Source organism: Cherax quadricarinatus, chromosome 21 (genome assembly GCF_038502225.1).
Source record: "Cherax quadricarinatus isolate ZL_2023a chromosome 21, ASM3850222v1, whole genome shotgun sequence".
NCBI classification, from domain to species: Eukaryota; Metazoa; Arthropoda; class Malacostraca; order Decapoda; family Parastacidae; genus Cherax; species Cherax quadricarinatus.
Genome location: NC_091312.1, coordinates 33067694 through 33211872, shown reverse-complemented (window position 1 = coordinate 33211872; position 144179 = coordinate 33067694). Strand labels below are relative to the sequence as shown.

Here is a 144179-nt window from a genome sequence, read left to right as displayed (position 1 = left end):
AGTTAATAAGTTTTAAACCTGATAACTCAAACATTCAATGAGGTTTTCTTTTCGTGGTTTTTATTATAAATATAAGATGAATGAACATGTTAAAGATAAAACTAGTAATGATGAACTAGACGCAGGTTTTACTTAGTATATTTTAGGAAGTCCTCGGTATGCTTTTCTTCCATATTAAACTGTGAAATTACTTAACAAAGAATAATTTCTCCCAGTAATTTTACATTAATGGTTTACAAAACCAACAAGTTGATGAATGAGACACTTGTAGCACATTTGGTTATCATCACTGTGGAGACGTCTCGCTAACCTGTGGCTTTATGAATTCAATACAGAAAATAATTATTGGATTCTTGATTTATCAAGATTAAACACAAGCTGTCAGAACTGAGAGACTGATCATCTTCAATTACTTCGTCACAACTTGCACCATCTTCAGTAATTATTCTCTGTATTGGAAGGGCGAGCCACCTAATGATAAAGATTCTTTCTCACCATATTTAACGATGTCTCTTTCTCCGTGCACAGTGCTGGCCGACATCAACTTCCCGACCCACAGCATTTGCAGCAGCGAGGGAGGACCCAAGGAATACCGAGCAGATGGCCTCAGCATCCCTGAACTTCTGGATGCCATGCTCACTTTCATGCCCCTGGATGCTTACGACGACCACCCGGTGAGTGAGTGTTGTCATGCGTAGTTCAAGTTATCATGCAGTGAGAGTGATCGTTCATGGTCCTAGTGATCAACCAGTAACAAGGGTCGTTTATCGTTCTGATGATTATCCAATGAGCGAGAGAGGTCACTCATGGCCCTGGTGACCACCAGTGAGTGAAACAGTCATTCATGCCCTTGGGTACTCACCCAGCGGCATAAATATATACACCTCTCAGTGCATATAATAGGTGCTGTTGATAGCATACATCGGACTGTTGTTTAATCAGGCGGATATTACATGTAAATATTTATTTATATATTTTAGTAAAAAATATTTAGTCATTAATCTGTATCTAAAGTTCTCAGAAATTATAACATTTCAACAGAATGTAACTATATTTTTGCAATAAAATTAACGATATTATTGTGATTATATAAAATAAAGTGTAGTCATGTGTATATATTTGACCTTATCTCCTTTAGAAATATTTATTAGTGTCTAAATTTTTTAAATTATATTATTTAAAATTAACACTTTTTTAAATTAAAACTGGAAGACGTGATTTTTGTTGCTACAGTATTGTTCCAACTAGAGTATTTTTGTTCCAACCAATGTATTGTTCCAGATACGTTATTATTTCAGCCATAATATTGTATTCTTCTGAGACAGTTAACATGCTACGACCACTCAGGTTCAGCTGATGGACATGACTGATGCAGACAAGGCCAAGGGGATGAAGTTGAGCATCTGGGAGGAGTACTCCAGGATCTGCAACAAACACCAGCCTCCAGCCGTCACCCTCAAGATGGTGGAACGCTTCGAGTTCTACGAGAAGGCCAAGAAGGCCTACGCTATCATACAGACTGGGTAGGCATACACTTGATTCCTATGTAAATTAGATATATTATGGTCACTGCACAATCCGAGAAACTTACACCGTGTTGCATACGTCCTTCAGGGTAGGTTCATTGATGCTGGCGAGAGGATCTTGATAAAAGAAATTAGACCTGATCTTGTCTTCCTTGCATCGACCTTGATTACCTCCCATTTTCCAAGGCGCTGTACGACCTCTACGGGTTTAGCGCTCCCGCCTACAACGTAATAATAATGATGTAGACTAAAATTTGTAATTTGTACTTTCAGCGAGACTGCTCCCTACGCTAACATCTTGCTCAAGCGAGGCGTGTGTTAGCTTCCAGGGGGTGCAGACACGACAGACAAGGAGCAAAACAGTAGACAAGGAGCAAAGTAACAAACAAAGAGCCAGACAATAAACAAAGACCAACATAATAGCCAAGAAGCAAGACAACATACAAGGCGTAAGACACCATACAGAGGAGTAAAGAAAAGAAATCTGAGTGGACTCACTCACTATGATAATGTAGCATCAGAAACCTGTGGCACTATGAATTATCTGATTTTTTTTAATTGTATAAATTGGTCAGCATTCACCAAGTCGCTTTGAAGTTCTTGACACAAGACAATCACATCCCTGAGAATGTTTAATTATAAAAATTTTATTGCTATGTGTTGATTTTAATGAGTAATTAAAAGCAAGTAATGCAGTATATGAGAGGCTGTGACGATGGTTCTTCTCTGTTGTGTTTGCTAGAAAGTCGGAATAAAATTCTTTTGAAAAAAGTTGGTATTTTTCTCACATTTTTAAACCAGATTTTCTATACATATATTAATGAGCCTCAATTAGTTTTTATATATAAATTTTTATTCCTTAGCAAATGAAGGCTATGTGAACGACATATTAATGAATAGTAAATAGCATTAGGTAATGATCCACAAATTATAGGAACAGGCAAAAATATTACAAGGGATCGCTAAATAAATACGGAGAGAAAACAGTGGTGGTCTTGGAGGGTATTTCAGGATGGGCAAACATGACGAGTGAGGTCCAACATGGGTCAGTGCTTACATCAATACTACTCTTCATACAGGATGCAGATAATATGACACAACAGATAATTCCTTTCCTTTCTTTATAAGCAGATTATGCAAAATTAATGAAGGGAATCGACACTGGAGAAGACAATTGAAGGTTAAAAGAATATTTCTACAGAACACAGAGATTAGCAGATGCAAAGTTAAGAAAATCGGCAAAAAAAAGAAAGAAAGTAGACATGAGAGGTAGTGCAGACCGGGGAATGGAAGCTACAACTTTGATTGATCAAATAGAAGGACTCTGGTCCTCGGAGAAAATGTAACAATTAAACACATATGTAACACCTCAGCATCTTTACTTATGACGTTTTCAAAACTGGTGACTTTCTCGATTCACTACGGAGAAGTACAGAGTAAACTTGAGGTGATCAGTCCCTGTGGGGCTGATCACCTTTACCAGTAGGTGATCAGTCCCTCGGCCTTCATAGGAGCTGCCCAGTCCTTGAGGCTTCATAGGAGGTGATCAGTTCCTCAGCCTTGATAGTAAGTGATCAGTCCCTCAGCCTTGATAGTAAGTGATCAGTCCCTCAGCCTTGATAGTAAGTGATCAGTCCCTCAGCCTTGATACTAAGTGATCAGTCCCTCAGCATTGATAGTAAGTGATCAGTCCCTCAGCCTTGATAGTAAGTGATCAGCTCCTCAGCCTTGATAGTAAGTGATCAGCTCCTCAGCCTTGATAGTATGTGATCAGTCACTCAGCTTTAGCAGTAGGTGATCAGTCCCACGGCCTTCATAGGAGGTGATCAGTCCCTGAGCCTTGATAGTAAATGATCAGTCCCTCAGCCTTGATAGTAAGTGATCAGTTCATCAGCCTTGATAGTAAGTGGTCAGTTCATCAGCCTTGATAGTAAGTGATCAGTCCCTCAGCCTTGATAGTAAGTGATCAGCTCCTCAGCCTTGATAGAAAGTGATCAGTCCCTCAGCCTTGATAGTAAGTGATCAGTCCCTCAGCCTTGATAGTAAGCGATCAGTCCCTCAGCCTTGATAGTAAATGATCAGTTCTTCAGCCTTGATAGTAAGTGATCAGTCCCTCAACCTTGACAGTAAGTGATCAGCCCCTCAGCCTTGATAGTAAGCGATCAGTCCATCAGCCTTGATAGTAAGTGATCAGTTCCTCAGCCTTGATAGTAAGTGATCAGTCCCTCAGTCTTGATAGTAAGTGATCAGTCCCTCAGCCTTGATAGTAAGCGATCAGTCCCTCAGTCTTGATAGTAAGTGATCAGTCCCTCAGTCTTGATAGTAAGCGATCAGTCCCTCAGCCTTGATAGTAAGTGATCAGTCCCTCAGCCTTGATAGTAAGTGATCAGTCCCTCGGCCTTGATAGTAAGTGATCAGTCCCTCAGTCTTGATAGTAAGTGATCAGTCCCTCAGTGTTGATAGTAAGTGATCAGTCCCTCAGCCTTGATAGTAAATGATCAGTCCCTCAGTCTTGATAGTAAGTGATCAGTCCCTCAGCCTTGATAGTAAATGATCAGTTCTTCAGCCTTGATAGTAAGTGATCAGTCCCTCAGCCTTGATAGTAAATGATCAGTTCTTCAGCCTTGATAGTAAGTGATCAGTCCCTCAACCTTGACAGTAAGTGATCAGCCCCTCAGCCTTGATAGTAAGCGATCAGTCCCTCAGTCTTGATAGTAAGAGATCAGTTCCTTAGCCTTGATAGTAAGTGATCAGTCTCTCAGCCTTGACAGTAAGTGATCAGCCCCTCAGCCTTGATAGTAAGTGATCAGTCTCTCAGTTTTGATAGTAAGTGATCAGTCCCTCGGTCTTGATAGTAAGTGATCAGTCCCTCAGCCTTGATAGTAAGTGATCAGTCCCTCAGTCTTGATAGTAAGTGATCAGTCCCTCAGTCTTGATAGTAAGTGATCAGCTCCTCAGCCTTGATAGTAAGCGATCAGTCCCTCAGCCTTCATAGTAAATGATCAGTTCTTCAGCCTTGATAGTAAGTGATCAGTCCCTCAACCTTGACAGTAAGTGATCAGCCCCTCAGTCTTGATAATACGTGATCAGCCCCTGAGCCTTAATAGTAAGTGATCAGTCCCTCATCCTTGATAGTAAGTGATCAGTCCCTCAGTCTTGATAGTAAGTGATCAGTCCCTCAGCCTTGATAGTAAGTGATCAGTCCCTCAGTCTTGATAGTAAGTGATCAGTCCCTCAGTCTTGATAGTAAGTGATCAGTCCCTCAGCCTTGATAGTAAATGATCAGTCCCTCAGTCTTGATAGTAAGTGATCAGTCCCTCAGCCTTGATAGTAAGTGATCAGTCCCTCAGCCTTGATAGTAAGTGATCAGTCCCTCAGCCTTGATAGTAAGTGATCAGTCCCTCAGTCTTGATAGTAAGTGATCAGTCCCTCAGCCTTGATAGTAAATGATCAGTCCCTCAGTCTAGATAGTAAGTGATCAGTCCCTCAGTCTTGATAGTAAATGATCAGTCCCTCAGTCTTGATAGTAAGTGATCAGTCCCTCAGCCTTGATAGTAAGTGGTCAGTCACTCAGTCTTGATAGTAAGTGATCAGTCCCTCAGTCTTGATAGTAAGTGATCAGTCCCTCAGTATTGATAGTAAGTGATCAGTCCCTCAGTCTTGATAATACGTGATCAGCCCCTGAGCCTTAATAGTAAGTGATCAGTCCCTCAATCTTGATAATAAGTGATCAGTCCCTCAGCCTTGATAATAAGTGGTCAGTTCATCAGCCTTGATAGTAAGTGGTCAGTTCATCAGCCTTGATAGTAAGTGATTAGTCCCTCAGCGTTGATAGTAAGTGGTCAGTTCATCTGCCTTGATAGTAAGTGATTAGTCCCTCAGCCTTGATAGTAAGTGATCAGTTCATCAGCCTTGATAGTAAGTGGTCAGTTCATCAGCCTTGATAGTAAGTGATCAGTCCCTCAGCCTTGATAGTAAGTGATCAGCTCCTCAGCCATGATAGAAAGTGATCAGTCCCTCAGCCTTGATAGCAAGTGATCAGTCCCTCAGCCTTGATAGTAAGTGATCAGCTCCTCAGCCTTGATAGTAAGCGATCAGTCCCTCAGCCTTGATAGTAAATGATCAGTTCTTCAGCCTTGATAGTAAGTGATCAGTCCCTCAACCTTGACAGTAAGTGATCAGCCCCTCAGCCTTGATAGTAAGCGATCAGTCCCTCAGCCTTGATAGTAAGTGATCAGTTCCTCAGCCTTGATAGTAAGTGATCAGTCCCTCAGCCTTGACAGTAAGTGATCAGCCCCTCAGCCTTGATAGTAAGCGATCAATCCCTCAGCCTTGATAGTAAGTGATCAGTCCCTCAGCCTTGATAGTAAGTGATCAGTCCCTCAGCCTTGATAGTAAGTGATCAGTCCCTCAGTCTTGATAGTAAGTGATCAGTCCCTCGGTCTTGATAGTAAGTGATCAGTCCCTCAGCCTTGATAGTAAGTGATTAGTCCCTCAGCCTTGATAGTAAGTGATCAGTCCCTCAGTCTTGATAGTAAGTGATCAGTCCCTCAGCCTTGATAGTAAATGATCAGTTCTTCAGCCTTGATAGTAAGTGATCAGTCCCTCAACCTTGACAGTAAGTGATCAGCCCCTCAGCCTTGATAGTAAGCGATCAGTCCCTCATCCTTGATAGTAAGTGATCAGTTCCTTAGCCTTGATAGTAAGTGATCAGTCCCTCAGCATTGACAGTAAGTGATCAGCCCCTCAGCCTTGATAGTAAGCGATCAATCCCTCAGCCTTGACAGTAAGTGATCAGTCCCTCAGCCTTGATAGTAAGTGATCAGTCCCTCAGCCTTGATAGTAAGTGATCAGTCCCTCGGTCTTGATAGTAAGTGATCAGTCCCTCAGTCTTGATAGTAAGTGATCAGCCCCTGAGCCTTAATAGTAAGTGATCAGTCCCTCAGTCTTGATAGTAAGTGATCAGTCCCTCAGTCTTGATAGTAAGTGATCAGTCCCTCAATCATGACAGTAAGTGATCAGTCCCTCAGTCTTGATAGTAAGTGATCAGTCCCTCAGCCTTGATAGTAAGTGATCAGTCCCTCAGTCTTGACAGTAAGTGATCAGTCCCTCAGTCTTGACAGTAAGTGATCAGTCCCTCAGTCTTGATAGTAAGTGATCAGTCCCTCAGCCTTGATAGTAAATGATCAGTCGCTCAGTCTTGATAGTAAGTGATCAGCCCCTGAGCCTTAATAGTAAGTGATCAGTCCCTCAGCCTTGATAGTAAGTGATCAGTCCCTCAGTCTTGATAATAAGTGATCAGCCCCTGAGCCTTGATAGTAAGTGATCAGTCCCTCAGTCTTGACAGTAAGTGATCAGTCCCTCAGTCTTGACAGTAAGTGATCAGTCCCTCAGTCTTGATAGTAAGTGATCAGTCCATCAGCCTTGATAGTAAGTGATCAGTCCCTCAGTCTTGATAGAAAGTGATCAGTCCCTCAGTCTTGATATAAAGTGATCAGTCCCTCAGTCATGACAGTAAGTGATCAGTCCCTCAGTCTTGATAGTAAGTGATCAGTCCCTCAGTCATGACAGTAAGTGATCAGTCCCTCAGTCTTGATAGTAAGTGATCAGTCCCTCAGTCTTGATAATAAGTGATCAGCCCCTGAGCCTTGATAGTAAGTGATCAGTCCCTCAGTCTTGACAGTAAGTGATCAGTCCCTCAGTCTTGACAGTAATTCATCAGTCCCTCAGTCTTGATAGTAAGTGATCAGTCCCTCAGCCTTGATAGTAAGTGATCAGTCCCTCAGTCTTGATAGTAAGTGATCAGTCCCTCAGTCTTGATAGTAAGTGATCAGTCCCTCAGTCTGGACAGTAAGTGATCAATCCCTCAGTCTTGACAGTAAGTGATCAGTCCCTCAGTCTTGATAGTAAGTGATCAGTCCCTCAGCCTTGATAGTAAATGATCAGTCCCTCAGTCTTGATAGTAAGTGATCAGTCCCTCAGTCTTGATAGTAAGTGATCAGTCCCTCAGTCATGACAGTAAGTGATCAGTCCCTCAGTCTTGATAGTAAGTGATCAGTCCCTCAGTCTTGATAGTAAGTGATCAGTCCCTCAGTCTTGATAGTAAGTGATCAGTCCCTCAGTCATGACAGTAAGTGATCAGTCCTTCAGTCTTGAGAGTAAGTGATCAGTCCCTCAGTCATGACAGTAAATGATCAGCCCCTGAGCCTTGATAGTAAGTGATCAGTCCCTCAGTCATGACAGTAAGTGATAAGTCCCTCAGTCTTGATAGTAAGTGATCAGTCCCTCAGTCTTGATAGTAAGTGATCAGTCCCTCAGTCTTGATAGTAAGTGATCAGTCCCTCAGTCTTGATAGTAAGTGATCAGTCCCTCGGTCTTGATAGTAAGTGATCAGTCCCTCAGTCTTGATAATAAGTGATCAGCCCCTGAGCCTTGATAGTAAGTGATCAGTCCCTCAGTCTTGACAGTAAGTGATCAGTCCCTCAGTCTTAACAGTAAGTGATCAGTTCCTCAGTCTTGATAGTAAGTGATCAGTCCCTCAACCTTGACAGTAAGCGATCAGTCCCTCAGCCTTGATAGTAAGTGATCAGTTCCATAGCCTTGATAGTAAGTGATCAGTCCCTCAGCCTTGACAGTAAGTGATCAGCCCCTCAGCCTTGATAGTAAGCGATCAATCCCTCAGCCTTGATAGTAAGTGATCAGTCCCTCAGCCTTGATAGTAAGTGATCAGTCCCTCAGCCTTGATAGTAAGTGATCAGTCCCTCAGTCTTGATAGTAAGTGATCAGTCCCTCGGTCTTGATAGTAAGTGATCAGTCCTTCAGTCTTGATAATAAGTGATCAGCCCCTGAGCCTTAATAGTAAGTGATCAGTCCCTCAGTCTTGATAATAAGTGATCAGTCCCTCAGCCTTGATAGTAAGTGATCAGTCCCTCAGTCTTGATAATAAGTGATCAGCCCCTGAGCCTTGATAGTAAGTGAACAGTCCCTCAGTCTTGACAGTAAGTGATCAGTCCCTCAGTCTTGACAGTAAGTGATCAGTCCCTCAGTCTTGATAGTAAGTGAACAGTCCCTCAGCCTTGATAGTAAGTGATCAGTCCCTCAGTCTTGATAGTAAGTGATCAGTCCCTCAGTCTTGATAGCAAGTGATCAGTCCCTCAGTCATGACAGTAAGTGATCAGTCCCTCAGTCTTGATAGTAAGTGATCAGTCCCTCAGTCATGACAGTAAGTGATCAGTCCCTCAGTCTTGATAGTAAGTGATCAGTCCCTCAGTCTTGATAATAAGTGATCAGCCCCTGAGCCTTGATAGTAAGTGATCAGTCCCTCAGTCTTGACAGTAAGTGATCAGTCCCTCAGTCTTGACAGTAATTCATCCGTCCCTCAGTCTTGATAGTAAGTGATCAGTCCCTCAGCCTTGATAGTAAGTGATCAGTCCCTCAGTCTTGATAGTAAGTGATCAGTCCCTCAGTCTTGATAGTAAGTGATCAGTCCCTCAATCATGACAGTAAGTGATCAGTCCCTCAGTCTTGATAGTAAGTGATCAGTCCCTCAGCCTTGATAGTAAGTGATCAGTCCCTCAGTCTTGACAGTAAGTGATCAGTCCCTCAGTCTTGACAGTAAGTGATCAGTCCCTCAGTCTTGATAGTAAGTGATCAGTCCCTCAGCCTTGATAGTAAATGATCAGTCGCTCAGTCTTGATAGTAAGTGATCAGTCCCTCAGTCTTGATAGTAAGTGATCAGTCCCTCAGTCATGACAGTAAGTGATCAGTCCCTCAGTCTTGATAGTAAGTGATCAGTCCCTCAGTCTTGATAGTAAGTGATCAGTCCCTCAGTCTTTATAGTAAGTGATCAGTCCCTCAGTCATGACAGTAATTGATCAGTCCCTCTGTCTTGATAGTAAGTGATCAGTCCCTCAGTCATGACTGTAAGTGATAAGCCCCTGAGCCTTGATAGTAAGTGATCGGTCCCTCAGTCTTGATAATAAATGATCAGCCCCTGAGCCTTGATAGTAAGTGATCAGTCCCTCAGTCTTGATAGTAAGTGATCAGTCCCTCAGTCTTGATAGTAAGTGATAAGTCCCTCAGTCATGACAGTAAGTGATCAGTCCCTCAGTCTTGATAGTAAGTGATCAGTCCCTCAGTCATGACAGTAAGTGATCAGTCCCTCAGTCTTGATAGTAAGTGATCGGTCCCTCAGTCTTGATAATAAGTGATCAGCCCCTGAGCCTTGATAGTAAGTGATCAGTCCCTCAGTCTTGACAGTAAGTGATCAGTCCCTCAGTCTTGACAGTAATTCATCAGTCCCTCAGTCTTGATAGTAAGTGATCAGTCCCTCAGCCTTGATAATAAGTGATCAGTCCCTCAGTCTTGATAGTAAGTGATCAGTCCCTCAGTCTTGATAGTAAGTGATCAGTCCCTCAATCATGACAGTAAGTGATCAGTCCCTCAGTCTTGATAGTAAGTGATCAGTCCCTCAGCCTTGATAGTAAGTGATCAGTCCCTCAGACTTGATAGTAAGTGATCAGTCCCTCAGTCTTGATAGTAAGTGATCAGTCCATCAATCATGACAGTAAGTGATCAGTCCCTCAGTCTTGATAGTAAGTGATCAGTCCCTCAGCCTTGATAGTAAGTGATCAGTCCCTCAGTCTTGACAGTAAGTGATCAGTCCCTCAGTCTTGACAGTAAGTGATCAGTCCCTCAGTCTTGATAGTAAGTGATCAGTCCCTCAGCCTTGATAGTAAATGATCAGTCGCTCAGTCTTGATAGTAAGTGATCAGTCCCTCAGTCTTGATAGTAAGTGATCAGTCCCTCAGTCATGACAGTAAGTGATCAGTCCCTCAGTCTTGATAGTAAGTGATCAGTCCCTCAGTCTTGATAGTAAGTGATCAGTCCCTCAGTCTTGATAGCAAGTGATCAGTCCCTCAGTCATGACAGTAATTGATCAGTCCCTCTGTCTTGATAGTAAGTGATCAGTCCCTCAGTCATGACAGTAAGTGATAAGCCCCTGAGCCTTGATAGTAAGTGATCGGTCCCTCAGTCTTGATAATAAGTGATCAGCCCCTGAGCCTTGATAGTAAGTGATCAGTCCCTCAGTCTTGACAGTAAGTGATCAGTCCCTCAGTCTTGACAGTAATTCATCAGTCCCTCAGTCTTGATAGTAAGTGATCAGTCCCTCAGCCTTGATAATAAGTGATCAGTCCCTCAGTCTTGATAGTAAGTGATCAGTCCCTCAGTCTTGATAGTAAGTGATCAGTCCCTCAATCATGACAGTAAGTGATCAGTCCCTCAGTCTTGATAGTAAGTGATCAGTCCCTCAGCCTTGATAGTAAGTGATCAGTCCCTCAGTGTTGACAGTAAGTGATCAATCCCTCAGTCTTGACAGTAAGTGATCAGTCCCTCAGTCTTGATAGTAAGTGATCAGTCCCTCAGCCTTGATAGTAAGTGATCAGTCCCTCAGTCTTGATAGTAAGTGATCAGTCCCTCAGTCTTGATAGTAAGTGATCAGTCCCTCAGTCATGACAGTAAGTGATCAGTCCCTCAGTCTTGATAGTAAGTGATCAGTCCCTCAGTCTTGATAGTAAGTGATCAGTCCCTCAGTCATGACAGTAAGTGATCAGTCCCTCAGTCATGACAGTAAGTGATCAGCCCCTGAGCCTTGATAGTAAGTGATCAGTCCCTCAGTCTTGACAGTAAGTGATCAGTCCCTCAGTCATGACAGTAAGTGATCAGTCCCTCAGTCTTGATAATAAGTGATCAGTCCCTCAGTCTTCATAGTAAGTGATCAGCCCCTGAGCCTTGATAGTAAATGATCAGTCCCTCAGTCTTGACAGTAAGTGATCAGTCCCTCAGTCATGACAGTAAGTGATCAGTCCCTCAGTCTTGATAATAAGTGATCAGTCCCTCAGTCTTCATAGTAAGTGATCAGCCCCTGAGCCTTGATAGTAAGTGATCAGTCCCTCAGTCTTGACAGTAAGTGATCAGTCCCTCAGTCTTGATAGTAAGTGATCAGTCCCTCAGCCTTGATAGTAAGTGATCAGTCCCTCAGTGTTGACAGTAAGTGATCAATCCCTCAGTCTTGACAGTAAGTGATCAGTCCCTCAGTCTTGATAGTAAGTGATCAGTCCCTCAGCCTTGATAGTAAGTGATCAGTCCCTCAGTCTTGATAGTAAGTGATCAGTCCCTCAGTCATGACAGTAAGTGATCAGTCCCTCAGTCTTGATAGTAAGTGATCAGTCCCTCAGTCTTGATAGTAAGTGATCAGTCCCTCAGTCATGACAGTAAGTGATCAGTCCCTCAGTCATGACAGTAAGTGATCAGCCCCTGAGCCTTGATAGTAAGTGATCAGTCCCTCAGTCTTGACAGTAAGTGATCAGTCCCTCAGTCATGACAGTAAGTGATCAGTCCCTCAGTCTTGATAATAAGTGATCAGTCCCTCAGTCTTCATAGTAAGTGATCAGCCCCTGAGCCTTGATAGTAAATGATCAGTCCCTCAGTCTTGACAGTAAGTGATCAGTCCCTCAGTCATGACAGTAAGTGATCAGTCCCTCAGTCTTGATAATAAGTGATCAGTCCCTCAGTCTTCATAGTAAGTGATCAGCCCCTGAGCCTTGATAGTAAGTGATCAGTCCCTCAGTCTTGACAGTAAGTGATCAGTCCCTCAGTCATGACAGTAAGTGATCAGTCCCTCAGTCTTGATAATAAGTGATCAGTCCCTCAGTCTTCATAGTAAGTGATCAGCCCCTGAGCCTTGACAGTAAGTGATCAGTCCCTCAGTCATGACAGTAAGTGATCAGTCCCTCAGTCATGACAGTAAGTGATCAGTACCTCAGTCTTGATAATAAGTGATCAGCCCCTGAGCCTTGATAGTAAGTGATCAGTCCCTCAGTCTTGACAGTAAGTGATCAGTCCCTCAGTCATGACAGTAAGTGATCAGTCCTTCAGTCTTGATAATAAGTGATCAGTCCCTCAGTCTTCATAGTAAGTGATCAGCCCCTGAGCCTTGATAGTAAGTGATCAGTCCCTCAGTCTTGACAGTAAGTGATCAGTCCCTCAGTCTTGACAGTAAGTGATCAGTCCCTCAGTCATGACAGTAAGTGATCAGTCCCTCAGTCTTGATAATAAGTGATCAGTCCCTCAGTCTTCATAGTAAGTGATCAGCCCCTGAGCCTTGACAGTAAGTAATCAGTCCCTCAGTCATGACAGTAAGTGATCAGTCCCTCAGTCATGACAGTAAGTGATCAGTACCTCAGTCTTGATAATAAGTGATCAGCCCCTGAGCCTTGATAGTAAGTGATCAGTCCCTCAGTCTTGACAGTAAGTGATCAGTCCCTCAGTCTTGACAGTAAGTGATCAGTCCGTCAGTCTTGATAATAAGTGATCAGCCCCTGAGCCTTGATAGTAAGTGATCAGTCCCTCAGTCTTGACAGTAAGTGATCAGTCCGTCAGTCTTGATAGTAAGTGATCAGTCCCTCAGTCTTGACAGTAAGTGATCAGTCCCTCAGTCTTGATAGTAAGTGATCAGTCCCTCAGTCTTGATAGTAAGTGATCAGTCCCTCAGTCTTGACAGTAAGTGATCAGTCCCTCAGTCTTGACAGTAAGTGATCAGTCCCTCAGTCTTGACAGTAAGTGATCAGTCCGTCAGTCTTGATAGTAAGTGATCAGTCCCTCAGTCTTGATAGTAAGTGATCAGTCCCTCAGTCTTGACAGTAAGTGATCAGTCCGTCAGTCTTGATAGTAAGTGATCAGTCCCTCAGTCTTGACAGTAAGTGATCAGTCCCTCAGTCTTGATAGTAAGTGATCAGTCCGTCAGTCTTGATAGTAAGTGATCAGTCCCTCATTCTTGACAGTAAGTGATCAGTCCCTCAGTCTTGACAGTAAGTGATCAGTCCGTCAGTCTTGACAGTAAGTGATCAGTCCGTCAGTCTTGATAGTAAGTGATCAGTCCCTCAGTCTTGATAGTAAGTGATCAGTCCCTCAGTCTTGACAGTAAGTGATCAGTCCGTCAGTCTTGATAGTAAGTGATCAGTCCGTCAGTCTTGATAGTAAGTGATCAGTCCCTCAGTCTTGACAGTAAGTGATCAGTCCCTCAGTCTTGACAGTAAGTGATCAGTCCGTCAGTCTTGATAGTAAGTGATCAGTCCGTCAGTCTTAATAGTAAGTGATCAGTCCGTCAGTCTTGATAGTAAGTGATCAGTCCCTCAGTCTTGACAGTAAGTGATCAGTCCCTCAGTCTTGACAGTAATTCATCCGTCCCTCAGTCTTGATAGTAAGTGATCAGTCCCTCAGCCTTGATAGTAAGTGATCAGTCCCTCAGTCTTGATAGTAAGTGATCAGTCCCTCAGTCTTGATAGTAAGTGATCAGTCCCTCAGTCTTGACAGTAAGTGATCAGTCCCTCAGTCTTGACAGTAATTCATCCGTCCCTCAGTCTTGATAGTAAGTGATCAGTCCCTCAGCCTTGATAGTAAGTGATCAGTCCCTCAGTCTTGATAGTAAGTGATCAGTCCCTCAGTCTTGATAGTAAGTGATCAGTCCCTCAATCATGACAGTAAGTGATCAGTCCCTCAGTCTTGATAGTAAGTGATCAGTCCCTCAGCCTTGATAGTAAGTGATCAGTCCCTCAGTCTTGACAGTAAGTGATCAGTCCCTCAGTCTTGACAGTAAGTGATCAGTCCCTCAGTCTTGATAGTAAGTGATCAGTCCCTCAGCCTTGATAGTAAATGATCAGTCGCTCAGTCTTGATAGTAAGTGATCAGTCCCTCAGTCTTGATAGTAAGTGATCAGTCCCTCAGTCATGACAGTAAGTGATCAGTCCCTCAGTCTTGATAGTAAGTGATCAGTCCCTCAGTCTTGATAGTAAGTGATCAGTCCCTCAGTCTTTATAGTAAGTGATCAGTCCCTCAGTCATGACAGTAATTGATCAGTCCCTCTGTCTTGATAGTAAGTGATCAGTCCCTCAGTCATGACTGTAAGTGATAAGCCCCTGAGCCTTGATAGTAAGTGATCGGTCCCTCAGTCTTGATAATAAGTGATCAGCCCCTGAGCCTTGATAGTAAGTGATCAGTCCCTCAGTCTTGATAGTAAGTGATCAGTCCCTCAGTCTTGATAGTAAGTGATAAGTCCCTCAGTCATGACAGTAAGTGATCAGTCCCTCAGTCTTGATAGTAAGTGATCAGTCCCTCAGTCATGACAGTAAGTGATCAGTCCCTCAGTCTTGATAGTAAGTGATCGGTCCCTCAGTCTTGATAATAAGTGATCAGCCCCTGAGCCTTGATAGTAAGTGATCAGTCCCTCAGTCTTGACAGTAAGTGATCAGTCCCTCAGTCTTGACAGTAATTCATCAGTCCCTCAGTCTTGATAGTAAGTGATCAGTCCCTCAGCCTTGATAATAAGTGATCAGTCCCTCAGTCTTGATAGTAAGTGATCAGTCCCTCAGTCTTGATAGTAAGTGATCAGTCCCTCAATCATGACAGTAAGTGATCAGTCCCTCAGTCTTGATAGTAAGTGATCAGTCCCTCAGCCTTGATAGTAAGTGATCAGTCCCTCAGACTTGATAGTAAGTGATCAGTCCCTCAGTCTTGATAGTAAGTGATCAGTCCATCAATCATGACAGTAAGTGATCAGTCCCTCAGTCTTGATAGTAAGTGATCAGTCCCTCAGCCTTGATAGTAAGTGATCAGTCCCTCAGTCTTGACAGTAAGTGATCAGTCCCTCAGTCTTGACAGTAAGTGATCAGTCCCTCAGTCTTGATAGTAAGTGATCAGTCCCTCAGCCTTGATAGTAAATGATCAGTCGCTCAGTCTTGATAGTAAGTGATCAGTCCCTCAGTCTTGATAGTAAGTGATCAGTCCCTCAGTCATGACAGTAAGTGATCAGTCCCTCAGTCTTGATAGTAAGTGATCAGTCCCTCAGTCTTGATAGTAAGTGATCAGTCCCTCAGTCTTGATAGCAAGTGATCAGTCCCTCAGTCATGACAGTAATTGATCAGTCCCTCTGTCTTGATAGTAAGTGATCAGTCCCTCAGTCATGACAGTAAGTGATAAGCCCCTGAGCCTTGATAGTAAGTGATCGGTCCCTCAGTCTTGATAATAAGTGATCAGCCCCTGAGCCTTGATAGTAAGTGATCAGTCCCTCAGTCTTGACAGTAAGTGATCAGTCCCTCAGTCTTGACAGTAATTCATCAGTCCCTCAGTCTTGATAGTAAGTGATCAGTCCCTCAGCCTTGATAATAAGTGATCAGTCCCTCAGTCTTGATAGTAAGTGATCAGTCCCTCAGTCTTGATAGTAAGTGATCAGTCCCTCAATCATGACAGTAAGTGATCAGTCCCTCAGTCTTGATAGTAAGTGATCAGTCCCTCAGCCTTGATAGTAAGTGATCAGTCCCTCAGTGTTGACAGTAAGTGATCAATCCCTCAGTCTTGACAGTAAGTGATCAGTCCCTCAGTCTTGATAGTAAGTGATCAGTCCCTCAGCCTTGATAGTAAGTGATCAGTCCCTCAGTCTTGATAGTAAGTGATCAGTCCCTCAGTCTTGATAGTAAGTGATCAGTCCCTCAGTCATGACAGTAAGTGATCAGTCCCTCAGTCTTGATAGTAAGTGATCAGTCCCTCAGTCTTGATAGTAAGTGATCAGTCCCTCAGTCATGACAGTAAGTGATCAGTCCCTCAGTCATGACAGTAAGTGATCAGCCCCTGAGCCTTGATAGTAAGTGATCAGTCCCTCAGTCTTGACAGTAAGTGATCAGTCCCTCAGTCATGACAGTAAGTGATCAGTCCCTCAGTCTTGATAATAAGTGATCAGTCCCTCAGTCTTCATAGTAAGTGATCAGCCCCTTAGCCTTGATAGTAAATGATCAGTCCCTCAGTCTTGACAGTAAGTGATCAGTCCCTCAGTCATGACAGTAAGTGATCAGTCCCTCAGTCTTGATAATAAGTGATCAGTCCCTCAGTCTTCATAGTAAGTGATCAGCCCCTGAGCCTTGATAGTAAGTGATCAGTCCCTCAGTCTTGACAGTAAGTGATCAGTCCCTCAGTCTTGATAGTAAGTGATCAGTCCCTCAGCCTTGATAGTAAGTGATCAGTCCCTCAGTGTTGACAGTAAGTGATCAATCCCTCAGTCTTGACAGTAAGTGATCAGTCCCTCAGTCTTGATAGTAAGTGATCAGTCCCTCAGCCTTGATAGTAAGTGATCAGTCCCTCAGTCTTGATAGTAAGTGATCAGTCCCTCAGTCATGACAGTAAGTGATCAGTCCCTCAGTCTTGATAGTAAGTGATCAGTCCCTCAGTCTTGATAGTAAGTGATCAGTCCCTCAGTCATGACAGTAAGTGATCAGTCCCTCAGTCATGACAGTAAGTGATCAGCCCCTGAGCCTTGATAGTAAGTGATCAGTCCCTCAGTCTTGACAGTAAGTGATCAGTCCCTCAGTCATGACAGTAAGTGATCAGTCCCTCAGTCTTGATAATAAGTGATCAGTCCCTCAGTCTTCATAGTAAGTGATCAGCCCCTGAGCCTTGATAGTAAATGATCAGTCCCTCAGTCTTGACAGTAAGTGATCAGTCCCTCAGTCATGACAGTAAGTGATCAGTCCCTCAGTCTTGATAATAAGTGATCAGTCCCTCAGTCTTCATAGTAAGTGATCAGCCCCTGAGCCTTGATAGTAAGTGATCAGTCCCTCAGTCTTGACAGTAAGTGATCAGTCCCTCAGTCATGACAGTAAGTGATCAGTCCCTCAGTCTTGATAATAAGTGATCAGTCCCTCAGTCTTCATAGTAAGTGATCAGCCCCTGAGCCTTGACAGTAAGTGATCAGTCCCTCAGTCATGACAGTAAGTGATCAGTCCCTCAGTCATGACAGTAAGTGATCAGTACCTCAGTCTTGATAATAAGTGATCAGCCCCTGAGCCTTGATAGTAAGTGATCAGTCCCTCAGTCTTGACAGTAAGTGATCAGTCCCTCAGTCATGACAGTAAGTGATCAGTCCTTCAGTCTTGATAATAAGTGATCAGTCCCTCAGTCTTCATAGTAAGTGATCAGCCCCTGAGCCTTGATAGTAAGTGATCAGTCCCTCAGTCTTGACAGTAAGTGATCAGTCCCTCAGTCTTGACAGTAAGTGATCAGTCCCTCAGTCATGACAGTAAGTGATCAGTCCCTCAGTCTTGATAATAAGTGATCAGTCCCTCAGTCTTCATAGTAAGTGATCAGCCCCTGAGCCTTGACAGTAAGTAATCAGTCCCTCAGTCATGACAGTAAGTGATCAGTCCCTCAGTCATGACAGTAAGTGATCAGTACCTCAGTCTTGATAATAAGTGATCAGCCCCTGAGCCTTGATAGTAAGTGATCAGTCCCTCAGTCTTGACAGTAAGTGATCAGTCCCTCAGTCTTGACAGTAAGTGATCAGTCCGTCAGTCTTGATAATAAGTGATCAGCCCCTGAGCCTTGATAGTAAGTGATCAGTCCCTCAGTCTTGACAGTAAGTGATCAGTCCGTCAGTCTTGATAGTAAGTGATCAGTCCCTCAGTCTTGACAGTAAGTGATCAGTCCCTCAGTCTTGATAGTAAGTGATCAGTCCCTCAGTCTTGATAGTAAGTGATCAGTCCCTCAGTCTTGACAGTAAGTGATCAGTCCCTCAGTCTTGACAGTAAGTGATCAGTCCGTCAGTCTTGACAGTAAGTGATCAGTCCGTCAGTCTTGACAGTAAGTGATCAGTCCCTCAGTCTTGATAATAAGTGATCAGTCCCTCAGTCTTGACAGTAAGTGATCAGTCCGTCAGTCTTGATAGTAAGTGATCAGTCCCTCAGTCTTGACAGTAAGTGATCAGTCCCTCAGTCTTGATAGTAAGTGATCAGTCCGTCAGTCTTGATAGTAAGTGATCAGTCCCTCAGTCTTGACAGTAAGTGATCAGTCCCTCAGTCTTGACAGTAAGTGATCAGTCCGTCAGTCTTGACAGTAAGTGATCAGTCCGTCAGTCTTGATAGTAAGTGATCAGTCCCTCAGTCTTGATAGTAAGTGATCAGTCCCTCAGTCTTGACAGTAAGTGATCAGTCCGTCAGTCTTGATAGTAAGTGATCAGTCCGTCAGTCTTGATAGTAAGTGATCAGTCCCTCAGTCTTGACAGTAAGTGATCAGTCCCTCAGTCTTGACAGTAAGTGATCAGTCCGTCAGTCTTGATAGTAAGTGATCAGTCCGTCAGTCTTAATAGTAAGTGATCAGTCCGTCAGTCTTGATAGTAAGTGATCAGTCCGTCAGTCTTGATAGTAAGTGATCAGTCCCTCGGTCTTGATAGTAAGTGATCAGTCCGTCAGTCTTGACAGTAAGTGATCAGTCCCTCAGTCTTGACAGTAAGTGATCAGTCCGTCAGTCTTGACAGTAAGTGATCAGTCCCTCAGCCTTGATAGTAAGTGATCAGTCCCTCAGTCTTGACAGTAAGTGATCAGTCCCTCAGTCTTGACAGTAAGTGATCAGTCCGTCAGCCTTGATAGTAAGTGATCAGTCCCTCAGTCTTGACAGTAAGTGATCAGTCCGTCAGTCTTGACAGTAAGTGATCAGTCCCTCAGCCTTGATAGTAAGTGATCAGTCCCTCAGTCTTGACAGTAAGTGATCAGTCCCTCGGTCTTAACAGAAGGTGTTCAGTTCTTCAGTCTGTCTTATTCAATTTTCTATCATTACAAACCATAATGGAAGTCTTGCCATGTTTGTGCGCGACACAAATTGGTTCTGTTGCTTATTCATGTATTTTATCTAACGGAAGAAAAAAGTACACGAAATTTTGATGGTAAAAATGTTAACTCTGTTAATTCGCGAAGATGGTCACCACATCATATAAATAAGACCTCACGAGTTTGTAAGTTAAAAATGAAAGAAAGTGGCGTAACTTGCAACCTGTACGAAAAAGTATAATGGCAATTTTAAGGTGCTAATTATAAGACTGGTTAATGAGGTTTAATATATATCGACTACACTAGTGTGACTAAGGCTGCATGTAACCCTCTCACGACCGGATGAAAATAATATAAACTATAAAACACGGATAAAGTACAGTCTCAGCACATATAAATTTCTCAGTGTATATATCCTACGTAATTACCAATTGTTTCAAGGAAAAGTATTATGCACATAATTTCCCTTAGTTCTTTAACTCATTGTTTTCGTTATAAGTTTTAATTTTCCAAGTTAATCCAGAGTTTTGTCATTTTTATTTTATCAAATTTCTATAGAAGTTTAGGTAAACAACTGAACGATGTTCGTAAGTCCTTAACCTGGGTTTTGTTGACTCTTGTGACGGGATCCTGTAGGAGGTAGTAGGTTGGTATCCTGTAGGAGGTACTAGGTTGGTATCCTGTAGGAGGTAGTAGGTTGGTATCCTGTAGAAGGTACTAGGTTGGTATCATGTGGGAGTTAGTAGGTTGGTATCCTGTGGGAGGTAGTAGGTTGGTATCCTGTAGGAGGTAGTAGGTTGGTATCCTGTAGGAAGTAGTAGGTTGGTATCCTGTAGGAGGTACTAGGTTGGTATCCTGTAGGAGGTAGTAGGTTGGTATCCTGTAGGAGGTAGTAGGTTGGTATCCTGTAGGAGGTAGTAGGTTGGTATCCTGTAGGAGGTAGTAGGTTGGTATCTTGTGGGAGGTAGTAGGTTGGTATCATGTAGGAGGTAGTAGGTTGGTATCAGGAGGGAGGTAGTAGGTTGGTATCTTGTGGGAGGTAGTAGGTTGGTATCATGTGGGAGGTAGTAGGTTGGTATCCTGTAGGAGGTAGTAGGTTAGTATCATGTGGGAGGTAGTAGGTTGGTATCATGTGGGAGGTAGTAGGTTGGTATCATGTGGGACGTAGTAGGTTGGTATCATGAGGGAGGTAGTAGGTTGGTATCCTGTAGGAGGTAGTAAGTTGGTATCATATGGGAGGTAGTAGGTTGGTATCATGTGGGAGGTAGTAGGTTGGTATCTTGTGGGAGGTAGTAGGTTGGTATCTTGTGGGAGGTAGTAGGTTGGTATCCTGTAGGAGGTAGTAGGTTGGTATCTTGTGGGAGGTAGTAGGTTGGTATCCTGTAGGCGGTAGTAGGTTTGTATAATGTAGGAGGTAGTAGGTTGGTATCATGTGGGAGGTAGTAGGTTGGTATCTTGTGGGAGGTAGTAGGTTGGTATCTTGTGGGAGGTAGTAGGTTGGCATCATGTGGGAGGTAGTTGGTTGGTATCCTGTAGGAGGTAGTAGGTTGGTACCATGTGGGAGGTAGTAGGTTGGTATCATGTGAGAGGTAGTAGGTTGGTATCATGTGGGAGGTAGTAGGTTGGTATCTTGTGGGAGGTACTAGGTTGGTATCATGTGGGAGGTAGTAGGTTGGTATCTTGTGGGAGGTAGTAGGTTGGTATCATGTGGGAGGTAGTAGGTTGGTATCATGTGGAAGGTAGTAGGTTGGTATCATGTGGGAGGTAGTAGGTTGGTATCATGTGGGAGGTAGTAGGTTGGTATCATGTGGGAGGTAATAGGTTAGTATCATGTGGGAGGTAGTAGGTTGGTATCATATGGGAGGTAGTAGGTTGGTATCATGTGGGAGGTAGTAGGTTGGTATCTTGTGGGAGGTAGTAGGTTGGTATCTTGTGGGAGGTAGTAGGTTGGTATCTTGTGGGAGGTAGTAGGTTGGTATCCTGTAGGAGGTAGTAGGTTGGTATCTTGTGCGAGGTAGTAGGTTGGTATCCTGTAGGAGGTAGTAGGTTGGTATAATGTAGGAGGTAGTAGGTTGGTATCTTGTGGGAGGTAGTAGGTTGGTATCATGTGGGAGGTAGTAGGATGGTATCCTGTAGGAGGTAGTAGGTTGGTACCATGTGGGAGGTAGTAGGTTGGTATCATGTGAGAGGTAGTAGGTTGGTATCATGTGGGAGGTAGTAGGCTGGTATCTTGTGGGAGGTAGTAGGTTGGTATCATGTGGGAGGTAGTAGGTTGGTATCTTGTGGGAGGTAGTAGGTTGGAATCATGTGTGATGTAGTAGGTTGGTATCCTGTAGGAGGTAGCAGGTTGGTATCATGTGGGAGGTAGTGGGTTGGTATCATGTGGGAGGTAGTAGGTTGGTATCATGTGGGAGGTAGTAGGTTGGTATCATGTGGGAGGTAGTAGGTTGGTATCATGTGAGAGGTAGTAGGTTGGTATCATGTGGGAGGTAGTAGGTTGGAATCTTGTGGGAGGTAGTAGGTTGGTATCTTGTGGGAGGTAGTAGGTTTGTACCATGTGGGAGGTAGTAGGTTGGTATCATGTGAGAGGTAGTAGGTTGGTATCATGTGGGAGGTAGTAGGTTGGTATCTTGTGGGAGGTAGTAGGTTGGTATCTTGTGGGAGGTAGTAGGTTGGTATCATGTGGGACGTAGTAGGTTGGTATCATGAGGGAGGTAGTAGGTTGGTATCCTGTAGGAGGTAGTAAGTTGGTATCATATGGGAGGTAGTAGGTTGGTATCATGTGGGAGGTAGTAGGTTGGTATCTTGTGGGAGGTAGTAGGTTGGTATCTTGTGGGAGGTAGTAGGTTGGTATCTTGTGGGAGGTAGTAGGTTGGTATCCTGTAGGAGGTAGTAGGTTGGTATCTTGTGGGAGGTAGTAGGTTGGTATCCTGTAGGCGGTAGTAGGTTTGTATAATGTAGGAGGTAGTAGGTTGGTATCATGTGGGAGGTAGTAGGTTGGTTCCTTGTGGGAGGTAGTAGGTTGGTATCTTGTGGGAGGTAGTAGGTTGGTATCATGTGGGAGGTAGTTGGTTGGTATCCTGTAGGAGGTAGTAGGTTGGTACCATGTGGGAGGTAGTAGGTTGGTATCATGTGAGAGGTAGTAGGTTGGTATCATGTGGGAGGTAGTAGGTTGGTATCTTGTGGGAGGTAGTAGGTTGGTATCATGTGGGAGGTAGTAGGTTGATATCTTGTGGGAGGTAGTAGGTTGGTATCATGTGGGAGGTAGTAGGTTGGTATCATGTGGAAGGTAGTAGGCTGGTATCATGTGGGAGGTAGAAGGTTGGTATCATGTGGGAGGTAGTAGGTTGGTATCATGTGGGAGGTAGTAGGTTAGTATCATGTGGGAGGTAGAAGCTTGGTATCTTGTGGGAGGTAGAAGGTTGGTATCATGTGGGAGGTAGTAGGTTGGCATCTTATGGGAGGTAGTAGGTTGGTATCCTGTAGGAGGTAGAAGGTTGGTATCCTGTGGGAGGTAGTAGGTTGGTATCATATGGGAGGTAGTAGGTTGGAATCATGTGTGAGGTAGTAGGTTGGTATCCTGTAGGAGGTAGCAGGTTGGTATCATGTTGGAGGTAGTAGGTTGGTATCATGTGGGAGGTAGTAGGTTGGTATCATGTGGGAGGTAGTAGGTTGGTATCATGTGGGAGGTAATAGGTTAGTATCATGTGGGAGGTAGTAGGTTGGTATCATATGGGAGGTAGTAGGTTGGTATCATGTGGGAGGTAGTAGGTTGGTATCTTGTGGGAGGTAGTAGGTTGGTATCTTGTGGGAGGTAGTAGGTTGGTATCTTGTGGGAGGTAGTAGGTTGGTATCCTGTAGGAGGTAGTAGGTTGGTATCTTGTGCGAGGTAGTAGGTTGGTATCCTGTAGGAGGTAGTAGGTTGGTATAATGTAGGAGGTAGTAGGTTGGTATCTTGTGGGAGGTAGTAGGTTGGTATCATGTGGGAGGTAGTAGGTTGGTATCCTGTAGGAGGTAGTAGGTTGGTACCATGTGGGAGGTAGTAGGTTGGTATCATGTGAGAGGTAGTAGGTATCATGTGGGAGGTAGTACGTTGGTATCTTGTGGGAGTAGTAGGTTGGTATCAGGACGTAGTAGGTTGGTATCTTGTGGGAGGTAGTAGGTTGGTATCATGTGGGAGGTAGTAGGTTGGTATCATGTGGGAGGTAGTAGGTTGGAATCATGTGTGAGGTAGTAGGTTGGTATCCTGTAGGAGGTAGCAGGTTGGTATCATGTGGGAGGTAGTAGGTTGGTATCATGTGGGAGGTAGTAGGTTGGTATCATGTGGGAGGTAGTAGGTTGGTATCATGTGGGAGGTAGTAGGTTGGTATGATGTGAGAGGTAGTAGGTTGGTATGATGTGGGAGGTAGTAGGTTGGTATCTTGTGGGAGGTAGTAGGTTGGTATCTTGTGGGAGGTAGTAGGTTGGTACCATGTGGGAGGTAGTAGGTTGGTATCATGTGAGAGGTAGTAGGTTGGTATCATGTGGGAGGTAGTAGGTTGGTATCTTGTGGGAGGTAGTAGGTTGGTATCATGTGGGAGGTAGTAGGTTGGTATCTTGTGGGAGGTAGTACGTTGGTATCATGTGGGAGGTAGTAGGTTGGTATCATGTGGAAGGTAGTAGGTTGGTATCATGTAGGAGGTAGAAGGTTGGTATCATGTGGGAGGTAGTAGGTTGGTATCATGTGGGAGGTAGTAGGTTGGCATCTTATGGGAGGTAGTAGGTTGGTATCCTGTAGGTGGTAGTAGGTTGGTATCATGTGTAAGGTAGTAGGTTGGTATCCTGTAGGAGGTAGCAGGTTGGTATCATGTGGGAGGTAGTAGGTTGGTATCATGTGGGAGGTAGTAGGTTGGTATCATGTGGGAGGTAGTAGGTTGGTATCATGTGGGAGGTAGTAGGTTAGTATCATGTGGGAGGTAGAAGATTGGTATTTTGTGGGAAGTAGTAGGTTGGTATCATGTGGGAGGTAGTAGGTTGGCATCTTATGGGAGGTAGTAGGTTGGCATCCTGTAGGAGGTAGTAGGTTGGTATCCTGTAGGAGGTAGTAGGTTGGTATCATGTGGGAGATAGTAGGTTGGAATCATGTGGGAGGTAGTAGGTTGGTATTCTGTAGGAGGTAGTAGGTTGCTATCATGTGGGAGGTAGTAGGATGGTATCATGTGGGAGGTAGTAGGTTAGTATCATGTGGGAGGTAGAAGGTTGGTATTTTGTGGGAGGTAGTAGGTTGGTATCATGTGGGAGGTAGTAGGTTGGCATCTTATGGGAGGTAGTAGGTTGGTGTCCTGTAGGAGGTAGTAGGCTGGTATCCTGTGGGAGGTAGTAGGTTGTTATCATGTGGGAGGTAGTAGGTTGGAATCATGTGGGAGGTAGTAGGTTGGTATCCTGTAGGAGGTAGTAGGTTGGTATCATGTGGGAGGTAGTAGGTTGGTATCATGAGGGAGGTAGTAGGTTGGTATCATGTGGGAGGTAGTAGGCTGGTATCTTGTGGGGGGTAGTAGGTTGGTATCATGTGGGAGGTAGTAGGTTGGTATCATGTAGGAGGTAGTAGGATGGTATCTTGTGGGAGGTAGTAGATTGGTATCATGTGGGAGGTTGTAGGTTGGTATCATGTGGGAGGTAGTAGGTTGGTATCTTGTGGGAGGTAGTAGGTTGGTATCATGTGGGAGGTAGCAGGTTGGTATCATGTGGGAGGTAGTAGGTTGATATCTTGTGGGAGGTAGAAGGTTGGTATCATGTGGGAGGTAGTAGGTTGATATCACATGGGAGGTAGTAGGTTGGTATCTTGTGGGAGGTAGTAGGTTGGTATCATGTAGGAGGTAGTAGGTTGGTATCTTGTGGGAGGTAGTAGGTTGGTATCTTGTGGGAGGTAGTAGGTTGGTATCCTGTAGGAGGTAGTAGGTTGGTATCTTGTGGGAGGTAGTAGGTTGGTATTCTGTAGGAGGTAGTAGGTTGGTATAATGTAGGAGGTAGTAGGTTGGTATCTTGTGGGAGGTAGTAGGTTGGTATCATGTAGGAGGTAGTAGGTTGGTATCTTGTGGGAGGTAGTAGGTTGGTATCCTGTAGGAGGTAGTAGGTTGGTATCCTGTAGGAGGTAGTAGGTTGGTATCTTGTGGGAGGTAGTAGGTTGGTATCATGTAGGAGGTAGTAGGTTGGTATCCTGTAGGAGGTAGTAGGTTAGTATCATGTGGGAGGTAGTAGGTTGGTATCATGTGGGAGGTAGTAGGTTGGTATCATGTGGGAGGTAGTAGGTTGGTATCATGAGGGAGGTAGTAGGTTGGTATCCTGTAGGAGGTAGTAGGTTGGTATCATATGGGAGGTAATAGGTTGGTATCATGTGGGAGGTAGTAGGTTGGTATCTTGTGGGAGGTAGTAGGTTGGTATCTTGTGGGAGGTAGTAGGTTGGTATCTTGTGGGAGGTAGTAGGTTGGTATCCCGTAGGAGGTAGTAGGTTGGTATCTTGTGGGAGGTAGTAGGTTGGTATCCTGTAGGAGGTAGTAGGTTGGTATAATGTAGGAGGTAGTAGGTTGGTATCATGTGGGAGGTAGTAGGTTGGTATCTTGTGGGAGGTAGTAGGTTGGTATCTTGTGGGAGGTAGCAGGTTGGTATCATGTGGGAGGTAGTAGGTTGGTATCCTGTAGGAGGTAGTAGGTTGGTACCATGTGGGAGGTAGTAGGTTGGTATCATGTGAGAGGTAGTAGGTTGGTATCATGTGGGAGGTAGTAGGTTGGTATCTTGTGGGAGGTAGTAGGTTGGTATCATGTGGGAGGTAGTAGGTTGGTATCTTGTGGGAGGTAGTAGGGTGGTATCATGTGGAAGGTAATAGGTTGGTATCATGTGGGAGGTAGAAGGTTGGTATCATGTGGGAGGTAGTAGGTTGGTATCATGTGGGAGGTAGTAGGTTAGTATCATGTGGGAGGTAGAAGGTTGGTATCTCGTGGGAGGTAGAAGGTTGGTATCATGTGGGAGGTAGTAGGTTGCCATCTTATGGGAGGTAGTACGTTGGTATCCTGTAGGAGGTAGTAGGTTGGTACCCTGTGGGAGGTAGTAGGTTGGTATCATGTGGGAGGTAGTAGGTTGGAATCATGTGTGAGGTAGTAGGTTGGTATCCTGTAGGAGGTAGCAGGTTGGTATCATGTTGGAGGTAGTAGGTTGGTATCATGTGGGAGGTAGAAGGTTGGTATCATGTGGGAGGTAGTAGGTTGGTATCATGTGGGAGGTAGTAGGTTAGTATCATGTGGGAGGTAGTAGGTTGGTATCATATGGGAGGTAGGAGGTTGGTATCATATGGGAGGTAGGAGGTTGGTATCATGTGGGAGGTAGTAGGTTGGTATCTTGTGGGAGGTAGTAGGTTGGTATCCTGTAGGAGGTAGTAGGTTGGTATCATATGGGAGGTAGGAGGTTGGTATCATGTGGGAGGTAGTAGGTTGGTATCTTGTGGGAGGTAGTAGGTTGGTATCTTGTGGGAGGTAGTTGGTTGGTATCTTGTGGTAGGAAGTAGGTTGGTATCCTGTAGGAGGTAGTAGGTTGGTATCTTGTGGGAGGTAGTAGGTTGGTATCCTGTAGGAGGTAGTAGGTTGGTATAATGTAGGAGGTAGTAGGTTGGTATCATGTGGGAGGAAGTAGGTTGGTATCTTGTGGGAGGTAGTAGGTTGGTACCATGTGGGAGGTAGTAGGTTAGTATCATGTGAGAGGTAGTAGGTTGGTATCATGTGGGAGGCAGTAGGTTGGTATCTTGTGGGAGGTAGTAGGTTGGTATCATGTGGGAGGTAGTAGGTTGGTATCTTGTGGGAGGTAGTACGTTGGTATCATGTGGGAGGTAGTAGGTTGGTATCATGTGGAAGGTAGTAGGTTGGTATCATGTAGGAGGTAGAAGGTTGGTATCACTTGGGAGGTAGTAGGTTGGTATCATGTGGGAGGTAGTAGGTTGGCATCTTATGGGAGGTAGTAGGTTGGTATCCTGTAGGAGGTAGTAGGTTGGTATCATGTGTGAGGTAGTAGGTTGGTATCCTGTAGGAGGTAGCAGGTTGGTATCATGTGGGAGGTAGTAGGTTGGTATCATGTGGGAGGTAGTAGGTTGGTATCATGTGGGAGGTAGTAGGTTGGTATCATGTGGGAGGGAGTAGGTTAGTATCATGTGGGAGGTAGAAGATTGGTATCTTGTGGGAGGTAGTAGGTTGGTATCATGTGGGAGGTAGTAGGTTGGCATCTTATGGGAGGTAGTAGGTTGGCATCCTGTAGGAGGTAGTAGGTTGGTATCCTGTAGGAGGTAGTAGGTTGGTATCATGTGGGAGATAGTAGGTTGGAATCATGAGGGAGGTAGTAGGTTGGTATTCTGTAGGAGGTAGTAGGTTGCTATCATGTGGGAGGTAGTAGGATGGTATCATGTGGGAGGTAGTAGGTTAGTATCATGTGGGAGGTAGAAGGTTGGTATCTTGTGGGAGGTAGTAGGTTGGTATCATGTGGGAGGTAGTAGGTTGGCATCTTATGGGAGGTAGTAGGTTGGTATCCTGTAGGAGGTAGTAGGCTGGTATCCTGTGGGAGGTAGTAGGTTATCATGTGGGAGGTAGTAGGTTGGAATCATGTGGGAGGTAGTAGGTTGGTATCCTGTAGGAGGTAGTAGGTTGGTATCATGTGGGAGGTAGTAGGTTGGTATCATGTGGGAGGTAGTAGGTTGGTATCATGTGGGAGGTAGTAGGCTGGTATCTTGTGGGAGGTAGTAGGTTGGTATCATGTGGGAGGTAGTAGGTTGGTATCATGTAGGAGGTAGTAGGATGGTATCTTGTGGGAGGTAGTAGATTGGTATCATGTGGGAGGTAGTAGGTTGGTATCATGTGGGAGGTAGTAGGTTGGTATCTTGTGGGAGGTAGTAGCTTGGTATCATGTGGGAGGTAGCAGGTTGGTATCATGTGGGAGGTAGTAGGTTGATATCTTGTGGGAGGTAGAAGGTTGGTATCATGTGGTAGGTAGTAGGTTGATATCACATGGGAGGTAGTAGGTTGGTATCTTGTGGGAGGTAGTAGGTTGGTATCATGTAGGAGGTAGTAGGTTGGTATCTTGTGGGAGGTAGTAGGTTGGTATCTTGTGGGAGGTAGTAGGTTGGTATCCTGTAGGAGGTAGTAGGTTGGTATCTTGTGGGAGGTAGTAGGTTGGTATTCTGTAGGAGGTAGTAGGTTGGTATAATGAATGAGGTAGTAGGTTGGTATCTTGTGGGAGGTAGTAGGTTGGTATCATGTAGGAGGTAGTAGGTTGGTATCTTGTGGGAGGTAGTAGGTTGGTATCCTGTAGGAGGTAGTAGGTTGGTATCCTGTAGGAGGTAGTAGGTTGGTATCTTTTGGGAGGTAGTAGGTTGGTTTCATGTAGGAGGTAGTAGGTTGGTATCCTGTAGGAGGTAGTAGGTTAGTATCATGTGGGAGGTAGTAGGTTGGTATCATGTGGGAGGTAGTAGGTTGGTATCATGTGGGAGGTAGTAGGTTGGTATCATGAGGGAGGTAGTAGGTTGGTATCCTGTAGGAGGTAGTAGGTTGGTATCATATGGGAGGTAGTAGGTTGGTATCATGTGGGAGGTAGTAGGTTGGTATCTTGTGGGAGGTAGTAGGTTGGTATCTTGTGGGAGGTAGTAGGTTGGTATCTTGTGGGAGGTAGTAGGTTGGTATCCCGTAGGAGGTAGTAGGTTGGTATCTTGTGGGAGGTAGTAGGTTGGTATCCTGTAGGAGGTAGTAGGTTGGTATAATGTAGGAGGTAGTAGGTTGGTATCATGTGGGAGGTAGTAGGTTGGTATCTTGTGGGAGGTAGTAGGTTGGTATCTTGTGGGAGGTAGCAGGTTGGTATCATGTGGGAGGTAGTAGGTTGGTATCCTGTAGGAGGTAGTAGGTTGGTACCATGTGGGAGGTAGTAGGTTGGTATCATGTGAGAGGTAGTAGGTTGGTATCATGTGGGATTTAGTAGGTTGGTATCTTGTGGGAGGTAGTAGGTTTGTATCATGTGGGAGGTAGTAGGTTGGTATCTTGTGGGAGGTAGTAGGTTGGTATCATGTGGAAGGTAGTAGGTTGGTATCATGTGGGAGGTAGAAGGTTGGTATCATGTGGGAGGTAGTAGGTTGGTATCATGTGGGAGGTAGTAGGTTAGTATCATGTGGGAGGTAGAAGGTTGGTATCTCGTGGGAGGTAGAATGTTGGTATCATGTGGGAGGTAGTAGGTTGGCATCTTATGGGAGGTAGTAGGTTGGTATCCTGTAGGAGGTAGTAGGTTGGTACCCTGTGGGAGGTAGTAGGTTGGTATCATGTGGGAGGTAGTAGGTTGGAATCATGTGTGAGGTAGTAGGTTGGTATCCTGTAGGAGGTAGCAGGTTGGTATCATGTTGGAGGTAGTAGGTTGGTATCATGTGGAAGGTAGTAGGTTGGTATCATGTGGGAGGTAGTAGGTTGGTATCATGTGGGAGGTAGTAGGTTGGTATCATGTGGGAGGTAGTAGGTTGGTATCATATGGGAGGTAGGAGGTTGGTATCATGTGGGAGGTAGTAGGTTGGTATCTTGTGGGAGGTAGTAGGTTGGTATCTTGTGGGAGGTAGTAGGTTGGTATCTTGTGGGAGGTAGTAGGTTGGTATTACAACCTAGGATTTCAAATGGCCTGTTACCCCGGGTGTAATGGGAGCAAATAAACACAGTAGAAAAAGTTTAGACTTATATTATCCTTCACCAATTTAGAACAGCAATATGTACACTATGTACAGTGATAAATATAGTGCACTCCACGGTAAGCAAGGCAGAAATAGAAGCCACAAGATAGCAGACCGTGCTTCAACCAGCTCTAGAATGGGAATGACAAGAGCAGACAGGAGAGCGGTATCCACATAACCTCTGCGATTGCCAATCCCACCTTCTTATTGGCTAGAACCTGGTCACTAGTTGAACGATGGGGCCCCATCATCAACTCTTAGCAACCTGGTTCGCTGGTTGGGGGAGATAACCTGTAAATGAGGGTGTGTCCATGCGCCGAATAAAGGTTACGTACTCTTTGCATGCCACACCCCCACCCCCGAGAAGGCTCAGGATTAGGCTGCCACCTCCCAGTGGTAACCGTGCCGCCATGGCACAAAATAATGGGACCGCCTATCCTCTCCACCATCCAACTCTTAGATAGAGCTCAGCTTTCCTAGTGACCAAAAGCCAAACCCTAAACTCAGAGTGAGACAGCAGTCAGATAGGCCAACATAGGTCCAAGATACAAGCGGACGGTAGCCCGTATCCCCTCACTAAAAAAAACCCCCACATCAGGGGATAAAAAAAAGAGCTTGAAAGGGGGTTACCACAAATACATCCTAACCTAAATAAAATATTAAACTAGACTCTTGACAAAGAGTCTGCCAACACATTTTCTTTGCAGGCAATATAATTAATTTTTATATTGTAGGGCTGCAGCCTGAGCGTCCACGCATAAGCCTTGTGTTGTGATTCTTCATGGCTTGGAGATAGACTAACGGGTTGTGATCACTGTAGACTGTGACCACCTGCGATGTCTGGCCCACATAAACATCGAAATGCTCCAAAGCCATTACCAGCGCGAGGGCTTCTTTTTCAATGGTAGAGTAAGCTCTCTGATGTGGCTGGAACTTGGCTGAAAAATATGCGATTGGCTGCAGCTCCTTGTTCCCGATTTGTAATAGTACCGCCCCAACCCCAGACTCACAAGCATCAACCTGTAATGAAAAAGGTTTGGAGAAGTCTGGAGACAGGAGAATGGGTGCAGAGCACAATAATCTTTTTGCTTTATTAAAAGCAGTGTTACAATCTGACGTCCAATTAAAGGGAACTTTATGACTGGTAAGAGAGGTAAGAGGGGCTACAATATCTGAGAAATTCTTACAGAATCTTCTGTAAAATCCGATCATGCCTAGGAAACGTTGAAGAGATTTCCTATCATGAGGAACTGGATATTCTTTAATCGAAAGAACTTTAGCAAGTTTAGGTGCAACATTACCACTACCTACTTCATGGCCTAGAAAAGTGACAGTGGCCTGGCCAAAGGAAGATTTAGATAAATTAACTGTTAATTGGGAATTCTTAAAGGTCTCAAACAGAGCTTTAAGTCTAAGTAGGTGTTGATCCCAAGTATCAGACACCACAACAATATCATCTAGGTATGCTGCCGTGCCTTCAAGTCCTTTAATAGCCTGATGGACGAGTTTCTGGAATGAAGAGGGGGAATTTTTCATTCCGAAGGGGGTAACTGTATACTGATAATGACCTCCTGGAATTACGAAGGCAGAGATTTCCTTCGCCTTATCTGTCAAAGGTACCTGATAGTAACCTTTAAGGAGATCTAATTTGGACACAAAAGTAGCCTTACCCACAAAGTCAATTACGTCATCCAGACGAGGAAGAGGGTAAGCATCTGTGATTGTGACCTCGTTCACTTTACGGTAGTCTGTGCACATACGAAACCCTCCATCAGCCTTTTTTACTAGGATGCACGGTGAAGCCCATGGACTAGATGACTCCTCCACTAAACCATGTTCTAACAAGAAGTCTACTTCCTGCTGAAGTAGCCTTTGCTTTTCAGGATTAGCTCTGTAGGGGGAGAGTTTAATTGGTTTAGATTTTCCCACATCTACATCATGGTAACCTAACGTACATTTTTTCGGCACATCCGAAAAAATATTAGGATATGACTGTAGAAGCTCAGTTAAATTGGTTGCTTGTATTTCAGATAATCCATCCATTAACGGGCTAGGATCCTTGAGGAGGACAGAATTTGAAAGTTTAGTATTAATTTCAGAGATAGAGTGCAAAGAGTCAGAGTCGTCCTCAGAGATAGAGGACAGAGTCATTACTGGGACTTTATCTGGTGTATGAAAGGCCTTGATTTGATTAATGTGGTAAGTTTTTGTTTTTGAGGTTTTATCAATGGGAGCTACCACATAATTTAAATCAGATAATCTACTTACAATCTGCATAGGTCCCGTAAATCTAGCTTTCAAGGTGTGGCCAGGTATAGGTTCCTGCACCAACACCTTGTCTCCTGGATGGAAGGAGCGGAATTGTGCACTTCTGTCATACCTCTGTTTCATCTTACTTTGAGCTATCTTTAGGTTAGCCGTGGCTAACTCACGTGCCACCTGCAACCTTGAAGACGGGTTGTAGAGTGCTGAGCTTACGTCTTCTCCCATCCATCCTTCTTTGAGCACCCGAAGAGGACCTCGTACATTGTGCCCAAAGATCAGCTCAAACGGACTATACCCTGTAGACTCTTGCACCGTCTCTCGTACTGAGAACAGCAACAACGGTAGAGATTCATCCCAATCTGTCGGAAAGTGCATGCAAAAACTTCTCATCATTGTTTTTAATGTTTGGTGGAATCTTTCCAAGGCGCCTTGGGACTGAGGGTGATAGGCAGTGGATAAGTTGTGAATTATCCCTAACCTAGTTAATACTTCCCTAAATGCTTTGGCAGTGAAGTTAGTACCTTGATCACTTTGTATAGTTTTAGGAATGCCAAAACAAGAAATGAATTTTGTTAAAGCTTTGAGAATAGCTTTAGTATTGATACTACGCATTGGGATCGCTTCAGGATATCTGGTTACTTTATCCATAATTGTAAATAAATACTGATTTCCAGACTTTGACTTAGGTAGTGGACCTACACAATCTATAATTAAATCTGCAAAAGGTTCTCCATCAGCAGGTATGGGTTGGAGAGGTGCAGGTTTAATGGAATGTCCAGGTTTTCCAACTTGCTGACATTCTCGGCAACACCTAATATGATTCTTCACATCTTTCTTTAATTTTGGCCAATAAAATTCTTTTGTGATTCTATACAAGGTTTTTGTAATTCCTAAGTGACCTCCTAATGACGTATTATGAGCTATATTTAATATCTGAGGTCTATACTTGGTTGGAACCACTAACCTGTCGTATAATTGCCGGCCCTCTATCTCCTTACCAGTCTCAGTGCAAACCAAATAATCATTTTTAACTTCATACTTGACTGGATGACCCAAAGAGGATTTACCCATGGCTGCCTGAAAAGCGAATTTTAAAGAAGGGTCCTTTCGTTGTTCCTCCCGGAAGGACAGTCCCTCGGGCATGGAAACAGAGACATCTGGCAATCCTGCAACCTGGGAATAGGAAGGCTTGATCGGGGTCTGTTCACTTGATTTACGAGACTCCGGCCGGTGTGTCTCATAAAACAACGTGGCTATTCCGAGATCGGAGTCGTCCAAGGATAGGTCAACATTCTCCCCAGACAACCCTTGGGATGTTGCCCGAGTTATGGCCAACACTGGAGAAGCATTAATCATTATAGGTTCAGGACACGAAGTAACAGTAGTAATGTTATTACCCAGTAATAACATGGCATTTTTCATGGGAAATCCTTTTGAGATACCTACAGTCAAGTACCCAGTGTAATATTTGCACTGTACATAAATTTTATGCAAAGGAACAGAATATATAGCTCCTCCATAGGCTTCCAACAAAACTGAGGAATTCAAGGAAGTATTCTCTGAAAGGGGTAATATTCCTTCTCTGACAAGTGAGCAATATGCTCCAGTATCTCTAAAGGTATTTACTTTAGTTGGTTCTGAGTTTTCCTGAAGGGAAATAAGACTTTCGCAATAATAAGGGGCCATACCTTTTTCTACTTCTCTAGGGGACATGTTACTAGGGATATTAGAGATTTTCCCGATGGGTTGAGGTTTTTGGGGGCAGTTTGAACTGATGTGACCTACTTTATTACACCTGAAGCAGACGACAGGCTTGCCCTTTACTCCCTGATGACGTTGCAAGTGGTGTCGTTCTGGCTGGTGCCTCTCTGGATATTGTTGTCGAGATGCTCCATAAGTAGTTTGCCTCTCCGCAGGGGGACCATATGTTGAGAAGCGTGGCTCACCAGGTGACTTAGTTGGATGACGTAGACGCTCTCCCTCCGGCTGGCACTTCATTCTCCAATGTTGTCGATCTCTGCTCACGCCAGACTGTTGAAAAGAGAGACGGGACCGCTCGGACAAGGAGCGGTTCGTTTCGAAGGTATCAGCCAACCTGGCCGCCTCCAATGCAGTGGTTAAGTCACGATCCTGCAGAAAGACACGAACCTCTGGTCCCACAGACTCCAGCAGGTTATCAATCAGAATAAGCTGCACCAGCTCCTCAAAGTTAGAGACACCACTCGCTTTATACCAGCTGGTAAAAGCTTTGGTTTGCTGTCTCACAAAGTCCACCAGGGATTGACCAAGCTGCCGCCTGTTCAATTTGAAGGTCTTACGATATTTAGCTGGGATACATGTATATGCTCCCAACACTGTGGTCTTCACTACTTGATAATCAGAGAATTCAGCGTCAGTTAATACCGACGTAAATTCCTGTGCCTTACCCAATAATGCTGTATGAACCAACGCTGCCCAGTGCTGTTCCGGCCACCTCAAGGCTCGAGCCTGATTTTCGAAGCTTTCGAAAAATTGCTCTGGTTCGGCCTCATTGAAGCGGGGAACAAGCTGTACTGCTTTTTGTAAACTGAAATCGTTTACAGAATGCGAAAACTGCCTCCTTTCTCTTTCCCTATCAAATTCTTCCCTTGCGAATGCTCTCTGTTCCCTAGTTTGCTCCAGCGTGATTTTTGCCAGCTCAAGTGCCAACGACGCTGATTCACCTCGAGACAACCCAGCTGCACCATACTGACCATTTTGCTCCGTAGGTGTATCATCTTCCTCATGCGAGAACATAAGAGTTTTTGCCCCAGCTCCCGTAGAGGGAGGAGTTTGATGTGCCATCTCTTCTTCAATAAGTTTGTCAGCAATAAGTGAACGCAGTTGCGCAGCTGTGAGAGTGCGTTTATAGGGAATGCCAATGGAACGAGCAATTTGCCAACAACGCTGTAGGGACAATTTAGGTAGGTTATGCAAAGTATATGCCGACACCAGGCGTCTGACTCGTCTAGGTGGCATAAGTTATTCGCTATGCACAGTACGAATACCCCAACGTAACACGTTAATTTGCAGAACACGCTTAGCTATGCACAGTACGATTGCAGAATACGCATACAAGCAAAGCCGACTGCACACAAGATTGACCGTAGCGAAGCGAGCACACTGAACAAGCTAGTAGCGAGCTGTTGAACGATCACACAATAGCAAGGCTGATCATAAGCAACTGACACGCAAAATTTGTAAAGCGAAGCGAAACAGCAAGCTACACAATGTTCCTGCTACAAGCTTCACCCTAAGCTCAACCGTTTCTCTAAGTCCAGCTCTCGGACAGGCTACCCATATTACAACCTAGGATTTCAAATGGCCTGTTATCCCAGGTGTAATGGGAGCAAATAAACACAGTAGAAAAAGTTTAGACTTATATTATCCTTCACCAATTTAGAACAGCAATATGTACACTATGTACAGTGATAAATATAGTGCACTCCACGGTAAGCAAGGCAGAAATAGAAGCCACAAGATAGCAGACCGTGCTTCAACCAGCTCTAGAATGGGAATGACAAGGGCAGACAGGAGAGCGGTATCCACATAACCTCTGCGATTGCCAATCCCACCTTCTTATTGGCTAGAACCTGGTCACTAGTTGAACGATGGGGCCCCATCATCAACTCTTAGCAACCTGGTTCGCTGGTTGGGGGAGATAACCTGTAAATGAGGGTGTGTCCATGCGCCGAATAAAGGTTACGTACTCTTTGCATGCCACAGTTGGTATCTTGTGGTAGGTAGTAGGTTGGTATCCTGTAGGAGGTAGTAGGTTGGTATCTTGTGGGAGGTAGTAGGTTGGTATCCTGTAGGAGGTAGTAGGTTGGTATAATGTAGGAGGTAGTAGGTTGGTATCATGTGGGAGGAAGTAGGTTGGTATCTTGTGGGAGGTAGTAGGTTGGTATCTTGTGGGAGGTAGTAGGTTGGTATCATGTGGGAGGTAGTAGGTTGGTATCCTGTAGGAGGTAGTAGGTTGGTACCATGTGGGAGGTAGTAGGTTGGTATCATGTGAGAGGTAGGAGGCTGGTATCATGTGGGAGGCAGTAGGTTGGTATCTTGTGGGAGGTAGTAGGTTGGTATCATGTGGGAGGTAGTAGGTTGGTATCTTGTGGGAGGTAGTAGGTTGGTATCATGTGGGAGGTAGTAGGTTGGTATCATGTGGGAGGTAGTAGGTTGGAATCATGTGTGAGGTAGTAGGTTGGTATCCTGTAGGAGGTAGCAGGTTGGTATCATGTGGGAGGTAGTAGGTTGGTATCATCTGGGAGGTAGTAGGTTGGTATCATGTGGGAGGTAGTAGGTTGGTATCATGTGGGAGGTAGTAGGTTGGTATCATGTGAGAGGTAGTAGGTTGGTATCATGTGGGAGGTAGTAGGTTGGTATCTTGTGGGAGGTAGTAGGTTGGTATCTTGTGGGATTTAGTAGGTTGGTACCATGTGGGAGGTAGTAGGTTAGTATCATGTGAGACGTAGTAGTTTGGTATCATGTGGGAGGTAGTAGGTTGGTATCTTGTGGGAGGTAGTAGGTTGGTATCATGTGGGAGGTAGTAGGTTGGTATCTTGTGGGAGGTAGTACGTTGGCATCATGTGGAAGGTAGTAGGTTGGCATCATGTGGAAGGTAGTAGGTTGGTATCATGTAGGAGGTAGAAGGTTGGTATCATGTGGGAGGTAGTAGGTTGGTATCATGTGGGAGGTAGTAGGTTGGCATCTTATGGGAGGTAGTAGGTTGGTATCCTGTAGGAGGTAGTAGGTTGGTATCATGTGTGAGGTAGTAGGTTGGTATCCTGTAGGAGGTAGCAGGTTGGTATCATGTGGGAGGTAGTAGGTTGGTATCATGTGGGAGGTAGTAGGTTGGTATCATGTGGGAGGTAGTAGGTTGGTATCATGTGGGAGGTAGTAGGTTAGTATCATGTGGGAGGTAGAAGATTGGTATCTTGTGGGAGGTAGTAGGTTGGTATCATGTGGGAGGTAGTAGGTTGGCATCTTATGGGAGGTAGTAGGTTGGCATCCTGTAGGAGGTAGTAGGTTGGTATCCTGTAGGAGGTAGTAGGTTGGTATCATGTGGGAGGTAGTAGGTTGGAATCATGTGGGAGGTAGTAGGTTGATATTCTGTAGGAGGTAGTAGGTTGCTATCATGTGGGAGGTAGTAGGATGGTATCATGTGGGAGGTAGTAGGGTGGTATATTGTGGGAGGTAGTAGGTTGGTATCTTGTGGGGGTAGTAGGATGGTACCCTGTGGGAGGAAGTAGGTTGGTATCTTGTGGGAGGAAGTAGGTTGGTATCTTGTGGGAGTTATTAGGAGGGTATCTTGTGGGAAGTAGTAGGTTGGTATCTTGTGGGAAGTAGTAGGATGGTACCCTGTGGGAGGAAGTAGGTTGGTATCTTGTGGAAGGTAGTAGGTTGGTATCCTGTGGGAGGCAGTAGATTGGTATCCTGTGAGAGGTAATAGGTTGGTATCTTGTGAGAGTTATTAGGAGGGTATCTTGTGGGAGGTAGTAGGTTGGTATCTTGTGCGAATTAGTAGGATGGTACCCTGTGGGAGGAAGTAGGTTAGTATCTTTTGGGAGGTAGTAGGATGGTATCCTGTGGGAGGTAGTAGATTGGTATCTTGTGGGAGTTATTAGGAGGGTGTCTTGTGGGAGGTAGTAGGTTGGTATCCTGTGAGAGGTAGCAGGTTGATATCTTGTTGGAGGTAGTAGGTTGGTATCTTGTGGGTGGAAGTAGGTTGGTATCTTGTGGGAGGAAGTAGGATGGTATGCTGTGGGAGAAAGTAGGTTGGTATCTTGTGGGAGGTAATAGGTTGGCATCCTGTGGGAGGTAGTAGGTTGGTATCCTGTGGGAGGTAGTAGGTTGGTATCTTGTGGGAGGTAGTAGGTTGGTATCCTGTGGGAGGTAGAATGTTGGTATCCTGTGGGAGGTAGTAGGTTGGTATCCTGTGGGAGGTAGTAGGTTGGTATCCTGTGGGAGGTAATAGGTTGGTATCCTGTGGGAGGTAGTAGGTTGGTGTCCTGTGAGAGGTAGTAGGTTGTTATCCTGTGGGAGGTAGTAGGTTGATATCCTGTGGGAGGTAGTAGGTTGGTATCCTGTGGGAGGTAGTAAGTTGGTATCCTGTGGGAGATAGTAGGTTGGTATCATGTGGGAGGTAATAGGTTGGTATCACGTGGGAGGTAGTAGGTTTGTATCTTGTGGGAGGAAGTAGGTTGGTATCATATGATAGCTAGTAGGTTTGTATCATGTGGGAGGTAGTAGGTTGATATCTTGTGGTAGGTAGTAGGCTGGCATCCTGTAGGAGGTAGTAGGTTGATATTATGTGGGAGGTAGTAGGTTGGTATCATGTGGGAGGTAGTAGGTTGGTATCATGTGGGAGGTATTAGGTTGTTATCCTGTAGGAGGTAGTAGGTTGGTATCATGTGGGAGGTAGTAGGTTGGTATGATGTGGGAGGTAATAGGTTGGTATCATGTGGGAGGTAGTAGGTTGGTATGATATGGGAGGTAGTAGGTTGGTACCATGTGGGAGGTTGTAGGTTGGTATCTTGTGGGAGGTAGTGGGCTGGTATCATGTGGGAGGTAGTAGGTTGGTATATTGTGGGAGGTAGTAGGTTGGTATCTTGTGGGAGGTAGTAGGTTGGTATCTTGTAGGAGGTAGTAGGTTGGTAGTCTGTGGGATGTAGTGTGATGATATCTTGTGGGAGGTAGTAGGTTGGTATCATGTGGAAGGTAGGAAGTTGGTATCATGTGGAAGGTAGGAAGTTGGTATCATGTGGGAGGTAGTAGGATGGTATCTTGTGGGAGGTAGTAGGTTGGTATCTTGTGGGAGGTAGTAGGATGGTACCCTGCGGTAGGAAGTAGGTTGGTATCTTGTGGGAGGCAGTAGGTGGGTATCTTGTGGGAGGTAGGAGGTTGGTAGCTTGTGGGAGTTATTAGGTGGGTATCTTGTGGGAGGTAGTAGTTTGGTATCCTGTGGGAGGCAGTAGGTTGGTATCCTGTGAGAGGAAGTAGGTTGGTATCTTCTGGGAGTTATTAGGAGGGTATCTTGTGGGAGGTAGTTGGTTGGTATCTTGTGGGAGGTAGTGGGATGGTACCCTGTGGGAGGAAGTAGGTTGGTATCTTGTGGGAGGTAGTAGGATGGTATCCTGTGGGAGGTAGTAGGTTGGTATCTTGTGGGAGTTATTAGGAGGGTATCTTGTGGGAGGTAGTAGGTTGGTATCCTGTGGAAGGCAGTAGGTTGGTATCCTGTGAAAGGTAGTAGGTTGGTATCTTGTGGAAGGTAGTAGGTCGGTATCTTTTGGGAGGTAGTAGGTTGGTATTTTGTGGGAGGTAGTAGGATGGTACCCTGTGGGAGGAAGGAGGTTGGTATCCTGTGGGAGTTAGTAGTTTGGTATCCTTTGGGAGGTAGTAGGTTGGTATCCTGTGGGAGGTAGTAGGTTGGTATCCTGTTGGAGGTAGTAGGTTGGTATCCCGTGGGAGGTAGTAGGTTGGTATCCTGTGGGAGGTAGTAGGTTGGTATCCTGTGGGAGGTAGTAGGTTGGTATCCTGTGGGAGGTAGTAGGTTGTTATCCTGTGGGAGGTAGTAGGTTGGTATGTTGTGGGAGGTAGTAGGTTGGTATCCTGTGGTAGATAGTAGGTTGGTATCCTGTGGGAGGTAGTAGGTTGGTATCCTGTGGGAGGTAGTAGGTTGGTATCCTGTGGGAGGTTTTAGGTTGGTTTAATGTGGGAGGTAGTAGGTTGGTACCCTGTGGGAGGTAGTAGGTTGGTATATTGTGGGAGGTAGTAGGTTGGTATCATGAGGGAGGTAGTAGGTTGGTATCCTGTAGGAGGTAGTAGGTTGGTATCATATGGGAGGTAGTAGGTTGGTATCATGTGGGAGGTAGTAGGTTGGTATCTTGTGGGAGGTAGTAGGTTGGTATCTTGTGGGAGGTAGTAGGTTGGTATCTTGTGGGAGGTAGTAGGTTGGTATTCCGTAGGAGGTAGTAGGTTGGTATCTTGTGGGAGGTAGTAGGTTGGTATCCTGTAGGATGTAGTAGGTTGGTATAATGTAGGAGGTAGTAGGTTGGTATCATGTGGGAGGTAGTAGGTTGGTATCTTGTGGGAGGTAGTAGGTTGGTATCTTGTGGGAGGTAGCAGGTTGGTATCATGTGGGAGGAAGTAGGTTGGTATCCTGTAGGAGGTAGTAGGTTGGTACCATGTGGGTGGTAGTAGGTTGGTATCATGTGAGAGGTAGTAGGTTGGTATCATGTGGGAGGTAGTAGGTTGGTATCTTGTGGGAGGTAGTAGGTTGGTATCATGTGGGAGGTAGTAGGTTGGTATCTTGTGGGAGGTAGTAGGTTGGTATCATGTGGAAGGTAATAGGTTGGTATCATGTGGGAGGTAGAAGGTTGGTATCATGTGGGAGGTAGTAGGTTGGTATCATGTGGGAGGTAGTAGGTTAGTATCATATGGGAGGTAGAAGGTTGGTATCTCGTGGGAGGTAGAAGGTTGGTATCATGTGGGAGGTAGTAGGTTGGCATCTTATGGGAGGTAGTAGGTTGGTATCCTGTAGGAGGTAGTAGGTTGGTACCCTGTGGGAGGTAGTAGGTTGGTATCATGTGGGAGGTAGTAGGTTGGAATCATGTGTGAGGTAGTAGGTTGGTATCCTGTAGGAGGTAGCAGGTTGGTATCATGTTGGAGGTAGTAGGTTGGTATCCTGTGGGAGGTAGAATGTTGGTATCCTGTGGGAGGTAGTAGGTTGGTATCCTGTGGGAGGTAGTAGGTTGGTATCCTGTGGGAGGTAGTAGGTTGGTATCCTGTGGGAGGTAGTAGGTTGGTGTCCTGTGAGAGGTAGTAGGTTGTTATCCTGTGGGAGGTAGTAGGTTGATATCCTGTGGGAGGTAGTAGGTTGGTATCCTGTGGGAGGTAGTAGGTTGGTATCCTGTGGGAGATAGTAGGTTGGTATAATGTGGGAGGTAATAGGTTGGTATCATGTGGGAGGTAGTAGGTTGGTATATTGTGGGAGGAAGTAGGTTGGTATCATATGATAGCTAGTAGGTTGGTATCATGTGGGAGGTAGTAGGTTGATATCTTGTGGGAGGTAGTAGGCTGGCATCCTGTAGGAGGTAGTAGGTTGATATTATGTGGGAGGTAGTAGGTTGGTATCATGTGGGAGGTATTAGGTTGGTATCATGTGGGAGGTATTAGGTTGTTATCCTGTAGGAGGTAGTAGGTTGGTATCATGTGGGAGGTAGTAGGTTGGTATGATGTGGGAGGTAATAGGTTGGTATCATGTGGGAGGTAGTAGGTTGGTATGATATGGGAGGTAGTAGGTTGGTACCATGTGGGAGGTAGTAGGTTGGTATCTTGTGGGAGGTAGTGGGCTGGTATCATGTGGGAGGTAGTAGGTTGGTATATTGTGGGAGGTAGTAGGTTGGTATCTTGTGGGAGGTAGTAGGTTGGTATCTTGTAGGAGGTAGTAGGTTGGTAGTCTGTGGGATGTAGTATGATGGTATCTTGTGGGAGGTAGTAGGTTGGTATCATGTGGAAGGTAGGAAGTTGGTATCATGTGGAAGGTAGGAAGTTGGTATCATGTGGGAGGTAGTAGGATGGTATCTTGTGGGAGGTAGTAGGTTGGTATCTTGTAGGAGGTAGTAGGTTGGTATCCTGTGGGAGGTAGTAGGTTGGTATCTTGTGGGAGGCAGTAGGTGGGTATCTTGTGGGAGGTAGTAGGTTGGTAGCTTGTGGGAGTTATTAGGTGGGTATCTTGTGGGAGGTAGTAGTTTGGTATCCTGTGGGAGGCAGTAGGTTGGTATCCTGTGAGAGGAAGTAGGTTGGTATCTTCTGGGAGTTATTAGGAGGGTATCTTGTGGGAGGTAGTTGGTTGGTATCTTGTGGGAGGTAGTGGGATGGTACCCTGTGGGAGGAAGTAGGTTGGTATCTTGTGGGAGGTTATAGGATGGTATCCTGTGGGAGGTAGTAGGTTGGTATCTTGTGGGAGTTATTAGGAGGGTATCTTGTGGGAGGTAGTAGGTTGGTATCCTGTGGAAGGCAGTAGGTTGGTATCCTGTGAGAGGTAGTAGGTTGGTATCTTGTGGGAGGTAGTAGGTTGGTATCATTTGGGAGGTAGTAGGTTGGTATTTTGTGGGAGGTAGTAGGATGGTACCCTGTGAGAGGAAGGAGGTTGGTATCCTGTGGGAGTTAGTAGTTTGGTATCCTTGTGGGAGGTAGTAGGTTGGTATCCTGTGGGAGGTAGTAGGTTGGTATCCTGTTGGAGGTAGTAGGTTGGTATCCCGTGGGAGGTAGTAGGTTGGTATCCTGTGGGAGGTAGTAGGTTGGTATCCTGTGGGAGGTAGTAGGTTGGTATCCTGTGGGAGGTAGTAGGTTGGTATCCTGTGGGAGGTAGTAGGTTGTTATCCTGTGGGAGGTAGTAGGTTGGTATGTTGTGGGAGGTAGTAGGTTGGTATCCTGTGGTAGATAGTAGGTTGGTATCCTGTGGGAGGTAGTAGGTTGGTATCCTGTGGGAGGTAGTAGGTTGGTATCCTGTGGGAGGTTTTAGGTTGGTTTAATGTGGGAGGTAGTAGGTTGGTACCCTGTGGGAGGTAGTAGGTTGGTATATTGTGGGAGGTAGTAGGTTGGTATCATGTGGGAGGTAGTAGGTTGGTATCCTGTAGGAGGTAGTAGGTTGGTATCATATGGGAGGTAGTAGGTTGGTATCATGTGGGAGGTAGTAGGTTGGTATCTTGTGGGAGGTAGTAGGTTGGTATCTTGTGGGAGGTAGTAGGTTGGTATCTTGTGGGAGGTAGTAGGTTGGTATATTGTTGGAGGTAGTAGGTTGGTATCTTGTGGGAGGTAGTAGGTTGGTATCCTGTAGGATGTAGTAGGTTGGTATAATGTAGGAGGTAGTAGGTTGGTATCATGTGGGAGGTAGTAGGTTGGTATCTTGTGGGAGGTAGTAGGTTGGTATCTTGTGGGAGGTAGCAGGTTGGTATCATGTGGGAGGAAGTAGGTTGGTATCCTGTAGGAGATAGTAGGTTGGTACCATGTGGGAGGTAGTAGGTTGGTATCATGTGAGAGGTAGTAGGTTGGTATCATGTGGGAGGTAGTAGGTTGGTATCTTGTGGGAGGTAGTAGGTTGGTATCATGTGGGAGGTAGTAGGTTGGTATCTTGTGGGAGGTAGTAGGTTGGTATCATGTGGAAGGTAATAGGTTGGTATCATGTGGGAGGTAGAAGGTTGGTATCATGTGGGAGGTAGTAGGTTGGTATCATGTGGGAGGTAGTAGGTTAGTATCATATGGGAGGTAGAAGGTTCGTATCTCGTGGGAGGTAGAAGGTTGGTATCATGTGGGAGGTAGTAGGTTGGCATCTTATGGGAGGTAGTAGGTTGGTATCCTGTAGGAGGAAGTAGGTTGGTACCCTGTGGGAGGTAGTAGGTTTGTATCATGTGGGAGGTAGTAGGTTGGAATCATGTGTGAGGTAGTAGGTTGGTATCCTGTAGGAGGTAGCAGGTTGGTATCATGTTCGAGGTAGTAGGTTGGTATCATGTGGGAGGTAGTAGGTTGGTATCATGTGGGAGGTAGTAGGTTGGTATCATGTGGGAGGTAGTAGGTTAGTATCATGTGGGAGGTAGTAGGTTGGTATCATATGGGAGGTAGGAGGTTGGTATCATGTGGGAGGTAGTAGGTTGGTATCTTGTGGGAGGTAGTAGGTTGGTATCTTGTGGGAGGTAGTAGGTTGGTATCTTGTGGTAGGTAGTAGGTTGGTATCCTGTAGGAGGTAGTAGGTTGGTATCTTGTGGGAGGTAGTAGGTTGGTATCCTGTAGGAGGTAGTAGGTTGGTATAATGTAGGAGGTAGTAGGTTGGTATCATGTGGGAGGAAGTAGGTTGGTATCTTGTGGGAGGTAGTAGGTTCGTATCTTGTGGGAGGTAGTAGGTTGGTATCATGTGGGAGGTAGTAGGTTGGTATCCTGTAGGAGGTAGTAGGTTGGTACCATGTGGGAGGTAGTAGGTTGGTATCATGTGAGAGGTAGTAGGTTGGTATCATGTGGGAGGCAGTAGGTTGGTATCTTGTGGGAGGTAGTAGGTTGGTATCATGTGGGAGGTAGTAGGTTGGTATCTTGTGGGAGGTAGTAGGTTGGTATCATGTGGGAGGTAGTAGGTTGGTATCATGTGGGAGGTAGTAGGTTGGAATCATGTGTGAGGTAGTAGGTTGGTATCCTGTAGGAGGTAGCAGGTTGGTATCATGTGGGAGGTAGTAGGTTGGTATCATCTGGGAGGTAGTAGGTTGGTATCATGTGGGAGGTAGTAGGTTGGTATCATGTGGGAGGTAGTAGGTTGGTATCATGTGAGAGGTAGTAGGTTGGTATCATGTGGGAGGTAGTAGGTTGGTATCTTGTGGGAGGTAGTAGGTTGGTATCTTGTGGGAGGTAGTAGGTTGGTACCATGTGGGAGGTAGTAGGTTAGTATCATGTGAGAGGTAGTAGGTTGGTATCATGTGGGAGGTAGTAGGTTGGTATCTTGTGGGAGGTAGTAGGTTGGTATCATGTTGGAGGTAGTAGGTTGGTATCTTGTGGGAGGTAGTACGTTGGTATCATGTGGGAGGTAGTAGGTTGGTATCATGTGGAAGGTAGTAGGTTGGTATCATGTAGGAGGTAGAAGGTTGGTATCATGTGGGAGGTAGTAGGTTGGTATCATGTGGGAAGTAGTAGGTTGGCATCTTATGGGAGGTAGTAGGTTGGTATCCTGTAGGAGGTAGTAGGTTGGTATCATGTGTGAGGTAGTAGGTTGGTATCCTGTAGGAGGTAGCAGGTTGGTATCATGTGGGAGGTAGTAGGTTGGTATCATGTGGGAGGTAGTAGGTTGGTATCATGTGGGAGGTAGTAGGTTGGTATCATGTGGGAGGTAGTAGGTTAGTATCATGTGGGAGGTAGAAGATTGGTATCTTGTGGGAGGTAGTAGGTTGGTATCATGTGGGAGGTAGTAGGTTGGCATCTTATGGGAGGTAGTAGGTTGGTATCCTGTAGGAGGTAGTAGGTTGGTATCCTGTAGGAGGTAGTAGGTTGGTATCATGTGGGAGGTAGTAGGTTGGAATCATGTGGGAGGTAGTAGGTTGGTATTCTGTAGGAGGTAGTAGGTTGCTATCATGTGGGAGGTAGTAGTATGGTATCATGTGGGAGGTAGTAGGTTAGTATCATGTGGGAGGTAGAAGGTTGGTATCTTGTGGGAGGTAGTAGGATGGTATCATGTGGGAGGTAGTAGGTTGGCATCTTATGGGAGGTAGTAGGTTGGTATCCTGTAGGAGGTAGTAGGCTGGTATCCTGTGGGAGGTAGTAGGTTGTTATCATGTGGGAGGTAGTAGGTTGGAATCATGTGGGAGGTAGTAGGTTGGTATCCTGTAGGGGGTAGTAGGTTGGTATCATGTGGGAGGTAGTACGTTGGTATCATGAGGGAGGCAGTAGGTTGGTATCATGTGGGAGGTAGTAGGCTGGTATCTTGTGGGAGGTAGTAGGTTGGTATCATGTGGGAGGTAGTAGGTTGGTATCATGTAGGAGGTAGTAGGATGGTATCTTGTGGGAGGTAGTAGATTGGTATCATGTGGGAGGTAGTAGGTTGGTATCATGTGGGAGGTAGTAGGTTGGTATCTTGTGGGAGGTAGTAGGTTGGTATCATGTGGGAGGTAGGAGGTTGGTATCATGTGGGAGGTAGTAGGTTGATATCTTGTGGGAGGTAGAATGTTGGTATCATGTGGGAGGTAGTAGGTTGATATCATATGGGAGGTAGTAGGTTGGTATCTTGTGGGAGGTAGTAGGTTGGTATCATGTGGGAGGTAGTAGGTTGGTATTATGTGGGAGGTAGTAGGTTGGTATCCTGTGGGAGGTAGTAGGTTGGTATCATGTGGGAGGTAGTATGTTGGTATATTGCGGGAGGTAGTAGGTTGGGATCTTGTGGGAGGTAGTAGGTTGGTATCTTGAAGGAAGTTGTAGGTTGGTAGCCTGTGGGAGGTAGTATGATGGTATCCTGTGGGAGGTAGTAGGTTGGCATCATGTGGGAGGTAGTAGGTTGGTATCATGTGGGAGGTAGTAGGGTGGTATATTGTGGGAGGTAGTAGGTTGGTATCTTGTCGGGGTAGTAGGATGGTACCCTGTGGGAGGAAGTATGTTGGTATCTTGTGGGAGGAAGTAGGTTGGTATCTTGTGGGATTTATTAGGAGGGTATCTTGTGGGAAGTAGTAGGTTGGTACCCTGTGGGAGGAAGTAGGTTGGTATCTTGTGGAAGGTAGTAGGTTGGTATCCTGTGGGAGGCAGTAGATTGGTATCCTGTGAGAGGTAATAGGTTGGTATCTTGTGAGAGTTATTAGGAGGGTATCTTGTGGGAGGTAGTAGGTTGGTATCTTGTGCGAATTAGTAGGATGGTACCCTGTGGGAAGAAGTAGGTTAGTATCTTTTGGGAGGTAGTAGATTGGTATCTTGTGGGAGTTATTAGGAGGGTGTCTTGTGGGAGGTAGTAGGTTGGTATCCTGTGAGAGGTAGCAGGTTGATATCTTGTGGGAGGTAGTAGGTTGGTATCTTTTGGGTGGAAGTAGGTTGGTATCTTGTGGGAGGAAGTAGGATGGTATGCTGTGGGAGAAAGTAGGTTGGTATCTTGTGGGAGGTAATAGGTTGGCATCCTGTGGGAGGTAGTAGGTTGGTATCCTGTGGGAGGTAGTAGGTTGGTATCCTGTGGGAGGTAGAATGTTGGTATCCTGTGGGAGGTAGTAGGTTGGTATCCTGTGGGAGGTAGTAGGTTGGTATCCTGTGGGAGGTAGTAGGTTGGTATCCTGTGGGAGGTAGTAGGTTGGTGTCCTGTGAGAGGTAGTAGGTTGTTATCCTGTGGGAGGTAGTAGGTTGGTATCCTGTGGGAGGTAGTAGGTTGGTATCCTGTGGGAGGTAGTAAGTTGGTATCCTGTGGGAGATAGTACGTTGGTATCATGTGGGAGGTAATAGGTTGGTATCATGTGGGAGGTAGTAGGTTGGTATCTTGTGGGAGGAAGTAGGTTGGTATCATATGGTAGCTAATAGGTTGGAATCATGTGGGAGGTAGTAGGTTGATATCTTGTGGGAGGTAGTAGGCTGGCATCCTGTAGGAGGTAGTAGGTTGATATTATGTGGGAGGTAGTAGGTTGGTATCATGTGGGAGGTAGTAGGTTGGTATCATGTGGGAGGTATTAGGTTGGTATCCTGTAGGAGGTAGTAGGTTGGTATCATGTGGGAGGTAGTAGGTTGGTATGATGTGGGAGGTAATAGGTTGGTATCATGTGGGAGGTAGTAGGTTGGTATGATATGGGAGGTAGTAGGTTGGTACCATGTGGGAGGTAGTAGGTTGGTATCTTGTGGGAGGTAGTGGGCTGGTATCATGTGGGAGGTAGTAGGTTGGTATATTGTGGGAGGTAGTAGGTTGGTATCTTGTGGGAGGTAGTAGGTTGGTATCTTGTAGGAGGTAGTAGGTTGGTAGTCTGTGGGATGTAGTATGATGGTATCTTGTGGGAGGTAGTAGGTTGGTATCATGTGGAAGGTAGGAAGTTGGTATCATGTGGAAGGTAGGAAGTTGGTATCATGTGGGAGGTAGTAGGATGGTATCTTGTGGGAGGTAGTAGGTTGGTATCTTGTGGGAGGTAGTAGGTTGGTAGCTTGTGGGAGTTATTAGGTGGGTATCTTGTGGGAGGTAGTAGTTTGGTATCCTGTGGGAGGCAGTAGGTTGGTATCCTGTGAGAGGAAGTAGGTTGGTATCTTGTGGGAGTTATTAGGAGGGTATCTTGTGGGAGGTAGTTGGTTGGTATCTTGTGGGAGGTAGTAGGATGGTACCCTGTGGGAGGAAGTAGGTTGGTATCTTGTGGGAGGTAGTAGGATGGTATCCTGTGGGAGGTAGTAGGTTGGTATCTTGTGGGAGTTATTAGGAGGGTATCTTGTGGGAGGTAGTAGGTTGGTATCCTGTGGAAGGCAGTAGGTTGGTATCCTGTGAGAGGTAGTAGGTTGGTATCTTGTGGGAGGTAGTAGGTTGGTATCTTTTGGGAGGTAGTAGGTTGGTATTTTGTGGGAGGTAGTAGGATGGTACCCTGTGAGAGGAAGGAGGTTGGTATCCTGTGGGAGTTAGTAGTTTGGTATCCTGTGGGAGGTAGTAGGTTGGTATCCTGTGGGAGGTAGTAGGTTGGTATCCTGTTGGAGGTAGTAGGTTGGTATCCCGTGGGAGGTAGTAGGTTGGTATCCTGTGGGAGGTAGTAGGTTGGTATCCTGTGGGAGGTAGTAGGTTGGTATCCTGTGGGAGGTAGTAGGTTGTCATCCTGTGGGAAGTAGTAGGTTGGTATCTTGTGGGAGGTAGTAGGTTGGTATCCTGTGTTAGATAGTAGGTTGGTATCCTGTGGGTGGTAGTAGGTTGGTATCCTGTGGGGGGTAGTAGGTTGGTATCCTGTGGGAGGTTTTATGTTGGTATCCTGTGGGAGGTAGTAGGTTGGTACCCTGTAGGAGGTAGTAGGTTGGTATATTGTGGGAGGTAGTAGGTTGGTATCCTGTGGGAGGTAGTAGGTTGGTATCTTGTGGGAGGTAGTAGGTTGGTATCCTGTGGGAGGTAGTAGGTTGGTATCATGTGGGAGGTAGTAGGATGGTATCCTGTGTGAGGTAGTAGGTTGGTATCCTGTGGGAGGTACTAGGTTGGTATCCTGTGGGAGGTAGTAGGTTGGTATCATGTGGGAGGTAGTAGGTTTGTGTCCTGTGGGAGGTAGTAGGATGGTATCCTGTGGGAAGTAGAAGGATGGTATCTTGTGGAAGGTAGTACGATGGTATCCTGTGGGAGGTAGTAGGTTGTTATCATGTGGGAGGTAGTAGGTTGATATCCTCTGGGAGGTAGTAGGTTGGTATCATGTGGGAGGTAGTAGGATGGTATCCTGTGGAAGGCAGTTGGTTGATATCCTGTGGGAGGTAGTAGGTTGGTATCCTGTGGGAGGTAGTAGGTTGGTATCCTGTGGGAGGTAGTAGGTTGGTATCCTGTGGGAGGTAGTAGGTTGGTATCCTGTGGAAGGTAGTAATCTGGTATCCTGTGGGAAGTAGTAACTTGATATCCTGTGGGAGGTAGTAGGTTGGTATCCTGTGGGAGGTAGTAGGTTGGTATCCTGTGGGAGGTAGTAGGTTGGTATATTGTGGGAGGTAGTAGGTTGGTATCCTGTTGGAGGTAGTAGGTTGAAATCTTGTGGGAGGTAGTCGGTTGGTATCCTGTGGGAGGTAGTAGGTTGGTATCCTCTGGGAGGTAGTAGGTTGGTATCCTGTGGGAGAGAGTAGGTTGATATCCTGTGGGAGGTAGTAAGTTGGTATCATGTGGGAGGTAGTAGGTTGGTATCCTGTGGGAGGTAGTAGGTTGGTATCCTGTGGGAGGTAGCAGGTTGGTATCATGTCGGAGGTAGTAGGTTGGTATCCTGTGGGAGATAGTAGGATGGTATCTTGTGGGAGGTAGTAGGTTGATATCCTGTGGGAGGTAGTAGGTTGGTATCCTGTGGGAGGTAGTAGGTTGGTATCCTGTGGGAGGTAGTAGGTTGGTATCCTTTGGGAGGTAGTAGGTTGGTATCCTGTGGGAGGTAGTAGGTTGGTATCCTGTGGGAGGTAGTAGGTTGATATCCTGTGGGAAGGTAGTAGGCTGGTATCCTGTGGGAGGTAGTAGGTTGGTATCCTGTGGGAGGTAGTAGGTTGGTTTCCTGTGGGAGGTAGTAGGTTGATATCCTGTGGGAGGTAGTAGGTTGGTATCCTGTGGGAGGTAGTGTTTATATCCCGTGGGAGGTAGTAGGTTGGTATCCTGTGGGAGGTAGTAGGTTGGTATCCTGTGGGAGGTAGTAGGTTGGTATCCTGTGGGAGGTAGTAGGTTGGTATCCTGTGGGAGGTAGTAGGTTGGTATCCTGTGGGAGGTAGTAGGTTGGTATCCTGTGGGAGGTAGTAGGTTGGTATCCTGTGGGAGGTAGTAGGTTGGTATCCTGTGGGAGGTAGTAGGTTGGTATCCTGTGGGAGGTAGTAGGTTGATATCCTGTGGGAGGTAGTAGGTTGGTATCCTGTGGGAGGTAGTAGGTTGGTATCCTGTGGGAGGTAGTAGGTTGGTATCATGTGGGAGGTAGTATGTTGGTATCCTGTTGGAGGTAGTAGGTTGGTATCATGTGTAGGGGTGGGAGGTAGTAGGTTGTTATCCTGTAGGAGGTAGTAGGTTGGTATCATGTGGGAGGTAGTAGGTTGGTATCCTGTGGAAGGCAGTAGGTTGGTATCCTGTGAAAGGTAGTAGGTTGGTATCTTGTGGGAGATAGTAGGAGTATGCGGGAGGTAGTGGTATCTTGTGGGAGGTAGTAGGTTGGTATCCTGTGGGAGGTAGTAGGTTGTTATCCTGTGGGAGGTAGTAGGTTGGTATCATGTGGGAGGTAGTAGGGTGGTATATTGTGGGAGGTAGTAGGTTGGTATCTTGTGTAGTAGGATGGTACCCTGTGGGAGGAAGTAGGTTAGGTTGGTATCCTTTGGGAGGTAGTAGGTTGGTATCCTGTGGGAGGTAGTAGTAGATTGGTATCCTGTGAGGGTAATAGGTAGTAGAGTTGATATCCTGTGGGAAGGTAGTAGGCTGGTATCCTGTGGGAGGTAGTAGGTTGGTATCCTGTGGGAGGTAGTAGGTTGGTTTCCTGTTGGAGGTAGTAGGTTGATATCCTGTGGGAGGTAGTAGGTTGGTATCCTGTGGGAGGTAGTAGGTTGATATCCTGTGGGAGGTAGTAGGTTGGTATCCTGTGGGAGGTAGTAGGTTGGTATCCTGTGGGAGGTAGTAGGTTGGTATCCTGTGGGAGGTAGTAGGTTGGTATCCTGTGGGAGGTAGTAGGTTGGTATCCTGTGGGAGGTAGTAGGTTGGTATCCTGTGGGAGGTAGTAGGTTGATATCCTGTGGGAGGTAGTAGGTTGATATCCTGTGGGAGGTAGTAGGTTGGTATCCTGTGGGAGGAAGTAGGTTGATATCCTGTGGGAGGTAGTAGGTTGGTATCCTGTGGGAGGTAGTAGGTTGGTATCCTGTGGGAGGTAGTAGGTTGATATCCTGTGGGAGGTAGTAGGTTGGTATCCTGTGGGAGGTAGTAGGTTGCTATCCTGTGGGAGGTAGTAGGTTGATATCCTGTGGGAGGTAGTAGGTTGGTATCATGTGGGAGGTAGTAGGTTGCTATCCTGTGGGAGGTAGTTGGTTGTATACATCAGATACAACTGACCTTTGTCCAGCAGCTGTGATACAACCACTTTGCTCCTGGCCAGGTGAGCCTCGCGATGTACCTGTTTTAGATGTAGGTTATAATTAAAAAAATAACAACAAAACTACTACTACTAAAAATAATAATAATAATAATAATAATAATAATAATAATAATAATAATAATAATAATAATAATAATAATAATAATAATAATAATAATAATAATAATAATAATAATAATACTACTAATAATAATAATAATAATAATAATAATAATAATAATAATAATAATAATAATAATAATAACAGTAATAATAAGAAACTTCATTTAAAATATACAACTTGTACAAACCTAGGTACATCACTGCCATTCTATATAGAAAGCCCCTTGTTATGCAGAACATTTCGAGCAAATTTGGTTAATTTTGTCCCCAGGATACGACCCACACCAGTCGGATAACATCTAGGTACCTATTTGCAGATAGGTGAACAGTGACAGCAGATGTCTTGAAGAAACGTACGCCAATGATTTCTTCCGTACTGGGGCTCGAACCACTGACCTTAATGTGTGAGCTGAGTGGGCTAGCGTCTTCGGCTCTCATCTTAAGGACCAAGTTTCGATCCCAGCACATTCGGAAATACTGCGCATGTTTCATTGCACCTGTATCTTCTGATCACCTAAGAGCTTATAAGTAGGTACCTGTGTTTTAGACAAATTTTGTGGGTTGCAGCCTGGGGAAGAGGATCAAAAGATCCCTGAGGAAATTAGCCAACTATAATAATTCTACTGGGTCACTAACCCTTCGGATTATTCACCCAGAGGGTTAAATCTTTTTCTTCTTTTATCCATCCATTCGCGACAATAAAATATTTAATGAAGTTTAACTTAAACTTTTAGTTTTCTTCTAACATGTTTTTACTCATAGAAAACGTGTAAAAGGCGAATATAGACTGCAGAATATAACTATTACCAAAATATAAACATAAAATCACTATTTTGTTTTTCATAGATACAATTACATTAATATATTAGTTACCCAGTTACGTTTTCTCATCTTTTATTAATATGAAAAACAAACATAAAACTTATTAAGCTTTGCACTCGAATATATACACCAAGAGGTGTATGCCTCTCAGTGTATATATACTGTGAATATTCTTAATGAATAAGAAACATTTACAACACTTAGGTACATTTCTTATGAAAATGTTGTCGCCAGCCAGCAGCTTCCTCAACTCAGTACAAATATTATGAACAGAAATCAGTGGGAGATGAGGTAACCAGTCTTTTCAACCTTGATATAAGATGTTAGTTTCTTGGCCTGGATCAAGGGGCAGGTGAATGTACAATTATGTACTGGATCCAGGAGATTGGTGCAGCAGTTGAAGGCACTGTCACAATCTGGTGGGTGCACTAATGGAAGTAGGCTATGCCTAAGAGCTGGGCCAGAGGTTAGCAACAGGCTTGTAAAAGATATCCTATGTATCAAGATTTCACCAATACGTCAGTTGGGGGAGAAGTCGTAAGTCAGCTCGACAAACTGATAAACGTGTTGCTTGGAGATCACGTTTATTAAGCACCATCACCACCACGAACTTCACCATCACAAAAACTAACACCATCACTACCACTACAACAACTACTTCAGTGTCACAAACATTAATATCATCACTATCATCACAACAAACTCCACTATCGCAAACAATAACATCATCACTATTACCAAAGTAAAGTCCACTATGACAAATATTAACATCATCACTATAACCGGTACAAGCTTCACTGTAACAAACATTAACACCATCACTTTTACCACAACGAACTTCATTATCACAAACTTTAACACCATCAGTACCATCACAACAAACATCAACATCATCACTACCACAACAACAAACAACTTCAAACCATCACTAGCATCAAAACAAACATCAATACCATCACTAACATCACAAGAAACATCAACACAATCTCTATCACAACAATAAACCTCATTGTCACAAATATTAACATTATCACTACCACCACAACAAAAATCACTATCTGAAACATCAACACCACCATTACCACAACAAGAAACTTCATTAATCAAACTTACTCTAAACATTGACAAAACCAACTAGAATTCAGTTTGGTAACAGCTGCAGATGTGTCTCTTAACATAATGATAAATGGATCACCTATCACAAAACTCACAGAGGGAAAATTCCTAGGAATCCACCTTGATAATAGACTCAAATTTCAAACACATATACAACAAATTTCCAAAAAAAATTCTAAGACCGTAGGCATACTATCGAAGATACGGTACTATGTTCCACAGTCAGCCCTCCTGGCCCTATATCACTCACTTATCTACCCCTATCTCACCTATGGAATTCGTGCATGGGGCTCAACAACTAATCACCCAACAAAAGGCTGCAGTCAGAATGATAACAAATTCCCACTATAGGCAGCACACTCCACCAATATTCAAAACTCTAAACCTACTCACCATACAAAATATCCATACTTATTACTGCACCTACTACATACATAGAACACTTAACTCTGACATAAACCCTCCCCTCAAACATCTCCTTACCAACCTCAACAGAACACATGATCATAACACAAGGCACAGATCACTCTTTGATGTTCCTCGTGTCCATCTCACGCTATGCAAAAACTCAATGCACATAAAAGGCCCTAAAATCTGGAATTCATTACCTGTGAATATAAAAGAAACACTGTCTGTTTATAAATTCAAGTCTCTTCTCAAAAATCACTTACTCACCCACAACTAAATAAATACTGAATAATTGTATCTCATAAATTGTATCTCATATATGTCTCATTATTGTATCTCATAAATGTCAACCTGTGACCCAATCAAACTTTGTTACTATTTAACTTCATTACCTAACATAATACTCCATTCTAGTGATTACACAGCAACACAGTAAATGATCATATAACCTGTCTTTGTAATATTTATTTGTACTAAATTGTTATCTGTTTTACAATAATTTTTGTACCACTGAATATATCATTTCTTAGTTAATCTTAAGTTAATTTTAAGCCTGCCCATAATGCTCTGCATACAAGTGGCTTCGGCATGCTGCATTTAACTGTATTCTTTTGTACTTCTCTGTATCATGTTCAAATTAATAAATAAAATAGATAAATAAATAAATAAATAATACAATTAGCATCATCACTATCACAACAACAGAGATTTTTTTAGATTTTGCCACCGAAGTGGCTAGTTTATTGTGCACCACATATCCATCCTGTGGACGGTAAGATAAGATAAGATAACATAACATAACATAAGATTTCGTTCGGATTTTTAACCCCGGAGGGTTAGTCACCCAGGATAACCCAAGAAAGTCAGTCCGTCATCATTGGGGTCCTCAATCTTGTCCCCCAGGATGCGACCCACACCAGTCGACTAACACCCAGGTACTCTATTTGCTGCTAGGTGAACAGGACAACAAGTGTAAGCATTCCGACATCTTAATAAGGAATCGTTCAGGACCCTGTACACCGTGTACGTTAGGCCCATATTGGAGTATGCGGCACCAGTTTGGAACCCACACCTAGCCAAGCACGTAAAGAAACTAGAGAAAGTGCAAAGGTTTGCAACAAGACTAGTCCCAGAGCTAAGAGGTATGTCCTACGAGGAGAGGTTAAGGGAAATCAACCTGACGACACTGGAGGACAGGAGAGATAGGGGGGACATAATAACGACTTACAAAATACGGAGAGTAATTGACAAGGTGAAGAGAGAATGTTCCAGAGATTGGACACACCAACAAGGGGATATAATTGGAAGCTGAAGACACAGATTAATCACAAGGATGTTAGGAAGTATTTCTTCAGCCACAGAGTAGTCAGGAAGTGGAATAGTTTCGGAAGCCATATAGTGGAGGCAGGATCCATACATAGCTTTAAGCAGAGGTACAATAAAGCTCATGGTTCAGGGAGAGTGACCTAGTGGCGACCAGTGAAGAGGCGGGGCCAGGAGCTTAGACTCGACCCCTGCAACCTCAACTAGGTGAGTACACACACACACACACACACACACACACACACACACACACACACACACACACACATATATATATATAAGTTTTCTAAGAACAGCGCAGTGTGAAGAAGGTCAAGAGAGACCTGAGCTTGCTACCATCTGCAGCTCATAAGACTGCCATCCCCACGAGCCCCTTTGAGGCGGGGTAGATGGCAGACCAGAGGCCTAGCTTATCCCTACGAGCCCCGTGAGGGCGGGGAATGTGGCTAGGCCTGGGGACACTTGGTCCCAAAGATGAGGAGGTACTTGTACCTCCTCCCATGGGAGACTTAAGTCTCGAGACACTCCCCAGATAGGGAGCCAAGGCCGGGTCACCACTACTTGGAAAAGACCCGGGCCGGGAGAATACCGGCGAATAAAAAAAAAAAAAAAAAAGCGCCGTGTGGGTCTGTCACCTGCTGCCTACTCTCTCACCATCTCCGTCTCCCCCTATAAGGGGTAAAAGGGTTTTGAGAAGCCAAATATTATGAAATTAGAAGATATAATAGTCTGCCCCAAGCATTTTCTAATCGTTAAGAACAGGTCATGTGACTTGAGAAAACACGTTTTTCAGTGAATGTTATATACCTTGATTCCAATTATTCTGTGTAACCATTTTAATTAATAAAAGAAAGGAAATGAATGTGCTCTTTGTCCGTTTAAATGTCCTGTTCTGGGGAACTCGAATGTTCTCAGGGGTACTTAGAAGTATCTCTTAATATTTTCATAAATATTATCTACCATTCTTCTCAGTATCGACTAATATGCTTTACTTGGGATTCTTCTATACTATTCCCATAATATTTCTATGATCCAGATTTCTACTTCTAATATCCTTTAACCCACTACCTATGTTATCAGGTAATCCTGTGCACCTGTCAATGTATGGTACAATCACAGTTAAACGTGTTATAAACCGTACAACAACTGGCATAGCATGGTGTTTTGGTGTGTAGACAACTGGTCGAGCGTCACCAATTCACCACGAGACCACCTGGCATAATGAGCAATCCTGTGATATTGTATAGCATTGTTATTTAAGATTGTGTACAATAGATTCTACTAAATCGCTATTAAGCTTGTATAATCCATAATTTGAGTTATATATGGTATTCCTGTCATGTTTCAAGAGAGAAGATTCAGTTATGTTTCTTTCTATGACAACTGCTTGGTACAATAATTTGGGCAGCATCCCATCCCGGTGGGTGATTACAGGACCTAACGTGGTTAAAGATAGCGATCGACTCCTGCCCTGACTGTTTATGTTCGGCTATTTTGGATTCTATAATTTAACCTGTTTGACCTACATATGAGATATAAGACTGAGTACATGGGACCTTGTGTTTTTAATCTTCCTTTGGTTCACTGTCCCAGTGTTATTGAAATCAAGGTTTATATTGTTCTTTTTAATGCCTCACGCAGGCAAACCAGGTTCTCATTGTATGGTAAAACTAGTACATTTTTCCTGGCCATCACTTCCTTAGGTTCAGTCCTGTAGAAAGTCGTTCTTGCTGACATTAGTGCCTTCTCGACAAAATCCCTAGGATATCTCAGTTTTGTGGCTATGTTGAATATTTTGCTGAATTTGACCTCTAAGTAGTCTGGGCTGCAGATCCTCAAGGCTCTCAAGATAATTGTGAGGAACACTTTCCTTTTTACAATTGTATTGAATATATGACAACACACCGGTGGACTTCCTATAAACTGTAAATTTGAATTTCCTGTCGACACGATGAATTAAAACATCTAGGAACGGAAAAGTGTTGTTTATTTCATGTTCTGTAGTGAACTTAATGGAAGGTACTGGCCCACTGAGTCTAGGTAGGAACTCATCACTATTGTGATCTCTAGGCCATGGGCAAAGAACATCATCTATGTATCTGAACCAATTAACTAGCTTTATCTGGGAGAATGTCTTTAAGAAGTCTAGTCTCATAGAATTCCATATATAAGTTGCTGAGTAAGGGTCTCAGGGGATTTCCCATTGCCATGCTTTGTTTTTGAGCATAGTATTTCCTTCCAAACAGGAACTTACAATCAGAAACACAAAGTTTTATCAATTCAATTATTATTTTCCTGAGGTAGGGCATGGGGAATTTTTCTACTTCCTCTTCAAGGTACAAAAGCAAGTCAAGGACAGGGACTTTGGCAAACAAAGCTGTGATATCTAAGCTCAATAGGGTAAAGTCATGAATGACATTTAATTTTTGGAGTCTTTCGGTAAGGTCAACGTTTTTTTTTAATATGTGCATCCGAGATCTTACGCACCATGGGAGTTAGAAGTTTAACCAACATCGCATAGCTCCTGATGACCCACTGAGAAGTGTGAAAGTACTTTAGATAAAGATTTCCACCCCCTTGTGGCTTCTTTTGCATATATATATATATATATATATATATATATATATATATATATATATATATATATATATATATATATATATAACAACACTGAACTAGCCAAGGATTCGAACCCATAGCTGTTGATCCCCTGTATATGTATATGTTATCTGATTATCATAGTACCATCCATATGTTTTACATAGTTGACCCCTTGCTAGTCCCAGTGACTAGCTTGTGTGACGTCATGTGATGCCACATGAGAGCGCTGAGCTTCCGGCCTCGTCCTCACTCCGTGCTTAGGTGTATGACAGGCTCCCCTCTCACACTCTGCTAATATATGTGTTATCATCCAACAACTATGTTTAACTCCAACTATCACATCTCCACAAACCCTCCAGACAAATAGTGACAGCGATGCGGGTGTAAATTTTATATTTACGCAGATGTATGGAGATAACTTCTGTCAGCCGACGACGGACATTGTGTCGACCGCGTGCTAGCCTACCAGAGCAAGCGTCCACCAGCCTGTTTGCTTCCTGCTTACTGGTCAGTCTTTGTACCTTAGTGTTTATCTGCTTATTTGCATTACTTCCGAGGGGTTGACCCGGGGACCCTCATCCTCAGAGAAGACAATAAACGTACCTCAGGGAAAACTCAAGGTTCTCCCCAGAGCAGTTTGAATATTTTCTTCTCCTACCACCCCCTGTATTTTATATTCTATGGGAAAATCTATTAATGGGCAGAATACATTTACAGAAAATGCAAACATGAATACAATGGTACAATATATTAAAGATTATTAATTTCCTCTAGCTCCTCCGAAGCTGGATGTGAGCCAAGTATGCAGTAAGCATTTCCCCTCTGGATGGCCATGCTGAGGCGCTGGAACATGAAAGTGGCTGCACTTGGGTTCCTGGTGCTGTCGATGAGTCTGGAACCCAATTCTTTAAGGAAACGTGTGGTATTTTTCCCCATGATCTCAAGGTCTCTGATCCCACTGGGACAAATTGATACTGTTGGCTTATGTCCCTGCACTTGCTGATCTTGTACTCCTCCCTGTGGTCAGCAGCTCCTGCCTGTCACCCGACACCGTGATGGATATAGGTGTCAACCAGTGTGGACACACATGTATAGTCCCATGCTAAGGGCTTGCCATTCTTACAAGGATAGATGGTGATCCCGTCGGGGCGGTTTGCTGGGTTGTGGGTATTGTTGGCTGCTAGTGATCGAGGCTCCCTCTCGGCTGGGCATCCAGCTGCAACAAGGGTTCTCTTTATGATGTCGTTGACCTCATTGGGTCTTGCATGCCAACCCTTCGTTTTGGAACAGTCAAGACCATGTAGACCATATTGGTCGGCTTGCGCTTCGCAGCAAATACACGTATATTCCGTGTGAACTGGGGCAGCAAGGCTCAGGGCCACTGCAGTATGGAGGGTCTTAGGATCGAGGTGCGTTCCCATTGCCGATATGGGAACTGTTTGGAGGAAGTTCCCGGAGTGATGTGTGCTCACAGCCTGGAGACAGCCAATCTCCATGTCTGATGTTACAGCTCTGAGCATGTTGGCGAGCACCTTTTCAGCGATCAGGCAATCCCAGCTTGACTGTGAGCCAGTGCTGCACTAGGGTTTGGTGCTGGAACAGCAAGAGTTTCCCATTCATTGATAGCACTGGCATAGTTAAGGTTCTGTATTCCTGCTGAGTCACTGAGGTTATCAGGAAGAATTTGGAAAGCTGGTAGAGCAATCTGGGAGGATCTGCATACTCCCAGGTGCCCAAGCCTGACCGGAAGAGAGGCTTGCAACCACTGCCCATCTTCAAGGGAAAGATTCAGTACACTCTCTAGCATGGTCTTAAGGAGAGAGTCATATTCTTTGAGTTTTGGACTGCTGAAGGCTGGGGAGCATCTCAGAAAGTAGGTAAGTTTTGGGATTGACAGGCACCTGGTGAGTAGGTAGAAGGCATCATGTGTATCAATGTCTTTCATCCTGCCTTCCATCGTCCGGAGGTCTGAGACTTTTTCAAGGATCAGATCGATGGCATTGCACCCAAGAGGAGCGCCAAGGAGAGTGCTATTGGCTGGATCAATGGCTCGTGCTTCTGGTAAAACAGCACTAATATTCTGGATCATTTGTCGATTGGTAGAAACTATTTCGCATTTGGTGGGGTTTAAAGATAGGCCCAGGCTTTCTCCTGTGTCTTTAATTTTTTTGAGGTACTTTAGGAGAGATTCTGTTGTGCCAGCCAGGATACCATCATCCAAGAACCAGATATTGAGGTCACTGGAGAGTGCTTCTGTGACTTCCTTGATGACCAAACAGAATAGAAAGGGGGAGAGAGGGTCCCCCTATTGCACACCCTCACACGAGTCAATTTCATGGTCCCCAAACAATAGTTTGGAAGTCACACTATAACACGATTCTATGAAGGGATAGAGGGAAGGGAAGTTTCTATAAACTGCTTGGAGAGCAGCATCCATTCTGACTGAGTTGAAGGCGTTTACAAAGTCCAGTTTGATCAAGGCTTTTTCATCGGACATGTTGTTGATATATACTCGTGCTGCGTGGGCAGCTGCTTCACAGCCTTGTTGAACATCAAAACCTAGCTGAGTTGGTTTCAACATTGCAGCAGCCTCTTGAGTCACTCTTCTTACTACAGCCTTGAAGACTAGGAGCCGAATGGTGTTGCCCATTGCAATGGGCCTGACTCCTCAATCCTTTTTCCCGAGGGCACACAATGAGGCACTAAAGAAAAGGGGTCTAATGGCCTCTGGGACACTGCCAGCCAGGCACAGGTTGGAAAATTTGATGAGTTTAGACACCAGCCTCTCTGAAACATCACAAAGTGCTGGATTGAGTATTTGTTTTAAGTGTTGAGGCCTTAAACCGGTGCAACCTCCTGCTGAGCCCTATGGAAATGACATAGCAGCTTTATACACATCAGCATCCTGTAAGATTAGATGTTCTTCGCCAGCTGCAATGTCATGGAGGTCAATGTTGGTACTGGGAGCCCTGGGTGGATGTTTGTCCTTCAGAGCTTGCGCCGTGCTGACGTCCTTGGGAGCGATGGTATCCTCACTGGTTATAAGCCTCAGAGCTCCAATAGTATTACCCTCTTCTATTTTTTTGCTAATTTGTGCTCTGATTTTTGAGGCGTCGGGTGTCCTGTTGTTGGCATTTGCCCGGCGAGTGTTTGTCGCTCTAGGGATGAGACGGACGAGGTTGTCATCCCTCGGGAATGCATTTATTGCCCTAATAACTTGTGTTACTAGTGACTTGTCCCCCCTTGGTGGGACAGCTAAACAGGCATTGCCAACAAAGCAGCAGGTTGTGCCAGGATCTGTTGTTTGAAGGAGCATCGTTGACTTTCTTCAGAAGGTCAGTGAATTTGCTAGCGACTAGAGGGCGAGCTGCTTTGGGGATGTGTGTCAGAGTCCTGGTGGATGTTAATTTGATTGCAGATTTGAAGTCCTCTGTAGAGCTGAAGTCACGGTAGCTGTCAGCGCTGTCTGTTGGGAGGGGCTGTTGGTTGTTCTTATTTGGAGCTCTCCTGGAGCCTAGACATCCATTGTGTGCACGGATGTTGCCAGTTGAGGGATTGAGTGCACATTCCCTGTAGCACACCCGGCAGATATATGTATTTATATGTTGTGGCATGCAAAGAGTACGTAACCTTTATTCGGCGCATGGGGCCCCGTCGCTCGATCAGTACCCAGGTTCAAGCCAATGAAAAGATGGTTTTTGGCAATCGCAGAGGTGTTGTGGGTACCACCCGCCTGTCTGTCCCTGTCATTCCCATTCTAGAGCTGGTTGAAGCACGGTCTGCTCTCTAGTGGCTTCTATCTTGCCTTGCTTACCATGGAGTGCACTGATATCTATTGGTGTACATACTATATATAGTGTACATACTTCTGTACTTACTTGGTGAAAGGATAATATAAGTCAAAAGTTTTCTGCTGTGTTTATTTTGTTCCCTTTACACCCAGGATAACAGGTCTTCGGATTCTTGGGTTGTAAAATATATATATATATATATATATATATATATATATATATATATATATATATATATATAATATATATATATGTATATATATATGTCGTGCCGAATATGTAAAACTGGTCAATTAGCAAGAACTCATTTAAAATTAAGTCCTTTCTGAAATTTTCTTTTATACGTTTAAAGATATATTTTTTTCATTAATGTTAATGTAAAAAAATTTAATTTTGCACCAAAAGAATCTTAGAAAACTTACCTAACCTTATTATAACAAGAACAATTTATTTTAGCCTAACCCAACTAAATATATTTTAGATTTGTTTACAGTAATTTAATACTAAACAAACACAGTGAAATATATTTTTTTCGTTAGGTTCAGAATGATTTTGACGAAATTATTGCATACACAAATTTTCACTTGTCCTATATGGCAAGATGAGCGTTGCTATTTAAGCCAAGATCGCAAGTTCTGCCTATTCGGCACGACATATATATATATATATATATATATATATATATATATATATATATATATATATATATATATATATATATATATATATATATGTTGTGCAAGAATGGTATATAATACCGACAAGATGAAATTAAGACACAAGTGCAACATCTGGGTATCTTTATTGTAGACGTTTCGCCATCCAGTGGCTTTATCAATACAAATTCTAGGACATAACTTGAAGGCAGTAGGACTATATACAGAAGATGAGGTAATCAGTCCCTCAACCTAGGAGTAGGTGCGAAGAGCACCGTAGTCTTGGAGATTCTGAAGCAGAAGGAAGGAGCCTGGCGCTTATATAGTAACCTCAGGTGTAGCAGACGAGGGCATAGTCACTGGTAGGCGGGATTCCCCAGTGGAAGTAGGTCCTTCCCAAAGAGATGGGTTAGTTGTAGTAGTAGTTGTCGTAGCCGTAGAATCTTGATTCTGAGGACATGAACATAACCTTCACTGCTACGACAACTAGTACTACAACTAACCCATCTCTTTGGGAAGGACCTACTTCCACTGGGGAATCCCGCCTACCAGTGACTATGCCCTCGTCTGCTACACCTGACGTTACTATATAAGCGCCAGGCTCCTTCCTTCTGCTTCAGAATCTCCAAGACTACGGTGCTCTTCGCACCTACTCCTAGGTTGAGGGACTGATTACCTCATCTTCTGTATATAGTCCTACTGTCTTCAAGTTATGTCCTAGAATTTGTATTGATAAAGCCACTGGATGGCGAAACGTCTACAATAAAGATACCCAAATGTTGCACATGTGTCTTAATTTCACACACACATATATATATATATATATATATATATATATATATATATATATATATATATATATATATATATATATATATATATATATATATATATATATATATATATATATATATATAGTGAGGGTCTGAGGTTAGATATAAAGCTGGGCAGGTAATGTTCCCTGCTGTAATATCACTTGTCTTAGTGGAGCCATCGAATGCTTTAACATTAAGTTAGGTCAGTTGGCCGACGGCATCGTTCGTCTATAAAATTTTTATGAAATAGCAGAGTATCATGTGTGGTGAGAGTAAGTTTAACCAGGGTTTCTGAAATTAAGAAAGAACCTGAATTCCTTGTGTTCGTGATAATTACAGTAGATTCCAAGCAGAGTCTGATTCTTTGATAACTAGTTGTTTAGCATCTGAAAAGTTCCTGACACGATTTCCGAATAGTACAAGTGCTGCTCATGTTATTCCTTTAACAGGCGTTTCTGTGTTCGTTGATCATCGTGTTCAGGTCCCGGTAGTTTCAGCCACGTAAAATGTTTTCACAATATCCTGTATTTTCTTTCAGCTAGATCCGTTATAGTATATGGAGGGCAGGTTGGCATCCCTGATAGTGTTGGCTTTGGCTACAAATTTAGAAAGGTTATTGTTTGTATTTTAGACAAGTAGAATAATGTATCAACTAGGATAGGAATCTAGTCTGGTGTTGAGTAGTATTTTCTCAGCTTTTTACTTTTGAACCTGCCTTGTCTCGTTCAACAATTTTATTCATTTACATTAAACAAGTTTTAATTTTTAAGTAATGAATGTGTGTAAATTGCCTAACTCCCAAAAGATAATTTCACGTACGTGTTAGCCGACTAGTTGTAGACTCCGGTATATGTTGCGCGTATTTCCATTGCTGTGCGATCCGAGAAAGGTATCCCCTTATTCCATAAGCCTAGCCTCCTCTACTTCAGTGCGTGCTAAAGGACTGTCGGAGGATGGTCATAAAACTAAAATGCATTCTCCTATCTGTGGGTTATTTGTGTAGTATTTATACATGTATTTTTTCTGTATATAGTCGTGTGTGTATTTATGTATGGGTCTTTATGCATGTGCATATATTTACATGTACGTACACTTGAATATTTCGGTGTGTGTATGTGTGTGGGAATTGTATTGTATGTATATATATATACGTATGCATGTATGTACCTCAGTTACACCACCATCATCTCCATCAGTACCGCACTTTTATTCTTCCTAGCAGCTACCCCTCCATTACCCCCTTCCCCCCCCCCACCTCATTTTTTTAGCCTTTTTTTCTTTTTAACTTTTTTCTCTATTTCGGAAGAACAAGAGACAAGTGACCTAATTTCTCCTCCTGGCCCCTTTCTGCTGCAGCGCCCTCTTCTGACTTTGCATTGTTATCGGACCATTCTTCGGACCTTTCTAACATTCCGGTACCTTCTACAGGTAACATATCGTTGTTTGTCCCTGGTACAGGGGTTCCACCTAACTCCTTTGATAAATTCGACTTTCGCACGTCTTTGACCATGCTTCCGGCTTCCCCCTTTACGGTGCGACGATTTTCAGATCGCCTGCACATCTCCGGACGGACCACCTCCGGTCCCCACACCTAAACGACCACAACCATTAACAGATGACACTGCTTTGCTTTTCCCAGAAAAAACTGGCAAGACCCTCACTTCCTTTACACATTATGTTTCAAATTACTCAGGAGCCTAAGTTTTTCACTCTGCAACCGACACCTCCCACTGACTATCTTTCTGATCATAGTATCAGCAAGGCACACCTGCGCCATGTTGGTCAAAATATTTCATTTCATACTCTTAAGAATGGTGCACACATCGTCACGGTGCAAAATGCTGGTCAGGCTCACAATCTTTCCCTTCTTATCTCCATAGACGATATTCCTATCATGATTCGAAAACACATTTCTCTCAATTCTTACTTTGGCACCGTAGTTCTGCTTCATACCAATGTTCAACGTGATTTCTGGGCATGTGATGCTGACATTCTGGAGCAACTTGAGATCCAAAATCTCCCAATTCTCAAAGTGGACACTTATGTACTACCTGCTCTCGAGTGGGGACGCTTTCCCTGCAATGTAGCTCGCTTAGCGTTTGACTACCAAGAATTTCCGTCATCAATTTATGGAAATATAAACACAAATGCAGTATAATGTGATCCTTTATTGACAACGTTTCACCCACACAGTGGGCTTTTTCAAGTCACACACGGATCTACCTGTGGTTGGAAGGTACGAGAGTATTTATAGTCATGTTGAGGTCAGGTGGAGAATGCTGCAGCTGATGATCTACCGGGTGGGGTTATAGAGTCTTGGGTAGCTTGGCAGGGGTATTGGACAAGTTTTGAGTAGACCTTCTGCAGTGTTCTATGTTCTTATGTGGGATAGCGATGAAGAAGTTTCTTGGCGAGTGGTTCAGCTATGTTATAGAAGCCATTGTTCTGGTTGAAATTGTTGGTTGTAGAGATGAGCGATGATTCCAGGATTCTTCTGTATTGAGTGTTGTCTTCTGTGGCTATAAGTCTTGAGTTTTTGTAGTTAACTAAATGGTTGTGTGAATTGCGATGTTGTACACAGGCATTCCTTGTATCGTCAGTCCTGCTTGCATATTGGTGTTCTGAAATACGTGTTTGGAGGTCTCTTGATGTTTCGCCCACATATAATTTGTTGCAGTCATTACAAGGGATTATGTATACCCCTGCAGAGGATGGAGGCTTGTCCTGTCTACTACTGGTGATGTCCTTGATGGTCGTGGTTGTGGAGGTAGATACTTGGAATGATGTTTTGGCAAAGATGTTGGAAACATGTTTGGCAATGGAGTTGGTTGGGAGGACTATGTATCTCTTCTCGGCAGTGTCTATATTGCCATGTTTATATTGCCATTCTCTGGGTGTGTTGAAGATGTTTAATGCCCGCCGTCTGCAGTCTCTGATGAAGTGACGAGGATAGTGGAGTTTAGAAAATACTTGTTCAATTATAGTGCATTCTTCCTCAAGAAACTCATTGCTGCAGATTCTGAGTGCACGTAGGAAGAAGCCTATAATTACACCACGTTTGGTTTTGGTGTCGTGGTGAGAGTAGAAGTGGAGAAGATCGTTTTGGTTGGTGGGTTTTCGATAGACTTTTCTTCAAAGGACTCGCCGCATTCTGAGGGGCTCAGAACAAGGGAAGAAACTTCTGCACACCATGCCCAGCAACCCCAGACCTGCCAGAATGTACGGCCTGCCAAAGACTCACAAGCCTGGTATCCCACTGAGGCCCATATCCTCTGGAATAGGCAGTGCTCCCCACCAGCTCTCAGGAATTCTCGCAAAACACCTCTCTAAACTCTTGGGCACTATCAGTCCAGCACATCTCAAACACTCGGGTGATCTTCTCAATCGCATTCGCAACATCAACATCAGGAACAAGAAACTTTCCAGCCTTGACGTGACTTCCCTATTCACCAAAGTACCTACTACACAAGCCATCGATCTTTTGCGCAGGAAAATTGATGATTCACTTGATCTTCCCATTCCAGCCAGCGATTTCATCGACCTTGTTGAACTATGTGTTGGCTTTACGTGTTTCTCTTTCGAAAATCACCTCTTTCAGCAGACTTTTGGACTACCCATGGGTTCGCCACTCAGTGCAGTCCTGGCGAACCTATACATGGAACATCTAGAAGCCGAACGTTTCTCCACCATTATTCCTTCGTCTGTCACCTGGCTCCGTTATGTTGACGACATTCTCCTCATAACTCCTAAACGCTTCAACGTTCAAGCTCTCCAAGACAAGCTCAACCAGGTCGAGCCTTCAATCCAGTTCACACTTGAAGAAGAAGTCGACAACACTCTTCCTTTCCTTGATGTTCTGCTCTGCAAAGCTGACAACGAACTTCGTTTTAAAGTCTATCGAAAACCCACCAACCAAAACGATCTTCTCCACTTCTACTCTCACCACGACACCAAAACCAAACGTGGTGTAATTATAGGCTTCTTCCTACGTGCACTCAGAATCTGCAGCAATGAGTTCCTTGAGGAAGAATGCACTATAATTGAACAAGTATTTTCTAAACTCCACTATCCTCGTCACTTCATCAGAGACTGCAGACGGCGGGCATTAAACATCTTCAACACACCCAGAGAATGGCAATATAAACATGGCAATATAGACACTGCCGAGAAGAGATACATAGTCCTCCCAACCAACTCCATTGCCAAACATGTTTCCAACATCTTTGCCAAAACATCATTCCAAGTATCTACCTCCACAACCACGACCATCAAGGACATCACCAGTAGTAGACAGGACAAACCTCCATCCTCTGCAGGGGTATACATAATCCCTTGTAATGACTGCAACAAATTATATGTGGGCGAAACATCAAGAGACCTCCAAACACGTATTTCAGAACACCAATATGCAAGCAGGACTGACGATACAAGGAATGCCTGTGTACAACATCGCAATTCACACAACCATTTAGTTAACTACAAAAACTCAAGACTTATAGCCACAGAAGACAACACTCAATACAGAAGAATCCTGGAATCATCGCTCATCTCTACAACCAACAATTTCAACCAGAACAATGGCTTCTATAACATAGCTGAACCACTCGCCAAGAAACTTCTTCATCGCTATCCCACATAAGAACATAGAACACTGCAGAAGGTCTACTCAAAACTTGTCCAATACCCCTGCCAAGCTACCCAAGACTCTATAACCCCACCCGGTAGATCATCAGCTGCAGCATTCTCCACCTGACCTCAACATGACTATAAATACTCTCGTACCTTCCAACCACAGGTAGATCCGTGTGTGACTTGAAAAAGCCCACTGTGTGGGTGAAACGTTGTCAATAAAGGATCACATTATACTGCATTTGTGTTTATATTTCCATTGTGTCGGTATTTTATACCATTTATTTCCGTCATCAATTTATATTGAGGGACACAGTTTACAAGTCCGACAGTGTAGAAATTGCTGGCGCTGCGGCCACCAAGCGAAATATCGCAGGTCCATGGCAGAATGTCTAGTCTGTGGTGCTGCCGACCATACCAATACATCCTGCAGCCTACTTCCCTCTTGTCTTAATTATAATGAGACCCACCCGGCTTATTCATGCTGTTGCAAGTTTATTTTAAAGATCGAGAAGTCCGAAGTCTCAAAGACATTGTTTCAATTTCGCCACGGCAGTCTTTCATCTCCTCCTCCAAGGAAAACTTCCACGATTTTCTTATTCTAGGGTTACTAAGCGGCGTCCAACCTCGGTGGTACCTACTTCCACAGTCTACTCTGTGGCCACAACCGCTACAGTCACCTCTTTTTCTAACTCTTTTTCACCTAAAACTGTCCTTGAGGCTTCATCTTCTTGCTTGCATGTATCTATGGCTCAAGACCTCCCACAACTACACCTTCCCTTCGCCACTCTACTTCTCCAAAGTCTAAAACATCCCCAAAGTTCAAATCTCATTTGACGCTTTCTTCATTTATCCTTCCCAAGAAAAGCTACTGTCTCTGTTATGGGTGTGGAGGCTCATCCTCCCCCTCATACAGTTTCTTCCTCTCCTGTCCCCTCCCAAGTTAACTCTAATCTTTCATACCCCCTTCTTTAGTAACTTTCATCGTCTCTCCATTCTTTACACACCCTCGCCCCTCCATTTTGATGCCGTACTACCTGCAACTTCCTTGTCTTCTGAAACGCTTGAAGCTATCTCCGAATATATTGAGGAGACAAAACCAATGATGGACACCGATCCACCTCTCGTCACTCCTCCTCACTTTTATAAGCCATCAACACAACTGCTTTCTTCTCAGTGTTCCAATCATTCGCTACTTACTCGTTTTCCGCTACCTTCACGTTGTAGACTTTATTAACCTTCCTAGTCCGTAGACACCTACTGCTTCATGTTACCAGTATACTTTTCTTCGCAAATCATTTACATCAACCCTTTTAGTACTCTTACGTCTCTTTAATCTTATTTGGTCGCAAGGGGTTCTTCTTCAACTGTGGAAAACTGTTGTTGTTTTGCCTTTTTGTAAACCAGGTACTTCGGGCCATGATGCTTCACACTATCGTCCCATTGCTCTTACCAGTGCAGTTTGCAAGGTGATGGAACGTCTAGTAAACAGACGCTTGGTGTGGTATTTAGAGACACAATAGTCTCCTTTACTCTGCTTAGATACCTATATTCGTAATGCCTTTGCTAGTAACCACTCAGCTACCGAAATCTTTTTTGATCTTGAAAAGGCACATGACATTACTTGGAGATATAACATCTTGGCCCAAATTCATTCCTTAGGCCTCCGAGGCAATCTGCCACTTTCCCCTAAAAACTTCTTATCCGAAAGACACTTCAGTGTTCGGGTTAACAATTTGCTTGTCCCGGACTTTGTCCAAGGTGTCCCTCAGGGATATGTACTTAGTACCACTCTTTTTCTACTAGCTATAAATGATCTGTCCTCTCTTCTCCCATCTAATATTTGGTTGTTAGTTTATGACAATGACTTTGCTATAGCTTGTGCAGGCGCTGACTGTCGCCTAGTAGCAGCTTCACTCCGGAATGTTATCAACTGTGTTTCCCATTGGACCACTACGCATGAGTTTAAAATTTCTGGTGCTAAAAAGCACCAAATTACTTTCACCAGACGTTCTGTTGTCTCTGATAATCCATTGTACATGTATGGCTCCCGTATTCCTGAAAGTGATAGGGTCAGATTTCTCGGCCTCCTGTTTTGTCCTCTCCCGTAACTCTCTCTAAACTTGACCCCATCCATCATCAGGGATTACGTTTATGTCTTGGTGTCATTCCTGCCCTGTCGAGAGCCTATATGCAGAGGCGAATGTTCCATCCTTGAACGACGGACGTCATGCCCATTGCCTCCGTTATTTTGTCCACTCTCATGACCTTCACGATCCTTCTACTTACAGGATAGTAACGGATGTTAGTAGAAGTCCATTATTTGTTCACCATCCCTATTTACTCCATCCCTTTTCTCTTCCTCTTCAGTCGCTCTTGACTTCTCTTCAGTTACCCCCTTTATATTTTCATACAGCATCTAACTTTTCTCTTCACTCTTGGGAGGTTCTGACAGTTCTGTTTGTTCTTTCCCACTCCCTTTTCTCAACCACTTCTGGTCTCATTCTCATGTCATTGCAGTGTACACTGATGGTTCTAAATCCTTTGATGGTGTCGGGTTTACAGCAGTGTTCCCGGACAACGTTGTGCGAGGACATTTATTGGACTCGTCTAACATTTTTACAGCAGAATTGTCTGCCATTCTCATTGCAGTTATTCGTATTGCATCTGTACCTACCTCAACGTTTGTACTATCTCAGACTCCTGTGGTGCTTTGCAAGCTATTAACAGTTTTGATTCGCCTCATCCCCTAGTTCTTCGATACGACTTTGGTGTTTGATGTTCAGGGAAACAAGCAGGAAGACTTGCTGCGTGATCAGCGGAACATGACCTCCCAGTTTCATATAGAGGTACTTCATTCTTAGACTACGCTGTAATCTCTAACTGCCTTCGCGACCGTTGGCAGTACAGTTGGTCCGTGTTCAGGTTAATAATTATGACTCATAACAAATTATATTGTATCAAGCCAAGTTTATTTTTCTGGCCTTCTTCTTATCACCGATGCCGAGGTTGGGAGACTACGCTCTCTCGTCTTCGCATCTGGCACGCCCATCTCACTCATAGGTATCTCATGGAGAGGCGCCCTGTTCCACTCTGTGAGAATTGTCAGGTTCCAGTTTTAGTTTGCCATATTCTAATGGATTGTCCTGTCTTTCAACTAGAACGCAAAATTTACCTCCGACATCGTCACCACTCTAACATCCTTACTTTATCTTCCCTCCTCGCTGACAGTCCCACCTTTGACTCAGACTTCCTCTTTGACTTTTTGACAGCAAGCGATTTATTACACAAACTTTGATAATACTTTATCTACCTCTGTTATCCTCTCAACCCTTACTACTCTCTGCTCCTGCAACACCCCCAGTCCTGCAGCTCTGTATGACCCTCATGGGTTTAACTCTTGGTTTTGATTATAATAATAAAAATAATAATGTACAGCGATCTAGTGGAAATCAGTTTCGGTACTGGTCTGTATAAAACTGAGCAGAGAGCGCCTGCGCATGTCAGATGTTCTATAAACCTTCACCAAGTAATAGCTGACCAAGGTTTAAATGTTAAACCGACTGAATAAGGGAGTTGTGAAGCTATAAACGAAAACCTTAGATTATTATGAGGAAACAGTGGCTGACAGAGGGACGGTTCTGGCGTCACGCCGTGCAGTAGCTGACAGAGGGACGGCTCTGGTGTCACGCCGTGCACTAGCTGACAGAGGAACGGCTCTGGCGTCACTCCGTGCAGTAGCTGACAGAGGGACGGCTCTGGCGTCAAGCCGTGCAGTAACTGACAGAGGGACGGTTCTGTCGTCAAGCCGTGCAGTAGCTGACAGAGGGACGGCTCTGGCGTCAAGCCGTGCAGTAGCTGACAGAGGGACGGCTCTGGCGTCAAGCCGTGCAGTAGCTGACAGAGGGACGGCTCTGGCGCCAAGCCGTGCAGTAGCTGACAGAGGGACGGCTCTGGCGTCACGCCGTGCAGTAGCTAACAGAGGGACGGCTCTGGCGTCAAGCCGTGCAGTAGCTGACAGAGGGACGGCTCTGGCGTCAAGCCGTGCAGTAGCTGACAGAGGGACGGCTCTGGCGTCAAGCCGTGCAGTAGCTGACAGAGGGACGGCTCTGGCGTCAAGCCGTGCAGTAGCTAACAGAGGGACGGCTCTGGCGTCAAGCCGTGCAGTAGCTGACAGAGGGACGGCTCTGGCATCAAGCCGTGCAGTAGCTGACAGAGGGACGGCTCTGGCGTCAAGCCGTGCAGTAGCTGACAGAGGGACGGCTCTGGCATCAAGCCGTGCAGTAGCTAACAGAGGGACGGCTCTGGCGTCAAGCCGTGCAGTAGCTGACAGAGGGACGGCTCTGGCATCAAGCCGTGCAGTAGCTGACAGAGGGACGGCTCTGGCATCAAGCCGTGCAGTAGCTGACAGAGGGACGGCTCTGGCGTCAAGCCGTGCAGTAGCTGACAGAGGGACGGCTCTGGCGTCAAGCCGTGCAGTAGCTGACAGAGGGACGGCTCTGGCGTCAAGCCGTGCAGTAGCTGACAGAGGGACGGCTCTGGCATCAAGCCGTGCAGTAGCTGACAGAGGGACGGCTCTGGCATCAAGCCGTGCAGTAGCTGACAGAGGGACGGCTCTGGCGTCAAGCCGTGCAGTAGCTGACAGAGGGACGGCTCTGGCGTCAAGCCGTGCAGTAGCTAACAGAGGGACGGCTCTGGCGTCAAGCCGTGCAGTAGCTGACAAAGGGACGGCTCTGGCATCAAGCCGTGCAGTAGCTGACAGAGGGACGGCTCTGGCGTCAAGCCGTGCAGTAGCTGACAGAGGGACGGCTCTGGCATCAAGCCGTGCAGTAGCTAACAGAGGGACGGCTCTGGCGTCAAGCCGTGCAGTAGCTGACAGAGGGACGGCTCTGGCATCAAGCCGTGCAGTAGCTGACAGAGGGACGGCTCTGGCATCAAGCCGTGCAGTAGCTGACAGAGGGACGGCTCTGGCGTCAAGCCGTGCAGTAGCTGACAGAGGGACGGCTCTGGCGTCAAGCCGTGCAGTAGCTGACAGAGGGACGGCTCTGGCGTCAAGCCGTGCAGTAGCTGACAGAGGGACGGCTCTGGCATCAAGCCGTGCAGTAGCTGACAGAGGGACGGCTCTGGCATCAAGCCGTGCAGTAGCTGACAGAGGGACGGCTCTGGCGTCAAGCCGTGCAGTAGCTGACAGAGGGACGGCTCTGGCGTCAAGCCGTGCAGTAGCTGACAGAGGGACGGCTCTGGCGTCAAGCCGTGCAGTAGCTGACAGAGGGACGGCTCTGGCATCAAGCCGTGCAGTAGCTGACAGAGGGACGGCTCTGGCATCAAGCCGTGCAGTAGCTGACAGAGGGACGGTTCTGGCGTCAAGCCGTGCAGTAGCTGACAGAGGGACGGCTCTGGCGTCAAGCCGTGCAGTAGCTGACAGAGGGACGGTTCTGGCATCAAGCCGTGCAGTAGCTGACAGAGGGACGGTTCTGGCGTCAAGCCGTGCAGTAGCTGACAGAGGGACGGTTCTGGCGTCAAGCCGTGCAGTAGCTGACAGAGGGACGGTTCTGGCGTCAAGCCGTGCAGTAGCTGACAGAGGGACGGTTCTGGCGTCAAGCCGTGCAGTAGCTGACAGAGGGACGGTTCTGGCGTCAAGCCGTGCAGTAGCTGACAGAGGGACGGTTCTGGCGTCAAGCCGTGCAGTAGCTGACAGAGGGACGGCTCTGGCGTCAAGCCGTGCAGCATTTAAGAGTTCAATCAACTCAGAAAATTTAAACGATATGAAAAAGCGGGTTTTCAATATTTTTTAATTTTCTGTTTGCATTTGCATTAGTTTGATCAATGTGGCAAATTTGCACCGACATAGCTTAAAATTAATACAAAATTATTATTATTATTAAAGATTAGCCGGTATTCTCCCGGCCCGGGCCTTTTCCAAGTGGTGGCCCGGCCTTGGCTCCCTCTTTAGGGAGTGTCTGAGACCTAAGTCTCCCATGGGAGGAGGCACAAGTACCTCCTCATCTTTGGGACCAACTGTCCCCAGGCCTAGCCACAAGCTAGGCCTCTCTGGTCTGCCATCCCCGCCCCAAGGGGGCAAATGGGAATGACAGTCTTATGAGCTAAAGGCTCGGGCTCAGGCACCTACCCTACCCTAGAAGGGTTAGGCATGGTGTCGATGAATTAATACGAAAATTTAGGGTTTAAAGCTGGTCAGAAGAATCTCTCATTTATAATTACATGGGAAACAATATTCTCAGTAAAATTGGTAAACTGAAATTTACCCAGGACATAGTGAGTGACAAACTGAGTTTTAATGAAGGCCATTAATGGTAAACATTTGAAGCCAATCAGAAAATTCACTTTTCACTAATTGATCTGATTCCAACGATACCGAGATTTTTTTTAACTGTTACAACAAAATTTCAAAGTTACCCCAGTTGGGACTAAACTTATGAGTTATCGTCTGTATCATCCAGAGTCATTCATCAGTTATGGCACTGATACTAACAATCTCGTTGTTTTTTTAATATTTTTTCTACATAAAAAGTTGCCTGCACACGAACGAAACTTAATAAGTATTATCCTGGACCTAAGATGCACCAGCAAATATTTTTTGAAGTTATATAGAAGAGGTAAACTGAAATTTATTTAAAAATTGACACTATTTTAGACATAAAACTGACCAGTCTTAACCAACATTGTTGAATTTCACTTTCTGCTGTTAACATATTTTCTGACACCTTTTTGAACCTTTGGAAGTCCTCCACCGAGGATTTTGAAAGCTATCTGAATCACCTCAGGATGTTGTGAATGTGCTCAACAACTTTGGTCATAGGGCAAGTGAACATGCCAGTTGCCTCAAGAATTTATTCCTAGTTACCATTCACAAGTGTTAAAATTTAAAGCCTACTGGATGAGGCATTCTCGAGTTATGAGCAAAATAAAAATCGAGAAGTTGAAGGAAATTAAAAAAAAAAAATGTCAGGAACGTCACAAGAACACAGTTGTGGTGATACTTGATAAACCCAGAAAATGTCTTTTCTGGTTTAACCTGAGTTACTGTCCTGGTTGATAACCTGAATAAAACATGTTTCTTGTTCAGTATCTCAATGTACTTTGTAAACTCTTTCATTATGCTTGTTCTTAAACAAAATATTTTTCTTGGAAAAATATTTTCATACTGAGACAAAAAAAATATATTGAATGTATATAGTATTATAAAATAAGCTTATTGCTTGTTCAGATGCTGTCGACTACATGAGGGAAAAGAATACGTTAATCCTTAAAATAAGAATTAAAGTAAGCAAACACTTCTCAGTGTATACTTGTTGAGAGGCGCTTTTCTGTGTCTACACTTAGAGAAACGTACACCTCTCAGTGTACATGTCCTGGATACTGATTATATCCTCTCTCAAATGACATATATTTTTAGTGTAAATCCCTTTAATATGCATTTATCCTATTTAGAGTCTACATGATTACACCATACAGTAACAATATCGGTAAATAATGATAGCGAATAACGTTAATTCAGACAAGTATACTCACAGAATATATACACCGGAAGGTGTATTTCTCTCAGCGTATATATGCTGAGAGTTTTATGTAATCACTATTTTGGGGGTTAAAGTATTCATGTCTGGTGGTGAAAATATTACCATGCAGCTGACTGACACGAGTGTAGTCGATAGGCATTAATCAGCATTAGCCAGTCAACCAACCAAAGCCACTATAATGAAAGTCACAATTGATTTATTACCTGGTTTGGTTTATTACAAAAGTTTATCTTTAAAAAGTTATACAGTATTGCACTTTACACCCAAAGGCTAAAACCCTAACGATTAAATCACTCAAGAGTCAAATCACCAGGAGACTAATTCACCAAGGGAACTGAATCCAGAGAACATAAAGATAGCTATTAACAAGCGACACAAACAAACTTGAACACAGCACGTCGTCATGGTATCAAGAAGTTCCTCTGATTATTATTTATTTGATTGTAAACACTCTGTAGATGGCATGAGGTTTCTGACAAACTTTGACTCTAGGCTCAGGATAGAATTAACGTGAATTTAAATGAATATTTAATATTACAGTGGATACAAGACAACTATGGCACAAGAGAAGAACGTCGACCGTCAACGCTTTCCTCCATACGTCTGTAGTCTGGGACATTCATTTCTTGGACATCTAAATGTTGTTCATTGTTGGTGATCTGTAAGTAAAGAACGGTTTAACAGGTATAGGTCAGTGATATACATAATCAGAAAGAGGAGAAGAATCCCTGTAACAAGTGACATTTTCTAGAAGAAAGCAGTTGAAAATGAATGGTTGTCCAGGGGATATTGCTTCCTGGACAAACACTGTAAGGATATTGCAATACTGTTTATTAATAACAGGGATTACTTCTACAGTAGAGATGACATTTATGTGGGGAGGAGCAGGAACATTAGCTAGTTCAGTGGAGGACGCTCTTGCTACTTAAAGCTAGAAATAATTGGATATATGGGTGTTTGCTAGAAAATAATGGTAAATGGTACTATAAAACTGTGCAATGTAATTTGTCAGGGTTGTAATTTTGAGGATTTTTCTTTTGGCAATTGTCGGCACAATGAATTGGGATTATTGGTTAATATCGGTCGTGGCGATGTAATGTTAAGTGGTAATGGAAGTAGCAGAGATAGCAGGAGGAGGGGGAGAAGGGAGTGGGCTTCTTAGCATTTATTGCAGAAAAAAGTCAAAGCTCTGGAAACAAGACAAACTAGTTGAGATGTGTTGCATGTGGAAAACGCTGATATTTTGGCAATAACTGAAGAATCGGGACGTGCCTGTCGAGTGCCAAATTCAGGGGTTTAAAGTGTTCCACGTTGATAGAAATAACCTGGAAAAGAGGTGGGACGGCATTATATGTCCGATAAAATTTAACTGCTGCATAAACATGGGAATAAAAATTAAAGGAACACAGAGTCTGTCTGGACATGAAAACAGAGACTTCTTCGGGATGACACTGTTAAGGCTTTTAAGCACAATAACAAAGTATATCTAGGGGATTTTACTTTTAGCCAAACTGACTCGAGTTCCTTCACTGGGAATAGAGAATTAAACGACTTCGTAGAAGTAATTCAGGAGTTTTTTTTAACAGTTTATGACGGAACTAAACGAGGAGAAATAATTTGCTCGATTTGTTTCTAGCAAAAAAGGGCTTAGCGAGAGCTGCTACAAATCAAAAACATTTAACATTGAACGAAGGTATTACCAGACTTCCGGGATAATACAGTAAGGGTCTCAGGTTTTCCATCTGCAGATGGCAGTGGACTTGAGAGAACATCTGTTATGTTTAGACTGGGGGAACGAAGAGAACTGTCAGTATTACAGTTTTCTAAATACTGTACGAAGTACCAAAAGAACATATATTCCCCAAAAGAGAAATAAAGGGTTTTTCTTCTATGATAGAAAAGAAATGATCCGAAATGGATGAACAAGAGACTAAAACATCTTTTAGGGGAGAAGAAAGGAATTTATAGGGGTATCAGTAGAGAAAAGATTCACATCATGAATCAGTATATTCATATTAAAAGGGACGGTAAAAAAGAGATAGGGAAGGCTAAACGTGACTAAGAAACTAAAGTTGCAAAAAATCAAAGAATATTTCGAAAGATTTTTCCAGGAATATAGAACGAAGATTAGCGAAAAGCTGAGGGTCCATATAAAATTGACACTGGACAGCGTACCCACAATGAAAATGAAATGGGTTCGATTTATACAATTACTGCCTTTTGGTTTTCATACAAGAAGAAACAAACGAATTCCTAGTGATTAATTGCTATGGTGAACCACAGGAAAACAGATTATGTCAAATTACAGTTACTAGGAATATGATTATTATTAAACAAGCTGACAGATTCATGCAAAATAAAGAGGCCGATTATGCCTAACAAATTTACTGACTTTCTTTAATAAATCTTTCAAGGTAATGGATCCGGATAAGGAGTACGATGCTGTTTACTTGTGTTTCAATAAAGTTTTTAATAAAGTCCCAAACACAAGATTGTTTGAAAAGTAGAAGGTTATGATGTAAAGAGAAACGTTTTCTCTCATAGATACTAGGTGCATAGCTGACAGATAGGCAGCAAAAAGTCTGCATAAATGGGGTAAAAATAAGAATGGGGACCGATCGCAAGTGGTGTTCTACAAGAAACAAATTTAGGTCCCTTGTTATTCAAAATTTACATAAACGATCTTAACAAGGTTTCGCATTTTACGAAATGTACATCAATACATTGGCGACATGCTACAGACTGGATATAAATTCACTGGTGAACATACAGAGATACAGAGAAGGATAGCAAAAATAGATGAATAAAACACGTGTGTAATAGTTTGATATCTTTCAAGACGAGAAGTTTCGCCTACTCAGCAGGCTTCTTTAGTTAAAATACAGAGACAGCAGAAGTAGTGGTGTAGATATGAGGTAATCAGTCCTTCATCCTTGAAGGAGAAGTTTCAGGTGGTCAGTCCCTCAGCCTTGGTATGCCTTCTGCTTCATAGCCGATGAATCTATAACTTAGAAGGAAGTTATGGATTCGTCAAGAGAAAGATAATGATTACCTCTTCTTCAACTGTCTCCAAAAAATAAGCTCTGTATTGAATTGATAAACCAACTGATTGTTGAAACATCTTCGAAATAAAGATACCCAGGTTAGTACTGTTAGTACTGTGTACTATTAATGTTATGATCCTTGATGTTAATAAACAAATGGATTGTTATTTTAATGACACTAACAAACTATTAAGATTCAGTTGTAACTAGCAAAATATAACTGACAAAACTCTACTTACCGTAGAAGCGTAAGCTATTATCACAAAGACAACGTAGGTAGTGAAGACGAAGAAGGCGAGAGAGCTTCCCCAAGTCACAGGATGTCTCAGTAAGCCATTGAAGATTTCGAAGAAGATTATCATCATGAGGACAGTGACCATTGTTGTCACTCTCACCCACAACCATCCCCGGACGATTTCTTGCAAATTCTGTCGACAAATGCAATAACACAGATAAGACAACCCTTAAATAACAAAAAAAGGCACAATACCATGACTGGAACAATACACAAATAACCCGCACATAGAAGAGAGGGGCTTACGACGACGTTTCGGTCCAACTTGGACCATTTACAAAGTCAGTGTGACTTTGTAAATGGTTCAAGTCGGACGTAAGCTCCTCTCTTCTATGTGCGGGTTATTTGTGTAAGGCAACCCTTGTTTGGACGACATTTTTAATATTTATTGTGAAAAATTTCTTAGTTATAATTGCTTATGAAACTTTTGTATCTTGCAAATCTGTTTTAACAGTTGATGATAAAAGAAGGTATACACTGAGAGGTGTGTATCTCTAAGTGCATAATACACCGAGAAATGTGACAAAGAGTTATATCTCGTTAAAACGAGACAATCAGAGGCAGGAAAAAGTTTACCGAAATCTCTTCAAAATCACAAGGAATCCTTTCCAATGCCAAAACAGAAAAAAAAAGTATGGATTTTCTTACCTTTGAACACAAGCTCCAGGCACTGTAGAAAATATTTTCCACAATGCCTTATATCAGTTCATGTGTAATGTTGTATCTTAAATCTACAATACTTCGCAAAGTGAACCTACTATTGATAGATTCAGTTCACATTAAGAACTTGAGAGAATATTTGAAACTCAACGACAGAGCAACTGGCTCATAACCGAATGAAACCAAGTTCTATTGAGAGGCTGGCAGCCAGGCAGGGACGCAAGGCAAAACGTACTGAGATGTCATCTTACATCAAGGTCTGCTCACCTAAGTGTAAGCAAACATTTAGGTAGTATTACAGTAGGTAGTAGGTTGGTAGACAGCAACCACCCAGGGAAGTACTACCGTCCTGCCAGATGACTGTGAAACAAAAACCTGTAACTGTTTTGCATGATGGTAGGATTGCTGGTTTCTTTTTCTGTCTCATAAACACGCTAAGATAACAGGGATATCTTGCTACTCCTACTTACACTTTGGTCACACTTCACAGACACGCACATGCATATATATATATACATACATCTAGGTTTTTCTCCTTTTTCTAAATAGCTCTTGTTCTTTTTTTATTTCTTCTATTGTCCATGGGGAAGTGGAAAAGAATCTTTCCTCCGTAAGCCATGCGTGTCGTATGAGGCGACTAAAATGCCGGGAGCAATGGGCTAGTAACCCCTTCTCCTGTATACAATTACTAAAAAAGAGAAGAAGAAAAACTTTATAAAACTGGGTTGCTTAAATGTGCGTGGATGTAGTGCGGATGACAAGAAACAGATGATTGCTGATGTTATGAATGAAAAGAAGTTGGATGTCCTGGCCCTAAGCGAAACAAAGCTGAAGGGGGTAGGAGAGTTTCAGTGGGGGGAAATAAATGGGATTAAATCTGGAGTATCTGAGAGAGTTAGAGCAAAGGAAGGGGTAGCAGTAATGTTAAATGATCAGTTATGGAAGGAGAAAAGAGAATATGAATGTGTAAATTCAAGAATTATGTGGATTAAAGTAAAGGTTGGATGCGAGAAGTGGGTCATAATAAGCGTGTATGCACCTGGAGAAGAGAGGAATGCAGAGGAGAGAGAGAGATTTTGGGAGATGTTAAGTGAATGTATAGGAGCATTTGAACCAAGTGAGAGAGTAATTGTGGTAGGGGACTTGAATGCTAAAGTAGGAGAAACTTTTAGAGAGGGTGTGGTAGGTAAGTTTGGGGTGCCAGGTGTAAATGATAATGGGAGCCCTTTGATTGAACTTTGTATAGAAAGGGGTTTAGTTATAGGTAATACATATTTTAAGAAAAAGAGGATAAATAAGTATACACGATATGATGTAGGGCGAAATGACAGTAGTTTGTTGGATTATGTATTGGTAGATAAAAGACTGTTGAGTAGACTCCAGGATGTACATGTTTATAGAGGGGCCACAGATATATCAGATCACTTTCTAGTTGTAGCTACACTGAGAGTAAAAGGTAGATGGGATACAAGGAGAATAGAAGCATCAGGGAAGAGAGAGGTGAAGGTTTATAAACTAAAAGAGGAGGCAGTTAGGGTAAGATATAAACAGCTATTGGAGGATAGATGGGCTAATGAGAGCATAGGCAATGGGGTCGAAGAGGTATGGGGTAGGTTTAAAAATGTAGTGTTAGAGTGCTCAGCAGAAGTTTGTGGTTACAGGAAAGTGGGTGCAGGAGGGAAGAGGAGCGATTGGTGGAATGATGATGTAAAGAGAGTAGTAAGGGAGAAAAAGTTAGCATATGAGAAGTTTTTACAAAGTAGAAGTGATGCAAGGAGGGAAGAGTATATGGAGAAAAAGAGAGAAGTTAAGAGAGTGGTGAAGCAATGTAAAAAGAGAGCAAATGAGAGAGTGGGTGAGATGTTATCAACAAATTTTGTTGAAAATAAGAAAAAGTTTTGGAGTGAGATTAACAAGTTAAGAAAGCCTAGAGAACAAATGGATTTGTCAGTTAAAAATAAGAGAGGAGAGTTATTAAATGGAGAGTTAGAGGTATTGGGAAGATGGAAGGAATATTTTGAGGAATTGTTAAATGTTGATGAAGATAGGGAAGCTGTGATTTCGTGTATAGGGCAAGGAGGAATAACATCTTGTAGGAGTGAGGAAGAGCCAGTTGTGAGTGTGGGGGAAGTTCGTGAGGCAGTAGGTAAAATGAAAGGGGGTAAGGCAGCCGGGATTGATGGGATAAAGATAGAAATGTTAAAAGCAGGTGGGGATATAGTTTTGGAGTGGTTGGTGCAATTATTTAATAAATGTATGGAAGAGGGTAAGGGACCTAGGGATTGGCAGAGAGCATGCATAGTTCCTTTGTATAAAGGCAAAGGGGATAAAAGAGAGTGCAAAAATTATAGGGGGATAAGTCTGTTGAGTGTACCTGGTAAAGTGTATGGTAGAGTTATAATTGAAAGAATTAAGAGTAAGACGGAGAATAGGATAGCAGATGAACAAGGAGGCTTTAGGAAAGGTAGGGGGTGTGTGGACCAGGTGTTTACAGTGAAACATATAAGTGAACAGTATTTGGATAAGGCTAAAGAGGTGTTTGTGGCATTTATGGATTTGGAAAAGGCGTATGACAGGGTGGATAGGGGGGCAATGTGGCAGATGTTGCAAGTGTATGGTGTAGGAGGTAGGTTACTGAAAGCAGTGAAGAGTTTTTACGAGGATAGTGAGGCTCAAGTTAGAGTATGTAGGAAAGAGGGAAATTTTTTCCCAGTAAAAGTAGGCCTTAGACAAGGATGTGTGATGTCACCGTGGTTGTTTAATATATTTATAGATGGGGTTGTAAGAGAAGTAAATGCGAGGGTCTTGGCAAGAGGCGTGGAGTTAAAAGATAAAGAATCACACACAAAGTGGGAGTTGTCACAGCTGCTCTTTGCTGATGACACTGTGCTCTTGGGAGATTCTGAAGAGAAGTTGCAGAGATTGGTGGATGAATTTGGTAGGGTGTGCAAAAGAAGGAAATTAAAGGTGAATACAGGAAAGAGTAAGGTTATGAGGATAACAAAAAGATTAGGTGATGAAAGATTGAATATCAGATTGGAGGGAGAGAGTATGGAGGAGGTGAACGTATTCAGATATTTGGGAGTGGACGTGTCAGCGGATGGGTCTATGAAAGATGAGGTGAATCATAGAATTGATGAGGGAAAAAGAGTGAGTGGTGCACTTAGGAGTCTGTGGAGACAAAGAACTTTGTCCTTGGAGGCAAAGAGGGGAATGTATGAGAGTATAGTTTTACCAACGCTCTTATATGGGTGTGAAGCGTGGGTGATGAATGTTGCAGCGAGGAGAAGGCTGGAGGCAGTGGAGATGTCATGTCTGAGGGCAATGTGTGGTGTGAATATAATGCAGAGAATTCGTAGTTTGGAAGTTAGGAGGAGGTGCGGGATTACCAAAACTGTTGTCCAGAGGGCTGAGGAAGGGTTGTTGAGGTGGTTCGGACATGTAGAGAGAATGGAGCGAAACAGAATGACTTCAAGAGTGTATCAGTCTGTAGTGGAAGGAAGGCGGGGTAGGGGTCGGCCTAGGAAGGGTTGGAGGGAGGGGGTAAAGGAGGTTTTGTGTGCGAGGGGCTTGGACTTCCAGCAGGCATGCGTGAGCGTGTTTGATAGGAGTGAATGGAGACAAATGGTTTTTAATACTTGACGTGCTGTTGGAGTGTGAGCAAAGTAACATTTATGAAGGGATTCAGGGAAACCGGCAGGCCGGACTTGAGTCCTGGAGATGGGAAGTACAGTGCCTGCACTCTGAAGGAGGGGTGTTAATGTTGCAGTTTAAAAACTGTAGTGTAAAGCACCCTTCTGGCAAGACAGTGATGGAGTGAATGATGGTGAAAGTTTTTCTTTTTCGGGCCACCCTGCCTTGGTGGGAATCGGCCGGTGTGATAATATAAAATATACAGTAGACAGAGCTGGACTTTGAAATTAGCTGAGGATAACAGCTCTTACCCTCTGAATGAGTTGAAGGATAGTAAGTTTTTGCCTGTAAATAATATGAAACATTATTACAACTCTCAGACTGTAAATAAGCTCAGGTAGAATGACACAACCTGTGAATGAGCTTTTTGCTAGTAAATGAGTTTAGAGAGAATGACACCTCTTAGCATGTAAGGTAAGTGTGATAAGGTAACCTAACAGCACTTAGCGTGTTCATTTACCTGTGTAATAAACAATTACTTACCTTGCGGATACCATGAACAAGTAAGCTGGTTAGGACGAAATTCACCACTATGAAGGGAAGCACCACCTCCATAACAGTCAAACTCTCTGTAAACCAAGAGAATATATATATATATATATATATATATATATATATATATATATATATATATATATATATATATATATATAAATATATATTTATTATTATTAACACATCGGCCGATTCCCACCAAGGCAGGGTGGCCCGAAAAAGAAAAACTTTCATCATCATTCACTCCATCACTGTCTTGCCAGAGAGGTGCTTTACACTACAGTTATAAAACTGCAACATTAACACCACTCCTTTAGAGTGCAGACACTGTACTTCCCATCTCCAGGACTCAAGTCCGGCCTGCCGGTTTCCCTGAATCCCTTCATGTTACTTTGCTCACACTACAACAGCACGTCAAGTATTAAAAACCATTTGTCTCCATTCACTCCTATCAAATAGGCTCATGCATGCTTGCTAGAAGTCCAAGCCCCTCGCACACAAAACCTCCTTTACCACTTCCCTCCAACCCTTCCTAGGCCGACACCTACCTCGCCTTCCCTCCACTATAGAAGTCATTCTGTTTTGTTCCATTCTCTCTACATGTCCGAACCACCTCAACAACCCCTCCTCAGCCCTCTGGATAATAGTTTTGGTAATCCCACGCCTTCTCCTAATTTCCAAACTACGAATTGTCTGCATTATATTCACACCATACATGGCCCTCAGACATGACATCTCCACTGCCTCCAGCCTCTTCCTCGTTGCAACATTCATCACCCATGCTTCACACCCATACAAGTGTGTTGGTACAACTATACTCTCACATATTCCCATCTTTGTTTCTACAGACAAAGTTCTTTGTCTCCACAGACTCCTAAGTGTACCACTCCCTCTTTTCCCTTCATCAATTCTATGATTCGCCTCATCCTTCATAGACCCATCTGCTGACACGTCCACTCCTAAATATCTGAATACATTCACCTCCTCCATACTCTCTCCCTCCAATCTGATATCTAATCTTTCGTCACCTAATCTTTTTGTTGTTCTCATCACCTTACTCTTTCCTATATTCACTTCCAATTTTCTTCTTTTACATACCCTACCAAATTCATCCATCAACCTCTGCAACTTCTCTTCAGAATCTCCCAAAAGCACAGTGTCATCACAAAAACCTCTCTAGCTTTATCTAAATACTGCTCACCTCTTTGTTTCACTGTAAATACTTAGTCTACACACCCCCTACCTTTCCTAAAGCCTCCTTGTTCATCTGCTATCCTATTCTCCGCCTTACTCTTAATTCTTTCATTAATAAATCTACAATACACTTTACCAGGTATACTCAACAGACTTATTCCCCTACAATTTTTGCACTCTCTTTTGTCCCCTTTGCCTTTATACAAAGGAACTATGCATGCTCTCTGCCAATCCCAAGGTACCTTACCCTCTTCCATACATTTATTAAATAATAGCACCAACCACTCCAAAACTATATCCCCCCCCCTGCTTTTAACATTTCTATCTTTATCCCGTCAATCCCAGCTGCTTTACACCCTTTCGTTCTACCCACTGCCTCACGAACTTCGCCCACACTCACAACTGTCTCTTCCTCACTCCTACGAGATGTTATTCTCCTTGCCCTATACATGAAATCACAGCTTCCCTATCTTCATCAACATTTAACAATTCCTCAAAATATTCCCTCCAATTCCTGATACCTCTAACTCTCCATTTAATAATTCTCCTCTCTTATTTTTAATTGTCAAATCCATTTGTTCCCTAGGCTTCCTCAACTTATTAATCTCACTCCAAAATTTTTTCTTATTTTCAATAAAATTTGTTGATAACATCTCACCCACTCTCTCATTTGCTCTCTTTTTACATTGCTTCACCACTCTCTTAACCTCTCTTTTTCTTTCCATATACTCTACTCTCCTTCCATCACTTCTACTTTGTAAAAACCTCTCATATGCTAACTTTTTCTCCCATACTACTCTCTTTAAATCAATATTCCACCAATCGCTCTTCTTCCCTCCCGCACCCACCTTCCTGTAACCACAAACTTCTGCTGAACACTCTAACACTACACTTTTAAACCTACCCCATACATCTTCGACTCCATTGCTTATACTCTCACTAGCCCGTCTATCCTCCAATAGTTGTTTATATCTTGCCCTAACTGCCTCCTCTTTTAGTTTATACACCTTCACCTCTCTCTTACTTGCTGCTTCTATTTTCCTTGTATCCCATCTACCTTTTACTCTCACTATAGCTACAACTAAAAAGTTATCTTATATATCTGTGGCCCCTCTTTAAGCATGTACATCCTGAAGACTACTCAACATATTTCACCTACCAATACATAGTCCAGCAAACTGCTGTCATTTCGCCCTACATCATATCTTGTATACTTATTTATCCTTTTTTTCTTAAAATACGTATTACTTATAACTAAACCCCTTTCTAAACAAAGTTCAATCAAAGGGCTCCCATTATCATTTACACTTGGCACCCCAAACTTACCTACCACACCCCCTCTAAGTGTTTCTCCTACTTTAGCATTTAGGTCCCCTACCACAACTACTCTCTCAATTGGTTCAAAGGTTCCTATGCATTCGCTTAACATCTCCCAAAATCTCTCTCTCTCCTCTACACTCCTCTTTTCTCCAGGTGCATACACGCTTATTATGACCCACTTTTCACATCCGACCCTTAATTTAAGCCACATAATCCTTGAATTTACACATTTATATTCCCTCTTCTCCTTCCATAACTGGTCCATCAACATTATTGGTACCCCTTCCTAAGTTCTAACTCTTTCAGATACTCCTGACTTAATCAAATTTATTTCTCCCCACTGAAACTCCCCTACCCCCTTCAGCTTTGTTTCACTTAGGGCCAGGACATCCAATTTCTTTTCATTCATAACATAAGCTATAATCTCTTTCGTATCATCCGCACTACATCCGCGCACATTCAAGCATCACAGTTTTATAAAGTTTTTCTTCTTCTTATTTTTAGTAAATGTGTACAAGAGAAGGGGTTACTAGCCCATTGCTCCCGGCACTTTAGTCGCCTCATACGACGCGCATGGCTTATGGAGGAAAGATTCTTTTCCACTTCCCCATGGACAATAGAGAGAAAAAAAAACAAGAACAAGAGCTATCAAGAAAAAGAAGATAAACTCTAGATGTGTGTGTATATAATACATACATGTGCTTGCCTGTGTAGTGTCACATAAGTGTAAGTAGGAGTAGCAAGATATACCTGTTATGCAGAGTGCTTATGAGACAGAAAAAAGACACCATATATATATATATATATATATATATATATATATATATATATATATATATATATATATATATATATATATATATATATATATATATATATATATATATATATAATGTTGTAGGTAGTAGGTTGGTAGACAGCAACCACCCAGGGAGGTACTACCGTCCTGCCAAGTGAGTGTAAAACGAAAGCCTGTAATTGTTTTACATGATGGTAGGATTGCTGGTGTCTTTTGTCTTTCTCATAAATATGCAAGATTACAGGAAAGTCTTGTTACTTCTACTTACACTTAGGTCACACTACATATGTGTACAAGCATATATATACACATCCCTCTGGGTTTTCTTCTATTTTCTTTCTAATTCTTGTTCTTGTTTATTTCCTCTTACCTCCATGGGGAAGTGGAACAGAATTCTTCCTCTGCAAGCCATGCGTGTCGTAAGAGGTGACTAAAATGCCGGGAGCAAGGGGCTAGTAACCCCTTCTCCTGTATATATTACTAAATTTAAAAGGAGAAACTTTAGTTTTTTCTTTTGGGCCACCCCACCTCGGTGGGATACGGCTGGTATGTTGAAAGAAGAAGAATATATATAATGTATATACGGTTAACAATTAGCAAGCGGGAGAAATTATTTGCCTATCAAGAGTAAGCAACTAATCACCTTAAAGCTATTGGTTCCACTATTTTTAGTGTTATATTTTTCTGTATTCGACTGAAAAAGCCTGCTACGCAGGTGATATGTTTCTACAATAAAAAAGAAGCAAGGTGTTTCACATGTGTATTATTCCTCAACATATATTAAGCAGTATTTGAATATTGTAAACATTATTATTATTATTATTATTATTATTATTATTATTATTATTATTATTATACTGCTGGAAACTTACTTTCTACAATCTCTATAAAGATAAGAATGCCAGTCGCCACAGCCAGAAGTACCTGTAAGATACAATGGTGAAAGTGAACACAGAGGGATGAATATGAATGCACTGGGATGAAGTGAACTCATGGAAGTGAAAATGAACATACTTGAATAAAAGTAAACACAAGCATTAAATTCATCTCAGACGTGAAAGTGAACACTCAAGTATGACAATGAACCCTCAAGTATGACAATGAACCCTCAAGTATGACAATGAACCCTCAAGTATAAAAGTGAACACACGAGTATGAAAGTAAACACACAAGTATGAAAGTGAACACTCAAGTATGAAAGTGAGCACACAAGTATGAAAGTGAACACACAAGTATGAAAGTAAATACACAAGTATAAAAGTGAACACACGAGTATGAAAGTAAACACACAAGTATGAAAGTGAACACTCAAGTATGAAAGTGAACACTCAAGTATGACAATGAACCCTCAAGTATAAAAGTGAACACACGAGTATGAAAGTAAACACACAAGTATGAAAGTGAACACACAAGTATGAAAGTGAACACACAAGTATGAAAGTGAACACACAAGTATGAAAGTGAACACACAAGTATGAAAGTGAACACACAAGTATGAAAGTGAACACACAAGTATGAAAGTGAACATACAAGTATGAAAGTGAACACACAAGTATGAAAGTGAACATACAAGTATGAAAGTGAACACACAAGTATGAAAGTGAACACACAAGTATGAAAGTGAACACACAAGTATGAAAGTGAACACAAAAATGAAAGTGAACAAAGTATGAAAGTGAACACACAAGAATGAAAGTGAACACACAAGTATGAAAGTGAACACACAAGTATGAAAGTGAACACACAAGAATGAAAGTGAACAAAGTATGAAAGTGAACACACAAGTATGAATGTGAACACACAATTACGAAAGTAAACTCAAGTATAAAAGTGAACACACAAGCTTAAAAGTGAACACACAAGTATGAAAGTGAACACACAAGTATGAATGTGAACACACAATTATGAAAGTAAACTCAAGTATGAAAGTGAACACACAAGTATGAAAGTAAACACACAAGTGTGAAAGTGAACACACAAGTATGAAAGTAAACTCAAGTATGAAAGTGAACACACAAGTATGAATGTGAACACACAATTATGAAAGTAAACTCAAGTATGAAAGTGAACACACAAGTTTGAAAGTGAACACACAAGTATGAATGTGAACACACAATTATGAAAGTAAACTCAAGTATGAAAGTGAACACACAAGTATGAAAGTGAACACACAAGTATGAATGTGAACACACAATTATGAAAGTAAACTCAAGTATGAAAGTGAACACACAAGTATGAAAGTGAACACACAAGTATGAAAGTAAACACACAAGTATGAAAGTGAACACACAAGTATGAAAGTAAACACACAAGTATGAAAGTGAACACACAAGTGTGAAAGTGAACACACAAGTATGAAAGTGAACACAAAATTATGAAAGTAAACTCAAGTATGAAAGTGAACACACAAGTATGAAAGTAAACACACAAGTATGAAAGTGAACACACAAGTATGAAAGCGAACACACAAGTATGAAAGTGAGCATACAAGTATGAAAGTGAATATACAAGTATGAAAGTGAACACACAAGTATTAATGTCAACACACAAGTATGAAAGTGAACAAATAAATATGAAAGTGAACATACAAGTATGAAAGTAAACTCAAGTATGAAAGTGAACACACAAATATGAAAGTGAATACACAAGTATGAAATACTTGTGCGTTCACAATCCAGGATTGTTTGGTCCCATGCCGTGGGTAAAGTGAGTTTTCGACCTCATGAGGCAGGTCAAAACAGCATAGGTTCGAGTCCTTGGCTAGTTGCATTGTTAATGATATATATATATATATATATATATATATATATATATATATATATATATATATATATATATATATATATATATATATATATATATATATATATATATATATATATATGTATATATATGAAAAACAACTCGTTAAAAAGAACTCGTTAATTATGATTTACCATTGTCAGTTCCTACTATCATTATACTTTTTAAACTTTGCATTGTTGATGCAAAATTTGTATTTAATGATAAGTTTTACACTCAGAAGTTTGGTATGGCAATGGGAAATCCTCTTTCATGTTCTTAGTAACCTATGCGTGGAATTTTTTGAAACAAGGTTGCTTAACACAATCCTCCCTAATAGAGCTAAATGGTTCAGATATGTTGATGATATTTTGTGTCTTATGCCCAAGAATGTAGATATACACCATTTCCTTGGAAAATTAAATAGCTTAGCCCATTCTATAAACTTTACTGTTGAGTTTGAAGAAAACAACTCATTGCCTTTTCTAGATGTTTTAATTATTAAGGGTAATAATGAATTCAAATTTAAAATTTACAGAAAACCTACAAATAACTGTTCCTATGTCCACTATTATTCCTCGCATCAAGATAGAGTCAAACTGTCTGTTTTCTCATCAATGTTTTTGAGAGCTTCACGTATTTGTAGTCCAGAGTTCATAGATGAGGAAATATCCAAAATTTATGAAATAGCTAATGATTTGAAATACCCAAGAAATGTAATTGATAAATCTTTTAAAATTGCTAGAAATACTTTTTACAATCCAAAAAGGGACAACCAACCTTATTCAACTAAAAATATGTTGGTTCTCCCTTACCATGAAAACTTGGTTGATATACCTTCTCTTCTTATGACTTTTAATATCAAAGTTGTATTTAAAAATCTTGATACAGTAAAAAAAAAATTTGATAAAGAATTCCCCCCAAAATGCTGACGGATGTGTCTATAAGATTCCTTGTAAAATTTGCCATAAAGTTTATTATGGTCAAACTGGTAAAAGTCTCGAACTAAGATTAAAACAAAATAAATACAGCATTAGAACTCGATAAGATTCCAATGCTCTATTTATTCATGTGAGAGATTTTAACCATCCAACTGATTTTCAAATAGTTGAGAAAGTTACATCAAGCAAGTCCATGGTCGACAGGAATATAATTGAATCTTGTTTCGTAAAAAGCACTTTTGACAATAATATGAATATTTCCTTTGGTTTATATAAATTAGATCCATTTATAATTAATAGAATTTGGGAAGAATTTAATAATACATTGGACAAATAATAAATTTTAAATTTTTTAATTCTTGGGTAGAATAGTTTGTTTGTGGGTTGTGTGAAGGACCTGTTTAGTTGGGCCAGCGGGCCTTCTGCAGTGTTCCCTTTCTTATGAGTCGCGCGTCAGGTGTTGCTTTGTTGGGGGATGTGATAGTGAGGTGTGGTCTAGACCCTCTATATGCCTTCCTCTGATGCATTACTTTTATTGTTCATTGCTAATGTGAGTAGTCACGAAAGCGCTTGGAATTTCTCTATTATTTCACAGTGGTTGTTTTGCATATTCTGAACTCACCTGTTTACTGTGATCTTATTGCAGATATATATATATATATATATATATATATATATATATATATATATATATATATATATATATATATATATATATATATATATATATATATATATATATATACACTATATACTATATATGGCATTATAGAAGAGACTGACCAGTTCGAGGGAAGCATTGACGAAGGCCAGAGTCCGCAATGAACAGCAGCACTTGTAACGGGACATCAGCTGCTTCACCTTATCCATGGTGCAGGTGTAACGCAGCTGCTGCACCAGAAAAAGGCTAAAACCTGTGTACAAATAGGTTTATTATTAATGTAATTTATGACCCTCATTAAGCAACGTTTGCGCTAATACTAGTACATTCGGTGTTACCAAGATCAATATTATAACACAGACAGCACTGGAAGTTATTAACGGAATGAAACTTCAATATTAATTGACAAAATAAGAAACCTTCCCTGACGTACCCGGTTTTAATGATGTCTGTTACAAAGACTAAACTTTCTCATGTAAAATATTAACCGGAAGAAATTTGATTACTAGAGTAACTGAACACAAAATATCTGGGAAATATGTTCAATATATTTCAGCATTTTTTTTAAGTATGTGAAAAACTATAATTATAATATTAACTTGGGAAATTTTGGTGTCATTTATGGAACAAAATTTGTGACCTGAAATTCAATGTGTAAAACTTAATAATTCATCGGAGGGTTTTCAGCTTTATTATCAAATCATAAATATTAAAATGAAAATTAAATGAAATACCAGAATTATTAGAGTATGTGAGATTACTATCTGACTGTTGCTGCGGGAGCGAAGTTAATTAGCAGAGATAGAAAATTATTGAAACCAGCAAGCAGGAAGGAAACTCTGGTGCCAGTGACATTATTGAATTCAAACGAGTAGCGGAGTGGAAACCACTTTATGGTCAGGAACATGTTTCACGAGTGTGTGTGTGTGTCAACACCTGAAGGTCTTCCTGCTCTGCTAACAAAATACCTGACGCCAGATCTTTAAGTACCACAGAGGTATCCTGGGAACAAATTATTCCTAGCGCTTATATACTAATAGTATATAAGCGCCAGCCTCCTTGCCTTTCCATCTTGTACAACTTGTCAGACACTTCAACATAATGGAATCTTGGTTCAGAGGACATCTACGTGACTTTCTTCACGGTTACTACAACTACTACTACAACTTACCCATCCCTTTGGGTATGACCTACTTCCACTGGAGAATCCCGCCTACCAGAGACTATGCCTTCGTCTGTTACCTGTCCCCTTTCCACCTGATGATTAGTATATAAGCACCAGCCTTCTTGCCTTTGCTCCAGAATCTACATGACTACGGTGCTCTTCACATCAACTCCAAGGTTGAGGGACTGATAACTTCATATTTTGTATATAGTTCTACTGTCTTCAAATTATGTCCTAGACTCTAAGTAACAATCTCCATATTTCAAATATTGTTTTTTTTTTCACTTTCGTGCATGGAACCACTGATCCTCTAGGTCCATCGTCCATTATAACCGGATAATCAATGCTCGTGGAGCTTTGTGAAGGGTAAAATAAAAAAATATATAAACTGTATGATGCAATAGCCATCTTCTATCAAAGAAGCTCCCATAAGTTTCCAGGTCACTCAAGGCATCACAAAACTTCACAGTTAGACGATCATTGGTAACCTTCACTGATCATGACGTCACCACTTGCGTGGGTGGGTTGTGAGACTGAGGTAATTATGGGCGTACCAGGACGGCGTCACAATTCACATGGGCGGGTTGGACGGGTAACTGAGGCAGTTGTGGGCGTACCTGGGAGCGTCAGCGCCCAGGTCCACTTTCCTGCGGTAACCTGGAACCTAACCTGCCATATAAGTGGGGCCCTACTGTACTGGATTTGGTCTGTTGTATGAGGAGCCTACCAGACACACACACTAGTAATAGACATACTCCTGATGCAGCAGACTTGGTTTGTTGTATGGACTGGTTAGACCTGGAAACTGAGACAGCTGTGGGTGTCCCTGGGGACGCCACCAGCGGCTAGGTCATATAGTTAACTTAAGTATATCCGCAGGGTTTTCCTACCCTATTCTGTAAGAATGTTGCATTGTGAGAATACCGGCAGCGTCCTGCAATATTATTCCTCAATACTTACATGGGGGGACACCCTCAGTGTGCTGTTATTGTATTACATGTGGTAGCTACATGGCGTGAGGAATAGCTAACTTTATTTCTGTCCTATTTGCACCATACATGATAGATTGTGTTCGTACGTATATACGTTGACATTATATGCAGAAAGAGTAGAGGGGGAGATATATTTTGCTGGGACTGGAGAGTGAGAAGACGAGGTTGTCGTCGAAAACAACTGCATGTCAGTGTGCAGACCCCATTTACTTGTCACTCACCTTGACTCACACTAGTCACAACGCCTTCACCACTGATCTGCCAGTGGTACATCCTGTTGTCCTGTTTCACCTCACCATTGGCACTGTTGTTGTCTTTTATCACCTCACTAGTGGCACTGTTGTTGTCTTGTATCACCTCACCAGTGGCACTGTTGTGGTCTTGTATCGCCTCACCAGTGGCACTGTTGTGGCACTACTACTTCCCTTCCTCACAGAGGCTCAGGAAGGAAACCCTTGAGGCTCAACTGAAGTATTCCAGCTCAGGCAGTCATAATTCTTTACCTCCTGAAGAGTCCTATCCAATGTGATGAAAACTGTTCCCATGATCTAACAAAGAGTTTGATGTTGATATCCAAGCTTGTTGTTCTCAATGTGAAGAAAAATTCCGAGAGTGAAATATGTAGACTGTTAGGTTACTTTAGGATGTAAATACGTCTGATACAAAATCTCATATTACCTGTACGACACAGATAGCAGACAAGGGTCCCGGCGATGCTGGCGCTGGAGAATTTATAACAGTATTTGAACTTCAACCTTAATCAGAACCGGTTGTTACGAAACTGCCAGCACACCCTTAATGCAGATTATATACACAGAGATGCGTGCGTCTTAGTGCATGTACACCCAGAGTTTACTTTAATACCGTTTTTAGACATTAAAGTACAGTATTCTTGCGTGGAGGTGAACGGATGAGATCCTGCCTTTACACTTAAAAATGTGAAATTTATAAAATGCAGATAAAAATATAAAAACAAAATTTACTCATTAAGGAGCTAGACAAAAGACTCATCAGAGTAACTCGGGCAGCTTGTTTTGTTTCAGTGTCTCAGCACTGCGGTTCAGAGGGGTAATGCCTGCTGTATCATGGGTACGAGCCTCACCTCTGAGGAGCTGGATGAGATTTTCGCATTGTACTCTGTGATAAACACGTAGCAACATGTACTTGAAATGTAGCTCTCAAACCTCATGTGTACTGTATATATATTGATTTGATTTGATTAGATCTGATTATTAAATTATACGACTACATACAGTATAGTGATCACTGTTTTATATTATTAACTAAATGTTACAAAATTGTAAAACTATAATGATTCAAAATAGAAATGTTCCAATTCATTGTTTAAAATAACTCAATTGTACTTGATATTGTAAATTGTCTACTGTAACTGTTACCATTAAATCTATTATAGCTTAGATAGTCTTAAGTTAATTTTAAGCTGCCCATAATGTTCTGCATACAAGTGACTTTCAACATGTACCCAACTGCTATAATACCTTGTATAACTATGTATCATGTCCTAATAAAATATTATTATTATTATTATTATTATTATTATTATTGTTATTATTATTATTATTATTATTATTATTATTATTATTATTATTGTTATTATTATTATTGTTATTATTATTATTGTTATTATTATTATTGTTATTATTATTATTATTATTATTATTATTATTATTATTGTTATTATTATTATTGTTATTATTATTATTATTATTATTATTATTATTATTATTATTATTATTATTATTATTGTTATTATTATTATTGTTATTATTATTATTATTGTTATTATTATTATTGTTATTATTATTATTGTTATTATTATTATTATTATTATTATTATTATTATTATTATTATTATTATTATTATTATTATTTGTAACATCAATGTATCCTTTTAGGTCTTGTGTGAATTTGTAAAGTTTTAAGATTTTGTGTTAAAACTTATTTTGTGTACAATTGTATCATGATTTCGTGAGTCACTTTTTTTGACTCTTTTGTTATGAAAAATATTGCATATATGTTCCATCAGATTTTAATTTAAATTACTAGTCACGAAACTAAGTGGAATTAGTTGTTAGGAAGGGCTTAAGGAATTGAACCTGATGACATAATAATATGCAAAATGCTCAGAGGACTTGTCACAAAGATGCTAGGATTCAGGAAGTATTTCTTCAGCCTTGTGGAGACAGACTGCATACAGAGTTTTAAGGATAGGTACAACAGCTACGAGGCTGATACAATGTAAATCCTGCAAGATGGAAGTTAAAGGGCCGGGCCAGGAGCTGAGACTTAACCCTTTCAAGAACAAACAGGTGAGTACACAAATCTACATTCCATCAAATTCACACAAACACGCACCACAATGTATCCCGACTAACCGGTTTGGCGACTATAAAAACACAAGGTTATTAAAGTTACGCCTTGCATCTTACCATAGACTTCAGTCTTGCAGCATGCATGCACCTCACACCATAGCCTCTTGATCACTACACATGGAGTTAAGTAACCAGGAACATAAAATAAACAAAAATAAATCACACTTGTGGACTCACTCACCTTTGTACTGAGTCTCCCCACTGGCAAACAGGTTTTCTTTTACACTACGAAAGTGTCTCTTAGAGCCGTGGTTGTCGATATTATTAAGGTCCCATCAGGTACTGTAGTAACTCTGTGATGTTGACCACAAGTCTTGAATATAGTTAGTACGACGCACAAGTCAAGAACACACTGTGTGCATGTATCCTCCCCACCTCCACCACTGCTGAGGATAACAAATATAGGATAATAGTATACCTTGCATCCAGCTCTACAAGATGTCGCTAGATTATTTAATTCTTACATTCAATATTTGTCGTTCTCCACATTATTATATATATTCCAACGTTAAAAATAATGCTGCATGTTGCTGTCTATTTATCTATATGTTATGAGCAAAATTTGGCTAATATGATAAAATACGTAAGTAGTTAACTCAGGTAGTGTGAACAATGAGGAAGTTAACCAAAATGTCAACGTTTAACAGTTCCTGTCAAGGTCAGACTCATCGTAATGTTGTTAAGAAAACTCTTCCAATATACTTATTACTTATTATTAAACTTTATATGATAGCCATTGATTAAACAGTCAACACTTTTTTAATGTTGCAGTAAAGTACGTAATATATATAAAGAAGCAAGGCTAAGGCTGGGGTACGTAAGAGAGGGATGATTATTTTCCATTACTTATAACCCTAATTTTTTAAAGGGGTAGATCGGGAAGCCAGTGGAAGGCCTAGGTCAGATGACGAAAAGCTCCAGAGGCAGGTCTTAATATAATCTTTATTTACTACAAGTACATGTACAAGGTATACAGCCCTAGCTGACAACAATGACATACTACTACATAGAAAGCCACTTGTTATGCTGAGCATGTCGGGCAAATTAGGTCAGTGTCCCAGGATGCGACCCACACCAGTCGACTAACACCCAGGTACCCATTTTACTGATGGGGAACATAGACAACAGGTGGAAATAGACACGCCCAATGTTTCTACTCTGGCTGGGAATCGAACCCAGGCCCTTGCCGTGTGAAGCGAGAGCGTTTACCACCAGGCCACCTGGCGTCAGGAAACACTTGTCCTGTTTCCTGACAAACCTTACCTAACCTAACCTACGGGTGTTGGCACCATGGGTGTTTAACATATTCATAAATGGGGTTGCAAACGAAGTGTATGTTAAGGTATGGGATTAAAACATAGAGAATTTAATAAAGAGTGGGAGCTGTCACAATTTATTTTTTTCCGATGGCACAGTACTTTTGGGAGAGTCTGAAGAGAATTTGCGAAGAATAATAAATGAATTTGGGGAGGGTATGTAATGAAAAGAAATTAAAAGTAAACATAGGAAAGAGCAATAAAATAGGTAATGAAAGAGTACAAATCAGATTGGAAGTAGGAAGTATGAAGGAGGCGAATGAGTTCAGATATTTGGGAGTAAACTTGTCAACAGATGGACCACAGATGAGGTAAACCATATAATTAACGAAGAGAAAAAGTTGGGTGTCGCACCGAGGCATCTGTAGAGACAAACAACGTTTCTCGTGAAGGCAAAAAGGGAAATGTACAAGAGTATAGTGGTATCAACATTCTTATATGGGTGTAAAGCATGGGTTGTAGACGTTGCAGCCAGGAGGCTGGAGGCAGTGATGTCATGTCTGAGGGCAATATTTGCTATGAATATTTTGCCGAGAATCGTAGTTTGAATATTAGGTTACTAAAAGTATTATATATATATATATATATATATATATATATATATATATATATATATATATATATATATATATATATATATATATATATGTATATATATATATGTATATATATATATATATATATATATATATATATATATATATATATATATATACATATATATATATATATATATATATATATATATATATATATATATATATATATATATATATATATATATATATATATATATATATATATATATATATATATATATATATATATATATATATATATAGGATGGGGTACGGTAATGGATTTGCGTATTTTGCATTTTGTATTTTACTTCAACATGAAATATATTTTGGTTGAATATGTAAAACAAATTGATGTTGGTTGGTTGACTGATGGGGTTTTTAAAGCGTATCTATTAAACAAGAGTTATTAAGACGTCACGTAACTTTCACCACCAGAGAACACTGTCACCACTACAATAAGTCTTAAGGTACATTCTCAGCATATATTTACCTCTCGGTGTACTGTGACTATTATGTAATTGCTCTTCATAATTTACTTCATAAAATCATTGTAAAATGTTATAGTTTTGTATAAGTGAAAAATATATTACATTGTTTGACTTTATATGGTTATCCTGATGATTTTAAACGATCAAAACATTATCATTGTTCTTATGCACATTATAAACTAATATTATTCATGTGTTATGTACTAAAACCTAAATAAAAACTTATTTAACTGATTAATTTTGAAGTAGTTTTTACTTTCCTTATTATTAAAACTTTCCCAAATTCTAGAGAGTTTTTCCAAGTTTTTTTTGGTTGAAAATTTAACTATAATAACGTGAAGATGTTGGGCACACACAAGAAACAACATTTCAAAGTATCTCTTAGAAATATGCTATTTTCTAACAAGGCTGACACTAATGTTTCAGCAATAGCAAACAACTACTGACGGATAGCGCTAACGTCCCATATAAAAATCTTTGAAAGGGTTCTAGGAAGCAACATCACCACCCATCAAGATACACAACCTAGGGAGGCATGGGTTTAGAGCACATTGTTCCTGCCTGTCCCAGCTACTGGATCACTATGACAAGGTCCTGGATGCTCTATAAGACAAACAGAATGCATATGTGGTATACACAGACTTTGCAAAAGCCTTTGACAAGTATGACCATGGTGTAATAATGCACAAAATCCGTGATAAAGGAATAACAGGAAAAGTCGGTAGATGGATCTATAATTTCCTAACAAATAGAACACACAGACTAGAAGTAAACAGTAAAGTCTGAGGCGGCTACAGTGAAAAGTTCTGTTCCACAAGGCACAGTACTCGCCCCCATCTTGTTCCTCATCCTCATATCGGACATAGACAGGGTATATATATAAGCCACAGCACCGTGTCTTCCTTTGCAGATGACACCCGCATTTGCATGACAGTGTCCTCCATTGAAGACACTGCAAGACTCCAGGCGGACATCAACCAAATCTTGGGCCGCAGAAAACAATATAAAGTACAATGATGAGAAATTTAAATTACTCCGATATGGAAAACGAGAGGAAATTAAAACTTCATCGGAGTATAAAACAAATTCCAACCACACAATCGAACGAAAAATTAATGTCAAAGACCTGGGAGTGATCATGTCGGAGGATCTCACCTTCAGAGACCATAACATTGTATCAATCGCATCTGCTAGAAAAATGACAGGATGGATAATGAGAACCTTCAAAACTAGGGATGCCAAGCCCATGACGACACTCTTCAGGTCACTTGTTCTATCTAGGCTGGAATATTGCTGCACACTAACAGCACCTTTCAAGGCAGGTGAAATTGCTGAACTGGAAAATGTACAGAGAACCTTCACAGCACACATAACTGCGATAGGACACCTAAGTTACCACACTTGAAGTTCCTGAACCTGTACTCCCTGGAATGTAGGATGGAGAGAAACATGATTATATACACCTGGAAAATCCTAGAGGGACTAGTACCAAACTTGCACACGAAAATCAGTCCCTACGAAAGCAAAAGACTCAGCAGACGATGCAACATTCTCCCAATGAAAAGCAGGGGTGTTACTAGCACGTTAAGAGACAACACAATAAGTGTCAGGGGCCCAAGACTGTTCAACTGCCTCCCAGCATACATCAGGGGGATTACCAATAGACCCCTGGCTATCTTCAAGCAGGCACTGGACAAGCACCTAAAGTCAGTACCCAGCCGGGCTGTGGTTCGCACGTTGGATTACGTGCCGCCAGCAGTAACAGCCTAGTTAATCAGGCCTTGATCCACCATGAGGCCTGGTCACAGACCGGGCCGCGGGGGCGTTGATCCCCGGGACTCTCTCCAGGTATACTCCCCGCCTCCCACTCAGTATACCCAGGTATACTCCCAGAAAGATGGGGAAGGTCTTGTCTCCAATAAAGTGATAAAGATAGTAAAGTTTAGAAAATACACAATTCAATAAGAACACAACCATTTAATTAACTACAGAAACACAAAACTTATCGCCAGAGAAAGCAACATTTAGTACCGAAGAATCCTGGGATCATCACTTATCTGTATATCCAACAACTTCAACCAGAACAACGGTTTCTGTAATATAACTGAACCTCTTGCCAAGAAACTTTTTCTTCGTTATCCCACGTAAGAACATAAGAACGGAGAAACACTGCAGAAGGTCTACTCATATACTTATCCAATCTCTTTTAAAAGGTTCCCAAGTGTTTAGACTCTGTCACCCTGCTCGGAAGATTGTCACCTGCAGCTTTCTCCACCTGACACACTATTCTCATCCTATATTCTCACTTATGTTTCACTCATGTAGATCTGTTTGTGACTTGATAAAGAACACTGCGTGGGCGAAACGTTGTCAATAAAGGATCACATTATACTGCTTATGTATATTTCCATGTGCAGTATACCCAGGTATACCCCCGGGGGGATGGGGAAGGTCTCACCTCTCACCCAGCATGTGCAGTATACCCAGGTATATCAAAATGGTATACAATACCGACTGGTTGGTAGGTAAGACACATAGGCAACATTTAGGTAACTTTATTCCGAAACGTTTCGCCTACACAGTAGGCTTCTTCAGTCGAGTACAGAAAGTAGGCAGGAACAGTAGAGATGTGAAGACGATGTAATCAGTCCATCACCCTTGAAGAAAACACCTTGGACAACTTTTTCAAGTGAGAATTGTTTGATGTGAGAGGGACGTGACCTCTCAGTGGCTACATTCTCACTACTACTACTCTGCACCTCTCCTTCCCACAGTATTTAAGTCTCAACACTGTCGCTTGATCTTCAGTTAGTTCCAGACTTTGGAACTGAACTTCTCCAGGCTGAGGGACTGACAACCTCAAATCTACGACTTCAAGGGTGAACGACTGATTACATCGTCTTCACATCTCTACTGTTCCTGCCTACTTTCTGTACTCGACTGAAAAAGCCTAATGTGTAGGTGAAACGTTTCGGAATAATGTTGCCTATGTGTCTTACCTACCCAGGTATACCCCTGGAGGGATGGGGAAGGTCCCACCTACCACCCAGCATATACAGTATACCCAGGTATACCCCTGGAGGGATGGGGAAGGTACCACCTACCACCCAGCATATACAGTATACCCAGGTATACCCCTGGAGGGATGGGGAAGGTACCACCTACCACCCAGCATATACAGTATACCCAGGTATACCCCTGGAGGGATGGGGAAGGTACCACCTACCACCCAGCATATACAATATACCCAGGTATACCCCTGGAGGGATGGGGAAGGGAGATATGTTGTTGTAGAATTCAGTGTTGATTAATATATCTTCATTCCGTATGAGCGGAAGAAGACTGTTACTTTAATTTAAACCCTTCTTCTTCTTCTTCTTCTTCTTCTTCTTCTTCTTCTTCTTCTTCTTCTTCTTCTTCTTCTTCTTCTTCTTCTTCTTCTACTTCTTCTTCTTCTTCTTCTTCTTCTTCTTCTTCTTCTTCTTCTTCTTCTTCTTCTACTTCTTCTTCTTCTTCTTCTTCTTCTTCTTCTTCTTCTTCTTCTTATTATTATTATTATTATTATTATTATTATTATTATTAGTAGTAGTAGTAGTAGTAGTAGTAGTAGTAGTAGTAGTAGTAGTACTATAATTATAATTTTTAATATTTATATATATATATTGGAAGATTATTTAAAGACTCAAATATAAAATTTTTTTTGGTACTAGAAGTCAGGTAAACAATAGTTACTGAAGGACTGATGTTCACTCCGGTCCTTCAGGTTTTCTTTATTTTCAGAAATACAATAACGGATAAAAGTAAATAATCAAATAAAGTTTTCGTTTATTTAACTTTTTTGTCTCAATATTTCGTTTGAAAGTGTTTCTTAACATTATGTTTGAATTTTATTAACACAATGTTTGTCTCTAAACATTAGGTTTTTGTCTTATTAACACTATGTTTGTTAGTGTTTCTTAACATTATGTTTTTGTCTTATTAACACTATGTTTGTTAGTGTTTCTTAACATTATGTTTTTGTCTTTTTAACACTATGTTTGTAAGAGTTTCATAACATTCTGTTTGTGTCTAAAAAGATTATTTTTGTATCTCTAAACGCTATGTTTGAGTGTTTTAATGTTATATTTGCGTTTGTCACCATTATGTTTATGTCTCTTAAAGTTCGGTTTATGTCACTCAGCATTGTGCTCAAGTCTCACAGCATTGTGTTTACAAGTGTATTTAAGCAGCATGTTGATGTAGCATCAGTCTGTGACATCGCACCTTCAATATTTACATATACTCTCAGCGTCCCAGTAACACAACTGTACGACACACTTACCGTTAAAAGGCAACTAGGCTTTTTTTTTTCCTCCCGCTGTGCCAACTCACGTTGACCTTATGACGGCATTTGCACCAGCAAGGTTGTTACGTTAACCTCGTTAGTTTATCACTCTGAAACGTTAACCATTTTAACTACCAGTGATGGTAGTGGATGAGTCTATCCGTTACCGCCAGTTAGTTCATGCGTCTTACTATTATCACTAAAGTGTCGTTGAGTCTAGTACATACGAGCACTAGCGGTGCATAAGTCTATCAGCACTAGGTGGATAAGGTTAACTAGCAGCTCTAGGCAGTGGATAAGTCTAACTACCATCAATAGAGTCTAACCACCAGCAATAGGTGGTGGATATGTCTAACTACTAGCACTAAGCAATTACCGAGCCTAACTACCACTAACTTCCTAGACTAACTATCAGCATTAAGGAACAAGCAATTCACTGCATATATACTGGCTACCAAGTATTAAATTTTAATAGCCTGCCACTTTTAAAATTTATTTAATGTGATTTAAAATTTATTTATTTTTTTCATATATGAATATAATATAATAATATTACGCGACGTCTGCCAACTTAAAATGTATTTAAACTTGAATTTCAAATTAGTATTCAGTTCATGGTCTCAGTATTATTAATAATTATATACTGAAAATGTGCATTGTTAATATTGTTGAAGGCATATACACTGAGAGGTGTGTATTACTTAGTGTATATACACTGAGAGGTATGTATTACTTAGTGTACATACACTGAGAGGTGTGCATTACTTAGTGTACATACACTGAGAGGTATGCATTACTTAGTGTATATACACTGAGAGGTGTGCATTACTTAGTGTATATACACTGAGAGGTATGCATTACTTAGTGTATTACACTGAGAGGTGTGCATTACTTAGTGTATATACACTGAGAGGTGTGCATTACTTAGTGTATATACACTGAGAGGTATGCATTACTTAGTGTATTACACTGAGAGGTGTGCATTACTTAGTGTATATACACTGAGAGGTGTGTATTACTTAGTGTATATACACTGAGAGGTGTGCATTACTTAGTGTATATACACTGAGAGGTGTGTATTACTTAGTGTATATACACTGAGAGGTGTGTATTACTTAGTGTATGTGCAGAGGGGTATGCATTTAACTGAGTATATTTACTGAGAGATGTGTATTTATCAGTGTACATGAACTGAGAGATGTGTATTTATCAGTGTACATGAACTGAGAGATGTGTATTTATCAGTGTACATGAACTGAGAGATGTGTATTTATCAGTGTACATGAACTGAGAGATGTGTATTTATCAGTGTACATGAACTGAGAGATGTGTATTTATCAGTGTACATGAACTGAGAGATGTGTATTTATCACTATATATACAATGAGGTGTGAATCTTTCAGTGTATATGCACCGAAGAATGTGCATTTATCAAAGTATATGCACTGAGAGACGTGTATCAATCAGTTTATAAGCAATAAGAGATGTGCAGCTCTCAGTGTATGTACACTGAATGACGACAGATACTGTCTGTAAAAGAATCTTTAACTGAAGTAAAGTTTCGGTCTGTCAAACTCTATATCAAGTCACGACCTGATGACGATCATAACTTATCGAAAGACTAATCCGGTGAGAGCTCGTCTTTCAGTGTGTTTCCTTCACTACTGTCGTCAGAACTCCATATAGCTCCAGCATATACACTGAATTTAATCCTTATTTTAGGGTATATATGACTGGGTACCCTAGAGGAGGGTGTTCTTCCTGTATGGCAGACAGTGATAAACTACACCAAGAGAGGAAATTCAGTGTGAGTGTTGAGGGAAGGTTAAACACTCTGGTATTTTTTTATATTTTATTAATAAACTACACAGTTAACAAAAACATACAAGGGACAAGACATGAATGTGAAGAACATACAGGCGAATACATCGTGATTACGTATAGCAAGTACAATAACGGGAAAAAAGAATTACAACATACACTGGAATATTTTTGCAAAGTTAGATACAGCGAGAGGTGTCTATACCGCTGTGTATATACGCCCACAGTTTGTTTTAATACCTATTTTAAGATTTCAATTATCTTTAATGGTGATGTGCAGTTTATTTACAGCCGTTTTATGTCTCTTCTTCCAATAAACCAACCACCATATTTTGGAAATTCAGCAATATCTATTTACTTCCACTAATATATATGGACTATCTGAGCGTGTTGAAAGTTTGCCGTCTAAAAAGCATATACAATTTTGTATTGATAATATTGATAAGAATCTGTAAAGGAAGTAATTCCTGAGAATAGCAAGAGCCAAATATTTGGAAGGAAATTACTGTCATTATGGTAGTGTTTTCATTCACAGAATGAATGACACTGACCAATAAAAAAAAAGGTCCCTTGAAGCAAACACTGAATTAAAACAATTAACTTTGAATATAAAGTAGACTTTATTTTTAAATGGTTGGGAGATGACCAGACCAAGTCGTCTATGTGCTACAGATGTGTGGTAGTGTTGGTGGTGACTTGAGGTGGTGTTGGTGACGTGTGGTGGTAGTGGTGGTGACAGGTCAGACCAGGTCATCAGTGTCGTGGAGGCGGGTGTGAGTAGTGGTGGTGGTCACGGCTTGAAGATTCACTTCGTCCTCCTCAGTCGCCGTCATCTGTAACCCAGTAATTATGCAGTCATGTAGTTTAATTGCTTAACTCTGCACCTCCATAACCATCCTCTGAGCGGAATTCAATAAATTACAGAGGCACAGTACAGGTCCAGGGACTGGGTCCCAAAGTTTTCATAGCTAAGAGAGTTACACTGGTCATGAGCTAATTGCAGATTAATAATTTGATAATAGTCGCAATAAGTTGTTTAAACTGATATAAATTCAGCCACAAAAATATTACAGTGTAGCTTATAAGCGGTTATGAGTTACCTATAATACCCAATATTTTAGCAAAGCATGGTTGAAGTTAGATAAATTTTAGTGATTATGAGTTTTTGCAATAGGCAAAGTCGGAGTATTTTTCCCTTAATGACTGGTTATATGCCACTGTGGATCAAATACTTTGACACATCTTGAAAAAATTATGGGTAAATTTTCTCTGAATTCTTGAAATTTTTGGCATTCAGCACATAATGGCAATAGTTCTTTTGGCAATGTTTGCATTTAGTTAAGTCTACATCACTTAGTGATGTAGACTCAGCCGAAGCCCAGCAGTAGTGACATTCAAAAGTCTTCTGATATTGTTGGTTCCAACACAGGTACGTGGGCGCCTCCTGCGTTACAGAATGATGACTGATGGACTGACTGATGTCGGTCGCCCTCAGTCCCAAATCAATTAATTTTTCGTATTATTGCCCTTAAACTGCCTGTGGACAACCCAAATCTGTACTCTGCTCCAGTTTTGATGACATATGCCTTTGCCAATTCATCAGTTCCAGCATGCATTGGAAGACCAATATGATAGGGAATCCACACAATGTAGACCCTGACTCCACTGCCTACAATTCTAGCATATTTGTATATGGCTTCTGTGGTGAGCATGTCACACTTAACAGTCGTGTATTGTTTGGCACCAGTGAATGATAATCACAATTAAAGTTTCTTCTTCAGATATGTGAGCACACTGAGTGCAAGAAGTATACCATAGAATTCAGTCTGAAGAGTGAAGCCCAATTATTGAGACTTGCTCCAATTCCCATACAATTTCCATGACAATAACGGCACTATCAGGTTTCGTGGACGGAACCATCAACATATATAATTTGTTGGAGAATTTAAGGTATTAGTAGAATTTAAGGCATCGTTCTTGGCTTCAGATTAAGATTTAATTGTGATCTAATTAGGCCTTATAAGGGAAAGTGAAGGATTGTGATTTGGAAAGAGGTAATTTCTTATTGTGCTAATAGGTGTCATTGTTGCCTTACTTGACACAGAACGTGTATTTGATTCATTTGATTCATGTATTTGATTCATTTGATTCATGTATTTGATTCATTCAGTTATAGTTTTTTATGATCCTTTTCTAGACGTGATCTCTTGTGGGAAACAGTCAGCTTGCAACAGTTTATGTGCAGGAATTTGAATAAGTTTTCCTGAGTATATTAACATCAATAAAGACATTCGTTTCAGCGATACGATGTGTGCTGCTTATAATATTAAGTTCTTAATGCATATTTAGAATTTTGGTGGTACATTGACATTCTAGGATGATCCTCATCTTATCAAAACATCATTTTCAAAACATACATTATACTATTTGGCAACGAATTTAGAAGACACTGAAGTTATAATTGAAGATGTTTTGGTGGTATTGGAGGCGTTAAAAAAAAAGCCGAGGCTAAGCCCAACAACTTACAGTGAGAGCGTAAGAGCGGACGACGACCATGGCGCAACACAAGCCCACAAACACAACACTGATGATGGCAAAGAGAGGCCACGTGTGAAAGATGAGGATGGAGTCGATGGCAAACACGCTGAGATCAGTCATCAACATCACACTCCTCATCCACAACCATCCCATCACCAGATGGCGACGACTCTGTAAATGAAGTTTTATGTAGGACATTTAGCGATTTTTTCATAGCTTGTAAAACAGGGATTCGTTCTGACACTTTCCCAGTTCCATATATCTTGACTAATGCTTACCAAGAAAATAAGAGCTTATCATACATGCAGTTTATCAGGAACCAGGACAAGTGTTTCCTGACCGGGGTCTCAGTCATATAATGACTCGCAGCAGGAGCTTTCGGTCATCTGACCGAGGCCGTCCGCTGGCTTACCGGTCCACCCCTTTAAAAATTATGGTTATAATTATAATCATTTTTTAATACCTACCAAACGGTCACACACACACATGCACACACACACACACACACACACACACACACACACACACACACACACACACACACACACACACACACACACACACACACACACACACACACCTTGAGCAGTTCAAACACCAAGGACATCACATATGAGAGGCCCCTAGGAGCTAGTGACCACGTAGAGTTACAAGTGGAGAGGGTAATAGGAGTTGAATGAGAAAAGCCAGACTATAAAAGGGGGGACTACATAGATTTGAGGAACTTCCTACAGGAGGCTCAGTGGGACAGAGAACTGGCAGGAAAGTCGGTAAACGAAATGATGGAATACATAACAACAAAATGTAAGGAGGCAGAGGAAAGGTTTGTTCCCAAGGGCAACAGACATAATGGGAAGACCAGAACGAGCCCCTGGTTTACCCGACAGTGTAAGGAGGCAAAAACTAAGTCCACTAGAGAATGTAAAAAGTACAGAAGCCAAAGAATACAGGAAAATAAGATTAGTCGAAGAGCCAGGAACGAGTATGCACAGGTAAGGAGGGAGGCCCAGCGACAGTATGAAAATAACATAGCATCGGAAATCAAGTCTGACCCGAAACTGATATATAGCTACATCAGGAGGAAGACAGTTAAAAACCAGGTGATCAGGCTGAGGAAAGAAGGTGGGGAACTCACAAGAAACGATCACGGGGTATGTGAGGAGCTCAACATGAGATTTAATTAAGGAAGCATTTACAGTAGAGACAGGAAGGGATCTGGGAAGACAGCACAGAGGGGAACACCAACAGGAAATATACCCTCAAGTGTTGGATGAAATACAAACAACAGAGGAGGAGGTGCAGAAGCTCCTAAGTGATCTTGATATCTCAAAGGCGATGGGTCTGGACAACATCTCCTCTTGGGTACCTAGAGAAGGACCAGAGAAGCTGTGTGTGCCACTAATCACAATCTTCAATACGTTCCTTGAAACTGGGCAACTACCTGATATATGGAAGACGGCAAATGTAGTCCCCATTTTTAAGAAAGGAGACAGAAACGAGGCACTAAACTACAGACCAGTGTCTCTGACTTGTATAGTGTGCAAAGTCATGGAGAAGATTATCAGGAGGAGAGTGGTGGTGCACCTGGAATGGAACAAGATTATAAACGATTACCAGCACGGATTCATGAAAGGAAAATCCTGTGTCACAAACCTTCTGGAGTTCTATGACAAGGTAACAAAAGTAAGACACGAGAGAGAAGGGTGGGTTGATTGCATTTTCCTGGACTGCAGGAAGGCCTTCGACACAGTTCCTCACAGGAGATTAGTGTAGAAGCTGGAGGATCAGGCGCATTAAACAGGAAGGGCACTGCAATGAATCAGAGAATACCTGACAGGGAGGCAACAACGAGTCATGGTACGTGATGAGGTATCACAGTGGGCGCCTCTGACGAGCGGAGTCCCACAGAGGTCAGTCCTAGAACAAGTGCTATTTTTGATATATGTGAATGAATTGATGGAAGGCATAGACTCAGAAGTGTCACCGTTCGCAGATGATGTGAAGTTAATGAGAAGAATTAAATCAGATGAGGATCAGGCAGGACTACAAAGAGACCTGAACAGGCTGGACACGTGGTCCAGCAACTGGCTTCTCGAATTCAACCCTGCCAAATGCAGTGTCATGAAAATTGGTGAAGGGCAAAGAAACCGCAGACAGAATATAGGCTAGGTGGACAAAGACCGCAAACCTCACTCAAGGAGAAAGATCCTGGGGTGACCGTAACACCGAGCACGTCTCCGGAGGCACACATCAACCAGATAACTGCTGCAGCATATGGGCGCCTGCCAAACCTGAGAAAAGCGATCCGATAGCTTAGGAATCGTTCAAGACACTGTACACTGTGTACGTCAGGCCCATACTGGAGTATGCAGCGCCAGTTTGGAACCCACGCCTGGTCAAGCACGTCAATAAATTAGAGAAAGTACAAAGGTTTGCAACAAGGCTAGTTCCGGGGCTCAGGGGAATGTCCTACGAAGAAAGATTGAGGGAAATCGGACTGACGACACTGGAGGACAGGAGGGCCAGGGGAGACATGATAACAATATACAAAATACTGTGTGGAATAGATAAGGTGTACAGAGACAGGATGTTCCAGAGAGGGGACACAGAAACAAAGGGTCACAATTGGAACTGAAGACTCAGACGAGTCACAGGGATGTTAGCAAGTATTTCTTCAGTCATAGAGTCGCCAGGAAGTGGAATAGCCTAGCAAGTGATGGAGTGGAGGCAGGAACCATACATAGCTTTAAGACGAGGTATGACAAAACTCAGGAAGCAGAGAGAGAGAGGACCTAGCAGCGATCAGTGAAGAGGCGGGGCCAGGAGCTGAGTCTCAATCCCTGCAACCACAATTAGGTGAGTACAATTAGGTGAGTACACGCTGACCCGAAGTTGTTGTGCAGCCACATCAGGAGGAAAACAACAGTCAAGCACCAGGTAATCAGGCTGAGGAAGGAAGGAGGGGAGATCACAAGAAACGACCGTGAAGTATGTGAGGAGCTCAACTTGAGATTCAAAGAAGTGTTCACAGAGGAGACAGAAGGGACTCCAGAAAGACAGAGAGAGGGGGGATCACCGTCAAGTGTTGGACACAATACATACAACCGAGGAAGAAATGAAAAGGCTGCTAAGTGAGCTTGATACCTCAAAGGTGATTGGGCCTGATAACATCTCTCCATGGGTCCTGAGAGAGGGAGAAGAGGCGCTATGTGTACCACTAACAACAATTTTCAACACATCTGTCGAAACAAAACGACTACCTGAGGTATGGAAGACAGCAAATGTCGTGGTAAGGTGTTAGAGTGGGCACCTGTAGCGAGCGGGGTTCCACAGAGGTCAGTCTTAGGACCGGTGCTGTTTCTGGTATTTGTGAACGACATGACGGAAGGAATAGATTCTGAAGTGTCCCTGTTTGCAGATGATGTGAAGTTTATGAGAAGAATTCAATCAGATAAGGACCAGGCAGAATTACAAAGGGATCTGGAGAGGCTGCAGGCATGGTAAAGCAACTTGCTCCTGAAGTTCAACCCCACCAAATGCAAAGCCATGAAGACTGGGGAAGGGCATAGAAGACTGCAGACGGAGTACAGTCTATGGGGCCAGAGACTAAAAACTTCACCCTAGGAAAAAGATCTTGGGGTGAGTATTAACACCAGGTATTTCTCCGGAGGCGCACATCAACCAAATAACTGCTGCAGCATACGGGCGCCTAGCAAACCTAAGAACACAATTCCGACATCTTAATAAGGACTCATTCCTTGGCTAGCGCAGGGTTCTTATTGATCAATACCACTCGTTCGTGGCTACAATAATATATATATATATATATATATATATATATATATATATATATATATATATATATATATATATATATATATATATTTCAAGTCGGCCGTCTCCCACCGAGGCAGGGTGACCCAAAAAGAAAATCCCCAAAAAGAAAATACTTTTCATCATCATTCAACACTTTCACTTCACTCACTCATAATCACTGTTTTTGCAGAGGTGCCTAGAATACAACAGTTTAGAAGTATATACGTATAAAAATACACAATATATCCCTCCAAACTGCCAATATCCCAAACCCCTCCTTTAGAGTGCAGGAATTGTACTTCCCATTTCCAGGACTCAAGTCCGGTTATATAAAATAACCGGTTTCCCTGAATCCCTTCATTAAATATTACCCTGCTCACACTCCAACAGCTCGTCAGGTCCCAAATACCATTCGTCTCCATTCACTCCTATCTAACACGCTCACGCACGCTTGCTGGAAGACCAAACCCCTCGCTCACAAAACCTCCTTTACCCTCTCCCTCCAGCCTTCTCCAGGACGACCCCTACCCCGCTTTCCTTCCCCTACAGATTTATACGCTCTCCATGTCATTCTACTTTGATCCATTCTCTCTAAATGACCAAACCACCTCTACAAACCCTCTTCAGCCCTCTGACTAATACTTTATTAACTCCACACCTTCTCCTAATTTCCACACTCCGAATTTTCTGCATAATATTTACACCACACATTACCCTTAGACAGGACATCTCCACTGCCTCCAACCGCCTCCTCGCCGCAGTATTTACAACCCAAGCTTCACACCCATATGAGTGTTGGTACTGCTATACTTTCATACACTCCCTTCTTTGCCTCCATAGATAATATTTTTTGCCTCCACATATACCTCAATGCACCCCTCACCTTTTTTCCTTCATCAATTCTATAATTAACCTCATCCTTCATAAATCCATCCACTGACACGTCAACTCCCAAATATCTGAAAACATTCACTTCTTTCATATTCCTTCTTCCCAATTTGATATCCAATTTTTCTTTATCTAAATCATTCGATACCCTTATCACTTTACTCTTTTCTATGTTCACTTCCAACTTTCTACCTTTACACACACTCCCAAATTCGTCCACTAACCTTTGCAATTTTTTTTTAGAATCTCCCGTAAGCACAGTATCATCAGCAAAAAGTAATTGTGTAACTTCCCATTTTGTATTTAATTCCCCATAATTTAATCCCACCCCTCTCCCGGACACCCTCGCATTTACTTCTTTTACAACCCCATCTATAAATATATTAAACAACCATGGTGACATTACACATCCCTGTCTAAGACCTACTTTCACCGGGAAGTAGTCTCCCTCTCTTCTACACACCCTAACCTGAGCCTCACTATCCTCATAAAAACTCTTTACAGCATCCAGTAACTTACCACCTATTCCATATACTTGCAACATCTGCCACATTGCTCCCCTATCCACTCTATCATATGATTTTTCTAAATCCATAAATGCAATAAAAACTTCCCTACCTTTATCTAAATACTGTTCACATATATGCTTCAATGTAAACACTTGATCTACACATCCCCTACCCACTCTGAAACCTCCTTGCTCATCCACAATTCTACATTCTGTCTTACCTCTAATTCTTTCAATAATAACCCTACCGTACACTTTTCCTGGTATACTCAGTAAACATATTCCTCTATAATTTTTACAATCTCTTTTGTCCCCCTTCCCTTTATATAAAGGGACTAAACACGCTCTCCGCCAATCCCTAGGTACCTTCCCCTCTTTCATACATTTATTAAACAAAAATACCAACCACTCCAACACTATGTCCCCCCTGCTTTTAACATTTCTATCATGATCCCATCAGTTCCAGCTGCTTTACCCCCTTTCATTCTACGTAATGCCTCACACACCTCCCCCACACTCACATCCTACTCTTCTTCACTCCTTAAAAATGGAATATCTCCCTGGCCAGTGCATGAAATTACTACCTCCCTTTCTTCATCGACATTTTAAAGCTCCTCAAAATATTCTTGCCATCTACCCAATACCTCCATATCTCCATCTACTAACTCCCCTACTCTGTTTTTAACTGACAAATCCAATAGTTCCCTAGGCTTTCTTAACTTGTTTAACTCACTCCAAAATTTTTTTTCATTAAAATTTCTTGAGAGTGCCTCTCCCACTCTATCATCCGCTCTCCTTTGGCACTCTCTCACCACTCTCTTCACCTTTCTTTTACTCTCCATATTCTCTACTCTTCTTATAACACTTCTGCTTTGTAAATACCTCTCATAAGCTACCTTTTTCTCTTTTGTCACACCCTTTACTTCATCATTCCACCAATCACTCCTCTTTCCTCCTGCACCCACCCTCCTATAACCACAAACTTCTGCCCCACATTCTAATACTGCATTTTTAAAGCTATTCCAACCCTCTTCAACATCCCCCCACTACTCATACATGCACCAGCCGACCTTTCTGCCAATAGTTGCTTATATTTCACCCGAACTTACTCTTCCCTTAGTTTATACACTTTCACCTCCCTCTTACTTGTTGTTGCCATTTTCCCCTTATCCCATCTACCTCTTACTCTAACTGTAGCTACAACTAAATAATGATCCGATATACCAGTTGCCCCTCTATAAACGTTTACATCCTGGAGCCTACCCATCAACCTTTTATCCACCAATACATAATCTAACAAACTACTTTCATTATATGCTATATCATACCTTGTATATTTATTTATCCTCTTTTTCATAAAATATGTATTACTTATTACCAAACCTCTTTCTACACATAGCTCAATTAAAGGCTCCCCATTTTCATTTACCCCTGGCACCCCAAATTTACCTACTACTCCCTCCACAACATTTTTACCCACTTTAGCATTAAAATCCCCAACCAAAACTCCCCACGCATTCACTCAACATTTCCCAAAATCTCTCTCTCTCCTTTATGCTTCTCTCTTCACCAGGTGCATATACGCTTACTATAACCCACTTCTCACATCCAACCTTTATTTTACTCCACATAATCCTTGAATTAATACATTTATAGTCCCTCTTTTCCTGCCATAGCTTATCCTTCAACATTATTGCTACTCCTTCTTTAGCTCTAACTCTATTTGAAACCCCTGACCTAATCCCATTTATTCCTCTCCACTGAAACTCTCCCACCGCCTTCAGCTTTGTTTCACATAAAGCCAGGACATTCAGCTTCTTCTCATTCATAACATCCACAATCATCTCTTTCTTATCATCTGCACAACATCCACGCACATTCAGACTTCCCACTTTGACAATTTTTTTCATCTTATTCTTCTTGCTATCTTGGCTTAAATAGCAACACTCATCTTGCCATATATGACAAGTGAAAATTTGTGTATGCAATAATTTCACCAAAATCATTCTGAACCTAGCGAAAAAAATATATTTCACTGTGTTTGTTTAGTATTAAATTATTGTAAACAAATCTAAAATATATTTCGTTCGGTTAGGCTAAAATAAATTGCGCTTGTTATAATAAGGTTAGGTAAGTTTTCTAAGTTCGTTTTGGTGCAAAATTATATATTTTTACATCAATAGTAATGAAAAAAATATATCTTTAAACGTGTAAGAGAAAATTTTAGAAAGGACTTAATTTTAAATGAGTTCTTGCTAATTGACCAGTTTTACATATTCGGCACGACGTATATATATATATATATATATATATATATATATATATATATATATATATATATATATATATATATATATATATATATATATATATATATATATGAGTAGTGGGGGGTTGAAGAGGGTTGGAATAGGTTTAAAAATGCAGTATTAGAATGTGGGGTAGAAGTTTGTGGTTATAGGAGAGTGGATGCAGGAGGAAAGAAGAGTGATTAGTGGAATGATGAAGTAAAGAGTGTGATAAAAGAGAAAAAGGTAGCTTATGAGAGGTATTTACAAAGCAGAAGTGTTATAAGAAGAACAGAGTATATGGAGAGTAAAAGAAAGGTGAAGAGAGTGGTGAGAGAGTGTTAAAGGAGAGCAGATGATAGAGTGAGAGAGGCACTGTCAAGAAATTTTAATGAAAATAAAGAAAAATTTTGGAGTTAAAACAAGTTAAGAAAGCCTAGAGAACGAATGGATTTGTCAGTTAAAAACGGAGTAGGGGAGTTACTAGATGGTGAGCTGGAGGTATTGGGTAGATAGCTTGAATATTTTGAGGAATTCGCAAGAGCAGGTGAAATATACACAAACACTGATCTCTGGCTGAAGGAGACTCGAACCTACGAACCTTGGAACAAGGTACGCAGTGCTATACCAATCTACCCACACTGGACAATACCTTGGCGTGCAGCTTGCATGCTGTAAGCCTTCTTCCTGAAAGCTGGCTGCCTTGGATCAATGTGTAGCGCAAGCTGCACGCCAAGGTATTGTCCAGTGTTGTTAGATTGGTAAAGCACTGCGTACCTTGTTCCAAGGTTCGTAGGTTCGAGTCTCCTTCAGCCAGAGATCAGTGTTTGTGTATATTTCGCCTGCTCTTGCGAATTCCTTGCATATATATATATATATAAATATATATATATATATATATATATATATATATATATATATATATATATATATATATATTTCTGGAGGAAGCAGTGTCAGGAGAGGGTTTCGGGGGGTCAGTGCCTTCCTTGGTCCGCTCCGTGACCAGGCCTTAGGGTGAATCAAGGCCTGATTAACCAGGCTGTTACTGCTGACCTCACGCAAACCGACGAACAAATCACAGCCCGGCTGGTCAGGTACCGACTTTAGGTGCCTGTTATGCGCTTTCTTGAAGACTACCAGGGGATCTATTGCTAATCCCCCATATATATGCTGGAAGGCAGTTGAACAGTCTTGGGCCCCCTGACACTTATTGTATTGTCTCTTAGCGTACTCGTGCCGCCCCTGCTTTTCATTGGAAGGACGTTGCCTCTCCTGCCGAGTCTAATGCTTTCGTAGGGAGTGATTTTCGTGTGCAGATTTGGGACTAGTCCCTCTAGGATTTTCCAAGTTTATATTATCATGTATCTTTCTCGCCTGCATTCCAGAGAATACAAATGAAGGGGCTTCAATCGTTCCCGGTACTTATGCGTGCCGTGAAAGTTCTCTGTGTATTCTCCAGGTCTGCAGTTTTGCCTGCCTTGAAAGGGGCTGGTTAGTGTACAGCAGTATTCTAGCCTAGAGAAAACAAGAGATTTTGAAGGTTTTCATTATCCATGTGGAGAAATTTTCTCCAGGAGGGGCGTATCAGCCCCCATCAACCCCTTCAGCCCCTTCAGCCCCTTTCAGCCCCGAGGGGCCCAGCCCTCTCAGAAGGGGCAAGCGTCTTGTTTACTGCTACAGTGAGTAATTGATCACAGATGCCATACGAGTATGCGACGTGGTCAAGTTGACCGCTGCTCCTTGCTGTGCAGTGTTGCAAAGTGTAGTTTAATAAGAGACAGTACATCTCTTACTTTAGCAGGACAATTAAGGAAAATCCTGCTCCCTCCTTATTACCATAGTAAAGATAGTGGACATTGTTGTCTATGCTTAAGACAGCAAGAATCAAACCTTCTGCTTTGCTTCATCGAGGAAGTGGCAAGGAAGCAAAAGTACTAGGTCAGCATTTTCTTTGTGCTAGGGGAGTGACGGCATGGGGCGCTGTGGCGTCTTCAGATTACTTTTGACTCTACTGAGAGTGACACTGACGCCAGGATAACCAACAAAGAACAACGATCTGTGCGTTAGTGTGAACAAAGTGTCTCACAAAACCCAATAAACACTTAAGAGAAGTGTGATCAGCTTCTCTTGTGATAAGATTGTGAACAATAAAGACAAATCTTGTGGAACATAGTGTACCAGTGTGCATTTCCTAGACAATGGAAGACGTGGACATCCAAGGACACTTCAGCTTCTATCAAGTCACCGATACCTGTCGAAGGTGTGAAGAACACCATAGCTCACGTTACAAGAGCAAGGTATGTTACGAATTTCTTGTAGTACGGGGGACTGCGCAGTACTTGAGTCGCAAGGAGTTTGTAATCAACCTATAGTCGGCAGTAAGGTGTGGACTTTTGAGTCCAAACAAGTATGTAATTTGTCAGCCATCAGTGAATGAAATATGCTGACATAACACCCCCTAGGGGTAATTTATAATCTTACAAATTATAAATCTTTACAGCCCGTTGAAAGATGGTTTCGACAGCTTCTAGACCTCGTCTGCAGGGGCGGCTGTGTAGACGATTTGCTGTCTTTTATCAGCTAAGTGTTCACTATATTTATATTTATAAATATCTTAGCTGGTAATGCCATTTCTCAACAATCCATCCTATCATTTTCCTTGCAGATGTGGTAGATACATTGTTGTGATCTTTGAAAGTGAGATGATCCGACATTATTACTCCTAGATTCTTTACATTAGTTGCTAGCTGTATTGTGTAGTTGGAATTTGTTTTATACTCTGATGCAGTTTTAATTTCCTAGAGTTTTCCATAGCAGAGTAATTTCGATTTGGTTTATGACCACTTGGAGACTTGCAGTGTCTTCGATTTATGACGCTGTCATGCAGGTTAGGGTGTCAACTGCAAAGGAAGACACGGTGCTGTGGCTTACATCTCTGTCTATGTCAGATATGAGGATAAGTAACAGGAACAGAGCTTGTCACTGTAACCGCCTCAGACTTTGTTTACTATTACTCTTTGTGTTCTATTTGTTAGGATGTTATAGATCCATCTACCAACTTTTCCTGTTTTTCCTTTATCACACATTTTGTGCGTTATTTCATTACGATCGCATTTATCGAAGGTTTTATTTGTCCTCTAGAGCATCCAAGACCATGCCATAGTGTTCCAGTAGTTGAGATAGGCAGGAGCGACCTGTTCTAAGCCAGTGCTGCCCTTGGTTGTGTAACTTATGTGTATCTAAGTGGGTGGTGATTTTGCTTCTTAGAACCCTCTCAAAGATTTTTATGACGTTAGTGCTATCAGAATGTAATTCTTTGCAGTTATTCTACTGCCACTAGGTAAAATTGGTCAATTAGCAAGAACTCATTTAAAATTAAGTCCTTTCTAAAATTTTCTCTTATACGTTTAATTAAAGATATATTTTTTTCATTTATGTAAATATAAAAATTAATAATTTTGTTCCAAAAGAACATTAACAAAAAAAAGGCACAATACCGTGACTGGAACAATACACAAATAACTCGCACGCTCTCTGCCAATCCCTAGGCACCTTACTCTCTTCCATACATTTATTAAATAATAGCACAATCTACTCCGAAACTATATTATCTACTTTTCACATTTCTGTCTCTATCCCATCAATCTCAGCTGCTTTACCCCCTTTCACTCTACCCACTGCCTCACACACACCTTCCCCACACTCACAACTGGCTCTTCCTCACTTCTACAAGATGTTATACCTTTCTGCCCAATGCACGAAATCACAGCTTCCCTATATTCTTCAACATTCAGCATTTCCTCAAATTATTCCCTCCGTCTTCCCGATATCTCTAATTCTCTATCTAACAACTATCCTCTCGAATTTTAGATGTCAAATCCATTCGTTCCCCAGGATTTTTCAACTTATTAATCTCACTTCAAAACATTTTCTTATTCTCAACAAAATTTGTTGATAGCATCTCACCCACTGTCTCATTTGCTCTCCATTTACATTCCTTCCCCACTCTTTTAACCTCTCTCTTTCTCTCCATATACTCCTCCCTTCTGGTAAAAACCTCTCATATGCTAACTTTTTCTCTCTTACTACTCTTTTATCTCATCATTCCACCAGCCGCTCTTCTTCCCTCCCGCACCCACTTTCCTGTAACCACAAACATCTGCTGAACACTCTAACACTACATCCTTAAATCTACTCCATAACTCTTCAACCTCATTGCCTATACGATCACTAGCCCATCTTTCTTCCAATAGTTGTTTATATCTTACCCTAATTGCCTCCTCCCCTAGTTTATAAAGTATCTCGCTCTTACTTCATGCTTCTATTTTCCATGTATCCCATCTACCTTTTAATCTCACTGTAGCTACAACTAAAAAATGATCTGACATATCTGTGGCCCCTCTATAAAAATGTACATCCTGATGTCTACCCAACAGTCTTTTATTTACCAATACATAGTCCAACAAACTATTGTCATTACGCCCTACATCATATCTTGTATACTTATTCATTTACACCTGGCACCCTACACTTACTAACCACACCTCTAAACGCTTCTCCCTCTTTAGCATTTAGATCCCCTATTACTCTCTCACTTGGTTCAAAAGTTCCTAAACGCTCGCTTAACATCTCCCAAAATCTCTCTCTCTCTCTCTCTCTCTACTCTACACTCCTCTCTTTTCCAGGTGGATACACATTTATTATAACCCAGTTATTGCATCCGACCTTTGTTTTAATCCACATAATTTGAATTTATACATTTATATTCCTTCTTATTCTTCCATTACTGATCCTTCAACATTACTGCTACTCCTTGATTAGCTCTAACTTTTTCAGATACTCCTAATTTATTCCCATTTATTTTTCCCCACTGAAATTCTCCTACCCCCTTCAGCTTTGTTTCGCTAGGACAACCGACTTCTTTCATTTATAACACTGACAATCATCTCTTTCTTATCATCTGCATTACATCCATGCACATTCAAACAGCCCAGTTTTATAAAGTTTTTTCTTCTTTTCTTTAGTATTTTATACAGACGGGGTTACTAGCACATTGCTCCCGGCATTTTAGTCGCCTCATACGACACACATGGCTTATGGAGGAAAGATTCCATTCCACTTCCCCATGGAGATGAATGGAAATACAAAGAACGAAAACTATTCAGAAAAATAGTTAAAAATTCAGATCGGTATGTACACATATACTTGTACATGTATATGTAGTGTGACTAAGTGTAAGTAGAAGTAGCAAGACGTACTAGTGTTCTTACGTGTTTATGAGACAGAAAGAAAAAGATACCAGCATTCTTACCAATATGTAAAACAACTACAGGTTTCTGCTCCACACGCAGTTGGCAGGACGGTAGTACCTCCCTGAGAACTTCCGTCTTTACCACTGGTCTAGTGATTTCTTTCCCAAAAAAGCAGTGGCCCAGAGGTTTCCCTGGGAAATCTCGAGCCAGAGGCCGATTTAGCTAGGTTATCAGCCTGGTCATTGCCAAAGATGTTACGATGACCAAGTACACTTTGTTAGTCATGGCTAAGAGGGAACAAACCTTTGTTAGTCAAAGCTAAGTGGAAACCAGTCTTTGTTAGTCATGGTTAAGAGGAAACGACCCTTCATTAGCTATGACTGAGTGAAAACGAACCTTTGCTAGTCATGGCTAAGTGGAAACGTACCTTTGTTAATCATGAATAAGTGGAAATGAACCTTTATTAGTCATGGGTAAATGGAACGGACCTTTTTAACTCCGTAGATAAGAATGGAAGTGATGACGATATGAGCCAGTAACTCCAAGATTCTTCCCACCATATCTGTGGAGACATGCTGATTACTGTATAGTTACACCTACGTTGAGAGAGAGGGAGAGAATTGAACAAAAACTTAACTGTACATACATTATTCTTGTGTCATTTATAGCAATATACAGCAAATAATTTTTCGCAGTATACCAATACATTTGATTATTTTTGGCTTAATTCATTCAGTAAATACTGACCTGGAAACTTCATATGAACCAATAACAGAATTATCGAGACGAAGCAAGCAAGCTGAAAAAAAAAATCTATATTTTTAGGGGTGATAGGTTAAATCAGTGGTTCCCAAACTTTTTCAGCTTGTTACCCAATTTAACATTCCACATAAAGCATGTTACCCATTTCACAAAATGTTATTATTGATATATATGGCTAAACGTGAACGTATACAGCCTCGCATACTCTAATCCTAGCAAAACCATTGAAAACTTAAGAACCACACATACATTATATATAAAATTAATAATAGCTACAAATTCACAGTAACAGTGGGTAAATACTAACTATACTGCACAGGGCAGTACACATACATACCAGCTTATGTCTACCTCGGCTGATGCTCACAGATAAACTGACAGTGTGAAATAGAGGCAGCCTCAGGAAGTGAGTGACGCGTACTGGCCAGGTCTATCTGGGCTACTGAGTGACTTTTGTCCTGAAGCATACTTGTCAAAATACTTTTGGGTATCCACACACTTAGCTATATATTTCTTTTCTAATACTGTATATTAGTTTTTGATATTTATTGTTATTTGGTTTAACTTTATTACTTTCTTATAATAGGTTTACTTTACAACTTTATATACCAAGACAAAGTAAAACAATCCTCATACCGGGTACCGCATTGTTTTCTCGATTTTCAGAACTAACTTTTTTTCTGTCGCCCCTCCATTACCCCCCAAAAATGGTTAAATTACCCCCAGGGGGTAATTTACCCCCAGTTTGGGAACCACTGGGTTAAATAGATCATTTTAAATATTAACACATGTTTCCTTCCTCATTTAGGAAGAGTGATTCAAAAAGAAAACTCAGTTTCTCTGTAACTTGTTTCCTAGCTTTCTTTAGGGAATATCATAGCCATGCTAGAGTGATCGGCTCGTAACTAAAAGTAGCAGGTACATCAGCTGTTTTGTTGAGGTTATCTTCTTCACCTGTGATTACTTGGCTCACGAGTTATACATTAATGCTTAACAATCCAAAGATCTAGCCAAGGTGTGAACTCTGGTCCACAGAGCAGTACCGACCGTCAGAGCCAACAATCCTTGTTGTTAACACCAGCAGCAGTCACCATACCAGAAACAATCACTGTTAACAGCATCACTCACTATCTCAAGGGAGGCGATGATATAGACTCCTCTCTTGAGTGAACAGCAGCAGCAGCTGTCCACCACCAGCCAGGGTCTTCCCCTCAACGTGCAACACTCCATCTCTAGAAGATGGTGACGGCGCTCTCGCAAGAATCTCAACACCTGCAGAGCAAGGTTAGCGGAATTATAAATATCTTACTTTTTATGCAAATCTTACAAGCTTGCCTTATAAAGCAACGAAAAATGTATTAATAAACTGAATTTATTTAATATTTAAAAACAATTAATACGTATCAAGAGTATATATATATATATATATATATATATATATATATATATATATATATATATATATATATATATATATATATATATATATATATATATGCAATAAGATCACAGTAAACAGGTGATTTCAGAATATGCAAAACAACCACTCTGAAAGAATAGAGAAATTCCAAGCGCTTTCGTGACTACTCACATTATCTAGGAACATAGTTCCTTGATAATGTGAGTAGTCACGAAAGCGCTTGGAATTTCTCTATTCTTTCAGAGTGGTTGTTTTGCATATATATATATATATGTATATATATATATATATATATATATATATATATATATATATATATATATATATATATATATATATATATGTCGTGCCGAATATGTAAAACTGGTCAATCAGCAAGAACTCATTTAAAATTAAGTCCTTTATAAAATTTTCTCTTATACGTTTAAAGCTATATTTTTTCATTAATGTTAATGTAAAAAAATTTAATTTTGCTCCAAAAGAATCTTAGAAGAAAACTTACCTAACCTTATTATAACAAGAACAATTTATTTTAGCCTAACCCAACTAAATATATTTTAGATTTGTTTACAATAATTTAATACTAAACAAACACAGTGAAATATATATATATATATATATATATATATATATATATATATATATATATATATATATATATATATATATATATACTAAACAAACACAGTGAAATATATTTTTTTCGTTAGGTTCAGAATGATTTTGGCGAAATTATTGCATACACAAATTTTCGCTTGTCCTATATGGCAAGATGAGCGTTGCTATTTAAGCCAAGATCGCAAGTTCTGCCTATTCGGCACGACATATATATATATATATATATATATATATATATATATATATATATATATATATATATATATATATATAGAGAGAGAGAGAGAGAGAGAGAGAGAGAGAGAGAGAGAGAGAACTTGAGTATGCTCCACTTTCTTGGTTTGCCTGCCCCCCCATCTCATCTGCGACTGCTTGACAGAGTAGAGAACAGAGCAAGACGTCTCATCTCTCGCCTGGACCAGTCCTGAATAGATCTTTCATTTCAGCAGAGCGTTCAACACAGGAGAGATGTGAGTGGCCTTACTGTTATGTACAAGGCCAACACTTGGTACCACACTTGGCTCCACTTCGAGGACAGCGAGAAGCAAACTACTACACCACCTCCAGAACATCACTTCATCTAAGATCATTTTATCCCCAGAATGACTCGAGTCTGGAACATATTCATACAGCATAATAATACCAACGAGATCAAATCAGTTAATCAAATGAAAATGCTGGCCCAAAGATGGCTCCAACTTCATCCTGATCTGTACTTGTATGTTTCCTAACAATAAAATGGCTTTCCAATGAACTGATGTAGGTAACAGCTCTTACCTTGTCAATAAAGTTAAGAGTCCTTTAACTTGCCAATAGCTTGTCAATAAAATACTTCTTCTCTTATGCCAAATCTAAGGGAAAAACATCCAGTATTGGGCCCCTGCTTAGGCGAGATGGGACATACACAGATGACAGCAAAGAAATGAGTGAGTGAGTCACGAAATCGTAATGACACGATTGCATACAAACCATACCAATCGGAAATAGGAAAATATGGATTATAGTGTCACATGGAGAGTGCCGGTGGAGAAACGGTTACCGTGGGAAATAGACCTGACCAGCACTAGTGAATTATTGCCGGATGTCGACACAAGTGGAAATAAACAAATATCGATCTATCTATAAGTAATATAGTGAGTGACAAGGATATATATGTGCAGTGACATAGTGAACTAAATTGTAGATAAGAGTAATCTTAATTATCCCCAAGTATAGCGTACAATATATAGTGTAGATAGGGGAATATCTTACAAGCGACTGGCACTAGCGAACTATTGCCAGAGGTCCAGTGAAGTGTTAATAACGGATAAGTAACTACTATAGTCATAAGATATGAAACGAGTGGTGGTAGCATTGAGGTGCAGGGAATCACAGCATACATAAATTGAGCATACAACCGTTACCTCTACTAAACAGGAAATAATCTTTTCCATAGAAGTGTAGGGTAAAGTCCTTTCTAAATCTAAACTTATTAGCGTAGGCCTAGCTGCTGTGTAAATAATAAAACAATGATCCCAGTATAACGCAGTGAAAAGTGTATTTTGAAAGAATACAGTGTATATCCTTGAGATAACCAGTGTACAGCACTACATAAAAGGAATTTAAATAATAATAATAATAATAATAATAATAATAATAATAATAGTAATAAAAAAAATAGTGAACTGTGGCAGTGTGGGCAAGTCTGCCCGGCTCACACCCACCCTACACCCACCACCCACCCTACACCACCACCCACATACTGCAAACTTGGTTTGTATAAATACATCTTGCATATTACTGGTACCAGCAAGAGAAAGGTAAAGTGGAAATCAGTTTTCTTCCGTGGCATACAGTGTGTAGTAGGATACAGACAGGATGTCAGCACAGCATATCTGTGGGACATGTAAAAAAATCCTTGGAAGGAAATCCAGAATCACATGCAACCTATGCTCTTCCAAACACCATATCTCTTGTACTAGACTAAATACAGCCTCAAAAAATGACCTCGAACTAGCAAGGTGCTTCTGGTTGTGCAATAAAGATGTAGAACTTTGGGCAGGTATCAGAAAGGTACTAAGGAGAGTAATAAATGATAAAAATAATCAAGAAAACAAGGATGACCTCTTGGATAGTCTACCAAAAATATATAAAACATGGGAGCAAGAGATAGTGTATCAAAAAATGCAGAATGTCCATACCACAACAGATGACTCGAAACTATCTAGTCACCCACATGGTGCTAAGCCAGACCCATCCCCCAGTCATAGCACTAATACCCACAGTGCTGGTGCTGGCCCAGGCTCCCCCAGGCATAGCACCAATACCCACAGTGCTGGTGCTGGCCCAGGTTCCCCCAGTCATAGCACTAATACCCACAGTGCTAGTGCTGGCCCAGGCTCCCCCAGGCATAGCACTAATACCCACAGTGCTGGAGCTGGCCCAGGCTCCCCCAGGCATAGCACCAATACCCACAGTGCTGGTGCTGGCCCAGGCTCCCCCAGTCGTAGCACTAATACCCACAGTGCTGGTGCTGGCCCAGTCCCAGCCACTGACCCAGACCCAGCCCCAGCCCCCAGCCCCAGTGCTGACCCAGACCCAGCCACCAGCCTTACTGCCAGCCCAGACTCTCCTAGGGACACTACCCAAACCATCACAAAAACAGTAAATATACAACCATCATTGCACAAGACCGTGGCCCACAGTACAGATGTTGGAGAGGAGTCTCCTCCTTCTTCCTCTACTGGGGAAAGTAGATGGAATCCAGGACGGGGTGGCCCTGGCTTGGATACTGAGGATTATAGTGCAGTCCCAGAACCTGCAGAAATTGACAACACACCTCCCAACAATTCTCAACCAAAGGTGAATTTGTGCAAATATTATGCTTGGGGCATCTGTAAGCATGGAATAACAGGGGAAAAAAATGGGACATGCAACTTTGACCATCCCAAAAAATGTAGCGACCTCCTGTCTAAAGGAGTGTGTCGTTCTTCTTCCTGTACTTTCTTTCACCCAAAAATGTGCCACTCCTCGGTCCTCCAGAAGCAGTGTTACAACATCGAGTGCCCTGCATACCATCTAAAAGGGACCAGGAGGCACAGACCCCACAAGACAAACAATAGTAGCTACGACAACCCAACTCCAGGTGATATTTTAGTGGCAGGAAACGAAAAAAGAAAATGGAAGGAAATAACAAAAATAGTCCACCACCTTGGAGCCTTGTTGGACTGGAGGCGCAGCCAGTGGCCACCCATGGCCCTCCAGAATTACAACTACTGATGCCAATAACAAAATCCCCCCAACAAACACAGAATACAACCTCGTTCATATTTGCTAATATACAGGGCCTTAAGCCATCCACCAACAACAAAATACCTTTTATCAGTGGACTTCTAGTGGAGTCTAATGCAATGTTTGCAGCCTTCACAGAGACTCACACAAAAGATCACTTTGACAGTGAAATATGGATAAGTGGTTACAACCTTTTTAGATGCGACAGAAAAAACAGGCAACAAGGGGGGGTTGGCCTGTATGTCAAAGAGTCCCTTATCTGCACGGAGTTGCTGAACACCACAAATGAGGTAGTTGACGTTCTATCAATAAAGATCGAGAACCAAAACCTAGTCATTGTGGTTGTATAAAAGCCACCTGATGCAACCTCACAACAGTTCAAGGAACAGCTACTGAAAATCGATTACTGTTTGGAAAACCTTCCAGCTCCATCCCCAAACATCTTACTGCTTGGTGATTTCAACCTAAGGCATACAAAATGGAAGAATGTAGCAAATAATGTTATAGCTGAAACAATCCCCGGAGGTAGCGCAGATGAAAGGTCACACACACATGAGCTACTAAGTCTCTGCGAAAAACACACCTTAAGCCAGCAGATAGTGGAGCCAACAAGACTAGAAAACACACTTGACCTTATCTTCACAAATAATGAGGACCTGATAAGAGACATAAGAATATCAAAAACAACTAATTCCGATCACAATCTAATCGAAGTCCAGACGTACATGCATAGGGGTCCTGAACAGCAGAATGCATGTACCTGTGAAGGTGTCTTCACAAAATACAATTTCAACAACAAGAAAATCAACTGGGACCAGGTAAACCATGTCCTAAACGAAACATGTTGGGAAGATGTCTTAAATGACATGGATCCAAACCAGTGCCTTGAAAGGATCAACTTCCTGGTAGCCGAAGCATGTTCTAGGCATATTCCCCTAAGAAAGAAGAAGAGCAGGAGTAAACTGGAGAGAAAAAGACGCTCCCTCTACAGAAGACGACGAAGAGTCACTGAGCTCCTCAGGAGTGCTAGAATATCTGATACACGAAAGGAGGCGCTGACCAGGGAAGTGGAAACTATCGAACTTAAGCTAAATGACTCTTACAGGAACCAGGAGAGGCAGGAGGAGCTTAAAGCTATTAGTGAAATTGAAAGAAATTCAAAATATTTCTTTTCATATGCCAAAAACAAGGCAAATACCACATCTAGTATCGGGCCCTTACTCAGACAGGATGGGACTTACACAGATGACAACAAGGAAATGAGTGAAATATTGAAATCCCAGTACGACTCTGTGTTTAGTGAACCACTAATCGGTCTGAGGATCGACGACCCAAATGATTTCTTCATGAATGAGCCTCAAAACTCCATAAATGTATGCCAGATTTCCGACATTACCCTAACTCCGATAGATTTCGAAAAAGCCATTGACAACATGCCTATGCACTCAGCCCCGGGCCCAGACTCGTGGAACTCTGTTTTCATTAAGAACTGCAAGAAACCCCTCTTGCGTGCCCTAAGTACACTATGGAGGAGGAGCTTGGACATGGGTGAAATTCCACAGTCACTTAAAACAACGGATATAGCCCCACTCCATAAAGGTGGCAGCAAAGCATTAGCCAAGAACTATAGACCAATAGCTCTGACGTCCCACATCATAAAAATCTTTGAAAGAGTGCTAAGAAGCAGGATTGCAAATCACCTGGATTCCCAAAATCTGCACAATCCAGGGCAACATGGGTTCAGGGCAGGTCGCTCCTGCCTCTCACAACTACTGGATCACTATGACATGGCCTTGGATGCACTGGAAGAAAATCAGAATGCAGATGTAATATACACAGACTTTGCAAAAGCATTTGACAAATGCGATCATGGCGTAATAGCCCATAAAATACGTTCTAAAGGAATAACTGGGAAAGTGGAGAGATGGATCTTCAACTTCCTAACAAATCGAACACAAAGAGTAGTGGTCAACAGAGTTAAATCGGAGGCTGCCATAGTGAAGAGCTCTGTTCCACAAGGCACAGTACTCGCCCCCATCTTATTCCTTATCCTCATATCAGACATAAACAGAGATGTACACCACAGCACCGTATCATCCTTTGCGGATGATACTAGGATCTGCATGAGGCTGTCATCTGCTGAGGACGCGGTTAACCTCCAAGAAGATATAAACAAAGTTTTCCAGTGGGCAACGGTAAACAATATGATGTTCAATGAGGACAAATTCCAACTACTCCGTTATGGAAAACTGGAGGAGATAATAACTAGAACAGAGTATACTACTGACTCCGGCCATACAATAGAGCGGAAAAATAATGTAAGGGACCTGGGAGTAGTAATGTCTGAGGATCTCACTTTCAAGGATCACAACAGTGCCACGATCGCACGTGCAAAGAAAATGATAGGATGGATAATGAGAACTTTCAAAACGAGAGATGCCAAGCCCATGATGATCCTTTTCAAATCACTTGTTCTCTCTAGGCTGGAATACTGCTGTACATTAACATCTCCATTCAAAGCAGGTGAAATCGCAGATCTAGAGAGTGTACAGAGATCCTTTACTGCACGTATAAGTTCTGTCAAGCACCTTAACTACTGGGAACGCTTGGAAGCACTTGACTTGTACTCGTTGGAATGCAGGAGGGAGAGATATATCATAATCTACACTTGGAAAATCTTGGAAGGAATGGTCCCAAATCTGCACACAGAAATCACTCCCTACGAAAGTAAAAGACTGGGCAGGCGATGCAAAATGCCCCCAATAAAAAGTAGGGGCGCCATTGGTACACTAAGGGAAAACACCATAAGTGTCCGGGGCCCAAAACTGTTCAACAGCCTCCCATCAAGCATTAGGGGAATTGCCAATAAACCCCTGGCTGCCTTCAAGAGAGAGCTGGACAGATACCTAAAGTCAGTGCCGGATCAGCCGGGCTGTGGCTCGTACGTTGGACTGCGTGCGGCCAGCAGTAACAGCCTAGTTGATCAGGCCCTGATCCATCGGGAGGCCTGGTCGTGGACCGGGCCGCGGGGGCGTTGATCCCCGGAATCACCTCCAGGTAACCTCCAGGTAACCTCCAGGTGTCATGACGATGTCGTGAGTCATGTTGACGGCTTTGAGGGGACTTGAGCTAGAGTTCGTCACGGCCATGCTAGCGGGAGATTCGCCTGTAAAAACTTGAATTTGTGGTCACAGTGGTGCCTATGCTAACCTTCCTTCGATGTAGAAACATACCTAGTCGGATGAATCTTATTGAAGCTAGCTGGCCCAGTGGCTAACGCGACGGTCTGGACTTTTGAGACTCTCTGATCGCGGGTTCAGACCCAACCCGTGGTATGGTTTGTTTAAATGACTCAGTGTTCAGTGACCGCTGCCCAAACTAAGAGTCGACAATCCAAATGATTTTTTTATGAACGAGACCCAAAATTTGATCACCTCAAAAATCTCAGATATTATCCTAATACCACAAGACTTTGAAAAGGCAATAAATGACATGCCTATACACTCTGCCCCAGGCCCATTCTCATGGAACTCCGTGTTCATCAAGAACTGTAAGAAGCCCCTGTCACATGCCTTCAGCATTCTATGGAGAGGGAGCATGGACACAGGGGCCATCCCGCACTCAATAAAAGCAACATACATAGCCCTACTCTACAAAGGTGACAGTAAAGCAATTGCAAAGAACTACAGACCGATTGCACTAACATCCCACATAAAAATCTTTGAAAGGGTTCTAAGAAGCAAGATCGCCAACCACCTAAATAACCATCAATTGCACAACCCAGGGCAACACGGGTTTAGAGCAGGTCGCTCCTGATTGTCCCAGCTACTGGACCACTATGATAAGGTTCTGGATGCTATAGAGGATAGACAAAATATATATGTAGTACACACAGACTTTGCAAGAGCCTTCTACAAGTGTGACCACAGTGTAACAAAACACAAAATGCGTGATAAAGGAATAACAGGAAAAGTTGGTAGATGGATCTATAATTTTTTGACAAATAGGACACAAAGAGTAACCGTAAACAGAGTAAAGTCTGAGGCAGCTACGGTGAAAAACAAGGCATTACTCGCTCCTGTTCTATTCCTCATCCTCATATCTGACACAGACAGAGAAGTAACCATAACTCTGTGTCTTCCTTTGCGGATGACACCAGGATTGCCATGACAGTGTCCTCCATCGAAGACACCGCAAGACTCCAAGCGAACATCCACCAAATCTTCAAATGGGCCACTCAAAACAATATGAAGTTCAATGAAGAGAAATTTCAACTACTCAGATATGGAAAACTTGAGGAAATTAAAACTGTATAAGGGTATACGACAAATTCTAACCATACAATACGGCGGAAAAGTAATGTGAAGGACCTGGGAGTGATAATGTCAGAGGATCTCGTCTTCAAAAACCACAACAATGCATCTACCTCATCCGATAGGAAAATGATAGGATGGATAATGCGAACCTTCAAAACTAGGGACGCCAAGTCCATGATGATTCTCTTCAAATCACTTGTTCTCTCTAGGCTGGAATACCGCTTTACGCTAACTGCCCCCTTCAAGGCTGGCCAAATTGCTGACCTGGAGAGGTACAAAGATCTCTCACGGCACATGAGTACGATAAGGCACCTAAATTACTGGGAACGGTTGAAGGCCCTTGATTTATATTCCCTGGAACGCAGGCGAGAGAGATACATAATAATATACTTGGAAAATCCTCGAGGGATTAGTACCAAACTTGCACACGAAAATCATTCCCTATGAAAGTAAAAGACTGGCAGGAGATGCAACATTCCCCCACGAGTACACTGAGAGACAGCACAATAAGTGTCAGGGGCCCAAGACTGTTCAACTGCCTTCCAGCATACATAAGGATGATTGCCAATAGACCCCTGGCTGTTTTCAAGAAGGCACTGGACAGGTACCTAATGTCATACCTGACCAACCGGGATGTGGTTCGTACGTCAGTTTTCGTGCGGCCAGCAGTAACAGCCTGGTTGATCAGAACCTAATCCACTACGAGGTCTGGTCTCGGACCGGGCCGCGGTGGCGTTGACCCTCGAAATCCTCTCCAGGTAAACTCCAGGTAGGTCACACTATACATGCATGTACACGCATATGTATTTACACACTCATCTCAGTTTTCTATTTTCTTAATAGCTCTTGTTCTGTATTTACTCTTATTTCCATGGGGAAGTGAAAGAGAATTCTTCCTCCGTAACCCATGCGTGTCGTAAGAGACAACTAAAATGCCGGGAGGAAAGGGCTAGTAATGTCCGGTGCATTGAAAGATTATATATATATATATATATATATATATATATATATATATATATATATATATATATATATATATATATATATATATATATATATATATATATATCCCACACCACCTGCTTCCATATACGCTTCTGGCTGCCATCAGATCTGCATAGTTGGGGTGGCTCCCTTACTGCTGGGCACAGCGACTCTTGATAATGTTATTAACCTCCTCATGTCTTGCAATCTTTCCCTCGGATTACGGCACACAAGACCATGGTACCCGAATCACTGCCACAAATACACCTGTGTTCGGCGAGAATACAAGTACGATGCGGATGGTCTGTGGGTCGAGGCGTGTGCCAACTGGAGTTGGGAACAGCCAACAGAAATCCCCAGCATGAGGGGCTCTCACTGCCAGGAGGCGGGCTCATGACACACTCTGAAGCATCAGACCAACATCCCAGTGCGATTGTTTGTAGTTGTTCAGGTCTGGTTTCTGAGCCCTACATAAACACATCATTCTGCAGACCAACACACTCATTCTATAGACCAACATACTCATTCTACAAACCATCACACACATCCTACAGACCAACATACTCATTCTACAAACCATCACACACATCCTACAGACCAACATACTCATTCTACAAACCATCACACACATCCTACAGACCAACATACTCATTCTACAAACCATCACACACATCCTACAGACCAACATACTCATTCTACAAACCATCACACACAACCTACAGACCAACATACTCATCCTACAAACCATCACACACATCCTACAGACCAACATACTCATCCTACAAACCATCACACACATCCTACAGACCAACATACTCATCCTACAAACCATCACACACATCCTACAGACCAACACAATCAGTCCAACTGTCAGAAGTGTTACTGAATTCCTATGTAATGTACTTGTGTAGTATATGTTGTGAGTACTAGCTATTTTATATATAAGATCCCTGTTGAGTTAGGCTCTCTGGCTATCTTGTGACGTCATCAAGCCATGCCTATGTGAGTGTCATACCAGAGGCACCGCTCCCACTAAGACCGCAGACTTAGACTCGACAGGTAGGCTGGTCTCCCTCCCCTCATGTTGAGAATTTTGGCCTTACCTGCTGTGTTTATTATAACTATATATAATGAACACTTAGCTGATAAATGACAGCAATTCGTCTACACAGCCGCCCCTGCAGACGAGGTCTAGAAGCTGTCGAAACCATCACAACAGTGGGCTGTCAAGAGATACCATTTGTAAGTATAAATTACCCCTAGGGGGTGTTATGTCAGCATATTTCATTCGATGATGGCTGACGAAATACCTACTTGTTTGGACTCAAAAGTCCACACCTTACTGCCGATTATAGGTTGATTACAAACTCCTTGTGACTCAAGAATTGCGCAATCCCCCGATCTACAAGAAATTCGTAACATACCTTGCTCTTTGTAACGTGAGCTATGGTGTTCTCAACACCTTCGACGGGTATCGGTGACTTGATAGAAGCTGAAGTGTCCTTGGATGTCCACGTCTTCCATTGTCTAGGAAACGCACACTGGTACACTATGTTCCACAAGATTTGTCTTTATTGTTCACAATGTATCACAAGAGAAGCTGATCACACTTCTCTGAAGTGTTTGTGTTAGAGACACTTTGCTCACACTAACGCACAGATCAGTATCCTGGCGTCAGTGTCACTCTCCATAGAGTCAAAGATAGTCTGCCCGACGCCACAGCGCTCCATGCCGTCACTGCCCCCAGCACAAAAAAAAAACGCTGACCTAGTACCTTGCATCCTTGTCACCTCCTCGATGAAGCAAAGCAGAATGTTTGTTTCTTGCTGTCTTAATCATAGACAACAATGTACACTATCTTTACTATGGTAATAAAGTGGGAGCAGGATTTTCCTTAATTGTCCTGCTAAAGTAAGAATGTATTGTCTCTTATAAAAATACACTTTGCAACACCGCTGCAAGGAGCAGAGGTCACTTGACTACGTGGCATAGCATCTGTGATCAATTACTCACTCTAGCAGTAAACAAGACGCTCGCCCCTTCTGAGTGGCCCCTCAGGGCTGAGAGGGCTTGGCCCCTCAGGGCTGAAAGGGCTGAAGGGGGCTGATACCCCCCTCCTGGAGAAAATTTCTCCACACCTCACGTCTCTGTCAATATAAGTGTTACCAACTGACCAATTGTGTATTACTCCAACCGTCATATCTGCAAGGTACCCCAAGCAATAATTGGTGGAAGCGTGGGCTCGTAATTCTGACGATTACGGCGATATACGGAGATAATCTTCTACGAGCTGGCGGAAATTTTGTTTGACCGTTTGCTAGGCTCAATCCAGGTGTATCCAACTACTAGCAAATGATGGGAAAGAGTTGCTCAAGATCTGTTGACTAATTTCCAATGTTCCCTCCAGGGCAACAAACATCTGTGTGTAATGGTAAATCATTTCACCAGATATTTTGAGTTAGTTCCTGTTGCAGATAAGACTGCAGAGACAGGAGCTAAAACATTTAAAGAACGTATAATTTTCAGCCATACCACTCCTAAGTCCCTATTAACAGATAATGGAGGTGAATTCTGTAATGAGATTTTTGAAAATTTGTGTACTTTGTACAAAATCTCTAAATGAATCATTGTTCCTCATCATCCTGTCAGCAATGGGTTAGAAGAACGAACTAATAAGAAAGTACTTAATGTCTTGAGAGCCACTATCAATCCCAATATTGAAACTTGAGATGACATTATATCTGATGTTCAATGTGCTATAAATTCTGCTTACAATGCTTCTATAGGTGACACTCCACATTATGCATTGTACGGTGATGATAAGCGTTTGCCTTATGAGTTGCTGCATTCTAACCCGAAACCAAATTACAGCCCTGATGATTTCATAGCAACTCGTACCAGCTTAGCTCAAAGTGTTTTTAAAAGAATCCGTGAAACACTTCATAAATCATCAGCAGAATTTACAAGAGACACTAATACTCGACCAAAGCCGACCAAAATTAATTAAAGTAGGTTTGAGAGTTATGCTGACTAACTTTAACAAAACACCTGCAATGCCTGACCTCGATCAAAAGTTTGTTGGTCCTTATCATGTAGTTGAACATATCAATGGCAGTAAGTATAAGGTTAGAGAAATTAGTACTGGTCAGTATAAAGAATCGCATTTAGATCATATGAAGTTAGTATGTGATGATAACGATGTTCCAACTCAGACTAATGTGACAGACTCTGACGATCCTCCTGACTCTGTACTCTCTACCTCTAATACTCAGTCAGACGATCAATCTGAATGTCGTTATTCCCTACGTACACGACAAGTATTGAGAAATCCTCAGGAATCATTTGTAAATACCAATTCAGATCTGCCTCAACCATGGCATGCATTAGCCATTGCAGCAGAGTTTGATCTTCACAGAGATGATAACCATTCAGCATATGTAAATCTCACACTAGCAGAGTTGGGGGTTAAATGTAAATAACCTGTATAGATGAATAATACAGTTTAAAATGTATTTCTATTGTCTGCTAAAATATCATCTTATTAAGATTCAAGATTTTTTGTGTGTGTGTTCACGTTCCATCCAAATTCTGAGTTTTAACAGTGTAGATTTGAGTGCACCAAGTCTGCCTTTTCTGTTAAACATTTTCTTCTTTGTACACATATATTCTTCCTCAGAATCCGTAGATCACATGAATACAGATTGGTTGATCATTTCCATCTCTTTTATTGTACTGTGATTTGTTACCATAATTTGTAATGCATTACACTACCATCCATTACAGTAACATCCATTCCTATGTTATCTATTCAATCGATTACATCCTATTACCATTTCTGTGATTAGTTCTAAGTTATATATGTGTTTACTATTGTATAGAACTAGCCAAGAGCCACCTGCCTGTTCAGTCTGCAGAGTTGCATTGTATGTCAAGACGATATACGTAACATGACCGTTATGTCAGTAGTGTTAGGGAATTCCTATGTAATGTACTTGTGTAGTATATGTAGTGAGTACTAGCTATATTACATATAAGATCCCTGTTGAGTTAGGCTCTCTGGTTATCTTGTGGCGTCATCAAGCCATGCCTATGTGAGTGGCATACCAGAGGCACCGCTCCCACTAAGACCGCAGACGTAGGCACGACAGGTAGGCTGGTCTCCCTCCCCTCACGACTCTGCCAATATAAGTGTTACCAAATGGCCAATTGTGTATTACTCCAACCGTCATATCTCCAAAGTATCCCAAACAATACAAAGCACTCATCCTAAAGACCAACATGCTCATCCTACAAACCAACACACTCAGGCCAACACACTCATCCTACAGACAACACGCTCAACTTACAGACCAACACACTCATCCTACAGACCAACACACTCATTCTAAAGACCAACACACTCATCCTACAGACCAACACACTCATCCTACAGACCAACACACTCATCCTACAGACCAACACACTAATCCTACAGTCCAACACACTCATCCTACAAAGTAACATACTCATCCTACAGACCAACACATCTTACAGACCAACACACTTATCCTACAAACCAACACACTCATCCTACAGACCAACACACACATCCTACATACTAACATACTCATCCTACAGACCAACACATCTTACAGACCTACACACTCATCCTGCAGACCAACACATTCATCCTACAGACCAACACACTCATCCTACAGACTAACACACTCCTCCTACAGACCAACACACTCATCCTACAGACCAATACACTCATCCTGCAGACCAACACACTCATCTTACAGACCAACACACTCATCCTACAGACCAACGCATTCATCCTAAAGACCAACACACTCATCCTGCATACCAACACACTCATCCTACAGACCAACACACTCATCCTACAAACCAACACACTCATCCTACAGACCAACACACTCATCCTACAGACCAACACACTCATCCTACAGACCAAAACACTCATCCTACAGACTAAAATACTCATCCTACAGACCAACACATCTTACAGACCAAGACACTCATCCTACAGACCAGCACACTCATCCTACAGACTAACATACTCATCCTGCAGACCAACACATATTACAGACCTACACACTCATCCTCCAGACCAACACACTCATCCTACAGACCAACACACTCATCCTACAGACCAACACACTCATCCTACAGACTAACACACTCATCCTACAGACCAACACACTCATCCTACAGACCAACACACTCATCCTACAGTCCAACACACTCATCCTACAGACCAACACACTAATCATACAGTCCAACACACTCATCCTACAAAGTAACATACTTATCCTACAGACCAACACATCTTACAGACCAACACACTCATCCTACAAACCAACACACTCATCCTGCAGACCAACACACTCTTCCTACAGACTAACATACTCATCCTACAGACCATCACATCTTACAGACCAAGACACTCATCCTACAGACCAACACACTCATCCTTCAGACCAACACACTCATCCTACAGACTAACACACTCATCCTACAGACCAACACATCTTACAGACCTACACACTCATCCTACAGACCAACACACTCATCCTACAGACTTACACACTCATCCTACAGACCAACACACTCATCCTACAGACCAACATACTCATCCTGCAGACGAACACACTCATCTTTCAGACCAACACACTCATCCTACAGACAACACACTCATCCTACAGACCAACACACTCATCCTACAGACAAATACACTCATCCTGCAGATCAACACACTCATCCTACAGACCAACACACTCATCCTACATACTAACATACTCATCCTACAGACCAACACATCTTACAGACCTACACACTCATCCTGCATACCAACACACACATCCTACAAACCAATACACTCATCCTACAGACCAACACACTCATCCTACAGACCAACACACTCATCCTACAGACTAACACACTCCTCCTACAGACCAACACACTCATCCTAAAGACCAACACACTCATCCTGCATACCAACACACACATCCTACAGACCAACACACTCATCCTACAGACCAACACACTCATCCTACAGACCAACACACTCATCCTACAGACCAACACACATATACTACAGACCAACACACTCATCCTAAAGACCAACACACTCATCCTACAGACCAACACACTCATCGTACATACTAACATACTCATCCTACAGACCAACACATCTTACAGAGATACACACTCATCCTGCATACCAACACACTCATCCTACAGACCAACACACTCATCCTACAGACCAACACACTCATCCTACAGACCAACACACTCATCCAACAGACCAACACACTAATCCTACAGTCCAACACACTCATCCTACAAAGTAACATACTCATCCTACAGACCAACACATCTTACAGACCAACACACTTATCCTACAAACCAACACACTCATCCTACAGACCAACACACTCATCCTACATACTAACATACTCATCCTACAGACCAACACATCTTACAGACCTACACACTCATCCTGCAGACCAACACACTCATCCTACAGACCAACACACTCATCCTACAGACTAACACACTCCTCCTACAGACCAACACACTCATCCTACAGACCAATACACTCATCCTGCAGACCAACACACTCATCTTACAGACCAACACACTCATCCTACAGTCCAACACACCCATCCTACAGACAAACACACTCATCCTACAGACCAACGCACTCATCCTAAAGACCAACACACCAATCCTGCATACCAACACACTCATGCTACAGACCAACACACTCATCCTACAAACCAACACACTCATCCTACAGACCAACACACTCATCCTACAGACCAACACACTCATCCTACAGACCAACACACTCATCCTACAGACTAAAATACTCATCCTACAGACCAACACATCTTACAGACCAAGACACTCATCCTACAGACCAGCACACTCATCCTACAGAATAACATACTCATCCGGCAGACCAACACATATTACAGACCTACACACTCATCCTACAGACCAACACACTCATCCTACAGACCAACACACTCATCCTACAGACCAACACACTCATCCTACAGACTAACACACTCATCCTACAGACCAACACACTCATCCTACAGACCAACACACTCATCCTACAGTCCAACACACTCATCCTACAGACCAACACACTAATCATACAGTCCAACACACTCATCCTACAAAGTAACATACTTATCCTACAGACCAACACATCTTACAGACCAACACACTCATCCTACAAACCAACACACTCATCCTGCAGACCAACACACTCGTCCTACAGACTAACATACTCATCCTACAGACCATCACATCTTACAGACCAAGACACTCATCCTACAGACCAACACACTCATCCTTCAGACCAACACACTCATCCTACAGACTAACACACTCATCCTACAGACCAACACATCTTACAGACCTACACACTCATCCTACAGACCAACACACTCATCCTACAGACTAACACACTCATCCTACAGACCAACACACTCATCCTACAGACCAACATACTCATCCTGCAGACGAACACACTCATCTTTCAGACCAACACACTCATCCTACAGACAACACACTCATCCTACAGACCAACACACTCATCCTACAGACAAATACACTCATCCTGCAGATCAACACACTCATCCTACAGACCAACACACTCATCCTACATACTAACATACTCATCCTACAGACCAACACATCTTACAGACCTACACACTCATCCTACATACTAACATACTCATCCTACAAACCAACACACTCATCCTACAGACCAACACACTCATCCTACAGACCAACACACTCATCCTACAGACTAACACACTCCTCCTACAGACCAACACACTCATCCTAAAGACCAACACACTCATCCTGCATACCAACACACACATCCTACAGACCAACACACTCATCCTACAGACCAACACACTCATCCTACAGACCAACACACTCATCCTACAGACCAACACACATATACTACAGACCAACACACTCATCCTAAAGACCAACACACTCATCCTACAGACCAACACACTCATCGTACATACTAACATACTCATCCTACAGACCAACACATCTTACAGAGATACACACTCATCCTGCATACCAACACACTCATCCTACAGACCAATACACTCATCCTGCAGACCAACATACTCATCTTACAGACCAACACACTCATCCTACAGTCCAACACACTCATTATACAGACCAACACAGTCATCCTACAGACCAACACACTCATCCTGCATACCAACACACTCATCCTGCATACTAACACACTCATGCTACAGACCAACACACTCATCCTACAGACCAACACACTCATCCTACAGACCAACACACTCATCCTGCAGACCAACACACTCATCCTGCAGACGAATACACTCATCCTACAGACCAACACACTCATCCTACAGACCAACACACTCATCCTACAGACCAACATACTCATCCTACAGACCAACACATATTACAGACCTACACACTCATCCTACAGACCAACACACTCATCCTACAGACCAATACACTCATCCTACAGTCCAACACACTCATCCTACAGACCAACACACTAATCATACAGTCCAACACACTCATCCTACAAAGTAACATACTCATCCTACAGACCAATACATCTTACAGAGCAACACACTCACCCTGTAGACCAACACACTCGTCCTACAGACTAACATACTCATCCTACAGACCAACACATCTTACAGACCAAGACACTCATCCTACAGACAAACACACTTATCCTTCAGACCAACACACTCATCCTACAGACTAACACACTCCTCCTACAGACCAACACATCTTACAGACCTACACACTTATCCTACAGACCAACACACTCATCCTACAGACTAACACACTCATCCTACAGACCAACACACTCATCCTACAAACCAACATACTCATCCTGCAGGCGAACACACTAATCTTACAGACGAACACACTCATCCTACAGACAACGCACTCATCCTACAGACCAACACACTCATCCTACAGACCAATACACTCATCCTGCAGACCAACACACTCATCCTACAGACCACCACACTCATCCTACAGACCAACACACTCATCCTACAGACGAACACACTCGTCCTGCAGACAAACACACTCATCCTACAGACCAACACTCTCATCCTACAGACCAACACACTCATCCTGCAGACCAACACACTCATCCTACAGAGTAACATACTCATCCTACAGACGAACACATCTTACAGACCAAGACACTCATCCTACAGACCAACACACTCATCCTACTGACCAACACACTCATCCTACTGACCTACACACTCATCCTACAGACCAACACACTCATCCTACAGACCAACACACTCATCCTTCAGACCAACACACTCATCCTACAGACCAACACACTCATCCTACAGACCAACACACTTATCCTACTGACCAACACACTCATCCTACAGACCAACACACTCATCCTACAGACCAACACACTCATCCTACAGAGTAACATACTCATCCTACAGACGAACACATCTTACAGACCAAGACACTCGTCCTACAGACCAACACACTCATTCTACAGACCAACACACTCATCCTACAGACCAACACACTCATCCTACAGACCAACACACTCATCCTACAGACCAACACACTTATCCTACTGACCAACACACTCATCCTACAGACCAACACACTCATCCTACGGACCAACACACTCATCCTACGGACCAAGCCTCACAGCAGGCTACACAACATGTTCGACCTACATATTAAACTCATGAAAGCTAATATCTGACTTAAGCAGCTGAACGCGCCATCCCTTGTTTTATTTTTGCTCTTGTTTTCTCGCACAGCCACCTGGGGTACAGTACACTCCATACCACACCTTATTTCCCCCTCGAATTTTTATTTTCCTTTCGTGTATGTCTGAGAGCCTTACTGTGAGTTTTCGAGCTATGGTACGAGGCTTCGAGTATTAATGTTTATGCTGGAGCCTTGGCGTAGAGCTGGAAGCCGTTGTTTATATCTTAGATTCATAGTGCAGGTTTGAGAGCCTTGGTATATATTTTAGTGATTTTCCCAGCTCTAAGAAAATACTATACTATTCATGAGTTTTCTGATGCTATGATGTTTTATGCTTTGAAGTGAATGAGGCGTCAATTTAAATTACTAATGTTTATTATAATAGTTAAGAAATGTAATGGTCAGGTTAAACAGTTTCTCTCACCACTGTCTGGAAAAATAACAATCTTAATTTTTCATTAATGGAAGGATGGGTAAGCCAATGAAAGGCTTTAGTCTAGTGGCGGGTCATCATATGACTAAGACCCACAGCTGGTAAAATTGTCCTGTTTCCTGACGAGTCTTACCTAACCGAAGATACCATCTAGATGTTAAGGACCAGGTCTGGAGTAGCGTTGCTTGGCGATTATCCTGTTGAAATTATTTTGCCAATAGAGCTAACTGAAGGTTGGAACCGATGTGATAAGATCGGATTCAGAAAAGTCGCTTGTTTTCATAAAATTTTATGACTTAGACTAATTTACAGAATGTACAAACGTACCTGTTGAGAGCCGCTAGTAATATCTTAGTCCATGGTGAAGAGTTGCAGCTAGGTCTAACTGAAGTAGAGTGAGGGGACGAGATTCCTGGCCTACTGGATTATATAACACAAGATATAAGGAACAGATAAGCCTCCTGAATTACGCGACACAGCTAGGCCAGCTGGATTATAGGACACTAGGAATGAGGAGCAACCAGACCAACAAGAGGAGGCAGTGTTAGTCTGAGTTGACTGAACGATGATCCATCAGAGACACTAGGCAAGGCTGGCCCCGGGGTCAGCTCCTCACGAGGTTCAAAAACACTTCTCTTGTTTTGTTTTATCTCTGAAGCGACGACTGCACAAAGGTTTTCAAGTAAGAAAATTAAAATAATCATTACCATGAAAGTTAGAATGATGAGAGTATTATAGAGGTTGGTGAGGATCAAGGAAGATGCCACGAGGCACAAGTCTCACTGGGAGACTCTGGCACTACAGGAAGAGTGTGCTCGCTACTTGTATGTAGCCAGTGCCTCGTGATCTTTTATTATTTATCGTCTTCTCTCCAGCTTTCTTTCTAGCTCTTCTTATTTTCCTTGATGTTAACAAAGACTCTTCTTCCAAGAGTCAAACCTGATCACTTCCCATTTCCCAGGCATTGTATAACCCTTATGGGTTTAGATGATTAAGTCTGGCATACGCTTCTTTTACTACATTGTTCACTATTAATTTTCCTGACATACTTGGGTCAAGGGGAATTCCCAAATATTTCATTAAAGATACTGAAGTGATGTGTTCCCCATTACACTGGACATTAAATGCATTTACCCTTTACAGTTTGTTTCTCGTGCCAAAGAGGTGCAGCGATAGTTCCAGGAATCCAGGTCCGGTGATTATACATCAGTTATATCTTGATGGAAGACTGAGTTAAAAATAATAACAGGAACAACATCAATAATAATATTAATAACAACAATGGGAAATTATGAGGACGAGGTTCACAGGTACATTCCTGATATATTTCATCCACATAATTTGAAGGGGGCACAACTAAGCAACAATTTATTATATTTACCAATATTAGTTGTACCTTAGAGCCAGGTGGGATTTTAGAGACACTAGGCTGCACCATGTATTACAACCCAGGAGTCCCAAAGGCCTGTTATCCTGGGTGTAAAGGGAGCAAAATAAACACAGCAGAAAAACTTTGGACTTAAATTATCCTTCACCAATTTAGAACAGGAGTATGTACACTATACACTATGTACAACAATAGGTATTAGTGCACTCCACGGTAAGCAAGGCAGAATAGAAGCCACTAGAGAGCAGACCGTGCTTCAACCAGCTCTAGAATGGGAATGACAAGGGCAGACAGGAGAGTGGTATCCACATAACCTCTGCGATTGCCAAAACCATCTTCTCATTGGCTGGAACCTGGGTACTGGTTGAACGACGGGGCCCAATCGCCAACCCTTAGTCCCCTGGTTCGCTGGTTGGGGGAGAAAGCCTGTAAATGAGGGTGTGTACATGCGCCGAATAAAGGTTACGTACTCTTTGCATGCCACACCCCCATCCCGAGAGGGCTCAGGATTAGGCTTCCACCTCCTAGTGGTAACCGTGCCGCCATGACACAAAATAATGGGACCGCCTTTCCTCTCAACCATCCAACTCTTAGATAGAGCTCAACTTTTCTCGTGACAAAAAGCCAAACCCTAAACTCAGAGCGAGACAGCAGACAGGTCCAAAACACGGGTGAACGGTAGCCCGCATCCCCTCACTAAAAAAAACTCCACACCAGGGGATAAAAAAAAAAAAACGATTGGAAGGGGTTACCACAAGTAACCTAACACATCCTAACCTAATATATAATTATAATTATAATGTATAATAATATTGTTAGACTCTAAAGACTCTAAAGAGTCTGCCAACATATTTTCTTTGCCGGCAATATGTAAGATTTTAACAGAATAGGGTTGCAGTCGTAGACTCCACCTCATGAGCTTCCTATTGTGGTTCTTCATGGCTTGGAGATATACTAGAGGGTTGTGGTCACTATAGACAGTGACCACCTGCGAAGTCTGGCCCACGTAAACATCAAAGTGCTCCAAAGCCAGTACCAGAGCGAGGGCTTCTTTTTCAATGGTAGAGTAAGCCCTTTGATGCGGCTGGAGCTTGGCAGAAAAGGAGGCTACAGGCTGCAGCTCCTCGTCCCCGTTTTGCAACAGTACTGCCCCAACTCACAAGTATCAACCTGTAATGAGAAAGGTTTGGAAAAGTCTGGAGCCAAAAGAATGGGTGCAGTACACAATAATCGTTTTGCTTTGTCAAAAGCACCTTGACATTCTGGGGTCCAATTAAAGGGAACTTTGTGACTGGTAAGAGAGGTAAGAGGAGCTACAATATCTAAAAAATTCTTACAGAATCTTCTTTGAAATCCTATCATGCGTAGGAAACGTTGAAGAGATTTACTATCATGTGGAACTGGATAATCTATATTGGCAAGAACTTTAGCAAGTTTAGGAGCAACTTTACCACTACCTACTTGTTGCGAATAAGATTTTTTTTAAAGAACTTCAGAATGTGGCCTGTTATCATTTATTTCTTATGCAACAAGATTTTTGGATCCGAGTTATTTAAAGTTTTAGAGTCTAGGGGAAATAATTTCAACTGGGAAACTCCATAGAATAATATTCAAATTTATTAAAGTATTTAAATACAATACTTTATCTTCTCTTTTGTAGTTAATGTAACTTAATACTTTGTACAATAAATTTACCATATA

The 144179-nt window shown here is 42.2% G+C and overlaps 3 protein-coding genes across 4 annotated transcripts; 1 reads left to right on the top strand and 2 right to left on the bottom strand.

Moving 5' to 3' along the window:
- The first annotated feature begins 491 nt into the window (after positions 1–491).
- On the top strand, positions 492–2043 carry LOC128689037 (fucose mutarotase). The gene is made up of 3 exons (XM_053777100.2): positions 492–674; positions 1348–1523; positions 1800–2043. Exons 1-3 carry the CDS (start codon positions 507–509, stop codon positions 1846–1848), a joined length of 393 nt encoding a protein of 130 aa, XP_053633075.2. The 5' UTR covers positions 492–506; the 3' UTR covers positions 1849–2043.
- A 73373-nt stretch (positions 2044–75416) lies between these two features.
- On the bottom strand, positions 75417–96029 carry LOC128689150 (uncharacterized). The gene is made up of 6 exons (XM_053777283.2): positions 95840–96029; positions 91231–91361; positions 87598–87649; positions 83401–83486; positions 78509–78697; positions 75417–75884 (listed from the first exon to the last, which is right to left on the bottom strand). Exons 2-6 carry the CDS (start codon positions 91315–91317, stop codon positions 75780–75782), a joined length of 519 nt encoding a protein of 172 aa, XP_053633258.2. The 5' UTR covers positions 91318–91361; positions 95840–96029; the 3' UTR covers positions 75417–75779.
- Positions 96030–104205: 8176 nt separating this feature from the next.
- On the bottom strand, positions 104206–141888 carry LOC128689151 (uncharacterized). 2 transcript variants are annotated; one of them, XM_070087364.1, is made up of 6 exons: positions 141799–141888; positions 121372–121515; positions 120229–120280; positions 119970–120043; positions 106715–106897; positions 104206–105021 (listed from the first exon to the last, which is right to left on the bottom strand). In XM_070087364.1, exons 1-6 carry the CDS (start codon positions 141799–141801, stop codon positions 104929–104931), a joined length of 549 nt encoding a protein of 182 aa, XP_069943465.1. In that variant the 5' UTR covers positions 141802–141888; the 3' UTR covers positions 104206–104928. The 2 variants fall into 2 exon arrangements, with proteins under 2 accessions (XP_069943465.1, XP_069943466.1); XM_070087365.1 differs by lacking the exon at positions 141799–141888 and adding an exon at positions 141419–141732.
- Between the last annotated feature and the right edge of the window lie 2291 nt (positions 141889–144179).

Coding starts and splice junctions, on each gene's coding strand:
- LOC128689037 (XM_053777100.2), top strand. CDS start 507: ATGTCTCTTTCTCCGTGCACAGTGCTGGCCGACATCAACTTCCCGACC. Junction 675..1,347: donor ATGCTTACGACGACCACCCG/GTGAGTGAGTGT, acceptor ACGACCACTCAG/GTTCAGCTGATGGACATGAC. Junction 1,524..1,799: donor TACGCTATCATACAGACTGG/GTAGGCATACAC, acceptor TTGTACTTTCAG/CGAGACTGCTCCCTACGCTA.
- LOC128689150 (XM_053777283.2), bottom strand. CDS start 91,317: ATGGATAAGGTGAAGCAGCTGATGTCCCGTTACAAGTGCTGCTGTTCA. Junction 78,698..83,400: donor TTGTTCATGGTATCCGCAAG/GTAAGTAATTGT, acceptor ATTTGTCGACAG/AATTTGCAAGAAATCGTCCG. Junction 75,885..78,508: donor TAATAGCTTACGCTTCTACG/GTAAGTAGAGTT, acceptor CTTTACTTACAG/ATCACCAACAATGAACAACA.
- LOC128689151 (XM_070087364.1), bottom strand. Junction 120,281..121,371: donor TCATCGCCTCCCTTGAGATA/GTGAGTGATGCT, acceptor TTTTTTTTTCAG/CTTGCTTGCTTCGTCTCGAT. Junction 120,044..120,228: donor GGTTCATATGAAGTTTCCAG/GTCAGTATTTAC, acceptor ATGTCTCCACAG/ATATGGTGGGAAGAATCTTG.